Source organism: Pleurodeles waltl, chromosome 7 (assembly GCF_031143425.1).
Source record: "Pleurodeles waltl isolate 20211129_DDA chromosome 7, aPleWal1.hap1.20221129, whole genome shotgun sequence".
Lineage (NCBI taxonomy): Eukaryota > Metazoa > Chordata > Amphibia > Caudata > Salamandridae > Pleurodeles > Pleurodeles waltl.
In genome coordinates, this window is record NC_090446.1 from 661900835 (window position 1) to 662045013 (window position 144179).

Sequence of the window (144179 nt, forward strand, 5' to 3'; positions counted from 1 at the left end):
GTGGGTTGCTGAATGAGAGACCGCTGGAGTCCAGCAGACTCCGCAAGCCATTCGCCAACCACCTCGACGATGGCATGGGGAAAAGCAGCTTTCGGCGGGCAGTATAGACAAGATTGCTTTGAGACAGCACAATCGAAGGAAATGGGATGCAAACTCACACATTTCCTTCTTTTCCCTTGAGTCTCCAACATGGACCCCTTCATCCAGTGCCCCCCTTTATGGCAGCAACTTGACCCCGATGAAAAAGGCCCATTACGGCCAAAATCAAGATAAGTACATTTCACACATTTCTCCCGTTGATTGACTGAACTGGGCACTTATGGTCCTGACTCCAGCAATGGAAAAGTACCTGTACAAGGCATGTTTTCACATATGTCATGCATATATGTACATTTTGCACCTATTTAGTCAAAGTGTATACACCTGTATCGACACATATGAAAAATAATTCTTGAATTGCTGACTGCATTTCGCACCGGTCCCCTGCCATCAGCAAAAACACTGCTGGGCCACAGAGTACTTGGAACCTTTGCAGCAGAGGAATGGCGGTGAGACCGCCAAACTCGTATTCAGGCCCACAGTAATGAGAAAGCCTATCGATAAAGCGGCAGCAATGGTAGTACAAACTAAGATAGCATATAAATACGTATGTCATAGACTTTAAGGGGACACAAGTAACTATCGGATCTTTGACCAGGGCTCAACTAACACACTAAAAATTAAGATCAAAGTGAAAGTAGAAGAAGCAGTCAAATGCTAATAGAATTAAAAGGATGAGGCTTTTAGTACAATCAGCCAGAATGCCTCACTTTTACACCTTACCCAAAATTCATAAAACCCCAAGACGGCCAACGGGACTCTACATAGCATAAGGGATAAACTCCATCTTGGAACCATCATCACAAATTTGAGACTACTTTATACATCCCTTAATAAAACACCATGCAACATCAAGGATAGCAAGGAGAAGCTCAATATCATAAACAAACTTCAGTTTGATGAAGATTCAAAATTCATGATCCCAGAATATTATATGTAGGAGTATTGCCTAGGAAGAGTCTCCCAGTGCTACTCACATAGGAGCTTCATTATCGATTTGGCTAGAATTAGCTGCACAAAGACCTTCTTTGAGTTTGAGTACAAGATTGGCCTCTAGACACATGGGACATCAATAGAAAGCAAATTTGGTCCCAGCCTAGCACATCTTTATGTCCACAAGTTCAAAATTGATTTTGTCTTTGCTGATGCCAACTCTTTAAAAAAAAACATCTAGGTTTGTCATTGTTTTGTTGTTTAGACCATTATGATTGGGTGTGGCAGCAGGGAAAGAGTGAAGGTATTTCTAAAATGGATCAACAATCAGAATGCATTCCTCTGTTATCAGCCATGCCTTTTAAATAACAAATTGGTTTTCATTGACGTATGTAATTTTCCCTCACACGTTCTTCTCGAGACAGATATCCACCACAAGGAAACAGATAGGAATAGTCTGCTGTTGTTCAATAGTTTTCACACCCATCCTGTTCGGGAGAACCTGCCCTTTAGACAGTTTTTTCTTCTTGGACAAAATTGCTCTTTGGTATCTGATTTAACACACAAGCAGACATTTTGTCATGAACACTGTATGGTTGTAAATATCCCCAACATACTATGAACAAGGTAAAGAATAACAGCAGGGAAGCCTTTCTAGGCCCACATTCATGAGAAGAACAGGACACATTGATTTGTATCACCTTACATTACTTATCCCACTCAGATACAGAGATGCATCAACAAACATTGAAGCACAGTAATATAAAATTTTGAGAACCTAAAATTTCCTCATTTTTTTCAATTTTCAATTTAATTTAATTGTATTTATGATTTGGAACTCAACTGCGGTCCACATAAAAAATACACACTTCAACCATACATTTAGGGGGTCATTCCCAAAGCTCCCCCGACAGAATACCGCAGCACGGTCAAAAGACCGCCGCAGTAATTCTGAGTTTCCCGCTGGGCCGGCGGGCGACCGCCAGAAGGCCGCCCGCCCGCCCAGCGGGAAACCCCCTTCCACGAGGATGCCGGCTCCAGTGGAAAGGGTGCAGACACTGAAAATCTTTGCTGGGCCCTGTTAGGGGGCCCCTGCAGTGCCCATGCCATTGGCATGGGCACTGCAGGGGCCCCCAGGGGCCCCACAACACCCGTTCCCGCCAGCAAGCTTCTGGCGGTCAAAACCGCCAGAACCAGGCTGGCGGGAAGGGGGTCAGAATCCCCATGCGCCGCCATGGAGGATTCCTCAGGCCAGGGGAAAACCGGCGGGAAACCGCCGGTTTCCCTTTTCTGACCGCGGCTTTACCGCCGCGGTCAGAATTGGCCTGGATGCACCGCCAGCCTGTTGGCGGTGCATCCGCGGTCCCCGGCCCTGGCGGTCTATGACCGCCAGGGTCGGAATGACCCCCTTAGTCTCTATTGCCATTACACCTAAAATTATATTGGATACAAAAAGGAAATTACACTACAATTTGTATCAAAACGCTCTGCTATTTTTTCCAACCTTGAAATTACATGCTCAATACTCAAGTAAAGAGTACGAAAGGTGAAAAGAGAAAAATGAAAAAAAAAATGTGGATGCTCACCTCAGTGTGAATAAAATAACAGAGAATATGAAAATATTAAGGGGCATATTTATACTCCGTTTGTGCCGGAATTGCGTCGTTTTTTTTTAAGCAAATTAGACGCAAAACTAACTCCATATTTATACTCTGGCGTTAGATACGTCTAGCGCCAAAGTCCATGGAGTTTGCGTCACTTTTTAGCGTGGACACCTACTTTGCGTTAATGATATGCAAGGTAGGCGTTCTCGTCTAAAAAATTGACTCCGAGGCATGTGTGCCGTATTTACACTCCCGGGCAAAAATCACGCCCGGGAGTGGGCGGGTCCAAAAAAATGACGTCCAGCCGCTTTTGGTCAGGGCAGGCGTTAAGGGACCTGTGGGCTCGGAAGGAGCCCAGAGGTGCCCTCCCATGCCCCCAGGGACCCCCCCTGTCACCCTTGCCCACCCCAGGAGGACGATTAAGGATGGAGGGACCCATCCCAGGGAACATAAGGTAAGTTCAGGTAAGTATATATATATTTTTTTTTTGTGGCATAAGGGGTCTGATTTGTGCCCCCCTACATGCCACTATGCCCAATGACCATGCCCAGGGGACAGAAGTCCCCTGGGCATGGCCATTGGGCAAGGGGGCATGACTCCTGTCTTTGCTAAGACAGGAGTCATTTCAATGGGGGTTGGGAGTTTAAAAAAATGGCGCAAATCGGGTTGAGGCGAAAATTTTGCCTCAGCCTGACTTGCCCCATTTTTTGGTACCCAAGCTCCATTTTCCCCTACGTCGGCGCTGCCTGGTGTACGTCATTTTTTTTCACGCACACCAGGCAGCTCTGCCGGCTAACGCCGGCTAACGTCATTGTATAAATACGGCGCCCGCATGTCACTTCAGAATGGCGTTAGCCGGCGTTAGATTTTTTGACGCACAACTGCGTTGGCGCAGTTGTGCGTCAAAAAGTATAAATATGGCCCTAAGACTTTAAAAATAATCCAGGTGGAGGTGTCACAGAGGTGCATCTACATACTGAATAGTCTTCCTGGGCTGAGAGAAGGGAGAGGCGGGGCACACCTACATTTGTAAACGCTGTGCCCTGGCCTCACACAATAGGGTCGTTAACCCCCCACTGATATTTTGAGCCTGTGCTGAAAGGAGAGAGGGGGCACTCCCAGAACCAGTTGTAACTGGTGGGAACCTCCTCTCCCTACCATTGTAAAACACTGTAAGAACTGACTATAAGTACAAGGGAATTTTCCCCACAATTTGGAGACTCTTAATCATCTTTGAACTGGACACAGAAATGCTGGAAGAACTCACCAGGAATCGCCATGGACTACTGCTGCTGGACTGACCTGTGACCTGCGTGGTCATTGCTGAGGACTTTCCACTTGCTGCACATTCCTTGAGCTGGCCTGTTGTTGGGCCCTCCACCTGTGGGCCTTTGCTGATAAACTTGGCTCCCCAGGGGCAGGGTGCTGTGGCCACTGACCTCTGCATTTTTACCCTGAAGCACGTGGGGTGCTTCACCTGGTTGGAAAATTAAGCGCTTTGGAAAGCGCTCCGTAGGGGATTTCCATAGCGCTTGAAAGCGCTTCCCCTTGCTGGCGCATCGCACTTGCAGAAGTGTTTATTCATCTTTCTGCCAAAGGAAATCACAGCCGCAGCCGAGCCCCTTTAATCACTCAAGCGCGTCGGAGCGCGCTGTTTGTAGTCCCAGGGCACTCCAGTAAGAAGAGAGGAGCTGGCGCGCTCCTCTCCGTGTCCCTGGGGCACCTTCAGGCAAAAATATCGGAGCAAACGCACTCCTAGAGTGCCCCCGGGGCGAGGTTCGCTCTAGGGAGCACCCCCGGGGCACAAGTAGGCACCTACTTGGGTGCCGGCGTCGGCTGCAGCCCAGAAGGGCCACAGCGTCCAGATTGAAGGTGGGCAGGAGGAGAAGCCTCGTCGGAGGCTCCCTGCCCCACTGCAACCCTTGTGTGGGCCGCGCCCTGATCGCGGGCCCCAGGAGGGGCCCTGTCAACCACCTCAGCAGAGCAGACTGGACGGAAGTCTCATCGGAGGCTCCCCTCACCGCTGAGCCCCGAGTTTGGTGTGCTGGGCTTTAAGGGTGCCCCCCCCTGCGTGGGAGGGCCAGTGCAGGCCCGGAGTGGGCCCCCAGCGACCGCGGGCCCCAGGAGGGGTCCGCCCTGACAACGGAGGGGGTGCAGGGCTCCCCCCTCCTCCACGAGAAAAAAAAAACTCCCTGACTTTGGCCCCCTCCCTCTTGAGGGCCAGTTGAGGCCCCGGGGGGCCATAAGGATCCCAGGTCCCCGGAGGGGCCCGTCCGCCAAAGAGAGGAGGTGTGTGCCGCCCTCCTCTGGTTTAAGGAACAGGGAGGCCCCCGTTCGGCGCAGAGGAGCGCCGGGGGCCCCATTTTTTTACCTTCTTCGTTCCTCAGGCACTGGAGGTGCCTTTACCATCCAAACAGGTACTCCCTAAAAGGGGTCCATATATATAATCTAAAGTTCTTACTAGAGACTTCTTCTAATTTATATGTTGCCTACCTGTTTTTGATGGTGTTTCATGTGCATATGCAAATGTTCCTTTTATGGGCATGACTTGCTAATATGTTTCCCTAACTTGCCATATGTTTTCTAGTGTTCCTACTGTGGGCGTTTTATGATATTCTTATGACAAGTGTTCTAATGTGATAACGTGTTTCCTGACTACTGCTTATGTTGCAGAATACTGAGTAACCTGTGTGTTATGTGTGACTACTGCTAATTTGCAGAGTAACTAATGTGTAATGTTCTGACAACTGCTAAGGTAGCAGGATAGTACTGATATGTGATGTTTGGTCTGATAATTGCGTTGTGTACAATACAGTATATTTTCATATAATCTGGTGTTGTGTTTCCTTTGTGATGGGGATATTGTGTCACATGTGTTGTGTGTGTTGTACAAACGCTTTACACATTGCCTCCGGGTTAAGCCTGACTGCTCGTACCAAGCTACCAAGGGGGTGAGCAGGGGTTATCTTGGACGTGTAAATCCCTTGCCCTGACTAGAGTGGGTAAGTTCTGCCTGGATGAGGTGCATACCCTAGCCAACCAGAACCCCATTTCTAACATTGGTTGGCAGCGATGAGGATAGGACTTGCGCTTGCACAATACCATTGTGACTCATTATTTCACTACAAGGATTGCGTTAGACCATCACATGTTTGGCTTCTTTTAACTTTCTCTCTTTGGTAATTTTTCTTGTTTTCAGTTCTCAAGCTTGGGTATTGTGGTTGTCACATTTGAGTTATTTATACCTTTTCAAGATTGGGCTTACCTTTAATTTAGAAGACCTGCCGTTTTACACGCAGGAGGAATTAGAGGGGTTCTGTAGAGAGAGATGGCTGCCTGTAGGAGGGGACCTCAGGAGATCTCTGAATTTCTTTCAAAGGTTTGTGACATATACCCAGGGAGGGAGTGTGCTTATGGGGTACCCAGAGGATCCTGAGTGTAGCAAGGGTTCCCAATGGGAGGGCTCCCAGACCTCATCACTAGAGAGTGGTAGAGAGACTGATCAGGAGGGTGAGAATGACTGGTTGGGGACGCCAGTTGACAGGGAAGGCCCCAGTGATATGGAGTCCCTTGCTGGGTCTAGTGTAAGAAGCAGGGCTACCTCTCATTCCTTGACGCCTGATGAGCTAATAGATAGGCGGGAAGAGAGGGACCTGAAGTTGCAGTTAGCGTGCCTAGCTGTTGAGGAGAGAAGGGCTGAGGTAGAGAAGGCCTTAGTAAAGGAGAGGATTGCAGAGGCAGAGAGGGCCTTTGCCAGAGAAAGACTCGCTCTAGAGCGCAGTCTGAAGGTTCTGGACTCACCAGCGCTGCAGGTGGAGTCCAGTGGTGGCAGCAATGTAGAGTGCTGTAGCAAAGATGTTCCTCACATACCCATAGATCTGGTACCTAGGTTCCAAGAAGGGGTGACATACGTCAGTGGTTAAAGGAATATGAGAGGGCTCTGGTAGAGCGCAGGATCCCTGAGAAGGATTGGGGAACTGGCCTAGGGAGCTTTATTCCTGAGGAGGGGAGGGATGCCCTACTGACTCTAGAAGAGAGTGACAGGGAGGGGTACTCCGCTGTAAAGAATGCACTGATTTTGAAGTATGTTTTTTCCCCTGAGGAATACAGAAAAAGGTTTAGGGGTGGTAAGAAACTGTCCCACCAGTCTTGGGAGGAGTTTGTGGAGGATTGCTGCATTGCACTGGATGGATGGGTGAAGGGTAGCACAGTAAACAATTTTGAAGGGCTGTTTAATCTGATTGTCAGAGAGCACCTGCTTCGTTGTTGTTTTTCAGAGTTACGCCAACACTTGTCAGTGTGTGAGCTCTCTGACCCCAGGGAGCTTGCAAAGGAGGCAGACTTCTGGTTGCGGGTTCCAGAGATTCTGGTGTGGCATTAGGGGGTGTTCCTAATGAGAGTGGCATAGGTGTTTCCCAACCAGGTGGGGTGGGAAAGGAATGGAGTGTCCCAGGTAGGTCCCAGTGGACTGGGGTGGGTGAGGGACCCCATATCCCATCTCAGAGGAGAGGGAATGGGGCTGGGCTGAGGCCCAAGGTGCCCAAGATCCCGTCCCAGGTCCTGGAAGGTTCCATGAGGAAACGCCAGGAGAGGACCCCAGCCTGTGCCGTAGGGCAAGCTGTTCAGAAGAATCCCATTTTGTCAGTAGGACTTAGGCGGGTGGCTGGTGATAGTGTTCCGCCGGTTCTGTTGTCTGGTGGTCCTATTCCAGAGTGGAGGAGGCGGAAATCCAGGTGTAGGGTAGAGAGGGGGCTGGGGGCCCCAGTGGAGAACCTGGAGGGTCAGGGTTCAGCTCTGAGAGCAGAGCCCCCCAGGAATGACCTTGGTGAGACCATTTCTGGGCTGGGGGGAATCCAGACTCTGTCAGATGGGCAGAGGTCAGGAGACCTGTGCCAGCCAGACTCTTGTGTGGCCCCTGGGGAAGGTGTTTCCCTGGTGGGAGGTAGGTGTGCCCCCCAGGAAGTGCTGGTGACCCAGGCAGTGGTTCAACCGCAGGGTAGTGACTCTAGGTTGGATTGCCAGATTCAGGGGGTAAGCTCTGATCTGGTAGTGGGTAGGTGTGCTCCCAAGGAAGTCCTGGTTTGCTGGGCAATGGTCCAGTCTAAGGGAGTCGTCCCTGTACTAGATAGACAAGTTCAGGGGGTAAACTCTGACCTGGTTGGGGGGGGGGCGGTTAGTGTGCTCACCTCCCCGTGTGAAACTTCTGGTGGCTTATCCCGAGGTGGGGAGACGCAGGACTCTGGAAGTGGGGTTCAGGGAGGGGGAAGCTCGCCCCTGACCCCGGTGCAACCCAAAGGTGTCATCCCTGGGTTGGGTGGTCAGTCGCCAGGTAGTGATCCTGGGCTGGCGAGAGAGTTGTGCAGGGCTGCTGTACCCAGCACCCTGGCAAGTGTGGATTCTGGTGATACCCCTCCTAGGAGAGGAGGGCGGGATACTAGACGGAGGGGTAGAGGGAGGGGAGCCTCGCCTCTAGCCCCTGTAGAACCTATGGGTGCGGGCCCTAGGTTGGCGGATCAGTGGCAGGGTAGGGCCCCTGAACTGATTGGAAATGGAGTGGAGACAGGTTGCTTTGCACCTGGGGCTACCGCCCCCCACTCGTTATGGTTTCAGAGACCAGAGGCCCCTAGATGGCCTGTGGCCTGGTTCTGGCCATTGGCAGCTAGAGAACCCGCGTGGGTTGGTCTAGGCTGCCTGGGAAGCATTGACAGAGAGATCCAAGTGGAGTCAGGAAGGCGAAGAACTGGAACATGCCCCTGCTGTTGTGGGCCTGGGTCCTATCGCCCCAATCAGGGAAGTACATCAAGGTATTGATTGTTCTCCCCTGGCTTTTGGTTGGTAGAGGGTTGTGTTGGACTTTTTGCCTTACGCAGGGTCATCCCCAGTCTTTTTGCCTCCTTCCTCCTGGTTTTTCTGACCTCTCGCTGTTGGCTCTAGGACTCTGAGCACTTCATCACTGCTGACCAGTGCTAAAGTGCAAGTGCTCTCCCATCTAAAGGTGGTATGATTGGCTTAAACCTAATTGGCATATTTAATTTACCTATAAGTCCCTTGTACAGTTGTATCTCTATACCCAGAGCCTGTAAATTAAATGCTACTAGTGGGCCTGCAGCGCTGCTTGCGCCACCCACTGAAGTAGACTTTTAAACCTGTCTCAGGCCTGCTAGCGCAGGGCCTGTGTGCGCAGTTTTCTGCCACAGGGACCTGGCATCTAAACTTACTTGCCAGGCCCAGGACTCCCCTTTTACTACATGTAAGTCACCCCTAAGGTACGCCCTAGCTAGCCTTATGGGCAGGGTGGCACGTATGTAGAAAGGCAGGACATGTGCCATATTGCATGGCCTGTCCTGGTAGTGACAAACAGCCTAACTTGGGTTCTCACTGCTGTGAGTGCTGCTTTCTCATAGGATTGCATTAGAAATGCCCTGCCTTATGTGTAAGCGGTATTGTCTCATTTATGAGGGGTAGCCTAGGCGTGTTTGGTATGGTTGTGATGGTGATGATAAATACTGCTTACTGGTGTGGGTGTATTTTTTATTACTATCTCAGAAATGCCACTTCTAGAAAGTGCGCATTTATCTGTACTTATGAATCTGGTGTTTTGCAGCTTGACTCCAATCCACGTCTGGGCAGAGTGACAGTTGGGGCTTTGTGCATACTTTTCAGACAGCCTGTACACAGGGAGGGTGGAGGTGTCACAGAGGTGCATCTACATACTAAATAGTCTTCCTGGGCTGAGAGAAGGGAGAGGCGGGGCACACCTACATTTGTAAAGGCTGTGCCCTGGCCTCACACAATAGGGTCATTAACCTCCTACTGATGTTTGGAGCCTGTGCTGAAAGGAGAGAGGGGGCACTCCCAGAACCAGTTGTAACTGGCTGGATCCTCCTCTCCCTATCATTGTAAAAAACTGTAAGAACTGACCATAAGTACAGGGGAATTTTCCCCACAATTTGGAGTCTCTTAATCATCTTTGAACTGGACACAGAAATGCTGGAAGAACTCACCAGGAACCGCCATGGACTACTGCTGTTGGACTGACCTGTGACCTGCGAGGTCATTGCAGAGGATTTTCCACTTGCTGCACATTCCTTGAGCTGGCCTGTTGTTGGGCCCTCCACCTGTGGGCCTTTTCTGATAAACTTGGCTCCCCAGGGGCAGGGTGCTGTGGCCCCTGACCCCTGCATTTTTACCCTGAAGCACGTGGGGTGCTTCACCTGGTTTGAAAATTAACCGCTTTGGAAAGCGCTCTGTAGGGGATTTCCATAGCGCTTGAAAGCGCTTCCCCTTGCTGGCGCATCGCACTTGCAGAAGTGTTTATTCCTCTTTCTGCCAAAGGAAATCACCGCCGCAGCCGGGCCCCTTTAATCACTCAAGCGCATTGGAGCGCACTGTTTGTAGTCCCAGGGCACTCCAGGAAGAAGAGAGGAGCCGGTGCGTTCCTCTCCGTGCCCCCGGGGCACCTTCAGGCAAAAATATCGGAGCGAACACGCTCCTAGAGTGCCCCCGGAGCGAGGTTCGCTCTAGGGAGTGCCCCCGGGGCACAAGCAGGCACCTACTTGGGTGCCTGCCGTCGGCTGCAGCCCAGACAGGCCGCAGCGTCCAGATTGAAGGTGGACAGGAGGAGAAGCCTCGTCGGAGGCTCCCTGCCCCACCGCAACCCTTGTGTGGCCTGCGCCCTGATCGCGGGCCCCAGGAGGGCCCGGTCAACCTCCTTGGCAGAGCGGACGGGACGGAAGCCTCATCAGAGTCTCCCCACACCGCCGAGCCCCGGGTTTGGTGTGCTGGGCTTTAAGGGTGCCCCCCCACATGGGAGGGCCAGTGCAGGCCCGGGGGGCCCCCAGCGACCGTGGGCCCCAGGAGGGGTCCGCCCCGAGAACGGAGGGGGTGCAGGGCACCCCCCTCCTCTACGAGAAAAAAAAATAACTTCCTGACTTTGGCCCCCTCCCTCGTGAGGGCCAGTTGAGGCCCCGTGGGGGCCCTAAGGATCACAGGTCCCCATAGGTGCCCGTCCGCCACAGAGAGGAGGTGCGTGCCGCCCTCCTCTGGTTTAAGGAACAGGGAGGCCCCCGTTCGGCGCAGAGGAGCGCCGGGTGCCCCATTTTTTTACCTTCTTCGTTCCTCAGGCACTGGAGGTGCCTTTACCATCCAAACAGGTACTCCCTAAAAGGGGTCAATATATATAATCTAAAGTTCTTACTTGAGACTTCTTCTGATTTATATGTTGCCTACCTGTTTTTGATGGTGTTTCATGGCCATATGCAAATGTTCCTTTTATGGGCATGACTTGCTAATATGTTTCCCTAACTTGCCATATGTTTTCTAATGTTCCTACTATGGGCGTTTTATGATATTCTTATGAGAAGTGTTCTAATGTGATAACGTGTTTCCTGACTACTGCTTATGTTGCAGAATACTGAGTAACCTGTGTGTTATGTGTGACTACTGCTAATTTGCAGAGTAACTGATGTGTAACGTTCTGGCAACTGCTAAGGTAGCAGGATAGTACTGATATGTGATATTTGGTCTGATAATTGAGTTGTGTACAATACAGTATATTTTCATATAATCTGGTGTTGTGTTTCCATTGTGGTGGGGATATTGCGTCACATGTGTTGTGTGTGTTGTGCAAACGCTTTACACATTGCCTCCGGGTTAAGCCTGACTGCTCGTGCCAAGCTACCAAGGGGGTGAGCGGGGGTTATCTTGGACGTGTAACTCCCTTGCCCTGACTAGAGTGGGTAAGTTCTGCCTGGCTGAGGTGCATACCCTAGCCAACCAGAAACCCCGTTTCTAACATCCTCCATTGCAGGGGTGCTGCAGCACCAGACCAGCATCCAGCCTGAGTCCTCCACCCACCTGCAGGCCCCTTGTACTAGCCAGGACACTGCTCTGCCATCAATATCTGTAGCAGCTACTGGACTGGTGGCACTGCCAGAGGACTCACAGGACACTAGCACACCTTCCCACGCAGCTCAGGTACCCCCTCGCAAACATGGCCTCAGACCCAGACATCCCAGTCAAACACCAGCCAAGACCAAGCCCAATGCCACGAATTGATTCTGCCCTGAACTGTCTCCCTTGTTTGCCACTGAGCTACCTTGTTGACATGCCACTGCCATTGCACCATCTTCCAATGGCCCCATGGACTTTTCCCCTGTGCTACCAACAGCTGTGGAAAGGTACTTGAGGATATTGTTCACCATGTCCCATTGCTTATGTATGTTTTATCTTCAAATAAATACACTTGTACACACAAAAAATCTGTCCTCATTTAATGTCAGCAAGCAAATGTCAATGTGTATGTATTAGCCAGATTCCATCATAATGCTGCTTTAAATGCAGGAGGGGGTGGTCTAACAGACTGCTGTGTTTGAAGAATGTCACACAGTACATTCCATTGCTGTAACACACATCTGTTTCTTCATTCATAAAGTAGCAACATCACTGGTAAGGGACACCACAGCACTTAGTACATAAGTCTCCCAGAAACAATGCAGGAAACCCATTTGCAGGATAGGAAATGTACTTCACAGTCACTGGACGTGTAGCCAGATTAGCTGGTTTCTGGAGTTGATGTCTTTCCCCTCTTCTTCTTCATCACTCTCATCCATCCTCTGAGGTGGCAGGGGTGGTTGTACAGCAACCTTCTCTTCCAGAAGTGGGATAGCTTTCCTCACAGCCAAGTTGTATAGCATGCACCAGGCCACCACTATCTGACACACCTTGTCAGGGCCATAGCACAGAGATCCTCCAGAGAGATGGAGGCAACTAAATCTTGCCTTCAGTAGTCCTATGATCCGCTCTATCACCCTCCTAGTGTGACCATGTGCTTCATTATAATGGAGTTCAGCATCTGTCTTGGGATTTCTCACCGGTGTCAGGAGCCACTGTATGTTTGGGCAGCCAGAATCCTCTGGAAAAGTGGGTGAAAGACAGTTAATACACACACTTACTCCTTGCATGCAGCCTGCCTGTCAGGTATGTCACTAGTACAGTGTCATACACATTCACCTATGAGCCAAGCTCTCTCCCCCTCTAGTTGCCCAATCATGTGTGGCACACTGCTGTTTCTCTAGACATAGGAATCATGGACTGATCCTGGGAACCTTACATTGACATGAGAAATGTACTGATCAGCAGACCACACCAATTGGACATTCATAGAGTGAAGGTTTTTATGATTTCTGAACACCTTTTCATTTACTCTTGGGGGTATAAGGGCTATATGGTACCATAAATGGCACCTATCACATGGGGGATATTTGCAAAAGTATAGAACCCTGATTTGATGTTGGTGAGATCAGCACTTTGGGGTACTGGACATAACTTTGCAGGTGTTGAACGAATGCATTAAAAAAGTTGGACAGGATGTAGCTGAACATTGGCTGAGAAACACCGGCTGCCATGCCCACTGTCACTAGGAATGAGCCTTTGGCTAAAAAATGTAGCACAGATAGTACCTGCACAGTTGTAGGTATGGCATGGGGATTCCTGTTTGCTGGCATCAGAACAATCTCCATTTGTGCACAGAGTTCCAGGATTGTGGCTCGATTCAGTCGGTTAGTGATGATGATGTGACATTCCTCCATGGTGGCCAGATCTACCAGGGGTCTGTAAACAGATGGTAGATCTTGCCACATGGGTCTGTACGTATGGGGGAGGAAGAGAGACACATTGAGTTGGGACATACACTCCCATCATAAGGTCCCACTATTCATGTTGTACATGCAACACAAATGTCCCTCACACAGACACAAAGAACATGTTATTCCTGTCAGGGCAATGTGTGGTGAGGTGTGCATGTTTTATTGCATCACAGTGTTGGCAAAATTCCCAACATGATTTCACATCGGCAGGCCCAGTAATCATAACAGTACTCGATGAAGGTGCGATGGAATGGAGCCATGAACTAGGACCCCGGCCAGACTATGAAGGAGTGGCAGATGCAAAATGGCAGCCCCCTGCCTTACAGGAATTGTAGCGTAGGAAGTGACCTCATTCCGCTGGCATTGGTCGTCATGGTGGTAGGCGGTGTTTACCGCCGTGCACCTGACCATTGGATAACATTGTTGTCAATAGGGAAGCAGGGCCAATCATGATCTCCGCCGGCGGTGACGGTGCACACCGCCGTGTTAAATACTGCCATTTTGCCATGCTCTTGCCACTTGACTCCTGCACCTCGAGTAGGGAAGAACTCTACTGTGTGTGCTGCTGTGTCCTAACTCTGGTCCTTGAGATGGCACGTGCTTCATGGGAATAGGCCCCAGCCTTCATCACGGAGGAGCTGGCGAAGCTGGTGGATAGGGTCCTACCCCTGTATGCAAAGCAGTATGGGCGACCAGAGGAACAGGGGAGTTACTATTTGTCCTCCTTGAATGTGTGTGAATGTGGTGGATGCTTCTAGGCATTTTTGTTGGCTGTGTGAATGCTTACCCATTTTGCGTCTGGCAGTTTTGGGCTTGTCTATTGTCTATATGTATGTCTCCATGGTCTATGTCAGGTTGGACTGGCATGGCATTTGTGTGTGGGGAACCCACACTGACATCTGTTTCTTTACTCTGTGTGTCCCATGCAGGTCAAGTGTCCATCAGAAGAAAAGATTGTGGCAAGCCATCACCAAGGAAATGTGGACCCTGGGAGTCTACAACCGCGGAGCACCCATTGCAGAAAGCGGTGGGAGGACCTGCGGCACTGGGCCCGGAAGACCGGAGAGGCCCGGCTGGGAACGGCCTCCCAATGTGGGAGAGGTGCCTGTCGGACCCTGACCCTCCCAATGGCCCGCATACAGGCGGTGACCTATCCGGATTTGAATGTGCACTTGAAGGCAGCACAGCAGCCACAAGGGGGTGAGTAACAACACTGTTACACTGTTGTGATGCTACTATGATGAGTGTAGTTAGGTGCTATGGGGTACATGCATTGTAGTGCCAGGCCCACAGACAGGTGTGTCCTTGCAGTCCTGCCCCTCTCTACGTCCATGAGATAGTGTCTTTAGGTAGATACCACTGGGAATGTAGGCCTGTGAGTGGTTCCCTGTTTGGGCTGTTGGTTTAATTTGGCCTTATGGATTTGCAGATGTGTTGTCTTGGCATCATCTCTCATTGTTTCCCATTGCAAAGTGTAGCAGATTAGAGGGCCAGGATGGCAATGTAGTGACGGTGGGATCATGCCTACCAGTCAGGGGCACATTCATATCATATTTTGTGTCTGCTGAGTGCTGGTGCCTGAGATGGGTGGGAGTGTATGTGTTCCAACATGAATATTTTTCTTGGAATTGACATACTTCTTTGTTCTTTTGCCCCCGTGCTCTTTTGTCCTTGTGTACTTTAGCATCATCTGGCGAGGGAGCTGAGGCACCGGTGAGTGGGGATGCTGCAGCCCACGGGACCCAGAAGGCAGAATCCACCCACGCCAAGGGGACTAGTGGGTTGGAGGGGGAAGGGAGTACCACGGGGGAGGTGACTACCACTGGAGGTAGTGACTCCGACACCTCCTCTGAAGACAACTCCCTGGTGATGGCAGACCCTCCTGTGCCCACCCATTCTTTTCCATCTTCTGGCACCCCCCATACCAACACCGCCCTCCCAGTAGCTCCCCACCGAGTTGCCCGTGCCTATTCACCCAAGTGGGTGGGCGTCTCCTTTGTCCCAGGCACCTCTTCTTCTGCCCCAGCCAGCCCTGCTGCCCTCACTGAGGAGGCTATTGACCTCCTGAGAACCATCTCTGTAGGGCAGACAACCATTGTGAATGCCATCCAGGGGCTGTCATCCCAGACGCAGCAATGCAATGCATTCCTGGAAGGCATTCACTGTGCCATGTCTGGCCTACAGAGATCTTCTCAGGCTCTGGCCTCCTCTTTGATGGCAGCCAGTGTCCCTGGTGTTTTCGCCCCCATCCCACCACTTCTACCCCTTCCAGCACCCCACTTCCTTAACCCATCCCAAGCGCACATAAAGACAGCCATGCACCCAAATCAACACACATGAAGCACACAGAGAAACACAAGCACCACACGTCCCACCACATGCTGGCACACACCCAACATACCAAAGCAGACACACCAACATCCACCTCCCCCACTGTGTACACCCACCCACCCTCCTTCCAAAACACACAAACACTCACACTCATCCACTCCACATACATCCACCATATATAAGCATACATATAAGCAAACTAAACAGGCACCTGCATCCACGTCCAGCACACCTACACCCCGTACCACCACTCCCTCTAGCTCCACTCCCAATCCTGTCTCCAAAACACCTCCTGCTGCACCTAGAACGCTTTTCCTCTCCCGTGTAGACCTGTTTGAACCCACTGGCCCACCCCATCTTATCCCTAAATGTTTCATTGGCCTCACCAAGTCTACTCCTTCCTCTTCAAAGTCCTCCCTAGTCCGCCCTTCCCATTCCTGTGCCCCTTCCCCAGGGATGAAGAAGCCCCGTGTTGGCCCTGGTCCCTCTGCCATCCCCCAGTCCAAGGCTACTCCTCCTCCTTCCAAGGGCAGGTCCAAACCCTTTCCACCTCCAGAACCTATGCCCAAGACCCCCCTTTCCAAACCTGAATCCCCACCCCCACCACCCCCTGCTCCTGATCCCTGAGGGGCCTGGCTGCCCCATTGATACCCCTTTCTCAGTGGAGGATTTTTTCATTGTGGGAGTCAAGTGTGGCCTACATTTGCCCTTCTGGGACTTGTATATGGACTGGCCTATGGGCTTTTTTGAACAGTTAATTGTATTCCTGTTCAAGTAAATTTTAGTGCCTAGCAGACCAGTTGGCACAATATTGACCCGTTGTCGCAGCGTTCACTTGGGGGGGGGGGGGTGGTGTGCACAGGTGTGTACATTGATGGAGGTATTTGTTGGCTTGTGTCTGGTAGGTACATTTTGTTAAGGTATGTATGGCTTGGGGTGTTGGGAGGGGTTGGGTGTGCTTTGCGTGTGGGTGTGTAATTGTGACCTTTCCTCCCATGTGTGCTAGGCTGCGGTACTTACTGTCATCATCTTCGTTCGGCGGTCACGATCCTGGAGGAATATGGCAAGGAGAAGCAATGCATTATTTCCAACTCTCGCTTCATGTTGGCGTGTTCTGTGGGCCTCCTGTGAGTGTTTCCCTTTATAGGGGTCGTTTCCGCCAGGCTTTGCGGTGGTGGTTCCCACCCGGAACTGATGGAGGTGTGGTGGTTCATAATATGGTGGCCGTGTAGCACCTTCCTGCCGGCCTGAAGATGGCCTCTGCCGTCGGAGGTGATTGTATGGGCCTCTGGCTGTTTCTCATGTGCTTCATTATGTGGCGGTCTGGAGTGACAGCTTCTTGGTGGTAGTTACCGTGACCGCCGGCAGTGTGGTCTTTACCGCCAGGTTCAAAATGACCACCTAGGGGTCTGATTACAAGGCTGGTGGTCTTGAGACTGCCAGCCTCGCAGTGGCAGTCAGGACCAACGCTGCTGTGGCGGTCAGGACCAACGCTGCTGTGGCGGTCTGACCTCCACATTACATCCCTAGAGGTCAGACCACCAGGGTGCCACCGTCATTGCCGCGATCAGTGATCCCGATGGGCTGACGGTGCCGGAAGTTGGAATCAGCCAGCGCCGCCCTGCTGATTACATGCTGGTTCTCCGACAGTATTTTCATGGTGGTATCACCACCATGAAAAGATTGGCAGAGAACAGGTGCAAAAGGCCACAGAAAGGCCTATGCACTTGGCATTGGCGGTGCAGGGACTCCCCCTGCCCAACCCCCCAAGGAATGCTCATTGACTGCTTAATATTGCCGCTGGCTCGATTGGGAGCTTGCAACAATGCTGTTGCCACTTTCCCATTGGGTTGATGGGTGGAAACCTTGGTTTCCGCCCATCAACCCAGCGAGAAATTCATAATGGGCCTGATGGGGAGGTGGCCAGCATAACGGCAACCTCTCCATCAGAAGTTAGGGGGAATGGGTCTTCCCGTCCTCTGAATTCATGAAGAGGCCTTCAACCTCTCATATTACGCACACAGTACTGTGCACCCTATTGGTGGTATTTATCATAGTTATACGTCTCATCCTATGCAAAACCCATCAGTGGGTGACTACTCTGGTGTACTGGCAGCAATTGAAAAGCCAGCTTCACATTTGCTTTTGCAATTAATGATCCTACCACCCTTACTCTTAACCAATCCTTTTGCTGACCCACTGATGTGTCAAGTATTGAGTATTCTTCCTTATCAATGAATTAATTCACTGTGCTTCCCCTGAGGAGGTGAATCCCCCTTGTTCCTTCTTTGCTACTAACCCCAATGTTGAAACTCTGAAATTTGGAAATGGTGGTCTCTAAAAAGGCCTGACTATATTGCCCAAGGATAACTCTTTGTAATTTGTTTTGTCTTAACACCACTGTACTTTCCTTAATTTTTTGAAAATTAGGTGACGAGAAACTGCCTTAGATCTATAGTATGGAATACCACTCAAACCCCCAATTCAAGAAATTAGCTTCCCTTTCTTTTCCCTTAACCACTTTGCTTACCTCTTCAATTCTTACAGGTCTGGGCAAGCCCTGGACCACTGCTATGTATTCTCTGTTGCTCCTCCCATTTCACATTTTCTGAAACTCCTTGGTTGTCTTACTTCCCTTTCCGATCTGTGTAGACATATTCAGCTTCTCTTTCAAGATATTGCACTCCTGGATGAGTTTTACCACAAAATCTGCAACCAGCTTCTGTGTTACAATGGTTTTGATGATATTGTCAGCATTACTCCTTCTTTTTAAATCTTCTGTTCCATGATCTCCATTTGTCAGGGGTGCTTCTAAATGACCTCATGCTCGTCTCCCTTCTATCTAGCCAGTAATGTGCATGCCTCCTCACCTCACTTAACTCAGTGTACTCTTCCTTGTACCTCCTAAACTGTTCATAGTAAAAACAAAAACAACACTTGCCAGGGTTCCTTTTGTCTTCTATTAATTTGCTCTTCATATTTTGGTAGTCAGTCCTGATGCCAAATAATGTTCGTCATCCCACAGTAAATGCATCAGGATAGCTAGACTTGTCTATCATAAATTCCGGTATTCTATTTTGACCATATGGTCACAGTTTCGAATTCCATCACTAAAGATTCAGGGAAACTCCCCACATTGAATTGCAGATTTGAATCCAATGTTGTAAAGACCGTGTTTTTGCTTATTATTACAGAATTTTAAATTTGTCATTGATTTTTGTTTTCTGGGATGAGCCTATATGTTTTTCACTCTGGCTCTTGTACTATGAACCTTTTCAAAACTAGTTTGTATGATTAAGACGTGAGATGAACCGTGGGCCTGATGTACGAAGGGATTCAGTGGTGGCAAGCCCTGAATTTATGACTGCTAAATCACTGTTTTCTGATGCATTAACCTCATTATTCTATTAGTAAAACTCTTCTCGAATCTCAAAGTGAGTTTAAAAACTCATACCGAATTGCAGCTTGGAAGAGGCTTGTTAAGTGGGTTCCTTCCAAATGGTGAATCAGTGAGGTATGTATTAAAAGATGTACAATCGTAATTCCACTTGGAAGCCATTGATGTATCTGTTACCGAATCCCAAGTTGGAGTGGTAACTGATTCTCAAAGAATAACTGGCCCACTTTGGACCCCTCGCCTTTGGGAGCCGATATGGCAGCTTTAGTTGGAGTTGCCATTGATTGCTGTCATTGAAGCTTTCCAAACTGAAAGGTTTTTATTTTTAAAGCAGCCTAGGTTCCTATAAAGAACGATTAACTTGATGGTTCAAAAAATGCAGAATCGTAGTGAGTCAAGATTCAACCTTCCTCATAGATATTAATGTGGTAGGATGCAGATTGCAGACCACAATGTCAATGATCGCTTTTCAATAAAGCAATCTTTTTTTTAAACGCAGCCCATTTTCCCAAATGGAAAATAGGATGAGTTTCAAAAGTAAAATTACTTTTTACAAACATGTTTTATTAATAAGCAGTGGTCACACAAACCACTGCCTACTCCTAATTTGATTTTTGAAAACATTAGAAAGAGAACCCATCCCCATTAGCTAATGGGTTATCACCTCCTTTGAGGTGGTGGTAAAATGTTAATGTTTTGCGGCCAGATTTCGGTAGCAAAACATTAATACATTCCAAGGAATTGGAATTTGGAAGGGAAGCCCCTTCCAAATACCGATTTGTAATGGTTCCTAAACCCATTTAACAATTCGCAAATCTTTTTCTAAATCATTAAATGGGCTTTGTACATTTTAAAAAGGGTTGTAGCATTCACGACCATCTAATTTACCGAATAAGATAGTTTTCCATTGCTAAAGCTGAAAGTGCATGAGGCCCTAAATTCGCTAGTAGGCAGTATATGTTCTCAACAAAGTTGCCCTGGGTTCACTTGAGAAATATCACTGTCCAAAGTCTGCGTAAAATCCTGATGGGTCCATTCAGCCTTTCAAATTTCTCTGGTTGATAAAATGAGTGACCATAAACATGTTTGTTCTTACTCTCAACCAGCAGTATAGTAGGGTCTTAGATAAGTGACTCCATGATAGGTAGAGAAAAATGCCTTTAGTGGCTCCTAAATTACACATGTTGACATTCAAGTTGCAGGGATTAGGAGGGGATAAGAGGGTGAGCTAAACTGTTTTCCAGAACATACATAGATGATATTATTTATATATTCGTTGCGCTTCTTTCAGCACTCACTAATGATTATGCATCTTTTTAAAGGCTGAAGTGAGTCCCCAATTTTTTAAGGGGGGCCCTCAACCTGTCAGGTGGTCTCCATTCAGCGTAAGGCCAATGTATATCTGTGAAATATTGGAGACTCAGATGTCCCTCATCAAATTTTACAAGGGTGGAACAAATTGGCCAAAGCACACAGAATATATTGTCCAATGTTATGACAAGGATGAATATCCCTGATGGTGTGTTGTAGGTTGGAGGAAGTATGAGGTTGAAGAAGGGTCTCAAGTCATGTCAGTAGATGATGCCTTTATTCGTGGGTATTAGAGATCAATGTGCCATCATAGATATACAGCCAACACGTGTTTCCTCACACAGGTGACTTCATCAAGGCTGGTAATGATCAGCTAAGTCGGTTAAGTGAAAATGATCTTATTAGATTAGTAGACCTGAGAGTAGTATGGCTGCCCAAGCAGCAGCAGGTGAACAGGGTATTGAGCACGTAGGTTAAGACAGGTATAGAAAGCCCTAATAAGCTTTGAGTCAAAACCTACAGAGGTGTCAAATAAAAAATGGGAAAAGGAAAAATAGTGAATAGGTAAACCTGGATAAAGGGAACAAGGGGATGTATTAATAGATGGACAAGAGCCAAGATATGGGAAGTGTATCTGTAGTTTACGTGATTAGAGACCGATATGGGTTTTAGTCCTATATGACGGCAAGGTGATCCTGATGTGGTGAGAAGTGTATTAAAAACTAAATGGTAAGAATTCACCAGAAAAGTTCAGGTAAAGCGTCATTAAATAGTGTGATTGGTAACACTGGTCTAAGTGAAACAAAGCGCTAACGTGAAGGCCAATTAAAACTCAGGCCCATATTTATACTTTTTGACGCAAAACTGCGCCAACGCAGTTTTGCGTCAAAAAAATTTGCGCCGGCTAACGCCATTCTGAAGCACCATGCGGGACCGTATTTATTGAATGACGTTAGCCGGCGTTAGCCGCCGGCGCTGTCTGGTGTGCGTTAAAAAAAACGACGTACTCCAGGCAGCGTCGGCGTAGGGGGATATGGGGCTTGGGCGTCAAGAAATGGGGCAAGTCAGGTTGAGGCAATTTTTTCGCCTCAACCCGATTTGCGCCATTTTTTACGACTCCCAACCCCCATAGAAATGACTCCTGTCTTAGCAAAGACAGGAGTCACGCCCCCTCGCCCAATGGCCATGCCCAGGGGACTTCTGTCCCCTGGGCATGGTCATTGGGCATAGTGGCATGTAGGGGGGCACAAATCAGGCCCCCCTATGCCACAAATTTTTTTTAAAAAAAAACTTACCTGAACTTACCTTAATGTCCCTGGGATGGGTCCCTCCAGCCTTGGGTGTCCTCCTGGGGTGGGCAAGGGTGACAGGGGGGGTCCCTGGGGGCATCGGAGGGCACCTCAGGGCTCCTTCAGAGCCCACAGGCCCCTTAACGCCTGCCTTTTTGCAGGCGCTAAAAAACGGCGCAAAAGCGGCCGTACGTCATTTTTTTTGACCCGCCCACTCCCGGGCGTGATTTTTGCCCGGGAGAATAAATCCGACGCACATGCCTCGGAGTCGATTTTTTAGACGGGAACGCCTACCTTGCATATAATTAACGCAAAGTAGGTGTCCACGCTAAAAAATGGCGCTAACTCCATGGACTTTGGCGCTAGACGCGTCTAACGCCAAAGTATAAATATGGAGTTAGTTTTGCGTCGAAATTCCGGCGCAAACGGAGTATAAATATGCCCCTCAGTTGTTAACATGAGTTAGTCTGCCAGTTGCTATCGCGGTCGTAGTTCCAGTAAAGAAAACAACCATGCGGCAAAAAGATTGTGTATTCCGAACTAGCTGTAAGGCGAGAGGACTGAAAAGTGCTACAGATGCGAGTCCGGAGAGACAATGCGGCCGCATGCGGCAAGTCAAAGAAGCAGCACGTAACTCTAATGGTGGTGTAAACTAAGAGTGGACGGGAGGCGAACGCGAGCAAAGGGTGCAACTGAGAGCGCGAGCGAAAACTCAGCAGTAAGGTTTAGTGGCACTATATATTGGTACCGACGGAGTAGCCGTGAAGATTAGTGGTAAAAGAAGGGAGGAGGCGTGTGTCAAGTTTAAAAGGCAGCATGTAAATCTGATGGTAGTGTTAACCAAAAGAACACACTAGGCGAACGCGAGTGAAGATTCGGCAGTTAAAATTAGTAATACTACGTACTAATCATGGATGGAATAACCGTGAGGGTAAATGGCAGACGTGTGGACTGAATGTAAGAAAAATTAAGACATACCTGAAAATCCGAGTAGAGAAGCGCGGCACGCAGTCTAGGAGCGTCTGATGGTCGATGAGGACCAGCGCTCGTGTATTGATATAGAGAGTGGGAGTGTGATGGAAATAAAAGAGGGACTCAGAAGATTAGGTACAACGGGCAATCTGGCGGCCATCTTGAGTGTATAGAAGAGAACAAGAAACTGTTTAGCTCACCAAACAGGTGAGGAGCTGGAAAGGAAGTGGCCATCTTGTATTGGTGTGAGTCACAGGGTAAATGCCTAGACCATATGCAATCGGAAAAAAGCGTAAGTAGAGAAAAAGAGGAAAAAAGAGAGAAAAACAAAGGAAACGCAAGGGGACCGCGGCCGGATGGTAGACAGTTGAGAATGTAAAGTGAGATGAAGGCGCGTCTTAGTTAGAAGTAGGCTAGGGATTGTGACGGTGATAAGGTGATCAGTGATGTTATATACTCTAGACAGCAGTACAGTGAATCAAAATACTGGAAGAAACGGATAGAAGTGAAGTGAGAAGAACAGTTGGTACCGTGACAGATGTGCCGAAGGAAAGTCATTGTATAGGTTGTCTGAGGAATGTGATGATACACCTTTTAACGATTACAACAGTAGAAACGTTACGTCCAGCATATCAAAAGTAATGGTACATATCAAAAGCCGAGACCACGGAATACAGTAGGCCGAGACCACGGAGTACAGTAACCAAATGCAACAAAAACGTCTTTACATAAATGCATAAATACATTAGTTGAATACAGAAATAAACACAACATTGTAAAAACAAATGATGATATTGTGTACCCTGTTGGGCTTAAACATGAAGTTGTCCATGAGTAAGTAGGATGCAATGTGAGATTAACAGAACAGGACAGAAGAACAGAGCAGTCATGTCAGAAAAAAGTGTAACTCACGATCCGTTTTGAGGCCTAGCTCAACTGCGCAGAGTTTTATGATCCATTTGGCCTCGCATCTACGCAAGTCCCTTGTTCTGTCTCCCCATCTTGGTGAGTTGGACACTTGTGTGATGCCATGGAGTCTAATGTTCAAAAGATCTTTTTCCCCGTGAACAGTATTGAAATGAACAGCAAGGGGATAGTTAATGTTGACATTTCTGATGGCTCTGACATGCTCCTGAATGCGTTCTTTCAGTGGGCGTATAGAGCTTCCAATGTAGATCAGACCACATACACAAATCAGGCAGTAAACAGTGTATTTCGTGTTGCAATTCATGAAAGTCCTGATGTGGTACGTATTCCCGGTGTTGTAGGAAAAGGTTAAGGTTTTGTTGAGGGCTAACTGGCAGGATATACAGCAGCCACACTTATAAAAACCAATCGGTTTCTCTAGAATCCACCCCGGAGGGCGTGTCAGAGGGGAGGGGCAGAGAAAGCTAGGGCACAAAATGTTTCTAAGAGTCCGACCCCTGCTGTGAACGATGGTGGGTGACCTGCCTACTGAGTCTTTGAGACACGTGTCCAGCATTAGCAAGTGCCAGTGTTTCTTGAGAATACGAAGTACCGCCTTGCTCGCAGGGCTGTATTGGGTAATAAAGGAGACCGGTCTCCTGCTGGAGGAACTCTTGGTGCCAGGCTCTTTAGGGCTTTTGATTAGTAAATCATGTTGGACCTTGTTAGAGATACGTTTACTAGCTCCCGAGATAAGTTTGTTGGAGTAATGACACCTCTGTAGGTTTTGACTCAAAGCTTATCAAAGCTTATCAGGGCTTTCTATACCTGTCTTAACCTACGTGCTCAATAACCTGTTCACCTGCTGCTGCTTGGGCAGCCATACTACTCTCAGGTCCACTAATCTAATAAGATCATTTTCACTTAACCGACTTAGCTGATCATTACCTACCATTCTGGCCGGATGGCCCAGCCTTGATGAAGTCACGTGTGTGACGAAACACGTGTTGGCTGTATATCTATGATGGCACATTGATCTCTAATACCCACGAATAAAGGCATCATCTACTAACAAGACTTGAGACCCTTCTTCAACCTCATACTTCCTCCAACCTACAACACACCATCAGGGATATTCATCCTTGTCATATTATTGGACAATATATTCTGTGTGCTGTGGCCAATTTGTTCCATTTTTGTCCTTGGGTACTTTGATACCCGATTTTGGTGCCTACTGGGTAGTAGGGCACTGGGCCAGATTGCACCAGTCTTTGCTTTAACCTATAAACCTGTTTAAAATTATTGTTTTACTGCCTAGAAGTGCGGCTCTCTTCACCCTTACTACCCTTTTGTTTAAATTTTACAAGGGGACCAAGTGGTTTTCCATTACGACACTGGTCTAAACACAACACTCATTTGAAATTGCACAATGGAGATTAAGCACTTCCTGGTGTGTAGACAAAAAGACTCTCTACGTCCTCCAGTATGAGTAAGGTTGAGCAGAATAACCCAATGGAGAATTCCGTTCCACCCTCTTACGAATGGCCAAAGTTTTTCATACCAGGTTTTCTCAGGTGAGGGAACACCGGACTAAACTTTACTGTGGGGAAAAACGGCTGGTTAAATCACTTTAGTCTTCAACAGCAACCATGCTTTGTCCCCTGCACACAATGCTCCCCCTGCCAGGACACTTACATGCTTCGTACCGCTCCCCTCCCTATGCCCTTACCTCCATCCATGACCTACACAGAAGCACCTCCTCCCGTTTCACACCTGCATAGAACACGTGGTAAATATGAGTGTTAAGCTCCAAAGTTTAGGCTGTTGTGCAGCTTTAGGCCTGGTAAAATGGGTTCTACAGTTATTCGCCATTCTGTCGTGTGTAGTTCATAATAGAACAGTAGTAGGATGCTGTTAATGCATCGTACTGGTTATTATATTATCAGTGCAGAGTTTGCCTGATAATTATTCCAGGCTTCTCACACTCAGGGCTATAGTTGCCTTAGCATAGGTAGCTTCTTCTTAATGTTTGTCATAGCTGGACAATCATGAAAATGCAAGAAACCTAATTAAATTTTCCACTTCAACTCTGGCGAGACCTGGGCCACTTGCGAGTTTAGTGAATAGATCCTGTAAATATTCACTCCCACCAACGGGTAAGATAACTGAGAAGTAGGTTATGATTTGCTTTATAAAGTACAATTACCAGATCATAATCGATTACCTACTAATTTGTATGCACAATAAACATGGTGATCTTCTGAAGCCCTAATGCTCTTTGAGAATACTAAATTGACATATGGCCGGAATGGATGGTAAGCAGGTACTGACTGAGTCATTAGAAGCATGATAGATGAGCTACAAACCATTTCTTCACAAACAATGCTGACTGCGTGACAACAAAGTAGTCATATGATTTTTTTAAGAGGTAGTTTTTTGCAAAAATATAGATTTAAGTATATGGCAACGGATTCCTAAGCAAAATTCCATTAACTGTGAAGCATTGTGTTTGCTTCTATTTTTTTCTTGATTTGGCTACTACAGCCTTCGAAATTGTAAGTTATTTTCACAATACAACATTGTATGGATGTTATTAAGAAGGCTGGTTTATTTCATACATTATATTTTGTTTCAGAGACTTTACTAGGCAGGATCTCCCGATTAAGCACACATGAGTCTGCAAAATGTATAGACTTTACTAAGTGATGCACATGGGCTAATTATGTTCTTCAATGTGATATTATTAAGTAGAATAAAATCACGATTGTAATTATTAGAGTGAATCGCACAGCAGTCAATGAATATTCACAGTTCATTCAAATGTTGTGTGCTAGAAAATACTCTTTCCTACCCTCAGTATCCAAAAGATTGTCACATAAATCCTCTCACTTTGTAGGCATACAAGGAAAAGTAAACAAGCACCCTCGGAAGACAGTGCCTGACATTTGACCTCGGTCTTCGAATGCACAGCAAATGTGATGAGATAAGAACAAGGTTTACAGGCTTGTTTACACAAAGGGAGCACTCAAAAGGACATTGTTTCTGTGTGTTGGAAGGGAAATGTGGAAAACTGTTACAAATAAAAAAACAACTTTCCTTGAAACCACTTATTCACTTTGATCTGGCTTAATTTGTTATTGGTTGCTTCTCCATGTTGATTTGACCATGAACAGCCTGGGGTGCATTGACCATGAGCAGCCTGGGGTGCAGGTGCTGAGTCTGCGTCAGGAGGTGAGCACAGTCTCTTCTTCATCTTGCATTGTTGTTTGGCATTCCAAGACCCTCAGAGTTTAAGTTGCCCTGTTAGGGCCAATTTTTGTGAACTGGTGGTCTTTACTTTCATTGTGTGTATGTTCTTTACACCACACTTATCTAAAACTTTGCCATGATGTATGTACTAAAGCATATCAATATAGTTCAGCCTTTAACCCCTTCTTCTAGGGTTGGGTGAGCGGGAAATGAATCTTCCATCAGGACGTGACTATCCATTGTACCAGCCAGGTGCTGCCTCAATGATAGTCACCTCCATTGAGTGGGCAATTTTTAAGTTTTAAACCTCACATTTCTGAAAGGCCAACCTGAGGGATGGTAAGAGTGGGTTCCTGTTAGAAATGGGGTCTACTGTTGGAAGTAGTTTACACCCTGTCCAAGTAGGGACCATCACTCTTGTCAGGGTAGGGGAGACACACAGCAAAGATAAACCTTGCCCACCCCCTTGTAAGCTTGGCACGAGCAGTTAGGTTTATCTCAGAGGCAAAGTGTGAAGTAGTTGTACACAGACACACAGTACTACAGTGAAAACACTACAAAAGGACTTCACAGCAGTTTATAAAACATACCCAATATTTATCTGAGTAAAACAAGACCAAAACGACAAAACTCCAACATACACAATTCAAAATATCTCTTTTTAAAAGTTTAAGCAAGTCTTAATCCATAAAAATCAATGGATCTATCTCTTCAGCACAAAGTAACTGGGATGCACCAAAAGAAAGATGATGAGGGCCACAGGGGAAGTGGGATGCTGGAAAACCAAAGCAATGCATTGTTTCCTTACTGCGCAGGGGAGGTGATGTGACGATTCTTTCCTCACAGGTGAGACGATGCGTCAGTTCATTACTGGCAGGGGAGGTTATGCATCGATTCTTTCCCTGCAGGAAAGGCAATGCATTGATTTCCAGATGCACAGCCTTGGTTCCTTACTGTTGTGCAGGGTTGATGAAAAATTGGCACCCAGAGTGATGCGTGCAAAATCCCGATATGCTGTGTTGATGGTGCTGGCTTAATTTGCTATTGGTTGCTTGTTCATATTGATTTGGACCATGGACAGCCTGGGGTGCAAATGATGAGTCTGCCTTGATAGGTGAGCACAGGCTCTTCTGCATCTTGCACTGTCGTTTGGCATTCCAAGACACTCCGAGTTTAAACTTCCTTCTTACAGCCAATATTTGTGAACTGGCGCTCTTAACTTGCAACATGTGCATGTTCTTTATCACCACACATATCTGGAACTTTGCCATAATGTCTTTCATAAAGCATATCAATATAGACCAGTCTTTAACCCCTCAAGTGGGACACGAATCTTCAATCAGAAAGTGGCTATCCATTGTACCAGCCAGGTGCTGCCTCAATTATTGCCAAATCTCCCTTGAGTTGGCAATTTTAAAGTTATAAATCTCACCTATCTCAAAGGCCAACCTGGGGGAAGGTGGGGAGTTGGTTCCTGTTAGAAATGGGGTATCTTGTTGACAGTGGTTTACAGCATGTCCAAGTAGGAACCCTAACTCTAGTCAGGGTATGGGAGTCACACAGCTAGGATAAACCCTGCTCACCCCCCTTGGTAGCTTTGCTCAAGCAGTTAGGCTTATCTCAGAGGGAATTTGTAAAGTGTTTGTACACACACACACAGACACAGTAACACAGTGAAACAAGCATTTGCAATGCAATAGGTCTCTCATTTGTGAGAGTTAGAGCTATTGGCGATGTAAATGCATAATTGGACATAAATTAGTCAACCCTGCCTCATAATTTTGTTGTTTCCTGCCATATAATTTCAGTGTCCCTCCATATAACTAATCTGCGCTGGGGTATGGATGCCAATGTTAGCAAAACGAGGAGGGGTTCTTGTGCACATCAGTAAAACTCACTAATAGTCGTTCATTTTGATACCAGTGTTTTTTTAAGCTGTATTATGAGCCCTGATATAACGATAAACTCTTGAAACAAATGGATGTATATGTTTGTATGCTGGGAAAATAAAGAGGTGGAAAATAAAGATGATTATCTGCTATTTTAAGAATTATTTTTTGAATGACAATAAAAGTTGGAAATATATTCTTCTATAGCGCTTGATTTAATTTGACAATGACAACTAAAAGTTGCCTCAATACTAACACTGGACTGTAACATAGAAAAACATGTACCGTTTTCAGGTAGAATGATGTGAGTCGCACATACACCATTATCTCAATGGTTACACTGCAACATTTCTTTAATCAACTTCATTCTTTTAATGAATTTTTTTGATGCAGATAGAAACTCGAGCAGAACTGCACCTTAAAACAGTCCTTAGTTAAGACCTTTGTTCTATCATCTTTTGAAATTATATACGTGCCTTGAGAACATCTGCAACAATTCTAATTACCACCAGCATCGACTTTATAAGAGCTTTGATGAGGCATGACCTTTTACAGTGCAAGGAACAGACTGCAAACCGCACGCCTATTACATCACAGTAAATCCATCCCATATTCACCTATTGATATCTGTCTCAGGCATCAGAGTTCCCTATTCCCAGAACTGCCTTCAGAACACTGCAAAGGGCCCATTAGCCAATGTATGACATGATGTATAGATGAGTCTACAAAATGCTATTTAGAAAACTGGTGGCATTTAGCATGCAATTACATATATATAGATAAAAAAATGCATGGTCAAATATAAATGGACAGTGGAGAGGGAAGGGTTCATTTTGTATTTATTAAGAATAATTTCTGCTGCTAGGGGAAAGTGCTGCTTATAACAGCAAGCATTTCGTCACTCCAGCTGAGAGCAATTCTGTGTTTTACGTAATATACATTCAAATGGTTTAAAATACAAAAGAAACAAGACCGCAATTCCTAAAATGCAAATGCCCCGACAGTCGGGAGACAGTTGATGTTCGCACCATGAGGGTAAATGGGTTCTGTTGTATTGGGCTTCATTCTCCAAACTGTTCCAACTACAGCAACTTATCTCTAGGTGATGCACACATGAAATCCTGCAATAAGCATTTTAAATGCAACGGGTTTCGCATTAGCTCAAGTAGGAGCTATTAGCGTTGTAATGAAAAAAAAAACTCAGCGATCGCAAAATGTAAAATGCAGCGCGATCACGCTGCATGGAAAATAAACAGATAAAGTAGTCCGGACACCATTCTGAAAACATCGAGCCTCGTATGTTTTTAGTAGTTTACTGGTGTTGTGTAGGTGGGCTAAACACCGGAAAAGGCTTGACATATGCATGCCTTTCACAAATGAAAGCAAGCGGATTTTAAAAGGCAAGCCCACAAACCAATGTAAGTGACTGATGTGGCATGGGCGTGGTTTGAAGCCCAAAGGGAGATTACAGGATGGGACAGAGAGCTTTGCGCTTGCCCATAAAAGTTGAGCAATTCAATTCACACAGACGCTGTTTTAGAAGAACTGAATTTTCCATGGAAAGTTTCTTTTATTGAGCGTATGATCAAATACTCTGCCCCAATATAATCGGACAAACTTGTGAAAGAGACACTATAGAGCGGAGTTGTGTAAAAACAACCAAGAAGTGTGGTGCAAGCCTCGTTTTGGATGATATTCCGGGTGAACATTTACTTAAAGACTGGCAACCAGCATCAAAGCATTGCCTGTTTCAGGCTGTTTTAGCTGACACTGTCATGTAAACTTACAGTGGAACAGAGAGGAGACGAGGGGTAGGTGGATATTGCAGTTATTTTGAATAATGTAATTGGGAAGCTTTACTTTGCAGCAGGTCACAGGGAGTCAGGAGCAACTGCAGAGAAGAGCGGCATTCGAGGCACATACAGAGCAGCAGTGTGAGCCTAGCATACTGCACCCTAGTGCATACCGCACCTAGTCACCATTGCGTGACTCCAGGGATGAGTGAGAACTTAGATGTGAACTGTCCCAGTGGTGACTCTACCGGAGCCATCTCCCACACTTTCTAGTCAGGCTAAAACTCAACTAGAGTGGTATTCTGGTCATACCTGAATTTCATGTCCTCCTGCTAGCTTCCAGATTTTCCTTGGAGAGTGTCTGGTTCCTAAAGTCCAGCATGTAACTGAATACATCCTGGGGTGGCTTCTTAGGAGCTTGCTTCCAGCACCCCTTCAGCAATCAGAGAAACCCTCTCACAAGGTGCCTAGGAAGAAGCTCAAAAGGGCTGAAGCCAACCCCCTTCTGCTGTACCTCCCTGTAGGCAAACAACAGACATGGTAACAGGACATCCCACTTACACCTCTTGATTACTGAGAGACCCATAATCATGCCCTTCAGGGTACTTTCAACCAACAGATTGCTTTGGCGGTGACAATGCATGGTGAACTTGCAGGTAACACCACATGCCTTTAACATGGCTTTCGTGTACAACAACATGAAAATTGTAACCCAGTCCCATACCACCACCTTGGGGAAACACACATGTGTGAAGATCCCCATAAGTGCCCTGTCCATAGTGGGCACAGTCACTGTCCTCAGGGGAATAGTTTCCAGGTACCGGGTGGCAGATTCCCCAAGACCAGGGTAAACCTGTTGCCCATGGCTGTCGTCGGATCCAGAGGACCCACAATGTCAATGCCCAAGCATTCAAAAGGGATGCTCATGACAGGAGATGGTTTACAAAGAGCCTTGCAAACCTTTCCAGACTTGCAGCTTGCCTGGCAGGGTTGGCAGGTCCTGGGGAATGCATTTGAATGTTTCCACATTTGGATCTAATAAAAGTGCGTGACAAGCCTGTCAAAGGTCTTTCCCTGCCCCAAATGACCTGTCATTTGCACATCATGAGCATGACCTAGTAGGAAGGCTCTGAAACAATGGGGTACAACCAGCACACAGGCTGCCCCAGACTCATCAACTTTAGGCTCGCTATACAGGAGATCATTCTCCCCGTAAATCAGGTGAGATCCAGAGGCATCACCAGCTGCCTAGGACTTGGCCTCTTTCCAAAGTCCCTCAAGAATGGGGCACTCTTTCTGCACTGCACAGAACGCCTCCCTAGTGGGGCCTCCTTCCTGCTGCCAATGAGTCAGTTCAGGTAGGTCCCCATTTCGGCCACTTCTTCCCCTGTAGGTTCTGGGGCATCTCCTTCAGGTTCAGCCTCCTCCTAGACCGTGGGAACTTCAGGAGCGGGTTTCCCATGCTCCGTGCCCCCCTTCCTCCTGGTAGGCACCTAGGCCACTGTTACAGGCTCCAGTCCTTCTGATCACTCTCTCTGGCAGCCAAGAACTCTGTGGTTATACACGCCCACTCTGACAATCGTAACATTTTCAAGTGCTACATGATCGCCACCTCCTTCCAGACAGCATGCTCCAGGTCGTTCCCTAGCAGACAATCAACAGACAAAGTTGGACTCACAGCAAACCTTAAGAAAACTGGGACCCCCCCATTCAAAGGGAACCTGAGCTACCAAACATTGGGGCTCACTGTTGTCTACTGCTAGAGTCTGGTAGACCAAACTAGGGATTACCTGCTCCTCCGAAACCAGATGACAGCGAATAATTGTTATGCTGGCTTCTGTGTCTCTTATAGCCTCCACCCACCTCCTATTGCTTGTCATCCACTGCCTGCACTTCCTATTGTTGTCAGACATGAGGGTTCTCTGGACCACCTCACCCAAGGAGACTAGGGGCAACTTTGCTGGCTTGCCACCACTAAATGGGGCCAAATCCTCTCCAAGCACTACAATGGCCATCTCTAGTGACTGCCCACCTGTTGGGGGGCTGTGTCCACTTGGGACACTTGGGACTTCCCCTGAAATGCCCTTCCTCATTACAGATGAAACACTTGAGGGATCCCTTCCCTGCAGGCTTACCTGAAGGGAAACAACTTTTCTTTTCAAGAAGGAGTTGGGAATACTTACCCTGGTAATTGGTTTGGGGCCCTTTAGAGAACTCCTTACTTTTATCTTTATCCCCCTCCTTCATCTGTTTGGGACCCTGCCCATTAATATCTGAGCCTCCCCCATATGACTTATTTTGGTCCCTTCCTGAGGTCAGTAAGCTTGCTGTTAATAAAGTGCTGGTGGAGCTCTGGAAAACAACAACTAGACAAGTGTTCCATTGCAATTAAATTGTACAGCCCCTGATATCTGTTACCTCGCTGTACTTCACTCAACTATCCAGTGGTCTGCAGAAGGAATCAACATACTCAACCCAAGTTACCAAGTTTAATACTCTACCTAAATATCACCTTGTAACTTTCTTGGGTGAATACTCCTGGTCAGGGCTTCTTTAATGGAGGAGTAAGTCATCTGATCATCTTCTTCTAAAGCCAACACAATGTTCCTCCCCCTACTGGGAAGTACTTCCACAGGCCTGCCCCCAAATCTCTCTCATGGACCATGTGCATTCTCAAAACCACTCCATAACCCCTAAACCGCTGCTATATGTCATCCTCCACAACATACTCGTTCACCACATGCTTGGGTATATGTATCTTTCCTTCAAAGTACACTGTAGATCTGCTGCCACCACCTGGACTTGCTCTATAAGTCCAGCTCCTTCAATATCAGCTCTTGAGCTAAAATCATCTTCTTCTTCTCCATGGCCAGCTTTTCCTTCTCTGCCTCCCTTTTAACCTAGCTAGTTCCATTTGAAGCTTCCAATCATGCTCTATCTTGAGCTTTGGCAGCTCCATTTTGCACTTCCTAGTTTTTTGTTTGTCCTCTAGCTCCTCTGTGGACAGACCTCTTTAAGAAACACTGATGCTGTCCCTGCAAGGTGCCTCCCTTCCAGGCAGACCCTGATTAGCCAAGGTAGCACCCTGCAGGCTCTGTTCCTCTGCATTCACAATAGCATTATCTTCCTCTGTGTGCTCACCAGCTGCCACCCAGTCCCTTAGCTCATTTTTCAGCCCCTTCTTCCTAGTGAGGCCTTTAATAGTTTACTGGGCTCCCTGCTGAACTTTGTGAGCTGTGGTACCAAACAGGTCCCCAACCTCCCCTGCTCAAACACCAAATCTGCAGCTCCCACTGATGGCTCATTAAACTGTGATATGGGTCTGTGTGGAACTCAAAAGTTGCAAAGTGAGAAAAATTAAACCAGTATGTTTGGGTGTAATGGTCTGGGATAAGGAAGTAGAGTACACCAATCAATGTGTGTAAAGTATAAATACAAGTCAAATCCTCACCTTTGATCACCAATGTTAGAAATAGGGTCTCTCATAGGCAGTGGTTTACACTCTGTCTCTGTAGGGACCCTCACTCTAGTCAGGGTAAGGGAGTCACCCAGCTAAGATAACCACTGCTTACCCCCACAGTAGCTTGATTCAAGCAGTAAGGATTATCTCAGAGGCAATGTGCAAAGTATTTGCACACACAGATGTAGAATCACAGTGAAAACACTACAAAAGGACTCCATACCAGTTTAGAAAAATAGCCAATATTCATCTGAGTAAAACAAGACCAAAATGACAAACATCCAACATACATAAGTCACAATATCTCTTTTGAAAAGTTTGAGCATGTCTTAATCCATAGGAATCAATGGATGTATTTAGCACAATCTACCTGGGATGTGTCAAAAACAAAGATGATTCGGGCCACAAGGGAGGTGAGGCACCAGAAAAGCAAAGCAATGTGTCAGGCCCTTACTGCGCAGGGGAGATGATGCATTGATTCTTCCCTCGTAGATGAGATGATGCTTTGGTTCATTACTGGCAGGAGACTGGCATTGCTTCAATCTTTGCAGAAAGGCCGATGCATCGATATCCAGACATGCAGCCTTGGTTCCTTATTTTGGTGTGAATCGTTGACAAATTGGTGACCAGGGACGATGCATGCAAAGACCAGATGCGCTGTGTTGATGGGGCTGCAGTGGAACAGGTGCTACATTGATTCTGCACCCAAGGGTAGGTCGCTCCCCCTGCCGCTGCAGCTCCTCCAGCTCCTCCAGGTTCCTGAGTTCCTGAGACCCACCTCACAGTAAGTACCTCCCAACCCCTCGCCCTGCCCCGCGCTACTCACCCTCTCTCCTGCTCCTGCTTCTTTTCCTCCTCTCTGTCTCTTCCTTCTCGCTCCTCCTCTGCAATCTTCTTCTGCACTCTTCTTCTCCCCGTCTTCTCTCTTCTTCTGTGTGCTCCTCATCCTCTCCTGTCACCTCTCTTCTTCCTCATCTTGCTCTGTGGTCTTCTGCCTTCTGCTCTTCGTCTTCTGTATCTTCTTTGTTGATCTTCTGTTCATCTGCTCTTCTGCTTCTTCGTCCCCTGCATCTTCCTCTGTGTTCTTCTGTTCTTCTGTGTTCTTCTCTTCTGTTCTTCTGTGTTCTTCTGTTCTTCTGTGTTCTTCTCTTCTGTTCTTCTGTGTTCTTCGGTTCTTCTGTGTTCTTCCGGTCCTCTGTGTTCTTCTCTTCTGTTCTTCTGTGTTCTTCTGGTCTTCTGTGTTCTTCGCTTCTGTTCTTTTGTGTTCTTCTGTTCTTCTGTGTTCTTCTGTGTCCTTCTCTTCTGTTCTTCTGTGTTCTTCCGGTCCTCTGTGTTCTTCGCTTCTTCTGTTCTTCGGTCCTCTCCGACTCCTGTCTCTGCCCTCCTGCTCCTACCTCACCCCCCTCTATCTCTCCACCTATCTCTCACTATCACCCACATCTACCCTTTTGCTAACTGCCTCCCTCACTCCTCTACCTATCTCTCCACCTAACTCCCTCACTCAGCCCCTCCTCCTATCTACCTATTTTTCTATCTCGCCCACCTATCTCTCCATCTATCTATTTCCCTATCTCTCCCCCATCCCGACACCCCCTCTGTTACCTATCTCCCTATCCTCTCACTCTACCTCTCACCCTCACCCACCTCTACCACCCCCCCTCCCCTATCTTTTCAACCCTACTCCTATCTATCTCCCTATTCTCCTAAAACTCTAACACTCACCCCCCTCCACCCTTAAACCCCCCTCCCCCAGCTCTTCTCACTCTACCTGTCCCCCCCTCCCTCGCGCTTTCCCGCCACGACCTCCTGCACGCCCCCGCCCCCCAGCTCCCATTCGCCCCCAGCTGACCCCTCCCCCCCTCCTCCCCCTCCTCCCTCTTATGGCGGCCGCTGGCGCGCCAGAGGCGCACCAGAGGCAAGCCCGTCTGTGCCCGTCCGTGCCTGGCCCGCGCCCAGTGCCACGACCCCTGGTCCCCAGCCCTCCCCTACCCCGCTGACCCGCTGCGACCCCACCACCCTCCACGCCCTCAACCCTGGGAGCTCCAACACCTGCTTCCAAGCCCACCCCAAGCGCACCCATGGACCCTTCGCCTGTAACTCCTGCAAACGCATCTTCCACCACGCAACTACCACGACCACCAGCCCACGCGCCATCAACCACCTCAAGTGCATCCTGGTCAACGCTCGCTCTGTCCACAAGCACGCCGTTGAACTCTGGGACCTCCTGGACTCCACAGCTCCGGATGTCGCCTTCATCACGGAAACCTGGATGAACGCCTCATCAGCTCCAGACATCGCCACTGCCATCCCCGAAGGCTACAAGATCTCCAGAAAAGACTGCACCAACCAAATAGGAGGAGGCATCGCCATCGTCTTCAAAGACTCCATCAGCGTCACCACCTCCACCGAAGACACCCCTCTCGCCGCTGAACATCTGCATTTTCAAATCCGCACCGACCCCAGGACCACTCTCAGAGGATTCCTCGTCTACCGTCCCCCCGGACCCCGCGCCCCTTTCAGCGACGCCACCGCCGACTTCATCTCCCCACACGCCCTCGCCTCGCCGGACTACATCCTCCTAGGCGACCTCAACTTCCATCTGGGACAGAACAACGACCCCAACACCACCGCCCTGCTCGACAACCTCGCCAACCTCGGCCTCAAGCAACTGGTGAACACCGCCACCCACATCGCCGAACACACGCTCGACCCTATCTTCTCCGCCAGCAAACACATCTTCTTCAGCCACACCTCCGCTCTACACTGGACCGACCACAGCTGTGTCCACTTCACATTCCGAAGCGAGACCCGCCACCTCTGCACTCAACCCATCCCTCGTCGACAGTGGAACAAGATCCCCGAAGAGCAACTCCTCTCCGCACTCGCCGCCAACCAACCCACCCTCACCACCGACCCCAACGACGCAGCCCTCAGCCTCACAAACTGGATCTCCAACTGCACAGACAACCTTGCTCCCCTCAAACGCACGCATCGACAGACCAACACCAAAAAACCTCTCTGGTTCTCTGACACCCTCAAAGAATCAAAGAAAACTTGTCGCACCCTCGAGAAGGCCTGGTGCAAGGACCACACCACTGACAACATGACCGCCCTCAAGAACGCTACCCGCGAACACCACCACCTGATCCGCGCTGCCAAAAGGAACTTTTTCACCGACGACTGGACAAAAACAGCCACAACAGCAGAGAACTTTTCAGCATCGTCAAGGAGTTCTCCAACCCCAACGCCAACGCAAACGCCGTCACGCCCTCACAGAATTTGTGCGAATCCCTCGCCACCTTCTTCCACCGCAAGGTCAGCGACCTTCACGACAGCTTCGGACACCAGACCCAACCTAACATCACCGAACCCGCACCCCCGGCCTTCACCCTCAACAACTGGACCCACATCAACACTGAAGAAACCAAATCCATCATGAACTCTATCCACTCCAGCGCCCCTTCGGACCCCTGCCCTCACTTCATCTTTAATAAAGCCGACGACATCATCGCCCGCACCTCCAGGCCGTCATCAACTCTTCTTTTTCTTCTGCTACCTTCCCCGAATGCTGGAAACACGCCGAAGTCAACGCCCTCCTAAAGAAACCTACGGCTGACCCGAGCGACCTGAAAAACTTCCGCCCCATCTCTCTCCTGCCTTTCCCAGCCAAGGTAATAGAGAAGACCGTCAACAAACAGCTGACCACCTCCCTGGAAAACAACAACCTGCTCAACCCTTCACAAACCGGATTCCGAACCAACCACAGCACGGAAACCGCCCTCATCTCAGTCACAGACGACATCAGAACCCTGATGGACAACGGTGAAACAGTCGCCCTCATCCTCCTCGACCTCTCGGCAGCCTTCGACACCGTCTGTCACCGCACCCTAATCACCCGCCTCCGCTCCACCGGGATCCAAGGCCAGGCCCTGGACTGGATCTCCTCCTTCCTCTCAAACCGTTCCCAAAGAGTTTACCTCCCACCGTTTCGCTCAGACCCCACCGAGATCCTCTGCGGCGTACCTCAAGGCTCATCGCTCAGCCCGACACTCTTCAATGTCTACATGAGCCCCCTCGCCAACATCGTACACAAGCACGACATCATCATCACCTCCTACGCTGACGACACCCAACTTATACTCTCCCTCACCAAGGGCCCCGCCAGCGCCAAGACCAACCTACAAGAGGGTATGAAGGACGTCGCAGATTGGATGAGGCTCAGCCGCCTAAAGCTGAACTCTGACAAAACAGAAGTCCTCATCCTCGGCAACACCCCGTCCGCCTGGGACGACTCCTGGTGGCCCTCGGCACCGCACCGACCCCCACAGACCACGCCCGCAACCTCGGCTTCATCTTGGACCCCCTTCTCACCATGACCAAGCAAGTCAATGCCGTGTCCTCCGCCTGCTTCCTCACCCTCCGCATGCTCCGCAAGATCTTCCGCTGGATCCCCGCTGACACTAGAAAAACCGTGACCCACGCCCTCGTCACGAGCCGCCTGGACTACGGCAACACCCTCTACGCTGGGACCACCACCAAACTCCAAAATCGCCTGCAACGCATTCAAAACACCTCGGCCCGCCTCATCCTCGACGTACCCCGCAACAGCCACATCTCCGCACACCTGAGACACCTGCATTGGCTCTCAGTCAGCAAAAGGATCACCTTTCGACTTCTCACCCACGCACACAAAGCCCTCCACAACAAGGGACCGGAATACCTCAACCGACGCCTCAGCTTCTACGTCCCCACCCGCCTCCTCCGTTCCTCTGGCCTCGCGCTCGCTGCCGTCCCTCGCATCCGCCGCTCCACGGCGGGTGGGAGGTCTTTCTCCTTCCTGGCAGCCAAGACCTGGAACTCCCTCCCCACCAGCCTCAGGACCACCCAGGACCACTCCGCATTCCGGAGACTCCTAAAAACCTGGCTTTTCGAGCAGCAGTAACCCCCCCTTTCCCCTAGCGCCTTGAGACCCGCACGGGTGAGTAGCGCGCTTTATAAATGTTAATGATTTGATTTTGATTTGACAGGCGCTGTGTTAATTCTTCTGGTGCAGCACATTGATTCATGGACTTTCTCCTTCAGATAACCAGCTTGCACTTCCAAGGGCCCAATAACTGGAGTTGGCACCACTTGGCAAGTTAGGACTCTCAGCAGAAGAGCCCAAGTACTGGCAAATGAAGTATTTGATGTCCCAGAGACCTCTTAACAGGTGGCAAGCTCAGTCCAAGCCTTTGGAGAACCTTTGGAAGCAGGATGTAGAACGTAACTTCCAGTCCCAGGACAGAAGCAATGAGCAGCAGGTCAGCACAACAAAGCAACAGGCAGAGTGGTAGCCCCTCATAGAACATCCAGCTCTTCTTCCTGGCAGAATTCCCTCAGTCCAGAAGGATTCAAACTATGTGGTGCCAGAGGTCCAGTACTTATATCCATTTCTGTCTTTGAAGTAGGCAAACTTCAAAGAGAAGTTTTTGTGTTGCACAAGAACCTGCCTTTCCCAGCCCTGACACCCGACATTCCCCAGGGGGTTGGAGACTGCAGTGTGTGAGGACAGGCACAGCCTTTTTCATGTGCAAGTGTCAGCTCCTCCCACCACTCTAGCTAACGAAGACCCATCAGCCTGGTGATAAGCCATCAGGATATGCAGGGCACACCTCAGCTACCATTGTGTGACTGCTCTAGGTCAGCCCAACTGTAATCTTGACCCAGAGATGTATTCAGCAGACAGTCAGAGGCACAGAATTGTTACGCAGCAAAATTCCCACTTTCTAAAAGTGGCATTTTCAAACTTACAATTAAAAAAAAAATTCACCAAAAGATGTATTTTTAAATTGTGAGTTGGGAGACCCCAAATTCCATATCTCTATTTGCACTGAAGTGAAATTACACTTAAAAGATTTTTTTAAAGGCACGCCCCATGTTACCCTAAAAGGGAGATGCCTTGCAATAGAATTTAGCAGTATTTCACTATCAGGACATAAAAAACACACCAGTACATGTCCTACCTTTTAAATACACTGCACCCTGCCGATGGGACTGACTTGGGCCTACTTTAGGGGTGACTTGCATGTTGAATAAGGGAAGATTTTTGCCTGGCAAGTTGGTGAGGAAATAGGTATCTGGTCATTAGTGTGAATTTTCCACCTTTTATTCAGGTACGAAAGGGAGAGGGAGGCATTCTTCCCTTCCCCGTTTCCTTCAGGAGCCATTTGGAGAACCCAGGATCTTCTGCCATGTAATAGCTCTAGCCTCTTCAAGGCCCTGACAACAGACCGGCTTCCCCCTATATCTGGGGAGACCTTGGACATGTTGAATATGTTAGTTGCATTTCTTTCACATAGCTGCCACAAGCACATATCCACTTCTATTTCAAACACTCTTTCTTTCTTTAATTTACTTTATTCGGTACAAAAAGACCATAAAAGACATAAAATAAATAAATAACATACAGAATTTCACAGTCATAAAAAGAATTCTAAAAAACATTGTTAATACATTTTCCGAGCACCAAAAGCAGCATGTATAAAATTTAGCACAGCCTGGATTATGTCCACATTTCCCAAATCGTGTAAGTGGGAGTAAGCAAGTTGGCTAGTTCTAATACTGTTAGACTGAAATAGCGGACGTAAAAACCTTTTTCTTGGAAGGGTATATAAAGTGCAGAAAAGCATAAAGTGTAATGTGCTTTGAGATGTCTTTCCATTGCAGCAGCAGGGAGGGAGGATCTTAAACCAGGTTCCAGCAACTGGGAATGCCACAAGATAATGTAAGGTGTTTAGACATAGGGGGTGATTCCGAGACCGGCGGGCGGCGGAGGCCGCCCGGCAGTCTACCCCCGACAAAATACCGCTCCGCGGTCGCAAGACCGCGGAGGGTATTTTGAGATTTGCCCTGGGCTGGCGGGCGGCCGCCAAAAGGCCGCCCGCCAGCCCAGGGCAAATCTACCTTCCCACGAGGACGCCGGCTCCGAATGGAGCCGGCGTAGTGGGAAGGTGCGACGGGTGCTGTTGCACCCGTCGCGTATTTCAGTGTCTGCTTTGCAGACACTGAAATACTTTGTGGGGCCCTCTTATGGGGGCCCCTGCAGTGCCCATGCCATTGGCATGGGCACTGCAAGGGCCCCCAGGGGTCCCGCGGCACCCCCTACCGCCATCCTGTTCCAACAGGATGGCGGTAGGGGGTGTCAGAATCCCCATGGCTGCGGAGCGCGCTCCGCAGCCATGGAGGATTCACCCGAGCAGCGGAAAGTCGGCGGGAGACCGCCGACTTTCCGTTTCTGACCGCGGCTGAACCGCCGCGGTCAGAATGCTTGAGGGAGCACCGCCAGCCTGTTGGCGGTGCTCCCGTGGTCGGTGACCCTGGCGGTCACCGGCCGCCAGGGTCAGAATGACCCCCATAGTCTTGTGAGTAAAAACCTTTGTCGCTCATGATTAATGATGGTCAAGTACAACTTCGGTTGAGGTTGTTGTGTCTCTAAGTTTGTCCGTTGGCTCATTAAACAGGAGGCTGGGTCCGTATCCTGATTTTTCTGCCAGAATATGTCTTTGACCTTCTTAATGTCCTGTCTTGTTAAGGTATCTGGTTTAAGGAAGAAATCTCCTAGTCCTAATGATAGGAGAGAGAGATAAACATATCTAAGCCAGGGTATATCTAGAAATCGTGACAGAAGAAGACAGTCCTGTATCACCTTTCTACATAGAAGCGTTTCAGGCTTGGTCCAGATTTTTATCCACAATATAAGAGGTTGAAGTTTTATATAGCTGGATATGTATCTCAGACCTACTTCTTTGTGACAGAACTTTGTTGGTGTAGATTGGGGGACTGATAGTAGCTTTCTTAGAAATTTGTTTTCTATAATCTGGAGCCCTGTACAATCTGCAAGCCCCCAAACCCCAGCTCCAAATGTCGCGACGGAAAGGCATTTAGAAGTGAAGACAGTCATCATTTCCTTAACAGGTTTGTGTCGTAGTCTTCTTGCAAATCTAAAAACAGCTTCACTGTTTTTTTGGAATTGAATTGAACGTGTATTAACTAAAAACTTCCAGTTAAAATCTACATCAATAGGGACCCCCAGATACGTAAAATGTGGGACCTTTAATATCTCATGCCCATTTAAAATAAAAAAATTCGTTTTTGCTAATTTAGGACCACACTTCATGACAAATGACTTGGTTCTATTAACTTTAAGACCAAGGTTCCTCAAAAAGGTATTAAAAGCATTCAATAAAATCTGGAGGCCATTCGCTGTCCTTGAAATTAATACTGCATCATCTGCATATAAAAGTACAGGGACTGGGGAGCTATTAATAACCGCGGAGTCTTTTCCTAAATCGCAAATAAATTTCTCCAGCCCATTTATGTATAAGAGAAAGAGAAAAGGGGCAAGAACACAACCATGTCTGACCCCTTTTTGTGAGGGGAATTTCTCTGTCAGGCCTCCCTCCCAAGAGTAACGGATCCGAGCCTCAGTGCAGGCATGAAGTTTACTGAGTAATACAACTATATGTTTATCCACGCCCATACCCAGCATTACCTTCCACAATTTCTCCCTGCTGACTGTATCAAAGGCGCAGGAGAGATCCATGAATGCTAAGTGTATACAGACCCTTTTGGCTTTAGTATATTTCTGGACTATAAGTGTTAAAACACTCATATTGAAAGGAATATCATAAAGTAACAGGTATATTGCAGTTCAGTGCTGCCCAACGTTTTGCAGTAATTAATGTGATCTTTGATGTAGGACACATTTTATGTTACCAAGCAGGTTATTTCCGTAGTGTGATGTTTCAGCAATAATGTGTCATCCTCTAGGGAGGTGCTAGTTGATCTGCAAATCTCATTGTGGATGCATCTGAAGATTGTAAACTATTTACTAAGAGCATTACCTATTTAACAGCAGTACATTGAAAGTGGAAGGAAAATATAGTCCTAGATAGGCATTTTGAAAGGCTGTTTTGCAATAGTGTTGCAATAGGAAAGTCAAAGCAGGGGGCCTGGTCCACAAATTAAGGGGCATATTTATAATGCCCTAGTGCCACCTTTCACCACATTAACATTATTATTGATGTTAATGTGGCCCAACAAGGTGGAAATCCCCACGCCTTATTTACAGAGTGTCTCAATGCGTGCATTGCTCCAGTCTGTAACCATTTGCGCTACATTATGCCTGCACCAGGCATAATGTATACAAAGGGGGCGTTCCCCCGTTAGGGGAGCCAGAAAAATGGCATAAGTAAATCTCTGACATTTCCTTGTGCCATTTTTTATGGCACTTTTAATTCCTGCTCAAGAGCAGACGTTAAAAGAGGTCTTCCATTCTTTAAAATGGGACCCTGTGTACTCTGCACCAATATTTTGGTGCTACTCCTGCAGAGTAAATCAATAGCATCATAAAAAATTATGCTATTTTCCCCCTATCCTGTGCCATGGTGTGCCGTACTTTAAATACAGCACACACATGGTGGCGGTAGGAGTGTGCTAAGGGGTGCAGGGAATGTGGTACTGCGTGTGGTGCAGCGCCACTTTCCATAAGTCTGCTCCAAAGTTTTCCTGCCGGTTTATTGCTATGGGAAGCCCTCCTCAGATGAGAATAGTCACTGGTAGACTGAATGGTATGCTTTTACCTTCTTACATCTATTCAATTTAATTCTGAAGGAAAAATAAAAATATGCACTTTTAATATGAGAAAGTATGAACATGTTTTTAAACGGTTGCTCTATGTATGTGGTACTGGTGTAGTGTAGCACAAACCTAGAGATAAAAAGATAGGGTAGTGTAGGAAAGTACCACCTTTCTAGCATAATTACCCCCACTTTCTGCTTAATGTCAGTCTGTTCAGACTGGTGTTCACTGGGATCCTGCTAACCAGGGCCTCAGTGTCTGTGCTCTCTCTTCTAAATTTGGTTGCTGGTAAACGTTTTACACCCACAATTGGCATACTGGTGCACCTATGTAAGTCCATAGTATATAGTATTTAGATACTCAAGGCACTGGTACACCAGGGGTCCACAATGGGCTGCAGCATGTATTGTGACATACGTGGGAGCCCACGTAAACTGTGTCTGCAGGCTTGCCATTGCAGCCTGCATGAAATGGTGCATGCACTCTTTCACCCCAGATATAAGGCTTGCCTTGTACCCTGGTCACTGGACTTAGACACTGTAAGTCATCCCTCTGATAGGCCCTTCAGTCCAAGGGCAGGGTGCATGTCCCTAAATGTAGGGTACTTTGCATTAGCAGGGCATACCTACAAGCCCCAGATTCCATTTCCTGGGCTTTGTAAGTGCCGGGAAGCCATCTTAAGGTATGTAGTGGACACTGGTAAACACGAGCAGTCCAACTACACAATGGCTTGTCTGAATCTAGGCATGATTGGTATCAAACATGTTGGAGTCATGCAACTACACAGATTCCAGTGCTAATTGCATGTTCTCCTGTACTCTGGGGGTTCCTTAGAGGTTCCCTGAGCTCTGCCTGTAAAGCCTTATGGGGTCTGGCTGCCACTCCACACTGCTGCCAACCCCAGACACATTTCTGTCCTCCGACTAGTGAGCCTGGCTCAGGCAGAGGAAGGCAGAACAAAGTTTTTTCCCAAGGGAGCAGTGTGACCACCTCCTCCTGTCTATTAGGTGTCTAAGGGGTGGGGTGGCATAGCCTCTCAGCGTTACCAGACTGCTTTGGAGGGCACATTTGGTGCCCTCCTTGCATAATCCAGTTGGCACCAGCTCAGGAACCTGTGGTTCCTGCACTGGTGTGAAACTGCACAAAGGACAGGGGAGTAACCACCCCACTGTCCAGCACCTCCCCTAGGGAGGTACACAGAGCTCAGCCAGGTGGCCACTTGACTCTGCCATCTTGAAAACACTGCAACTTTGCACTCTGCAACTCAAAGATCAACTGCTGTCGTGCAGCTACTGTGATGTGGGACTACTGTTTTGTTGTGCTGCTGAAGCCTCCTTGTGACTACCTGTGCCCGTCCCTGTGGGTCACTCATGGGGACTAAAATGACTTCTGCCGGTCTTCCTGTGTGCTGAGGGCCAGCCCTGATTCCTCCAGGGTAGAGCCTCCTGGACCTTACTGGTCCCCAAAAGTCTGCAAATCCATCTTCAGGTCCTTCTTGCATTTGCCAGTGAAACAAATGAACTCCACCACTACTTCCCTATTTTGGCCTATGGGACAACTGGGTAGGTAAACCCACTGAACCTGGTTGCCGGGGCCACTTGCTGTACTTATCTCTTGTGTTTTCTTCTTTCTCCAGCTCCTAGCTAGCTACCATACTCACATTGGATGGGCGCACTATTTCGCGATCCACTTACTTAGTATATGGTTTGGCCTCTCCTACAGCCCTATACATTTTATGCTATTTCTGTTGGTTATTTTTTGTATATATGGTGTGCAAATAGCTCCAAAGGGAGATATACCGTAGCTAGTCTAGTAGTAGGCTGTAATAAAAAGTACTTTATTTTTGCAGCACTTGTATGGTTCTTTGTTGTGAGTTACTCTCTGACTACTGTGGTATTGCAAGTGCTTTACATTTATCCTGGATAAGCTTTAGCTTCTCACCTAAGCTACCCTTAGAGAGCTTTTGCTAGCTGGACCTCTATTCACTACCACTAAGGGTTGCCTGGACCCACTATAGGGTGCCACAACACAGAAGTACACCATAAGCTGAGCCAGCCTCCTACAGGTGGCACTGTACAGATTCAAAAACCTATACAGTAAATGAGAGGAGAGAGAAACTTTTATAATAATGTAGCTAATGGAATCATTTAGTAAGTGTCTACCGGCACAGTGGGGAAATCAAAGTTTAAGAGCTCTGGAACATTTTCAGATGACTGCGTTTTTGCAGAAGGAAATGAAACAGGAAATCCATCTCGACTTTCAATGCCTAGTTAACTATAAAAATCAATGATAAATACCAAATCTTTCGGTTTACTGAGGAAAACGAAGCTTTGACTCAAGGAGAGGGGTGGCGAGCGGTTACTGCGTTGCAGCCTCATGAATTTTGATAAACTCCCAGTCATGTGTCTTATTATCGCCAGAGGGAGAGCTTTGGCGATGTGGTTCAGTGCAATAGAGTCAGGTGTCCTCAGACTGATAAGTAAAGAAGACAAACAGCTGAGACTAGCAGAAGAGAATCACAACCTCCCAGAGGACCCCTCTCTACACAAGCCTCCACATCAATGAAATTATCCTGCCTTCCAGGCGCACATTTCCACACAGACGGATAATAGGGAAAAGATAGAATTTGTGAGGCACGCAGAGCTGTGGTTATTCTTTTGAATGTCCCCTCCGATGGCGCGCGGTGAAGAGAGAAATCGTCCCTGCTCGAGAGGTGATCCCTATCCCGCGCAGTCAGATTGCATCGGCCACGTCTGACAAGGACTGAGCCATCTCGAGGATCGCCATCCGCTTCTAGCCATGGAGGCCACGAGGATCCTTCTGCTTATGCGCGAGCTGCAATGAGCTGAATGTTTGTGCAAGCACTGCCGAGGGTCAGAGTTGCTGTAGTTCATGTGTTAATACTTACTGAAATTATTCCTATAAAGCAGTATCATTATTTTTCATTTTATGATCAGAGCACTTTAGACACAGGCTTCGAAGTGAAGAATCCCAGTAATACACTTGAACGTTCAATCAGCAACCTTATTTGTGACAATGACTTGAGCCAGGAGAGCATTGTCAGATGAGAAGACCAGCTAGACAGATAAACCCTCCCAAAAGACTCACAGGTTGCCTTCTAAAGAGTGAGCAAATGTGCCTCAATTGCAGCTTACTTTCCCCCATGCATCTGCTTAATGATAGCTTCACTTTTGCCTTCTCTCTCTATTGCCTCTCCCACTCCCCCTTCATCTCTTTTTAAAACTACTTTACACCACTTGTCTTCCTCTGAATAATAGTCTCCATCTATTTCAGTGGCAGCCGTCGTATAAGTCAAGGGGATGAGTGGTAGAGGCAGGGGTACGGAGACAAGGTAAAACTTAATTTAAAAAAAAAACGCTAACTTGCCTCTGTCCCAATCGCCTCACGCTCCTCTTCTTCTGGTGTTCCAGAATTCACTACTGGGACACCTGCACAGGCTCCCCAGAAATCCTGGCACTGCTTTCATGCAAAACCTTGCACAAAAGCAGTATCGGGATTGGTTTGAGTGGCAGTGACTGCTCGTCAAGGTCTTTGCAGTTTCTCCAGCCCGGCTTTTAAACATGGCCGGCCTGGAGAAACCTAAGTGCGCATGTGTGTTTGGCCGGACTTAGGTGCACTCTCCCCTCCTAACCCCTCCCACCTTCTGTGGCCCAGCCCTGCCCCTCCCTGTACTCCACTGCTGGCTGTGCCAGAAGCAGAAATAGTAAGCTGTTGTTTTATTTTTTTGCTTCTGTCCCAGTGGGACATTGCTCTTTCGCCATTGCAAAGGAGCTGCTCCTGATCTATTTCTGTGTGTTTCTATGAGCCTCACTCGCTAAGTCTGTCTTTGTCTATTTGTCTCTTCAAGTCGTTCTGTGCATATTGGTATTTGTCTCTTTACACTATACTACGGCCTACTTTTTATGCAGGTACATTTTTTTCCTTTGGATGCCCCTGACTCTCTCTGCCAGTTTAACATTGACAGTCTCTCTCTTGATCTTTGTCTCTGTCTATCTATATCAATATCTGACAATCTCTGCATCTCTATCTGTCTCTGGCCTTCATTGTCCATATCAGTATGGCCCTTTCTGAACCACTTATCTGTGTTGTGTTCATTCACAATGAGGTAAAAAACATAACTGGGGCAATGTGGAATAGACAGACAGTGATATTCACATAGAGATTAATCAAATAGGTAAAGTTAGTCAGAAGGAGTGAAGTAAACAGATTGAGAGAGAAAGAGATTTCGAAATAAAGAGAAAGAGACTGAGTGAAAGGGAAAAAGAGTTAGCGAGAGAAAGAGAGACTGTAGGGCCTTATTAGTTCTGCATATGAAAAGAACCTGGCAAAAAATAGATTTTGCTCTGCTGCCAAATTTTCGTTCCCCCACCTTATTTAGAGATGGAAATGTAGTGAATTGCACATTATGGCCTGCTTCGAGCCTTCATTTTTAAATGCACATTTTTAACATAGCTTTTCTTTTCTGTCGGAAACGTTTTACATGGCTTTTCGTTTATATGATAAAGTATTGCAAAATCATTTTACATGTTGCTTGTTCCTAGTAAACACTGATGTCATCTAGTCTGTACACACTGTCCAGAGATGAGCACACAGAATAAACATTCTGATTGTCCTTGGAGACAGCTCCACATTTGGCGACATATCACAGTGTCAAGCCTGCACTTTTGACACAGATGGTGCTTGTATAATATAGACTGACTCTGTACTATATGAGACAGAGGAGCACTTCTGCTGGGCTTATCCTGGAACGTGGCACGCAGTGCCTGAGATGCAGTTTTGCTGACTCTGATGCTGATCCTGATTTCAGCAGCTACCCCTCACAGGACCACTAGCCTGCACCACACAGACCGGCTTCCTGGTGTCCTGGTACATCTTACCCAGGTATGGGGTTCAGATTTTCCTAATAGATCTGGCAGAGGGGGCTCCCACTATGCTCTCTGAAGTGTATGTAGTTACAGACAGGAGTATGTTAACACAATTACAGAACCATGGTTGAACTATTTATCTTTTTCACCATCTTTGTAATGCCGGTTATCATGATCTGCCTTGTTTGACTAATAATTGCAGCTCATGTTTTTATGCAAGAATAAGACTATTGCAATAAATGTTCTAAACAACATTTTCACATTATTTCTTATGTCCAATCTTGGGTACTCAAAGAAACAAAAAAGGGTAGATCTGTTTCCTGGTTTCCTTAGGAATCTGAGAGGCCATGTTCGAGGTTGTGGAACCCACCTGGTACCCTGGTGGGTTTAGGGGTTCAGATAGGGCACTGTGAGCTATCTAGGAATCGTGTAATCATCCCCATTGGTGTATGTAGACTGAGACCCTATACACTGATGTTTATGTTGACCAAATACACAGTCCTACATTATTTGTAGGAACTGTATAACAGTAACTGCAAGATTTTCAAGAGGAGAACTTCAACTGGCTCTGAATTTTGAAACCCTGGACTTGACAGCCCATCCACAACTTCCAACCAGGTAATCATATTAAAAACTGAATCCTATTTAGTATTGGGTGATGGTCACTAGATTTCCATGCCATGGACCGCCATGCTTTCTATTAGTCAATGTAAAGATGATTGATGTGTGGATCTTATATGGCCAAACAAATTGGCTGGAAATATAATAAGAATTGTAACTACTAAGTAATCCTAAACATGGCCACAAACAAAGTACTGCAAGTGAGAAAACCTCATCAATTTTGGCTGCCCACCTAGTCCAGTTTCCAGTCAGAAGGCAACCAGTTGTGCCAAGAGGATCATCAACAACAGTCTACATTCTTAAGGAACCATGGGACTGTTTCCATAAGAACCACAATGCAGAGAATCACATCATCAGCATTGTAACTGTGTCAAGAAGAACGAAGGATGACGTCTCCGGGTGATTTCCAAATTGGCAATGTAAGATTGTATATTCCAGTTAACAATAACAACAATAAGATGACGCTTGCATCGTCTAAGGTATAACACAATTGTTTTTGTTTTCAGGAGAAAAAATTGATCTGGCTCGAAATGCAACAATGACAGAAAATAATGAACTGCACCAAAAAAGAATGAAGAACCTGAAGAGGGAAACATGATTTTTAAGCCAATCTTTAGTCCCTCCAGTACAGAATGCAGCCTCATTTGCTTATAAAACCAAGAACCAAAATTCTTATAACATGTCCTTTCCTCTTCTGTAAATTGTAAGAACTCATTAGGATTGTTCTTACAGATTATTTCTGCCATCTAAAGGACTAACGTTTACTGCTAACCAACTAACACATTTATATCAGGCACATTAACTCCCAAGGTGTTGGGCTCCTCCACATGTGTTTTTAGTCTTATGTTATTTTTGTGTAATGAATCCCAGTTGTTTGATCCTATGCTTGAATGTGGATGGTTGCTAACAAACACATAATGAATGACAAATACAAACACAGTTTAGTTTAAGGAGGTTATTTGGTGTAATGCATTAATATTTCTTTTTGCAGAGTAAAACAGCTCTACTAAAGTAGGACAATAGGGTACTTAGGGGCATATTTATACCTCATTTGCACTGAATGTGCATCATTTTGTTGCCGCAAATTCAGCACAAAACTGACTCCATATTTATATTTTGACGTTAGACCCGTCTAACGGCAAAATATTGGCGTTTGAACCATTTTTTAGATGACTGAACCTACCTTGCGTCAATGAGATGCAAGGTAGGTGTTCCCATCTAAAAAATGGTGCTAAACCCATAGTCCCAAATTTATCCCCCTGTGCTAAAATGATGCACGGGTGGGAGGAGGGGCTAAATAATGGTGCAAAGCTTGCTTATCAGACCCTTGCTGGGTCAGACCAGACATTAAAGGACCTGTGGACCAATGTCCATGGTCAAACACCATGGAATGGGTCCACAGGTGCCCTCCTCAAGCCCCAGCAACACCACCACCCACACCAGAGGGACACCAGAGGATGGGGGACCCCATCCCAGGTAAGTAGAGTAAGTATAGGAAGTATTTTTAAAAAAATTAAAGTGCCATTGGGGCCCAACTTTGGGCCCGTGCATGACACAAGTTGCAATGGCCCTGGCCAGGGGACACTGGTCCCCTGTGCTGACCATTAGGGTGGTGGGCATGACTCCTGTCTTTTCTAAGACAGTAGTCATGTGGTATGGATGGTTTTGCGTCAGAAAAAGATGCTAGGCTGGTTAGAGTCATCTTTGTTTACTCTAACCAGCCTTTTTGGTGCAAAACCCCCTTCTCCCATACCACCAGCCCCACCCGGCTAACATCATTTTTTTTTTACGCTAGCCCACCCTTTGCACCGGCTTGTGCCATTCCATAAATATGGCGCACAGCTGGTGTTCAGGAATGGCGGAAGCCAGTGCTAAACTTTTTGGTGCAAAACTGCATTAGTGCAGTTTTGCACCAAAATGTATAAATATGCCGCTTAGTCTTTGTTTTGCTTGCATTGATCAGTAATCTCACTATTCAGGGAGAAAACACCAGGACCTGTTAAAGTAATTGATCATTTGCTTTTCTAAAAGAAAACTCTAGATTCATCGATTACCTTTAAACATTTTAAGACTTAGATGATGGGGGTAAAACCCCACAATACTGCTTGGCAAATTGCTCTGCCTGTAGTGCATCTTCTGTACAGGTAGAGACACTGTAGACAGTGAGATATTCATGAGGCAGGCAGGGATCTCCAAATCTGGTGAGTTGTCCTTCACCAGGGGAGCAGAGAACATGAACTCTACTGATCTGGTAAGCACGAGGACCATCTTTTCAGGTCCCAATGACCTGCTGGGTGAGTTAAACACAAGTAAAGTGTGAGAGAGAAATAGAGAACTAGTGACAGAGGAGAAGACAGACTGCCGGTGACATAGCAGCAGTTAGGTGCACAGACAATAGAGTGAGAGGCAGAACTATACTGAGAGTTGGGTGACAATGAGAGTGTGTGTGTGTGTGTGTGTGTGTGTGTGTGTGTGTTTGTTAAGGGCTGTCAGGCATGCTAACACTGCCCACCTATGAAGCGGACCAAACGAGTCACAGTTTTTCACCACCTCGAGAGCTTGCATGTCATCACTTCACTTGATATATGAATGATGACTTTCTCATCAAGAACCCTTGTTGTGATTTTCGCATCATCCTTCTGCACAGAAAGAGGCACCAGTGATTTCCCACCAAAACTGTCTTTAAAAGAGAAAGCCAGGCAAGAGGACTTAATTTCCCATCAAAAGTCTGCACAAGAAGTAATACCACTGCATTTTTCATCATCCATTTGCACTGAAAATGACATCACTGGATTTTCCATGACCCATCTGCACAGGAAGTGACATCACTGGTTTTGAGCCAAAACCATTTTTTAAAGGAGAAGTCAATCAAGGGGCATATTTTCTAATTATATATTTGAACAGAAAATGGTATCACTGCATTTCCCTTTACCCATCTGCACAGGAAGTGACCGTTAGATTCCCCGTCACCTTTCTGCTGAGGAATTGACATCACTTCCTGCTGCTTTCTCCTACAACCAATTCTTCAGGCCATTCCATTGCCCAGGCTTCCCCCTTAAAGGGCAGGCACAGACAAGGAATGGCAATGGGCAAAATCCATTGTTTCACTGAAATTTAGAAGGTAATCTAAAATCATGTGCATCACCCACCACTCCATACTGCCAATCTCCACAGTCACACCCAGATGAAGACATTCCAGACACTTGCGTGCACTCGCAACCTGATACACATCACACTAAGTACCGCAGAACTTCACATTACAGAGCAAAGTTTCAACTCATGATTATTACTGCTCTAATCTACTCCCTGTATCAGCCATCGCATACCTCATCACCTATAACAAGCTTGATTCCCTTTTCATCACAGAACATGAGTCATGCCCTCACCTTTGTATAGCAGAGACATCCTTCTTTCCACTGCTACAGAATCCATCAGGTGGACTTCTCACATCAGTAGAGAGGAGAACTCAATGTCATCCATAAGTCATCCTGGTCATGCCATCTAGCAAGTAGCACTCACCTCCAAGAAGCTTCTAATATGGCATTTCTCACTCTGCAAATCAGACTGCCACACTCTATCTCATCTACAGGCCTCCCATGCAGAACAAAAAGTTTATTGATGATTTCTCACATCTCCTCACCGCCTCATTCATTCAACATGCCCACAACACCGTAAATGATCCCCTCATGATTACAGATGATGATTACCCCTGCCTCCTGGTATAAGTGGACCTCTCAGCTGCTTTCAATACAGTCAACCATACCCCTCATAAGCACCCTGGAGTCTTATATGGAATTCACTGGTAACGTCCTTTACAGATTCTCCTTCTTCCTTTCCTACCAACACCAGTTTCTTCACAAGGGCACCCCCAGATCACAAAAGATCTCTACCACCTGTGAAGTCCCCCAGGGTTCCTAACTGTCTCCTGTCATCTTCAACCTTTACATGCAGCCACTTGGTGCTCTACACACAGATAACAGCATTAGGATTCACCAATATGCCGGTGGTGCATATCTCTAGTTGAACCATTGATTGCTTCAAACCTCAACTTTTACTGAGTGGAAAGTCACTTGGATTCAGCATGTTCTCCAACCTCACCCTCAAGGAACACACTGCCAAAACAACAAAGATGTCCTGGTACCAGCTCTCTCTTCTAAAGAGGTCAAATAGTTTCAGAAAGTGACTTCAGAACTAATGTTCATGTATTCACATCTGGATGATGGTAATGCCCTACTTCATGGCCCCCAGATACAACACTGCACCCTTTAGGGGCATTGTACAAGCTGAAGCATGTCTCATCCACGGCCAGAACAATTATGAAATATGATCACATTACTACCATCCTGATGGACCTCCCTCAGCTCCCCTTCCCGACCAGCACTATCTTCAAAAACAACTGCATAATTTAGAGAAACAGCACAAGCGTTATTTGGCCTATCCTGCAAACAGGCTCACTGTCTCTGGTACTTTTCAGCACACTGGCAGACAAGACACCATAGGACTGCAGACTAAGAAGAAAAGAAGAAAAGAAAAAAAACAACACAACAGAACCTTTCCATCCATGCACCCAGGATCTAGACAACATTGCTGTATTCACCATTACCACCCCAAATGCTTCTTCATAATGCATCTCCTATCCACAACACAGATTCCTTACCCATTACTCATTGACTTTATTCTTGTCTTTGACTCTGTCTTGCACTCCACTACCGTTTGCCTTAGTTTGCGCTACAAAAATACCTTGACCACACATACATACATACAACATCCCACCCCACCTCATGTTCCAGACTCCAGTCATTTCACCAGCCTTAACAAGAAGTGTATGTTGGGAAAAGTAAGGATGGTGAAAGGGAGGTAGTTACACTGTTTAAATCACATTGATACAGATTGCATCAGATTAGGAAGGATCATCAGATTCATGTAGAAAAAAACATAATTGTAGTGCTGTTTAAGGAGTGGCTGTCTGGATCTAGGAAAGTGATGAGATGAATTAAAAAGGCAATGAAGAAATAAGGCAGCAGACTTGCCTTTTGTCTTATGCTATTAATAGAATAGTCTTCATTGGTCTTAAACCAGTATTGCGTTTTGAACTGTAAGGTACAGTATCGCTTTGTTTCCTTGACAATAATTTTCATTACACCAGATCCAATTCTTCTGTGTCACTTTCCTGACTCTCGAGGAGAATCAAGTCATACATTCGAGTCCAAAGAAGGCTGGTTAATACACATTTTCATAAAATATTCCTCGCTCCCATGATACAGAAGACCCCTTGCCCACACCAAGAATCACCATCTATGGATAGAGTCTGTCATTAGGACTATGGCAGGCAACAGTTGCACACAGTAAGATGAAGATTGCTAGCATCTAGTACTAGTACTAGTAATCAAGTCGTTACACCCTCCTATCTCATTTTCACAGTTCCTTCTTCTTGAGGTAATTCAAGCAGTCACCAGACAACGGCTTCTGAATCACAAATTCACATAGACCAGATGCACTCTGTCTAGCAGTATTCAAATACAACAGAATTGGCACAGTATAAAATAGCATCATATTAGACACCTTAGCACTAAGGCCTTATTTAGAGCTTGGTGTATGCACACATCCACCAACAAGTTGCAGATATCCAGTCTGCAATTTTCAGAGTGCATTGATGTCAATGGCACTATAAATAGAGCAGATGAGAGATCCACCACTTTTTGGTGGATGTTCAGCTCTTCCAAACTCTAAATGAAGCCATAAGAGATGATGGCTCACCTTACCATTACCATGATAATTCGGGCCTGGTCGTCTCATGCCACGAATTACTGATACCATGAGTTTTAATAACTCTGCAGACTTGTGATTAACCCTAAAAAACAGTATGGTCACTAGCCAGATGCGGATAGATGTATGTTTTGGTACTGTTCACAGGGAGGCCCGAACCATATTAGCTTCAGAATTGTTAACATTGACCTACTAGCTGATGGCTGCTGTAAATGTCTGTCAACCTCACCATGCTAGGGATAGTGTGGGATCCGAAGTATCAGCCTTAAAATCTCAGGCATCTTCCAAGCGTAATACTTTATTACTGGAGAACCAAAGAGATGGTTAAACTAAAATGAGAATTTATAGAGCGTTATTTCTCCAGCATCATGCAGGTCAACATGTTTCAGGGAGTCTCCCGCTTTCATCAGGACCAGGATCCCTTATGTCGATAGATTATCATTCACACAGCATGCTGCAATCACAGTTCCAACGTGTCAAGTGCTGATTATGCTTTACATCTTTGGGATGTTGACATGAATGGTCCTGCAAAACAGAGAAATAAATTAAACATATTCACGAAATAAAATCACATATACTGAAACGTGCAGGGTCACATAACTGCATGCATGAGTTTTGGTGGCACTGCAAAACACGTGTCAGAGTGCAAAGCAAACAGACGAGCACCTGAGTATAGCAAGACATTTGGGGTCATTGTGTCACACATAGCATATATCCACAACATGCACTCTTACCCTATACCAGTGGGGACCAATGCCTCTTCGAGGAACATCCTAGAGCACCCTTGTAGTCACACACGCTATTAAAATACTCGTGTTTTGCAGCGACACCAAAATACATGCTTATTTATTTTAAATAGGCTTAAATATATCACCAATAGTGAGTTTTAAGAGGCATTCAGGTTCCTGTGAGCTAGTGTAAGCGCTGCTTCAGGAAGGCTCGAGGGAGCAAATGGTCCAATGGTACTTCCTAACCTAATTTAAGAGCTTCCATGAGTGAGCTCACAGGGTGACTTACGGAGATCAGATTAGAGTGTGTGCTTGTTTTTAGAGCTCCACAAAGAGGACTGAGTTCTCCTGCGAGAGACTCAGAGAGGAATAAGCAACAGCACTGCAGCAGGGGAGCTGTGGCACAGATGTGCTTTTTCACGTGTGCGTACATGTTTTAGCAATGTATGGAGTAGAAAGATAACTATATGTACTGTAAGATGCCAAAAGAAAGAGAAAAATAAATGGCCAGTATCTCAAGGGTTACAGGATGTACGTGTTTTACTATGAATGCGAGAAAGAAGGATGTCCTATTTTGGATATAGAGGAGGCCTATATAATATGATGACACACTCTCGTGCACTTAATGTACGTTTACAACTCGTGCACTAGAACTCAAATTCGTACATGTTGTATTAGGTACATGTGCTTCCTTCTTTGATGGGACGAAGGGTGAAGAAGGTACAGTGCCTGCAGGTTGTTATTAAGAGCTATCTGTTTATGCATAATTGGCTTTGGACGGCACACTTACCCTTAGAGTTTTAAACAGGCTGTGGAGCATGCTTAGTACAGGCAGATGAGTAACGAGTTCCCGATGCAGATATTTATCTATGCTTAATTATTTTGGGGTTTTGTAAAGTGGCCTGGGATGAGTGGCAGAGAGCATTACATAGACATTGGGTGAACAATACCAGCAAGTGGAAAAATAAAATTATAGCAAATGGACCATAATGATATTGAACAGCCAATGAAACAAGAGCAATATAATATACAAACACACAATAGAAGTAAAACATCCCAGAAAAAAAAACACTTTTAGTGCACAATACCAACTGGTTAACTGGAATGTCATGGCCATAAACACAGTTACAAAGTCAAAGTGAAGTTCACATAACGTCCCCATGAAATTTCATAAAATCTTTGGAATATCGTGTTGAATTATTTAAAGGTGAATTAAAAGAATAGGCGAAGGCACACCTTGCATAGAAAACTCACTCTGTGCTCGACAGTAAACTGGATTGGGCAGAAAAGGTCTATTCCATTGGAGAAAAATCGTATGAATTTTTGCATTATGAGCAATGGTGAAAGTTTGCACACCTTGGTGTAGCCAAATTTTGGTAAATTAAAAGGACTACTCTTGTGTAATTTGGGATCATTTCACAACTCTTTCCTAGCTGCAAATAGGATGAGGCATGAGAGAAGTGTCCCCATCCTAGTTGCATTTCAGAAGGGGATGCATCACTGGTTTGTCACCACCAATACAGATGTAAACCATTGATTGGATAGTGACTCTGAGTTGGTGAGTTGTGGTGGTAACTAATTCTCAAAGGCGAAAGTGTCATTGAGGGCGGTTTCCCCAAAGGAATCGGGTCAGTGGGAACATTCAGTGTTTCCAGTGAACAGTCCCTGCTCACCCCTGCGACTTCCGTAATGGGAAACCTACTTTATTTCAAAGCAGCACCAGTCCCTTCAATAGACGCAGGCTGCTTAAAGTATGTTTTCCATTTGAGAAAGCAAATACAGGGATGGTAGTCTATCGCAGTCCAGCATTCTTGAATTTGAACTGTTAACGCGTCCGTCTATGTTAATTTATTCACATCAGGACTCGTTTTAGGCCGATGACTCTTTGGACCCAGTGGTGACACACCGCAGGACGAGACAACTGATCAATATATCGATTAATATGTCAATAACATTATCAATAGTTAGTACCAAAATATATCCCACTTTAGACATTAATAAACCTTCGGCGCAACCATGACCTTTCAGTCATGTATAATCACACCTTAATGAAGTTTTATGAGTTTTATTCCCTATTGATTACAATCTAATAGCAAATGCGTCAATCTCAAAATCAAGAAGCAAATAAGCATAATCACAAGATGACAATCATGATAGACTTTCAATATTGCAAAGATCAGAAACATAAACAATCAGTTGGCTATAAGCAGATCGTAATACATAGAACCTTCTAGAGATACAAGTTCAGCATAGCACAAAGTCAGTCACGACAGTTTTTCAGTCGAAATGGATGCCTCATCTAACCTCTAATTAGCATTAGCATGTTGGACTTCATGCAAAACAATTTAGAACATCAATTTGGAAAAACATCTAATTAAGGTCTCTAATCAAAAACATACAGCAGTTGGTACCTAGAAAGAAATGCAAGTAAGTAGATTTCATTAGCAACATTTATCATTACCCTCCTCAAGATAGGTCAGCATACAGGATCAGTTTTCGTCTTCAGGACATCAGTTAGATCACCGTCAGTCTATCTAAGTTAAAGGCAAGGGTCACTTTCCTCATAAGGAGAAAAGTGTAATGGGGCAGTCTATGGGCAAGGATGGTTTTATCTAGGTCTCAAATCACCAAATAGAGTGACAGAGTTTCGGAATGCAATCGATATCATTCCCTACCTAATGTCGTTTGTCTCCTGTGTCATGGGTTTTTATCCCTTTTTCGTGATACATTCCCCCAAAATTCTATTGGTCAGTCAATACACCCCACCATTGGTAACCTATCAAATTATACATTAAGTAATGCATTTTGTCATTTCTTGATACTTTCCTAAATTCTAATTGGTCTTTATAATTGACGTATTTTTGTAGGTGGCTCATCCGGGGTTACTTCATCGACTTTGCACATATCAGGTCAAAAGTTCTCTTCTTCTCGCTTCATCGTCCTTGGAAGTGTCCATTAATGTTTTGAAGTATATATCTGTTATGCTAGAAGCTACTAACATGCGGATGGGAGAATTGGAGGATGTTGCAAACTAGTGAAGAAAAGAACAATCGCTGGGTCATGGTCTTTTGCAAGTCAGTACACTGAAGAGACAGAAAAATACGCTTTAATATGAGAGCTACACAGCTTTCCTTGACTCACGCTAACTTAAGATATATGATTCTAACGAATGCAGTCTTATGCGTTTTAATGTGCACAGCTTTGGCAATCTATGAACGATTATTTCTTACAGTTGACATTAGTTTACACATATGAACATCCTTTATGTTAATGAATATGTTTTAATGAATATTTTATTTAATGCAGCATTGTTAATCATAAGCATTTCACGTCTATAATATGTAATATTAAACTACGCCCTCTCAGTCCCTCCTCTGATGACGCTCGTCATCACAAAATCTTTTGATCTTAATTTTTCACCTTGCGCATAATACGCATTTCAACATCCTGCCCTTTATGTGAGCTTTCCCATATTTAATTGAACATTTTCTCTCTTTCACTTTCTTCATTTCTTTTGGTTCTTTTAGTCCAATTTCTTTTCACTTTATCATTAATTTTGCATATTCCCCATAATTCCAATAAACAAATCAAAACAATTAATAGACCCATCATAATTTTTGCAAGTACACCATTCCAAATGTTGGTAAACCAGCTTCCCACTCGGGCAATTCCTTTCCCAAATTTCTCCCAAACACCAGGTTCTTTTAGAACCTTCAAATCTGTACTATCTCTAGTAAGGTTAGTAAGCATGCTTCTAATTTTCTTACTGTTATCAGGTATGAATGAACAGCAATGACGTTCATTAAGCATTTTGCACACACCACCACTCTTTGCTAAAAGAATGTCTAAAGCAAGCTGGTTTTGAAGAGTCATAGCTCTTTCTGCAGCAAGTTCAGTATCCATCAGAAGTATAGCTCCTGTAAAATTTGTCAGCATGTTATCCACAATAGTAGACAACTTTTGAATTTTCATAGAATTTAGAATAACCCCTACTGAAGGGATTATAGCTCCAAATATGTCACCAATGACAGCCACCACTGATTCTCGTTTTTGTCTGGTATGTTGTAATTCAGACGTTTTAGGTATTTGTTTTAAGTCATCAATCTGGTAAATCTTTGGGAATACTATTCCCAAATAACATGTCCCATACCATCCCTTAGGGAGACAGTAATATACATTTAACCCACAGATGTAATATATTCCAGGAATCACTGGGTCTTGTCCATTTAACATAAAGGTCCATTTGCTCTGAAACAGAAACACATGCCTACATTCACTCGTTCCCACAAACAAATTATCTTGATCGGATTTTGGTCTATATATGCAGAGTCTACCTACGTGTAATGCATCTATAGCTAATTTGCCTTGTGTTTTAATTGCAGTATAAGCGTAATCATTTGCATAAGTGCGTTTTTCTAAACCTTTTTCTAATCTTTCTTTTAGTGCCTTGCGTCTATCATCTGTGTGATCTAAAAAGCTTTTCTCTTCAGGAGAGAGTAAGCAGGTCAAATTATTGCGATGTGCATAAGCAGTTCCAAATGTGAGTGTTGGCTCAAAGAATCCTCTAACTATTTTAATATCATGCTCTTTAGCTAACTTATTTAAGAATTCAATAACAGGCACAAAAGAAAACACAACATCTAAATTTGAATAAAAGTATTGCACATGCTCTTGATCATAAAATCTTGTTAATAGCAAGCTACAGCTGATTCCATACGTAATAGTAACTCCCTCCTGCACAGATGAAGGAATTTTAGTACATACATAACAATCTTTCGCATCCATAGTTTCCACATACTCATTTATTAAGCGATAGAAAACATTAGTAGAAAGTTCCCCTTTTGCATTAGTTCCTTCATGCAGATGTCTTGCGTCTTGCTCGAATTTCTCCCATGGTGATAGTTTATTAGTCGTAGTAGTAGTCTCAGGTTTTGAAGTTGCATTAATAGTTTCACTCTCTCTCCATGGCATTCCTACAATCACTCCCACAATCATTATTGCGCATACAACAACTATCATAAGTCCTAACCAACCACACACTTTACTTCCTTTGCTACTATAAGCATGTTTGTATAGAATCAGAATAGCAGATCAACAATCAACTCTGAGAAGCAAACTCTTTCTGCGTATTTTTACAGCGTCTTCACTCACTCCCGGACCCCTTTTCGTCAATTCAGGTTAGCAGCTTGTCGTAATCAGGTTTCTATAAGTCAAATTCAGGTTTAATGTCACTTTCCGGTAGTTTTTCTTAAGACTCTTTATTATTATTTTTTCTTCAGCTTTCACAATTTCAATCTTTATCTCAGTTTTCCTGTTGTATATTTTTCAGGTACCGTAGGATTGGCCTGGTACTTCTCGATCAAAACAGAATGCTAAGAATTCTTGTTGCCATTCAGAGGTTGTAAAATATGCCCATTTAGGACCTGTATATCTTCTGTCTGCTATTCTCTTTCTTTTTAATCTTCGTTCACCTTGTTGTTCTCCTTCACTCAGATCGTCTGCTTGTGAGGTATCGCTTTCCTCTTTTATTGTCTCGTTTGCTATTTCTCTTATTCTAAGGTGTGGTTTGTCTGGCCAGTTGTCACCTCTGTGTGTCTTGCTTCGGCGTTTCCCTTCGGTACCTTGGACAGCACCCTCCTCTTGTGATATGGTGTTTTCTCCTGATAGGCTTGCAACTTGTTCAGGAGACTCTGATTCGTTTCTAATTGTATTTACCACTTCTCCTTCTCTGTCGTCTTCCGGTTCGACACTGTATTCAGGCTCTGAATTGTATTCGTCTGCTTCTGGGAGAACCTCTCCTTGCCTTTGTTCTCCTGCTGCCTCCACTGAGATTGGCACTCCGTCACCTCTCTCGAACTCACTGATAGTTTGAGGGACAAGGCTGTTCTCAGTGGGCTCTCCTGTAGTCTCAGATCTTTCTTGACTGATCTCTGACTCTGAGACTTCTCCTCCTGAAGTTGCTGTACCGGATTTTTCAGGTTCCTCTTCAACAGGACACGTTACACTTTTTGTATGGCTGGCATGTATCCAGTTGGGAACCCCAGCACACTTCACAGCAGTAGTGGTCGTTAATATTACTTGATATGGCCCCTTCCAATGCGGCTCAAGAAACGATTTTCTCAAGTGCTTCTTGACAACCACCCAATCTCCAGCTTGCAGAGAGTGTCCTGGTTCGCCGATTGGTGGTAACGTGTTAGCTTCCACCTGGTGAGAGAAAGAGCGAATCACGTCAGCCAAACGTTTGCAGTAATCCAACACCATGGCCCTCATTCTGACCTTGGCGGTCTTTTCGCAAGACCGCTGAGTTACCGCCGCGGTGAAGACCGCCGACCGCGGCGGTATGCCGCTGTGCGCATTCTGACCGCTGGGAGCGTTCCGCCGGAAAACCGCCAGCAGCCACACTGGCGGTCGGCGGGAAAGTGGAGACTGGTCAACCTCCACCGCCACGCCAGCAGAACACCGCCCACAGAATTACGACCCACATTTCTGTGTGGCGGTCTTCTGTTGGCGGTCTTCTGTTGGCGGTCACCTCCCCATGGCTCCCGTCGCCTCCCGGAGGACCAACGCACAAGGTAAGTTGACCGTCCGTGAGGGGAGGGGGTGGGGGGGTGTTGTGTGATGTGGGCGTGCATGGGGGTGTGCGTGTGAGTGTGTAGAGGGGGTGTGTGAGTGCGTGTATGCGGGCGGGGGGTGCTGCTGTGTCTATGGGTAATGTGTGCTGTTCGGCAGGTGCGCATGTCTGCATGTATGTGTGCGGGTATGTGTCCCCGTTGTGTATGTGTGTGTAGGGGGTGTGTATATGTGCATGTTGGGGGTGTGTGCATGTCGGGGTGCATGTATGTGCATGTCGGGGTGGGGGTGGGGAGGGGGTTCGTACCACCTCTGGGGGGTGGCAGGGGGGTGGAGGGTGTGGGGGGAGGACTCGGGTGGGTAGTGGGGGGTGGGGGAGACCCCTATCAGTGCCAGGGAAGGAATTCCCTGGCCCCGATAGTGCTTACCGCCATGGTTCGCACGGCGGTTCCCGCCCGCAAGAAACCGCGGCGGTAGGCAGGGTCATAATACCCTTGGCGGTCTTGGGACGACCGCCGGGCCGGAGTGCGCAAACTCCAGCCCCGCGGTCATGACCGCCGTGGCGGTCGGAGTGGAGAAGTGGCGGTCGGTCGCGGCGGGGACCGCCGCGGTCAGAATGCCATTTTTAATACCGCCGGTCTGTTCGCGGTCCGACCGCCGTCTCTCCGCCGACCGCCAGGGTCAGAATGAGGGCCCATATCATCTGTAATATTCACTAGTGCATTTGCAGGTACCGCCGGTAACCTCATTGCTCTGCCCATGTGGATTTCATGGGGGGACAGTCCCGTTTTCTTATCTGGTGTGTTTCTCATAGACATCAGCACTAGAGGTAATGCATCTGGCCACTTCATGTTTGTTGCTGCACACATTTTTGCTATTCTTGATTTTAAAGTAACATTCATCTGTTCAACTAGTCCTGATGCTTCAGGGCGATAACTACAATGCAGCTTTTGTTCAATGTTGAGTGCGGCACACAGACGTTTAATCACCTCATTGTCGAAGTGTCTTCCCCTATCTGATTCTATAGAAACCGGAAACCCGAACCTTGGTATTAGTTCTCCGAGTAGTAGTTTTGCAACTGCAAGACTGTCATTCCTACGTGTAGGATATGCCTCAATCCAATGACTGAAAACACACACAATCACTAACACGTACTTCAAACCTCCACAAACAGGCATTTCAATGAAATCCATTTGCATTTTGTTAAATGGACCTCCAGCTCTCCCAATGTGGCTCAAAGTTACCACGGTTCCTTTTCCAGCGTTCATCTGTTGACAGATGACACACCTGTGACAAGTAATTTCTGCGGCATGTCTGAATTTTTGATTGAACCAATCAATCTTAAAGGATCTGATCATGGCATCTCTTCCTAAATGTGCCTGCCCATGGTATAATTGGACAAATTGTGACAGAAGACTGTTTGGCAAAACCAGTTTTCCCTCTTCTGAAACCCATATATCATCTGCTCTTTGTACACACTGCATTTTCTGCCAGGAAGGTTTTTCTTCTTTACTAGCGCAGCTTTGTAATGTTTTTAATTCATCGAGGGTATCAACCACTCGTAATGCTAGGCTTAAGGTCATGTCATTCTCAGGTTGTGGTAACAGTTCCCACTGCTCCTTAAATGATATACAGTTTAATGCACAAAATCTTGCAACTTGGTCTGCATAACCATTCCCCATTGACACAAAGTCTTGTGATCTGGTGTGAGCACTGCATTTCACCACGGCAATTTCAAGAGGTAACTGAATCGCATGTAACAAATCTCTTATTTGTTCTCCATTTTTCACTGGTGAACCAGAGGATGTCATGAAACCCCTCTGTGACCAGAGTTGACCAAAATCATGTACAATTCCAAATCCGTATCTGCTGTCAGTATAGATTGTGACTTTCAAATTTACAGCAGCGTGGCAGGCTTTTGTGAGAGCTATTAATTCTGCCACCTGTGCAGAAAACACTTTCTCGAGCCAGGAGGCCTCGACTATGCCAGATATGGTACATACTGCATAACCAGCTCTCAATGTCCCTGCTGAATCTCTTAAACAGGACCCATCAACGAACATAATGCAATCGTTTTCCTTTAACTGGGTATCCTGTATATCTGGGCGAGGTTTGGTACAGAGCTCAGTCACCGCCAGACAATCATGCTCAAATTCTTCCCCATCTTTGAATTCTGTATTCTCATTGGGAAGTAGAGTTGCCGGGTTTAGCACAGTACATCTTTTTAATGTAACATTTGGTGACCCCAGGATAATTGTCTCATATTTGGTAAGTCGTGCATTTGTCATGTGTTGTGTCTTAGTTCGTGTCAACAGAATTTCGACAGAATGTGGAACCAATACTGTCAAAGGGTATCCCATGACTATGCCCTCACATTGTGAAAGGCTTTGACCAACTGCTGCGACTGCTCGCAAATAACCCAGTAAGGCTGCTGCGACAGGGTCCAAAGTAGCTGAAAAATAAGCTACAGGGCGATTTGCATCTCCGTGGACCTGTGTTAAAACAGACAAAGAACAAGCATCACGTTCATGACAGAACAACAGAAAAGGTTTCTCATAATCAGGCATTCCTAATGCTGGAGCCCTGCACATGCACTCTTTCAGCTCTAAAAATGACTCAAGCTCTTCTTTTGTCAAAGTGATTGTGTATGGTTCATCTTTGACTTCTTTTCCTGTCAGTTTAATTAAGGGCTTTGAAATGATCAGGAAGTTGGGTATCCACTGGCGACAGTAGCCCACCATTCCCAAGAACATTCTGACATCTCTCTTTGTTGTTGGGGGATTCATTTGTAAAACAGCTGTTATTCTCTCTTTTGATATTCTTCGGGACCCTTTCTCAATCAGATGCCCCAAATATTTCACTTCTTTTTGACAGTACTGCAGCTTTTTAGGTGACACCTTATGTCCGTTCTTCCCCAAATGATTCAACAATGCAATGGTATCATATTTACAGCTGTCTCTGGTTTTGGATGCAATCAACAAATCATCAATGTACTGCACAAGAGTCGAATTGAAAGGCAGCACAAGAGGTTCCAAATCTTTCTTCAATATCTGATTGAAGATGGATGGTGACTCAGAAAACCCCTGAGGAATTCTGCACCAACTGTACACCTTATCCAGGAATTTGAAACTGAACAAAAACTGGCTGTCTTCGTGAAGTGGTATCGAGAAAAATGCTTGTGATAGGTCTACTACAGTAAACCATTCAGCATCACAAGGAACCTGGAACATTATTACCGCTGGGTTGGGAACCACAGGGCAGCATTTTATCACAATTTTGTTTATTTTTCTCAAGTCCTGCACAATTCGAACCTTTCCACAGGGCTTCCTCAAACCCATAATAGGAGAGTTACACGGACTGCTCAGGACTTCTTTCAAGACTCCCTGTCTGAGAAAATCTGCAATTATCTGTGTCACTTCAATAAGGACATCCTGAGTCATGTGGTATTGTGGGAACACTGCATTTGGCTTTATCTGCACCTTGACTGGACCTACTCCCTTGATTAATCCGACCTCTTTTCCAGTCAAATCCCACACCTTCTCTGTTACGGATCCTTGTAGATCAGCAGGTAGATCGATCAAGGTAAACACTGGTAATAGAGTAATTAGAGGGTAATCTTCATTCATCTCTCCTCCTTCTTCTAAGAGTTGACCCTCATCTCCCTCATCATCACTGTTTGTCTGTACCTCTATTCCACCATTGGAACAGGTAATCAAACATTTGGTTTTGCATAATAAGTCTCTTCCTAATAAAGATACTGGGCTTGAGTCGCACACAACAAATCTATGCAGGCCCTGAAAATTTCCGATTTCAACCTGCACTGGGTCAGTGATTGGATTAGTCAGGTACTGGTTAGCCACACCGACCACTCGTATGGTGCGCCCCGAGAGAGGTAATCTCGGTACTTCTGCCTGTCGAACTGTAGAGCGTGTAGCTCCTGTGTCGACTAAAAATGAAACTTTGTAGCCCATTACTTTTAACTCCACATATGGGCCTCTCTGGTCTACCTCTAGAGATGCTGCAAGCCTGCACTCTTCACTATCTGAGCTGTCATCTGACCAATCTTCATCCATATCACTTTCATCTCTTAATGGGAATTGTTGTACAGTGTTGTTTTGGTTTGTTACCTGGCCTGTGACCTGCTGAGGAAGCGTCACCTGTTGCTGTCCCATCGGAGCTAGGGGTAACTGCATTTGCTGTCTAGGCACCATAGGGATCTGCTGTTGTATTGGTTGTACTGACACTGTTTGGAAACGCGGCATTTGTATTTGCTGCATGGGTTGCACCCCTGACATTTGCACCAAATTATTTTGATAATTCTGATTCTGGTGTCTCATTCTTGGACCTCGTGAATTTTGTAGTGTACCGGCATTAATACTCTGCTGAACCGTACCATCCTGCATCATATTCGGACAATCCCGTTTCCAATGCCCCACGCCCCCGCACGCATGACATGGTGAAATCTTTTTCACTCCTTGACCATCATTTTGAATAACGACATTATTCATGTCCGAACCACGGTTCACAAACCCTCGACCTCTTCCTCTCGGCTGTGCCTGAAACACACCATTCAATTGCGGTTGTTGCTGTATCATTTGCTGAACACCATTTCCCTATATTCCAGCCTGTGCAGCCCTTATCTGCATCACCATCACTTTCTCCTTCAACTTTTTCTGCTTCAACTCAATTTCGTCACTACAGTATTTTGCATACTGTAATACTTCATCAATCGGTTTAGCTTGCCAACAAATCAGATGATTTTTAATCATTTGGCTCACCTCCGGTCTCAGCCCTTCGACGAATCTGAACACAAGATGATTCATGTCCTTCGGTTCAATTGTTTCAGTACCACTGTAATGTTTGAATGCCTTCAACAACCTTTCATAATATGCATGTATTGACTCTTTTACCTCTTGAGAAGTCCGGTCGATTTTCTGCCAATCAGTCACCTTCGGCGACACCTTTTGTTTCAAAAACTCAATTACTTTATGATAATATTTCATCACCTCTTTAGAAGGTGCTCCAGTCACTTTATCCCTTGCCGGTTCCTTTGTAGGCCAATCTACCCCTCTCTTGCACTCGAGCCACAAGTCTGGCGGAACAATAATCTCAAACAAGGTATTTAAGTCTTCCCAGAGACCTTTCGCAAGCTTCACGAATCTATCTGTCTGTTGATACCACTCAATCGGTTTTTCTCTTAACCTGGGATAATCATTCGTAAAGGACAAAATGTCTCCCATGGACCAAGGCACATGCACCAAGACACAACCAGCTGTTTCTCTCATAGGTAGGATTTTCACCGTGTCTAAATTAGGTGTGACTGTTGTTTCATTAGATCCTGGGCTATCTCTTTTTCCCTTATCTCTTTTCTTTGCCCACCGGCTTTCCCATTTCTCTAGTGCTCCCCAAATTTGTGCGCTTTGCAGCAACTCTTTCAAGTGTGTCTTCATGCCTGCAGATCTCATGTGTTCAAAATCTTTCGTGTCAAAATCTAATCTGTAACTCAGTTTCAAATGTTTCGTGTTTCCAATGTCGATATTGTATTTGTCTGCCAAACTCATTAATTTCTGGTGTACTTTGCCTACCTCTTTGGTAATCTTAGGGCATAAGTACCTTAATTCTGCCTCAGTGTAAGATTCCAACCTATTTGCTCCCATTGTTCCATCCACCAATTCAGTAGCTTCTGCTCCTAGTCGTACTAGATTCAGGTATTCATCTTGTTTTTCTTTTTCAGGTTCGACTGTAGTCACTGTAGTCTTTTGTGAAGTGCAAGTTTTCTCTAACCACTCATTCAACTGTTGTACTGTAAAACCTTGCAGTGAAATGTTCCCTGCATGTATCATTGGAGTGTATGAGGTATTTGTACTCATAGTTTTGGGAGTCAGGACTCCCAACCCTGCTTGTCGCATTGCCTCAAGAGGTGCCCCTATTGGACTGAGGTCCATTAAGGGTCTTGATTGTTCGCAAACCTGTCCTCCCTGGGCCATTATTTGTGGAGTTCTAATAGGCCCTCCTGTTATCGCTTCATGAGTCATAACCCCCTGTTCGCATGTCCCTGTTTTCTCCTGTGCATATAATGGTACTGGGGGACCAACAGTAATAGGTAGCGATATAGCGGCAGGTGTCTGGCCTGATCCCAAGCTTCTTGGAGCGGCAACACCATAGGTCTGCTCTAATGTCCCTGGTGCAGGTTCTTTCAAAGGACCCGCTACGGGGTTATACCCAGGTATCAGTTGTGGCGGTTGTGACACTAACTGTGGAGTTGACTCAATCTGTATTAACCTAGGCTTTGTATATATCGGGTCCGGCGGCACCACCAAGTTCGTAGTAGTCTCAAGTACTGGGACATCGGGGTAAATTCTTTTTATCTGCGGTGGAGGCTGCAACTGTATCGGCGAGTCTGGTGCAGTGGGTACACTGACACCATTCTGTATCAAAGCTGTATCGCTAGTCTGCACCGTATCAGTAACGTCCTTCTCCTTCGTCTGGTTTCCAGGATCCAAGCTAGTACTTGGAGCACTGTCGTTCACCGCATACGGTGGCGGACGATCATGTAACAATCTATCCATAAACGCCTCATCAACTGAATCATCCTCTTCTTCCCAGGGCCTTTTGTTCTCTTTGAATTTGCCTGAATCTTTGTCAGTTTTGCAAGAAGCTTTCTTTCCCTGTGTCTCCTCTCCCTGTGTAATTGCCGGAAACAGCTTTAACCCATCCACTATTCCTCGTCTCCACATTTTGTTCTCATTATCCCATCTAGCCTCTGCATAGGACTTTTCTGCCCTTGTCAATCTTCTGTGAAATCTTTCTTGTCTATGTTTAAGAGCCATCAGGTCCCAAATCGCCAAAGCCTCATATTGTGCCGGTCTTGGAGGTGGTTTCTGCGTACTTAACATCCACCTCAAATATTCTAACACCTTTAGATTAAATGTTCCATGTTCCGGAAACGTTAGACACCCCTCTTTCTCTGTTAATTTGCGCCATTGTTTTATCCATAAACATGGTGCAACACCCTTTTCCTCCATAACCGTATAAGCTGGTGTACCCTCAGGTGGTGTAGGTTCCCCATCAGTTGCAACAATATACACATCTCTTTTCAAAGCGCTTTTGAATGCCTTAACAAAATTCATTTTATTTTGTATTTAATCAGAAAACGGCTTAGTTCCCAGGACACTCTTCACCTACCCTTTGCTCAACCTATTGCCTCTCACGGACGGCAGCCAATCCGTGCGCGACCCCTCTCGGCATCTGACCTATCTCAGCGCGGCACCACTGATGTCACACTCACACACACTGCAGCTGACAAAGTCTTGTGGCTTGTCCACACCTTACTAACTCCTTACAACTCATACAAACGAATGCGAATTATTGCCAGCACTTAAATGACAACACAAATCTGCCGGTTTACTACAGGAAGGGTAACACATTCGCTTCAGAACTTTACAGAGATTTCACTTGAAGCCTTGGCCGCTACTCTCTCCTTCTCAGTTCCCTCATACGCAAGCAGAATTCGACCTGCAAATCCTACTCTCGACTTGTCAATGACTCCTTCTAGTGCACTTTAGAACTTGTCAAATCTCCATCGAAGGTTTCACACAATCATCATAACTCGAAACTTGACTTGTCAACCACGCCCGATTGACCTACTAAACCGCACAGATTACAACATAAACCATATTTAACATCATACTCCGGAGTCTTAGACCTCAATAGGCCTGTATACAACAACCAACCACGTGAACAATTTTGAGCAATAAGCGCTGCATTCACATGAAGTACGCCGACTTCCCTACTCTCATACTGTGGAGAACGCCTACTCCTTCTAAACAACACTTAATTTGGCCTAATCGCACTCAAATATTCACAACCACCTGCAGAATGCATAAGATTTAATAAGCGCAAAGACCCTAACCACACATACTATGGCGCCGAGAACATTCCCAACTCATTTAGGCAGGCTCCGAGATCCCGGGAAACTCATCATCTCTCCAAATTGCATTATCACAGAAAAACAAATTAAACAATGAAACTCCGTCCTAGGGCCCCCCCAAGGGCCAAATCGTACTCTGCTACCAGAACTGTTAACGCGTCTGTCTATGTTAATTTATTCACATCAGGACTCGTTTTAGGCCGATGAATCTTTGGACCCAGTGGTGAGACACCGCAGGACGAGACAACTGATCAATATATCGATTAATATGTCAATAACATTATCAATAGTTAGTACCAAAATATATCCCACTTTAGACATTAATAAACCTTCGGCGCAACCATGACCTTTCAGTCATGAATAATCACACCTTAATGAAGTTTTAGGAGTTTTATTCCCTATTGATTACAATCTAATAGCAAATGCGTCAATCTCAAAATCAAGAAGCAAATAAGCATAATCACAAGATGACAATCATGATAGACTTTCAATATTGCAAAGATCAGAAACATAAACAATCAGTTGGCTATAAGCAGATCGTAATACATAGAACCTTCTAGAGATACAAGTTCAGCATAGCACAAAGTCAGTCACTACAGTTTTTCAGTCGAAATGGATGCCTCATCTAACCTCTAATTAGCATTAGCATGTTGGACTTCATGCAAAACAATTTAGAACATCAATTTGGAAAAACATCTAATTAAGGTCTCTAATCAAAAACATACAGCAGTTGGTACCTAGAAAGAAAAGCAAGTAAGTAGATTTCATTAGCAACATTTATCATTACCCTCCTCAAGATAGGTCAGCATACAGGATCAGTTTTCGTCTTCAGGACATCAGTTAGATCACTGTCAGTCTATCTAAGTTAAAGGCAAGGGTCACTTTCCTCATAAGGAGAAAAGTGTAATGGGGCAGTCTATGGGCAAGGATGGTTTTATCTAGGTCTCAAATCACCAAATAGAGTGACAGAGTTTCGGGATGCAATCGATATCATTCCCTACCTAATGTCGTTTGTCTCCTGTGTCATGGGTTTTTATCCCTTTTTCGTGATACATTCCCCCAAAATTCTATTGGTCAGTCAATACACCCCACCATTGGTAACCTATCAAATTATACATTAATTAATGCATTTTGTCATTTCTTGATACTTTCCTAAATTCTAATTGGTCTTTATAATTGACGTATTTTCGTAGGTGGCTCATCCGGGGTTACTTCATCGACTTTGCACATATCAGGTCAAAAGTTCTCTTCTTCTCGCTTCATCGGCCTTGGAAGTGTCCATTAATGTTTGGAAGTATATATCTGTTATGCTAGAAGTTACTAACATGCGGATGGGAGAATTGGAGGATGTTGCAAACTAGTGAAGAAAAGAACAATCGCTGGGTCATGGTCTTTTGCAAGTCAGTACACTGAAGAGACAGAAAAATACGCTTTAATATGAGAGCTACACAGCTTTCCTTGACTCACGCTAACTTAAGATATATGATTCTAACGAATGCAGTCTTATGCATTTTAATGTGCACAGCTTTGGCAATCTATGAACGATTATTTCTTACAGTTGACATTAGTGTATGTTAGAAATGGGGTTTCTGGTTGGCTAGGGTATGCACCTCAGCCAGGCAGAACTTACCCACTCTAGTCAGGGCAAGGGAGTAACACGTCCAAGATAACTCCTGCTCACCCCCTTAGTAGCTTGGCACGAGCAGTCAGGCTTAACCCGGAGGCAATGTGTAAAGCGTTTGCACAACACACACACACGTGACGCAATATCCCCACCACAAAAGAAACACAACACAAGATTATATGAAAATATACTGTATTGTACACAACGTCATTATCAGACCAACATCACATAACAGTACTATTCTGCTACCTTAGCAGTTGTCAGAACGTTACACATTAGTTACTCTGCAAACTAGCAGTAGTCACACATAACACACAGGTTACTTAGTATTCTGCAACATAAGCAGTAGTCAGGAAACACGTTATCACATTAGCACACTTGTCACAAGAATATCATAAAATGCCCATAATAGGAACATTAGAAAATCTATGGCAAGTTTAAGCAAACAGATTAGCAAGTCATGCCCATAAAAGGAACATGTGCACACATATGTAAAAGCATCATAGTACAGGCAGGTAATATAACACAATTAAGAAAGTCTGTAGAAGGAACTTTAAATCATGATTATATTTGTCCATTTAGAAGTACCTGGGAATGATGAAGAGGCACTTCCAGTGCCTAAAACGAATCATGGGGCCCCCGGCGCTCTTCTGTGCAAAATGGGGGCCTCCCTAAACTTGGCAAATAGAGAGGGGCGGCACGCACCCTCTCTGTTTCCTTGGCGGGCCCCTTCTGGGACCCGTGCTCATTGTAGGGCCCCCCGGGCCTCCACCGGCCCTCTCCAAGGGGTGCCCCAGTCAGGGAAATCCTCGGGTTAAGGAGGGGGGCGCCACGCACCCCCTCCGATCTGCGAGCGGGCCCCTCTGGGGGCCCGCAACCTCCTGGGGTCTCCCGGGGCCTCCGTCGGCCCTTTCCGAGGGGGAGACCCCTTTAGTACCAGGCTGGCCCACGCAGGGGCCCTGAGGGGTCTGGGGGGGCAGCGAGCCTCCGATGAGGCTGCCGCCCGTTCTCCCGGACAACAGAAGCCTTCCGAGGCTTCTCCCGGCGGGAGAGAGGCGTCCTCCTCTCCTCCCGCCCCACGACGGCCACCAAAGCCGCCCGAGGCTCCTCCCGGCGAGGAAGAGGCGTCCTCCTCTCCCCTCGCCGTATCTATGGCTCTCCGGCCCAAGGCAGGGCCTCCCGGTGCCCCTGGGGCGCTCCTCGGAGCGATCCCTACCCAGGGGGCACTGCTAGGAGCAGGCTTGCTCCGGATTCGTTAAAGGTGGTTTTTTCTCGTGCCCTGGAGGCACCGAGTTGAGCGCGATCCTCGCACTTGGAACCAAACAATTAACCCGGCTGCGGCGGTGATCCGGGGACCCAAAACACAGCGCTTTTCACAGCGCTAAAGTCAAACCTGCAGCCTGGGCTGCGACGGTGATTTTTCCTTTGGCAAAAGAAAAGCGCTTTTCAAAGCGCTAGGAACCATCTCAAGCCCGGGCTGCGGCGGTGATTTCTTTGGGCAAAAGAAAAGTTAGTTGCAGGGGTCAGGGGCCACAGCACCCTGCCCCTGGGAACAATAATCAAGGGGATGGTACAGGGCTGGTGGGCCCAGCTACAGGCCAGCACAAGGGGTGCAGTTGGTGGCAGTTCCTCCTAGTGACCAGGCAGGTCACAGGTCAGCACAGCAGCAGCAGTCCATGGCGGTTTCCTGGTGAGTCCATTCATCAGCGTTCTGTGTCCAGTTTCAAGTTCCAAGAATGTTCAAATTGTGGGGAAAATTCCCCTGTACTTATAGTCCTTTTTTACAGTGTTTTACAATGATAGGGAGAGGAAGTTCCAGCCAGTTACAACTGGTTCTGGGAGTGCCCCCTCTCTCCTTTCAGCACAGGCTCCAAACATCAGTGGGGGGTTAACAACCCTATTGTGGGAGGCCAGGGCACAGCCTTTACAAATGTAGGTGTGCCCCGCCTCTCCCTTCTCTCAGCCCAGGAAGACTATTCAGCATGCAGATGCAACTAGGTGACACCTCCACACTCCCTGTGTACAGGCTGTCTGAAAAGTATGCACAAAGCCCCAACTGTCACTCTGCCCAGACGTGGATTGGAGTCAAGCTGCAAAACACCAGAATTATAAGCACAGATAAATGCGCACTTTCTAGAAGTGGCATTTCTGTGATAGTAATAAAAAATACACCCACACCAGTAAGCAGTATTTATCATCACCATCACAACCATACCAAACACGCCTACGCTACCCCTCATAAATCAGACAATACCCTTTACACATAAAGCAGGGCATTTCTAATGCAATCCTATGAGAAGGCAGCACTCACAGCAGTGAGACATCAAGTTAGGCTGTTTGTCACTACCAGGACAGGCCATGCAATATGCACATGTCCTGCCTTTCTACATACATGGCACCCTACCCATAGGGCTAGCTAGGGCGTACTTTAGGGGTGACTTACATGTAGTAAAAGGGGAGTTCTGGGCCTGGCAAGTAAATTTAGATGCCAGGTCCCTGTGGCAGAAAACTGCGCACACAGGCCCTGCGCTAGCAGGCCTGAGACAGGTTTGAAAGTCTACTTCAGTGGGTGGCGCAAGCAGCGCTGCAGGCCCACTAGTAGTATTTAATTTACAGGCCCAGGGTATAGAGATACCACTGTACAAGGGACTTATAGGTAAATTAAATATGCCAGTTAGGTATAAGCCAATCATACCAACTTTAGATGGGAGAGCACCTGCACTTTAGCACTGGTCAGCAGTGATAAAGTGCTCAGAGTCCTAGAGCCAACAGCGAGAGGTCAGAAAAACCAGGAGGAAGTAGGCAAAAAGACTAGGGATGACCATGCGTATGGCCAAAAGTCCAACACAACACCCTACCAGCCAAAATCCAGGGGAGAACAATCAATACCTTGATGTACTTTCCTAATTGGGGCGATAGAACAAGGACCCAGGCCCACAACAGCAGGGGCATGTTCCAGTTCTACGCCTTCCTGACTCCACTGTGATCTCTCTGTCAATGCGTCCCAGGTAGCCTAGACCAACCCACGGGGATTCTCTAGCTGCCAAGGGCCAGAACCAGGCCCTAGGCCATCTAGGAGCCTCTGGTCTCTGAAACCATAATGAGTGGGGGGCGGTAGCCCCAGGTGCAAAGCAACCTGTCTCCACTCCATTTCCGATCAGTTCAGGGGCTCTACCCTGCCACTGATCCACCAACCTAGGGTCCGCACCCATAGGTTCTACAGGGGCTAGAGGCGAGGCTCTCCTCCCTCTACCCCTCCTTCTAGGATCCCGCCCTCCTCTCCTAGGAGGGGTATCACCAGAATCCACACTTGCCAGGGTGCTGGGTATAGCAGCCCTGCACAACTTTCTCGCCAGCCCAGGATCACTACCTGGCGACTGACCACCCAACCTAGGAACGACACCCTTGGGTTGCACCGGGGTCCGGGGCGGGCTTCCCCCTCCCTGAACCCCACTTCCAGAGTCCTGCGTCTCCCCACCTCGGGAGAAGCCACCAGAAGTTTCACACAGGGGGGTGAGCACACTAACCGCCCCCCCAACCCGATCAGAGTTTACCCCCTGAACCTGTCTATATAGTCCAGGGACGACACCCTTAGACTGGACCATTGCCCAGCGAACCAGGACTTCCTTGGGAGCACACCTACCCCTACCAGATCAGAGTTTGCCCCCTGAATCTGGCAATCCGACCCAGAGTCACTACCCTGCGGTTGAACCACTGCCTGGCGCACCAGGACTTCCTTGGGAGCACACGTACTCCCCATCAGGTCAGAGTTTACCCCCTGAACCTGATCATCCAACCCAGAGTCACCACCCCCCCACCAGGGAAACACTTTCCCCAAGGGCCACACAAGAGTCTGGCTGGCGCAGGTCTCCTGACCTCTGCCCATCGGACAGAGTCTGGATTCCCCCCAGCCCAGAAATGGTCTCACCAAGGTCATTCCTGGGGGGCTCTGCTCTCAGAGCTGACCCCTGACCCTCCAGGTTCTCCACTGGGGCCCGCAGCCCCCTCTCAACCCTATGCCTGGATTTCCACCTCCTCCGCTGTAGAGCGAGACTACCAGACACGAGGACCGGCGGAACGCTATCACCAGCCACCCGCCTAAGTCCTAATGACAAAATGGGATCCTTCTGAACAGCTGGCCCTACGGTACAGGTTAGGCTCACCTCCTGGCGTTCACTCATGGAACCTTCAGGGGCCTGGGGCGGTATCTTGGGCACCTTGGGCCTCAGCCCAGCCCCATTCCCTCTCCTCAGAGACGGGACATGGGGTCCCTCACCCATCCCAGTCCACTGGGACCTACCTGGGACACTCCATTCCTTTCCCACCACACCTTGTTGGGAAACACCTAGACCACTCTCATTAGGAACACCCCCTAATGCCACACCAGACCCTCGGGTACGCAACCAGAAGTCTGCCTCCTTTGCGAGCTCCCTGGGGTCAGAGAGCTCACACACTGACAAGTGTTGGCGTAACTCTGAAAAACAACAATGAAACAGGTGCTCTCTGATAATCAGATTAAACAGCCCTTCAAAATTGTTTACTGTGCTACCCTTCACCCATCCATCTAGTGCAATGCAGCAATCCTCCACAAACTCCTCCCAAGACTGGTGGGATAGTTTCTTACCACCCCTAAACCTTTTTCTGTATTCCTCAGGGGAAAAACCATACTTCACAATCAGTGCGTTCTTCACAGCGGAGTACCCCTCCCTGTCACTCTCTTCTAGAGTCAGTAGGGCATCCCTCCCCTCCTCAGGAATAAAACTCCCTAGGCCAGTTCCCCAATCCTTCTCAGGGATCCTGCGCTCTACCAGAGCCTTCTCATATTCCTTTAACCACTGACGTATGTCACCCCCCTCTTGGAACCTAGGTACCAGATCTATGGGTATGTGAGGAACATCTTTGCTACAGCACTGTACATTGCTGCCACCACTGGACTCCACCTGCAGCGCTGGTGAGTCCAGAACCTTTAGACTGCGCTCTAGAGCGAGTCTTTCTCTGGCAAAGGCCCTCTCTGCCTCTGCCATTCTCTCCTGTAATAAGGCCTTCTCTACCTCAGCCCTTCTCTCCTCAACAGCTAGGCGCGCTAACTGCAACTTCAGGTCCCTCTCTTCCCGCCTATCTCTTAGCTCATCAGGCGTCAAGGAATGAGAGGTAGCCCTGCTTCTTACACTGGACCCAGCAAGGGACTCCCTATCACTGGGGCCTTCCCTGTCAACTGGCATCCCCAACCGGTCATTCTCACCCTCCTGATCAGTCTCTCTACCACTCTCTAGGGATGAGGTCTGGGAGCCCTCCCATTGGGAACCCTCGCTACACTCAGGATCCTCTGGGTACCCCCCTAAGCACACTCCCTCCCTGGGTAAATGTCACAAACCTTTCAAAGAAATTCAGAGATCTCCTGAGGTCCCCTTCTACAGGCAGCCCTCTGTCTCTACAGAACCCCTCTAATTCCCCCTGCGTGTAAAACGGCAGGTCCTCTAAATCAAAGGTAAGCCCCATCTTGAAAAGGTACAAATAACTCAACTGTGACAATCACAATACACAAGCGTGAGAACTGAAAACAGGAAAAATGACCAAAGAGAGAAAGTTAAGAGAAGCCAAACATGTGATGGTCTAAACGCAATCCTTGTAGTGAAATAATGAGTCACAATGGTATTGTGCAAGCGCAAGTCCTATCCTCACCGCTGACTTCCAATGTTAGAAATGGGGTTTCTGGTTGGCTAGGGTATGCACCTCAGCCAGGCAGAACTTACCCACTCTAGTCAGGGCAAGGGAGTTACACGTCCAAGATAACTCCTGCTCACCCCCTTAGTAGCTTGGCACAAGCAGTCAGGCTTAACCCGGAGGCAATGTGTAAAGCGTTTGCACAACACACACACTCGTGACGCAAAATCCCCACCACAAAGGAAACACAACACAAGATTATATGAAAATATACTGTATTGTACACAACGTCATTATCAGACCAACATCACATAACAGTACTATCCTGCTACCTTAGCAGTTGTCAGAACGTTACACATTAGTTACTCTGCAAACTAGCAGTAGTCACACATAACACACAGGTTACTTAGTATTCTGCAACATAAGCAGTAGTCAGGAAACACGTTATCACATTAGCACACTTGTCACAAGAATATCATAAAATGCCCATAATAGGAACATTAGAAAATCTATGGCAAGTTTAAGCAAACATATTAGCAAGTCATGCCCATAAAAGGAACATGTGCACACATATGTAAAAGCATCATAGTACAGGCAGGTAATATAACACAATTAAGAAAGTCTGTAGAAAGAACTTTAAATCATGATTATATTTGTCCATTTAGAAGTACCTGGGAATGATGAAGAGCCACTTCCAGTGCCTAAAACGAATCATGGGGCCCCCGGCGCTCTTCTGCGCAAAACGGGGGCCTCCCTAAACTTGGCAAATAGAGAGGGGCGGCACGCACCCTCTCTGTTTCCTTGGCGGGCCCCTTCTGTGACCCGTGCTCATTGGAGGGCCCCCTGGGCCTCCACCGGCCCTCTCCAAGGGGGGCCCCAGTCAGGGAAATCCTCGGGTTAAGGAGGGGGGCAACCTCCTGGGGTCTCCCGGGGCCTCCGTCGGCCCTTTCCGAGGGGGAGACCCCTTTAGTACCAGGCTGGCCCACGCAGGGGCCCTGAGCGGTCTGGGGGGGCAGCGAGCCTCCGATGAGGCTGCCGCCCGTTCTCCCGGACTACAGAAGCCTTCCGAGGCTTCTCCCGGCGGGAGAGAGGCGTCCTCCTCTCCTCCCGCCCCACGACGGCTACCAAAACTGCCCGAGTCTCCTCCCGGCGAGGGAGAGGCGTCCTCCTCTCCCCTTGCCGTATCTATGGCTCTCCGGCCCAAGGCAGGGCCTCCCGGTGCCCCTGGGGCGCTCCTCGGAGCGATCCCTACCCCGGGGGCACCGCTAGGAGCAGGCTTGCTCCGGATTCGTTAAAGGTGTTTTTTTCTCGTGCCCTGGAGGCACCGAGTTGAGCGCGATCCTTGCGCTTGGAACCAAACAATTAACCCGGCTGCGGCGGTGATCCGGGGACCCAAAACACAGCGCTTTTCACAGCGCTAAAGTCAAACCTGCAGCCTAGGCTGCGGCGGTGATTTTTCCTTTGGCAAAAGAAAAGCGCTTTTCAAAGCGCTAGGAACCATGTCAAGCCCGGGCTGCGGCGGTGATTTCTTTGGGCAAAAGAAAAGTTAGTTGCAGGGGTCAGGGGCCACAGCACCCTGCCCCTGGGAACAATAATCAAGGGGATGGTACAGGGCTGGTGGGCCCAGCTACAGGCCAGCACAAGGGGTGCAGTTGGTGGCAGTTCCTCCTAGTGACCAGGCAGGTCACAGGTCAGCACAGCAGCAGCAGTCCATGGCGGTTTCCTGGTGAGTCCATTCATCAGCGTTCTGTGTCCAGTTTCAAGTTCCAAGAATGTTCAAATTGTGGGGAAAATTCCCCTGCACTTATAGTCCTTTTTTACAGTGTTTTACAATGATAGGGAGAGGAGGTTCCAGCCAGTTACAATTGGTTCTGGGAGTGCCCCCTCTCTCCTTTCAGCACAGGCTCCAAACATCAGTGGGGGGTTAACGACCCTATTGTGTGAGGCCAGGGCACAGCCTTTACAAATGTAGGTGTGCCCCGCCTCTCCCTTCTCTCAGCCCAGGAAGACTATTCAGCATGCAGATGCACCTAGGTGACACCTCCACCCTCCCTGTGTACAGGCTGTCTGAAAAGTATGCACAAAGCCCCAACTGTCACTCTGCCCAGACGTGGATTGGAGTCAAGCTGCAAAACACCAGAATTATAAGCACAGAAACATGCGCACTTTCTAGAAGTGGCATTTCTGTGATAGTAATAAAAAATACACCCACACCAGTAAGCAGTATTTATCATCACCATCACAACCATACCAAACACGCCTACGCTACCCCTCATAAATCAGACAATACCCTTTACACATAAAGCAGGGCATTTCTAATGCAATCCTATGAGAAGGCAGCACTCACAGCAGTGAGATACCAAGTTAGGCTGTTTGTCACTACCAGGACAGGCCATGCAATATGGCACATGTCCTGCCTTTCTACATACATGGCACCCTACCCATAGGGCTAGCTAGGGCGTACTTTAGGGGTGACTTACATGTAGTAAAAGGGGAGTTCTGGGCCTGGCAAGTAAATTTAGATGCCAGGTCCCCGTGGCAGAAAACTGCGCACACAGGCCCTGCGCTAGCAGGCCTGAGACAGGTTTGAAAGTCTACTTCAGTGGGTGGCGCAAGCAGCGCTGCAGGCCCACTAGTAGTATTTAATTTACAGGCCCTGGGTATAGAGATACCACTGTACAAGGGACTTATAGGTAAATTAAATATGCCAGTTAGGTATAAGCCAATTATACCAACTTTAGATGGGAGAGCACCTGTACTTTAGCACTGGTCAGCAGTGATAAAGTGCTCAGAGTCCTAGAGCCAACAGCGAGAGGTCAGAAAAACCAGGAGGAAGGAGGCAAAAAGACTAGGGATGACCATGCGTATGGCCAAAAGTCCAACAGTGTACACACATGAACATCCTTTACGTTAATGAATATGTTTCAATGAATATTTTATTTAATGCAGCATTGTTAATCATAAGCATTTCACGTCTATAATATGTAATATTAAACTACACCCTCTCAATACCTAATAGAAAATTGCAACATGACGGAGACCCTCTACGAATAGACACTATTGTTAACGCATTGACCATAATAAGTAAACTTGCAAGGGGACGCGAATAGGTCGATGTACCTTTTGACTCGCAATTAAGATGATCCCATCGATCCAGTACAGGCAGGTCAGTAATCAATAATTAATCATCAACACCAATAATCAATGACATTCAATAACATTAGTAATCAATAGGAGTCAGTAATTTTCACATACCATGACCTTCAGTCATATATAACCACACCTTTTAGTAAAAATTAGAATATTTATTTCCCTATATTAACAAGGCTAATGTCATGTATGATAATCTCAAAATCAAATTATACACATACAGAACCATCACTGGCTGTCCGAAGCGACGAAAGAAACGCAATCTAATCAAAGCTTGAACTACTGCACATTCTAAAGTTACAGTGCAAATCAATAACAAGAATTATTGTGCAAACAATACCACATACATTAGATTCAGCAATGGAAAGCCATCAAAAGTTACTCCCTAAAGCAAATTCTCATTAGTGAGTTTCCTTATCTAACATCGGATTAGCATCACCATGTTGGGATTCATACGAAACAATTTAGTAAACACAAATTTAGAAAACATCTTATGATGGCTCGATCACAATTGTGCGGTTGGTACCTAGAAGAAAAAACGAAAACATACATTGCAAGTCACATTTGGTAATTTGTATATCTCTCCTCTACTACTACTCGGTTCACATGTCGCTGATTGGCTTCTCTTGTAATGTCCTCATCATCCTGCTCACCAGGTAACAATATTGTTGCAGCTTATACTACAGTCAGTGTCTCTATTGTTCTTCTTCTGAGAAAATCAGTCTAATACACATTACACTTACAATGTTAATTTTAGCAGAACAGCATCTCCTAGCAATCGGTTCTCATGAGAAAGACTTTGGACAGTACAGTGGTAAATCACAATTTAATTCTCTAAGTAAATGTTTCATTAATCAGTTTAGAAATAAAGCTTGACATGAGGCCATGCAACTAGGCCAAGACCTCTGCTAAGTTAAGACCTTCAATTAATAAACTAATACATAATGCATAACCCTTAATATGATGTACTACAACATTAATGAAATATAAACTACATATTTCATATTAATAAGCCATCAATAAGTATACTTCTCGAACATTGGTGGCCACTCATTGTGATCGCATTTTCAAATGTGTGCATTTTTTAATCAAGGTTAATACATTTTCTACACAAATATATTACTCACAATACATTAATATTCATTAATATTTTATTAAACTCCTGTGCTAGCACTATACTATGTGCCCTATTATTGTCAGAGTCACCAGATCCTCGGAGTCTGTGCACGTTCCCAACACTTCCACCACAAGACAGCTCCAATACGCTGATTAGAATTGTCACAGAGTCTAAGAGAGTCCAAGTGGGGAAAAGGGGATTAGGAAGGGAACAGCTGGGAAGGAGACCTGTAGAAGCAAAAAGGTTAAAACACACAATATCAAGATTATATCATATTAATCAATGCTAGGCTATGACTCTAAGCATTGTCATTCTGAAAACATGGACAACCTAAGCATAGACTTAAAATGACTAGGCTTCAAGATTACTGGATACCTGTGAGGGAATCAATAAAGGTTAAATGCAACTTTCCAATTCAAGTATTATCTTTTGCATGAGGATCAGGAAAGAATCTGAATGATTTCTAAACCATAATATGAATCATGTTTGAGAAACTTATTATATACACACAACATTACATCTAGAACTCTAGCTTTTTTTGTTCTCTCAAAATTGCTGGAACATGAATTGCACACATTGCAGATTTGTACAAAGGTTGTAAATACCATAGAATGATTGTGCACCATAAATAACATGAATTAGACTCGAGAAATAAATCATGCGTCTTGCCAACTCAAAAGCCACCAAGTAAATGCCTTAAAACTGTAGCGCATAATGAACACCGTGATTTTAAACACAGAAAAGGAATTGCGAGGCTTGCCGATTCGAAGGTCACCATATGAATGTCAGAAAATGGTAGTGTACAATGAATAACATGAATTACACACAAGAAATGAATCGCGCGTCTTGCCGATTCGAATACCACCATGTAACTGTCAAGAAATGTTAGCACACAATAAATATCAAGGGTTAAAGCACGAGAAATTAATTGCGCGTCTTGACGATTCGAATGCCACCATGTAACTGCCAAGGAATGGTAGCGCACAATGAATATCAAGGGTTAAAGCACAAGAAATGAATCGCGTGTCTTGCCGATTCGAATGCCACCATGTTACTGCCAAGGAATGGTAGCGCACAATGCATAACATGAATTAAGCATGAGAAATGAATTGAGCGTCTTGCCGATTCGAATGCTACCCTGTAAATGCCATAAAATGGTAGCGCACTACGAATATCAAGAGTTACAAACAAGCAAAGAATCGCGCGTCTAGCCGATTCAAATGGTATCATGTAAATGCCATTAAATATCAAGCGCACTTTCACACGGACAAGAGCAAATAGATATCTCATACTAATTAGGCCCAAGAACTCAAAATACTTCGAGAACGGGATCGGGGGCCCAGCCCGACCTTCGTCTTACCGCCCTGATCAAGAATCACATAGCCAAGTGAAAGGGCGAGGCCTGGAAGATCAAAGTAGGCCTCCGGAACAGGAGCTCAGGAAGTTGCTGCTGCTCTGCACCGGGACCTCTGAATAGTGAGCATGTGGAGCTGGGCTGGCTCCCTTTTATAGAGGCTTAGCCCACCCCACAAACCACACCCAGGCATGCTGCAGGGAAAGCTTCTTGAAGGCCCTGGAAGGGGACCACACCCTGACACAGTCTGAAAGCCTGCAGCAGTACATTACATGTGAACAGTATTTATATGCATGCTGAACATAAGTCTTCAGGATTAAACTCTGCAATGCAAAAGGTTAAACATCATCATATCAGCACAATGCATAAATTATGTTAGCTTGAAATTGTTAGGTTTTTGCATTCTAGTCGCCCGTACAGCGCGCACTGCCCCGATGTTGGCAATTAGTACACAATTCACCTCACAGTTTGAACACTCAGCAAACCAGCTGGTGTGCAGATATCTATCTCTAGAAAAAAGACAGATTTCTTTACGCAAAAGCGTCAAAAACAACGCATATGCGTCAAAATCTAACACATATGTGTTAAAAAAAGACACTCACATCCATAATACATAGATTGGCCCCTAATCGATTCTTCATTAAAAATGTATTGATCCTTGAATGTGGGGAATTTTAATGCATATGCGTCAAAAAATATTGATGCAAACGCCGTAAGCGTCATAAAATTTCACGCAATATACAACAAAAAGCCCCGCAATTGAGACAGGAAGTGATGTAAAAGGATATCCTGTTTACAGAAATGGTACAGTGGGTGTACTTTCACTTTCACTTTGCAGTCTGTGATTATTCAAGAGTGTGTGGCTGTGTATTGAGTTGTGTCTGTGAATATTGTGCTTTTGTCTCCTGTGTGCTATTGCTATTGTATTCTGTTTTTCTTGTAAGTGTCTGTGTTAATCAGTGTAAGTGTGTTTTGTCATTTATTTTGATTAGATTTGTCTTTGTACTGTTGGGAGTGTGTTTTTGGGTATTGTTAGTTGGGGTTTTGTTGAGCCATTTGGGGGGAGGAATTTAAGTTTCCTTTCCACACCTCAGTTCCCTGTTTTCCCTCTTTACCCTTTCCTATCCTAATTGTTCTTGAGATGTTGGGAAGGCCACGTCTGGGGAGATTGGGTGAGGATGAGCTGGGGGCTTTTGTGTGGCTGGTGTGCCACTTCCTCCCCCTGATGTTGGAGGCTGGGGGTCGGGTGATACAGGGGTATCACACAGAGGCAAAGAGGGTCAGGTGGGCAAAGGTGCTGTTCCACCTAAGAAGACTCTTCAACAGCCAGTGCAATGACCACCAATTAAAACATTGCTGGGCTGTCCTGGTGGCCGGAGAGCAGAACCTGCTGGACCCCTGGGTGTGGTGATTGGTGGCCCTGTAGGTAAGTACAAATTAGACTAACGTGTACAGTACAATGCTCTGGAGTGACAGTAGCAGATTTTGTGACATGCTGCATGCAATGTTTGTGGACATGTGGAATGCAAGTTGAACAAACAGTGGCCCTGATTTATACAATTTTTGCAATGCAGTATCGTTATTTGTTGACGCGAAAGCTGCACAAACTTACAAAAGACAACTTTATCTTGTAAATTAGTGCCGCTTTGGCATCAATAGATGATGGTAATGCAGCACAAACCACTTTATGATTCAAGGCCTGTGGGTGTACTAGGAATGGGATGTTATTCACATACTAATACAAGTTTTTAAACCATGTCTGAACAGTATTCATGGCCATATGATATTTCTACTTTGTTTGTGCAGCATTTGCATTATTTCTGGATGCCAAAGTATGGCACACTTGTTATTATCAAAATGTTTTGTGCTACTTTCCATAGCTGTAGCGTAAACAAATGAAGCAAATGCTACACATAAAAAAACAAAAACTTCTGGCCCTAAGTTAATTGTTTCTGTGTGTTTATGTCTGGACAGAAAATCTTTCACATGGCAATACCTAATTGTGCCCAGATGCTACCAGATTGCAGTAGCACAAAACAGGTTCATCTTGTGGCTTTTCAGAGTAGGCATAGAAATCCTATCATTGAATAGCATGGCCCAACATCATTTTTGCCTTGGGCACAATTGCTGGTACAGAGCTGGTGCAGTTACCATCTGTGTCACTTTATAGCCAAACAGTTTTCTAAAGTGAATGGGTCTTCATGGGATCCTTGCTCCTTGTGAATTCATGGTCACAAACTATTTATTTGCATGGTGTTGTGCAAGGGACCATTGACGTCTTCCTTTATACATTTTAAGTGATGATATAGTTTTTTATTTTACGTTTGGTACACCCCTGCTGATATAGTGCAGCATATGTACAATTATTAACTTCTCAGTATAAAGGCTATCACAGACATGGTGGTATGCTAAGATCAGCAGGTAAGCATTCCTGTAAGTGCCGCATTCCCAAGGTGCTTTCAAATAGAGACTTACGTCATCAAAATTGCAGAAGTAGGACATTTGTTAACCCATGTTTTAATTAGCGCACAGTGTCAGTTCGGTTGTATTACCACAGATCACCCAACTTGGCAATTCTAAGTTAATGAATGTGGCAAAGTCTGATTTACAATACCTGATATAGGTACACAGGGCCCAGAGTAACACATTTCAGGTGCAATGACTACCCCTTTGCCCATGCATTCTGTCACGGATGATCAAATTAGACACTGTCAGCATACATCTTTTTGTTGTTTAAATTCAGATAAATGGCCAATCCATGTTTAGCATAACATTGTCATCAAGTAACACACAGGATCCCTGCCATCATGTTGTCAGAGGGGGCATATACGGCTCTGGGTACACTGCCAATGTGGCTTATGTAACCTACATTCAACACTGGCACACATATAATGGACCATTGAAAGCACAATAATTCCTGAACAAAACTCAACCCTCATGAGCATCACACAGTAACTCATTGTCCCTTGATGCACAAGCCACAGTACCTGAAGCACTGGTATTGCAGTGCACCAGGAATGTGGTATTGCATGTCTTTCATGATAACAAATGATGAAATGGAGTACCCTCTAGAATTAATTAAGCACAAAACTGAGTAATCATGTTTGGCACCACATGATTGTTAGGGCCAGTGCATGTGTGCATATGTGTGTCTATCACTCACTGGAGTGACAGTGTCAATGTATGTTTGCATGACTATGTCTGTTGGTGTGCCTTCATGCCTGATGTGCTGCTCTATCATATAAAATGTCACACACAGTAATTTGTTGATCCAAGTTTTGTACAGTGAACAGACATTGAGTACATATTACCCTTCCATGTTTTACAGGTGGACCCGCCCCATATACAATTGGTGAAGTGGCTCGATTTGCAGACCCAGACGTATCCAGTAAGTGTTAATATGTTTGTCCTGTGTTGTGTTTGCAGCTTTTGTGTGATTGACTCCAGTGTTAGACTCATTGCAAGGTTTGATGTGCTGGCATGTGATCTGATATGTGACTTGACTAGAGGTTGACATTTTGTTCCATGTTCGAGTTGGACATTCTGTGGTGGAGAGTCATATATTTGGAGTCGAGTGCTGCGCTATAGACATGGGCAGGTGAACAGAGTGATTTGTTGCTACATGTATGCCAATGATTAACTGGAGGTGGCCAGTGTCATGATTTAGTCAGCAAGTCATACCCTGATTCACACAGACCAGTGATGCCGAAGTTTCACCCACAGACTTGAGCATCCCTGTTAAGTAATGAACATGTAGGACTGTATGGTTGACTTTCCAGCAGCATTTAGCTCCACACGTTCCGCTCCGTTTATGTGGCAATTGATTGAGTGAAATGTCATAGGCATGCATGTAGGTCAAGGCCAGATGGGTGCTTGCATCAATGTGCTTGATTTTGGAAAGGTGTCAGTGAGATGTAATGATGTAGACAATTGTCCACATTTAGAAAATTAGTGTGGATGTGATTGTCCAATGTTTGAGTCAATCCTAGTTGGCAGCCCTCCTTACCTGTGGTGAACTGACTAAACTCATTGACAGCTGCCCAAAGCTTCCTGGCTGTCCTTGATGTTTGAAAGTATGTGTTGCATGTCCATCCCCCCGAGGCACAGGGTTACGGCTAGGAAATATGTGTACCTAGGTGTGATGATCCCAGTGTAGAAGACAGACATGTCATTCAAACATTCATGTGTTCCAAACTACAATGCGCCCTTATGATTAGCAACTGCATACCGTCCAGCCAGTTCAATTTACAAATCACAGGCCTTGCGGGCCTTGATTGTCATCCAGAAGATAGTTATTAGTTGACCTGGCACATGTGGAGTACTTTCAGCATTTGTTATGTGACTAATAGCAGACTAGCACTTGCAGCATTTGTTATGTGACTAATAGCAGTACAAAGATGCACAGATCATTTAATTAAGTAGACACCTTGTTGTCCATTGCTGTGCTGTTAGATAGTGGATGGGTAGGCTGCGTTGGCATGTCATTCCTCAAGGACATTCTATCATCTGTACTGTGATTTGGGCTTTATGTGCTATTTTTGATGAAGTGTTAGAATATCATCTGTAGATGTATCACACAATGATGGCACTAATGATTGGCTTTCTCTATTTTTACAGCTGCCAACATGAATGCCCAGGAGATACAGGAATTCCAGAGGCAGGCAGTGCGTTACCGCCATATACTAGATGTGGAGGCTGGGTTCCGCAAAATGGCACGTCGATATCGTCGTGAGAGAGAGGGTATGGAGGGCATTTGCCCAAGGGGGGACAGCATTGCCCACAACAGCCACCACCACCACAGCTCACACCACAGTGGCTCCAAGGATGACAGCCACTGTAGCAGGTCCCTTGACTTCATCTGCTCTGGACCCACATGCAGCACCTCCTGCACCTCCCCTCCAACCACGGCACCGGCACCAGCAATGGCATCTACAAGTGGTACACAGACAACCCCAGCTGTTATGATAGACAATCAGGACTTACAGACACTGAAACGTGACATGCAACGAATGTTGTGCAGGATGGACAGGCTGCAGCAGGAGGTGTCCCACAATAGCAGGAGACAGCAGGGTATCAAAAATATTCTGCAGAGGGCCAGTTTGTAAATTATGGATTCTGACTCATGATTCCCTCCCCTCCCTCCTCTTTCCTCATTCTTATCTTTAGTTGGTTTAGGGGGCTTAGTGTTAGGTTAGAGTAGGCTGTTAATTTAGTTAGTATAAGTGGGTTGGGGGGTGAAGGGTGTTATAATATTACATGTTTTTTTGTGGGTGGGTTGAGGATGATCTTGGGGTTTATGTGTATAAAAATACAAAAAAAATACAAAATATTTTTTAAAAAATACAAAAATATATATATATTTGTTTAGGATAAGTTAGTATGTGTTTAGGTTAGTATATGTTGTCCTACATGTGTCCCGTCATATAAGGGGGTGGGGGATTGATGATTGGAGTGTTTAGTTAAATGTGGTAAGTACGTTTAGTTTAGGGTAATTAGGGCCAGTTGTGGGTAATGTATAGTTAGGATAGGTTAGGTTAGTTAAGGTGTTTCCTCTAGTTTAAGTTTCCTTTATGACTGTAAAATAAAGTTTTAGGTACTCCTGTACAGTATGTGTCATGCTTGGGGATCAGGGCCTTGGCATGGGTGTACAGTGTCAATTTAGTATTTGCATTTGTGTTCCATCCTGCTCAGTATCAGAATCCCATTATTGGGATCAGAATCCCATTATTGACATGGTTATTCCCTATTCCAAATATGTGGTCATATTGACAGCTACAACAAAGCTACTTCTCTATGCATCTGCCACCCATTGCACCTACCACTCACGGTTACTATGGTTCCCTATGTGTTGTAAAGGTTGGTTTGTTTTTAAATCTGTCATTGTTTGAGCCCTGAATTGGAATCTTGGCCACTGTGGGATGTCTGCCTGCAGCCTGATGTTCATGTGAACCCTGATAAGCCGAATGATGTTATAATCTTATGTAGTTCTGTATTCAGAACTCACACCTATCATTTCTTACATTGTACTCCCAGGTTACATAATTGTCCATACACTCGTACACATCCATTCCTGCTGTATGGTGTGTGTATAACGTTTATAGTCAGATGTCACGTACATAAAGATTGACTTGCAGGGAATGTAGGCCACATTGGGTTTCAGCTTAGACATACTTTTTTCTGTTCTACACAGCATTATATTCTTTGTTCTCATTTCACTTCAGAAATAAGCTTAAGGAAGCACGGATGATGATAAAATCCAGACCCCAGTGCATAGTTATCAGCCTACATTCTTTCTACACCGTTGTATTGACATTCTATGGCCATTGACATGTTATATACATCACATATCTCCTACACAATTGATGTGTCACATTACACAGAGACAAAGTGGTTGTGTAAGTGCAATTTATTTTAAAGTGCTGTAGTGCAATATTTACATAGTCCAGGATTGTAAGTCCATTAGTGTGACACCTTCTATTGTGATGCAACACAAGTGCAATGGTGAGAGACATGTCATTGGACATGCTGGGGTGAAGTGTCATTCAGTGCAGAGGTACATGAATTGCTAATGAGGTAGTGAGAGACAATTGCAGTGCATAGTGGTAAGGTAAACAGTGTGCTGGAGAACAGTGCATGTTACCCACTGTAGCAAGACTGGCATGTGAACAAGCACAGGACCTAGGTAATCAGTGCCCATGTGGCATGAACTATTGCTACTATGGTTGAAGGGAATCTGTTTCATGTCTTCTACTTCTCATGTGTGTGTCGTCTCCTCTGCCCTTGGTGGTGGTGGGTTTAAAGGGGTAACACACACTTCAGTGTTGGAAGACATGGAGTCAGAATTCCCAGTAGCTGCCAACTGTGGGGCTATTAAGGGCATTACTGCAGCAAGGAGGAGTTGCTGGTTCTTGAGTATAGCAGTATAGTAGCTACACCACTGTGCTAGGCAGCCAGGTCGGCCCTGAGGGGGTCCTGATTGCATTCATGCATGCAATGAAAGGTTTGGGATGCCAGGTGTTGTGGCAACTCCCTAACTGTTGTGGTGAAATCCCTCACACATTTTTGTAGTCCTTGCAGGATGGACGGTAGCACCTGCATGGCTGCTGCCTGTTCTGCAGATGCGCATCCCCTAGAGGTTGGCTGCCATATTTTGCATCCCCACCCGCACGCCAGTTCCTGCTGTACTCCCACTACTGTCCTCTCAAAGGTTGTACCAGTGTCCTCAGAGTCCTCAGTTGGGTTGGATCTGGCAGGTCGTACTTTTTGGGTGGTGGGTGGCACCTCTGTGATGGCTGCTACATCTGTACTCCTCCTTGCGACTGAAGGTGGGGTCTGGAGGGTTCCAATGACATCTTGGATGGTCTGCTGGCTAATGTTTGTCAGCTCATCATCCATGACATCAGGGAAGTCCAGGACAGGCATATCCACAGGAGAGCCAGCGTCCTCTGCAAAGAGATATTGTACAATTAGTGTGTCTGTGTTGTGGCAGTTGTAATGTGACGTTTCTGACTTCCTATTAGTGAGACATTGTAATCTTGGTTCCTGTTCATTGTCCCTGTCATTAATATTAGCATTCTCAAAGGCCTATGCCCCACCTGCATGTCACATGTAGTGTGGGCAGTTTGGGGAATTGTCTGCGTCACATCCTCTAGGTGTAGGTTTTGTCCAAATTGCATGTTGCCACCTTCTTGTCCTACTCAACCCTCCATCTACTTCCATTAGGATGGTGAGGCCTAGCAATGGCTGTGCGTGTTCTGATGCCACTTGCGCCACACTTAACAGTATGGAACTATCCCAGTCTCAGATATTTCACATACACTTATATGTTGCTGAGATCAAGCACTTACTATGTATAGCGTTGGCATGGCACGATACAGGTGTCAGCATTGGTAGTGTGTCATGTTGATGTTGGAGAATGTGTGCTACATTAGATTGCACTGATGGGCCTGCCAGTGTTCCATTTCCTCTTATGACTGTGTGGGTGTGTTTAACTAGCTAGACACATATGTCCTCCCCCTCAATGCTGTTGTCTGAGCAGTATGACAGTTGGGATGTTGCAAGGTGGCATTGCAGCTATGGTAACACAGGCATGGGATGGACCCTATAATGTGCAGCATGGTTATGACATTACTGCTGTGTACTTTATAATGTAAGTAACAATACCTGATGTTTATTGCGCCTATAGACATAAGAGCATTTGACAGGTTTTACGCTTTGTCAGGAATTACAGGGGATTGATAACGTTGTCATCCTGAACCCTCTATTTTGGGTGTGTTTGATTCATGGGCACCTAACTGCCATTAGCTACTTGACCTGCACACACAGCACAGGTGGTAGAGGCAAATGTTGTCAATGGTAAATACCACTTGCGGATATGGCTTGAGACTGGAAATTGAGCCCTAGTTTATGGTTTCACAATACCAGCTGTCTTGTGACAGCAGGCCAGTTTTACGTTGCACCCTACCCTCCTGGACTGGCTTGGCCTTTCCAACAGCCTTGGCATGGCAGAGTACCCCCATGCAAAGGTTGTTGGTTTTGTGTTGTGCTGTGCCCCTGGTTTCCCCTGCATAGCCCATGCACCCGTGCCATGCCCCTTTGCCATTTCCAATGCCTGATTTTCAGGGCTGACATGCATTGTGTAATAGGTATGTCCCTCCCCCTGCTTGCAGGTAACATTTTGGCATTTTTGTCCCCCATGCAACTTACCCTGCATCTGTGTTGTTTCCTGGTAGTCTGCGCTGTCCTGTCTTTGAATCCCTGTGACACTCTCCTCTTGGATGACGGCTGCCACCATCTCCTCCATCTGGTCCAGGGCCTACTGCGGTGCCGGACTCCCACCTACAGTCTGCATTGCTGCCTTCCAGTTCCTTGCCATTTTTTCCTTGGTCCTGTGCTTGCTGTCATGCCAGCATTTCTTGCACTCAGTGACTGTTCTCCGTACTTCTGCCACACTGTTTATCTTGTCCACAATTTGTTGCCAAATTGCCTCTCTCCTCCCAATTGGCAATTTTGAGGTGACAAAACGTTGATGCTGGTGTTCCGTCACCTCTTTCACAAGTCTTTCCTGCTCCTCTGCACTGAAACAACACTTCCTTTTCTTCTTTTCCCTCTCCTGGGTCTTGTCTGGGTCCTCCTGGTTGGTTCCTGGGGTCTCTCCTGGTTTCTGGGATCCACTTTGGGGCTCCTTTGCACATTTTATGTGTTTGCGCCGCTTTTTGACGCTATTGCGGGGAAAAGTGGCACCTATCCGGTTTGTGACGTCGTAAACTGGAAAAAAGTAATTTTCCCCGCGTTAACGTCCTTTTGCTTTACGACATGGCGCAATGGTTAGAGTAAAAAAAAATGACTCTAACCTGTGGTTTGCGCCACAGAGCATCAAAGTATAAATTTGATGCCTGGGTGGCGTAAAGAAATGGCGTTAGCCGGCGTTAAACTTTTTGACGCAAAACTGCATTGGCGCAGTTTTGTGTTAAAAAGTATAAATATGGGCCTAAGTGTTCACTAGCTTACAATTCACTCGCTATTGCGGCACACAGTGGCTCATGTAGTCATTAGACACAGAAATCCCTCCAAACCTTCACTTTGTCCATGATCATAAAGTTAGATTTCCATGTCACCTTTTTAATTCCAAGACAGTCTGATTACAATATCCATTGACAGAAGCCTGAGGAAGATCTAGAGCATTTGTCTGAAGCAGATTTTGGAACACACAAACAGCGTGCTATTACAGATCATTTTTTGTTCATTCTGTCTTGTTTCTAGTATTTGGTCCTACAGTATTCGGTTCCATAATTTCAGATTAAAGCCTTCAGGAATGGCCACTTGTTCATAACATTTGTATCACGTCATTCCTGTTACTTAGTAGGTCTCACAATTAAGTAGTTGCACAGAACATTAATTAGTGATCTGATCACAAATGATGAGTGATCAGCCACTCTACTCACACACCTGCACTGAATATTAACTGCCATGCTCCTGGCGTGTGTGCTACCCAGTCTATTGTGCAGATCATCAACTTCTCCTGTCCCAGAACTTGCTGTATTCAGGTATCAACTTCGTACATTCACTACATTCACACACATTATCCGAACTCTTGTGCAAAAGCACACTTAAACTGATTACTTACACTTTGCACATGGATTCTTATTTCGTTTTCACTTGCGTCTCAGTCCTTCAATAGTTTACTCTCTACTGTCCTGGTACCTATGGCTGTAGGCCATGCACAGTTTCTCAGATATATCATTTCTGTCTTTAAGGCTGCCTCCTCCTGTTAGGTATTTCCTTTTCTGTTTCTAATACTTAAATACTCTCGTGATCTTGCCCCGATATCTGTAAGATAAAATCTCTGTTCAACGTAATCCTCAATGATCTCGACGTGAGTGGAAAGTCAGAAGCTGGAACTACACATTACACCTAACGTTCATGAGAGGGTGCCGAATTGTAAATGTGGACACCCACAATCCTCATGTCGGTTTATGAACATGTTTCTCCATCTTCACCAAACGTGAAACGTGCTTGGGTTATTTTCTTACTCATTAGCCATTTACTAGAGCACAATCTAAAAAGAGCCGTCAAATAGTAGCACTTTATAAATATACCATCATTCAATTTCATTGTATTATACATTAAAGTAGTAGTCCAGTTACGCCTCTAACTTAATGTGGCATAGCTCTTTCAGCCTTCTCCTCTGGGATAGTGGATTAATTAGTCTTAGATCTTTCTCAAGATTCTTATTTGCCAGTCTTCCTTCTCGCTATGTTATTGTCACATCAAGACTCCCGTTTCTCAAGCTTTAGTGTTGCCAAATCGTATCCTGCAACTGCAGTACAGCTCTTATCTAAAGGTTTCACTGTTATTCTACAAATCTAGAGAAGGTCTTTGGAGGCTACGCCCAACACTAGCATTCAATGCCTCTGCACGATATATTCACAAGGACTGCATCTCCCTCCTTGAAAATATTCAAGTGATGTGGAGAAGAAGACATTAGAAGTGAGAGTTAACCCAGCAGGGCAGGCTTTATAAGTTTAGACCTTCAAGCAGACACAATTCAGGCTAGACTGGGATGCCTAATTTTGTTCAAAGAGATATAGGGCCCAATTTAATTCTTGGTGACCCTGTATCCTTACCATCAAGAATGTAGTCTGCCCATTGAATTTGAGTGCTGGAGGACCTGTGGAAGAAGGGCCTTGGAAGTCTTATCTGCCATTCTGCCAACCTAATTTAGACGGGCGGAATTATGGATCAATTTTCAGTACCTGTCACTGCCAGGAAAACCCTTGCAGTAAGGAACAGTAAAAAAAGCTAAATGCTCCTCTCGCCATGGGATAGAACTCCCATGGTGAGGAGATCACTGTTTAAAAACAACGAACCTGTTTGGTACAGGGCTCCAGCCCATTGACAGAGCCGTGAACCAAACAGAGCAATTATTGGCAGTTTCTGGCAATGTATTATAAATAATCACCAGTTTGGCGCTCATATATATATTTAGCTGTGGTCCCTCCACCAGGGTCACTAGCCACGGTCCCTGATTGACCAATGGGTCATCTGCCCAAAATTAAATCAGACCCTTAGTCAGATTTGAATCAAAATTAATGTTCCAGTAAACAAAATAAACTTTTTTCCATCCCTTTGCACGTCTTCTTGGATATCAATATGAATCCTTGACCAAGCGTTTTCCAGAATGAATATTGAGACCTTCCTTAAGGTTTATGGGGCCAGATGGACAAAGCATTTTTTAAGTCACAAATGTCCTGATTCACAGAATCAGGTCATTTGAGACTGAAAAATGCATTTTTGGGTGTAAAAATCATAAATTGTTATTTGGTAACAAGTTACTGAATTGCAAATTGGATTGTGCCATTCAGTATTGTGAAAAGCTATGTAGAGGGCATCCCAACCTAATACTAAGGGCCAGATGTATCAAACGTTTTTGCATTCGCAAACGTTGCGAATCGCAAAATTTAGCCGTTTGCAAATGCAAAAACGTGGTCTGCGATGCATGAAAGGCATTCGCAAACCAAAAATAAGAAATCGCAAAAAGTGTGATTTTTTGCGTTGCGAATTGGTTTTGAGAGTCGCATTTTGCGTCTCGCAATCTGTGACATGAAATACCGAATAGCAATTAGCGATTCGGTATTTCAAGTAGGAAATTGCGAGACGCAAAATGCGACTCGCAAAACCAAGTCGCAATTCGATGCACCAAAAAATCGCAAATTGCGATTTTTCACAGAATGGCATTTTGCACATGCAAAATACCACTAAGTGAAACCAGGTGCAACCTATATAAAGAGGCCCAGAATGCCTCAGACTCTTTTCCACAATGGCTGCACTCTACGTCATGGCGAGGAGAATGAGGATCTTGGCATGTTTGAGGAGAGGGAGGAGAGGACAGGAGCGCATTTTCAAAGTGCTCATTACAATTTTTGATCAGACTGAGGAGGAAATATTTGAGAAGTACAGGTTGAGCTCAGCCATGATACTTGACCTGATAGCTGAGCTACAACCCATATTGCAGCGCACAACACATAGGACTCATAGCATCCCCACCCATGTGCAGGTATTATGCTCCCTCCACCTACTCGCCTCAGGGAGCTACCAAGGAGTCATAGCAGCAGCTGGAGGGGTCTCACAGAGTACCCTCTCTAGAATTTTCAATGCATTTATCAACGCCATGCTCAGCAGAATACACCAGTACATCAGATTCCCCCACACCCCACAGGAAATACAGCAGACAAAAATAGATTTCTACCAGATAGCACAGTTCCCCCATGTCCTAGGTGCCATAGATGGGACACATGTAGCAATCTGTCCACCATCAGCCACAGAGTATGTGTACCGCAACTGTAAATACCAACAATCCATGAATATCCAGGTGATATGCAATGCCTCCTATATCATAACTGATCTCATGGCAAGGTACCCAGTGAGCACACATGATTCATACATCTTTTGCCACAGAGGCATTCACACAAGACTGCTAGCTGGGGAGTTTGGTGAAGAATATCTACTAGGTATTTCCAACTGTACACTGGTGCATTGATGGTGTGCTGAGGTCAGATGGCTCAGTTACTCATTATACCCTCTGTTCCTTCCAGGAGACAGTGCCTACGCAGTGCACACCTACATGATGATGCCCTACCTAAATCCTACAACACCTGTTGAACGGGGATACAATGCAGCACACAGGGCAACCCGCAACGTTGTGGAGCGCACCTTTGGGCTGCTGAAGAGTCGCTTCAGGTGCCTCCACAAAAGTGGAGGGGCACTACAGTACAGCCCAGAGACAACATGTAGAATAGTGGCTACTTCTGCAATTTTGCACAATATAGCTACCACCAGGGGCATACCTGTGGAAATATGTGATTCTGAATCTGATGAGGATGATGATCCCATACCACCCCTACAGCCAGCAGACCGGACCAGTGCAGGCAAAGGCGTGCTGACATCACGCACAATCATTTCAGATGTAAGTATGAACAAAACAAATCCACTGACAATTGTACTTGTAGTAAGTAAATGTATTACCTCAATGTCAGGTAATATCAGTTCCACTAGTAGCAACAAAAGTAATTGAAACAATAAACAAAAGCAGTTAACAGATATTCACCATTCCTTCGTAGTTTCCTTATGGCACAAAAGTTTACAGTCCCCTTTGGCCAATACACTCATTTCCTCCGGCCACGCAAGCCACTCGAGTGCGCAGTTGCCTCACTGACACCTCTATTTTCTGCCTCAGTGACAGTGCTGTGCCTGGCACTGCGACGTCTGGCATCTGTTGTGGGCACAGCTAAGCTGCTGAGGCTCAATGTGTCCTCCATGTCCCCCAGTCCCAGTTCACTTGGTGTGGCTGACCGGTTACCCATAATATTGTCTATCACATTTGTGATCTGCACCTGTCCTTGTGCCACATCCCTACTGCTGTGTGCTGCCTCTACCTGTGCAGCCACAGCACACTGTGATACGAGGGCTGTTGAATTTGCCAGCCTATTGACAGAGCGACAAAAACCGCCAAACATACCCATAACACGTCTCTCCTGCCTGCAGTGGCCTACTCTGTCGTGGCGCAGCTCCTGACACAGTTCCCTCACTGCACTAGTCAGCTCCCTCGTATCCTCCAGTGCTTGGATCTGTCCCTCATGCAGCTGTTTGATGTTCACATTGAGACACTCCAGCTGGCGATGCAGCCCCCCCATGTTTGTATTGTGTTTCTGCATCTGCCTTTGTAACGCAGAGATTTTTTTGTTTTGCAGGCGCTGCTTCTTTAACATAGCGAATTCCAGGCCACCGAACACTGATGGTCCCTCACCTGCCTGTGCGCCTGCATACGTAGGCATCCTGCGGGGTGTTGTGCTATGCTGTGGATGGGGCTCCTGCATCCGAGTGCATCTGCCACTTGGGGAAGGTGTGTGTGAGTCATCTTGTTGCTCATCAGAGTCCTGGCTCAGTTCTGGTAGTGGCAGTGCCCTAGTCCTGCGTCGGATGGGCGCTATGTTTTGTGGCTCGCTGGTATTAGAGTCAGAAGCAGGTTGGGTGTCTGTTTCCCCTGCAATGGCACATGCTGTAGCTGCTGGGCCTGGGCCACCTGCAATGACAATATGCAGCATGTCAGTTATGTATGTATCAATAAAGGTCACACAATGGTAATAAGCGTACAGTTACTTCTCATCACAATGTTGTGGGTGTTGTGGTCTTCTGTGTGTCGCTCTGCCTATTACATTGTATGTGCTACTTTCAGCTCTGGGTTGTTGACTACCACTCCCATAAGGTCCCCCTCCTATGCTCCTGGCCTCCTGCAGTCGTCTTGCCACCTTCTACTTGGCACGGGACCGCAGGTCGTACCACCTCTTCTTTATTTCCTCCACAGAGCGCTGCGCTACTCCAACAGTGCAGATTTTGGTCCGGATATCTGCCCAGAGTCTGCGCTTTTCACTCTCAGGCACCTGGAGTGAGCTTTTGCCGAACAAACGGTCATGGCTCCTGACCACCTCCTCTGTGAGCACCTCCAGCTCTTGCTCACTAAACTTTAGTTTGTGCTTCCTTCCTCCCTTCTCCTTTCCCTGTGCAGAGGTGTCCATGGTGGTTCTGCAGTGCTGCCTTCTTCAGAGACTTGCTCACTGTGGCTGGGCTGACTCTCTCTGAGTGCTAGTTTGGGTGTGGCACCTGCAAACTGCCTGGGATGACTCACTTCCTGCTTGTGATGTGATCAGGCTCCTCCAGATCTGTGATGTGATCAGGCTCCTCCAGGTGTGCGTTCTAGCAATTTGCGATTTTCAATTACCAAATCGCAATTTGCGAGAACGCAAATTGCGATTCGGTATTTGGGCCTCGCAAACCACAAATAGCGAATTTGAAGAAATCGCTAATTCTGATTCGCAATAGTGATACATGGCCTATTGCGACTCCGAAATAGCGATTTCTTAAAAATCGCTATTTGCGATTCGCAAGGCCATTTCATGATACATCTGGCCATAAATCTGAATGGTATGTTTGAATGTTTTGCGACTGTAATGTGGTCACAAAATATTCACACTTTATCACAATCTCAAAGTTGGTGATAACCCATTCGCAAATGGAAAGGGGTCCACAAGGGAAGTGCCTGCCTACTCTTAAAAGATTAAAAAAAGCATCATTTTTTGGGTATGAATTCATCCCGTTTTCCGTTAAGGAAATGGGCTGCATTAAAAAAAGATTGCTTTATTTAAAAGCAAACAAGGTGGTCAACTAACTGCATCTGGCCAAGATTTTTGCCATTCCCAGTGGGTCGCAAACTGAGACCCACCTCATTATTATTCATGAGATAGGTCTATTCGCGACCCTCTAGGAATCACAAAAAGTGTAAAACACACTTTACCTAATTAGTGTTTGCGATTACCAAAGAGTGAATCACAAAAAATGTTTTACTTGTTGATCACAAACTATATTGTAAGTACACCTCTAATCACTTCTTCCACTTTCTGCTATGCTCCAAATTCGATTAATTCCTCTTTAGTATAGAATAAACTTTACTGTATTTTACTGTAGTGTGCTTTACTTTTTTATCAAGAATGAAGCATTTCACAACCAAAGTCCGATTCACAAACTGCATACTTATAATACAAAAAGTAGTGCTCCAACAGTACTACTCACATACTTTGAAATATAGAGCTCTCTGCACACATAGGCATATGATTTTGTAGGAAATGTTGGAGGGACCGGGGGGAGGGTAGGAAAATGTGGAATAAATACTTATCTAAAGGAAAACTAAGAACGGGTGTGGGAGGGGCATGATTTCATAAACACAGACCCACAAGAGAGTAGAACTGCTGCAATTAAAATAATAAATTTCTAAAGTTATTATAGAGATGGTCATGTCAAAGCAGTCTACATTTTGCTCTAGGCCAGTGTTGGAGTAAGTCAAGCACTAAATATGGCCAACCACTGATACTTCAACACACTCCTATAGTAAAAAATAAAGGCAGGGATTTAAACTAACATTCCATATGACTTCATTTTACACTAATTACATTAGTTCAGCAGTTACATTACACACACACACACACACACACACACACTGATAAAATGTAATTTCAACATACAATTTAAAACTAAGTTGAACTTTATTACGTATTCTAAAAAATATAAAAACATTTTTAAATAAATGGAATGCACACATTTTTACAAACTTTACTAGGAATTAAATGAAAATGTTAGTGAGGGTAAGTATTTTTTAAAGTTATTGCTTAGATATATTACATACAATACATATGTATTAAATTGATATATTCAAATTATCTCAGGATTTCATACACATTTAATTTGAGGAGCTAATTTTCTGTAACCTTTTATTTTCTTAGTTCCAGTTCAATATTAGTTATTTAAAATATAATTATTGTTAATTATTCTCCAACTATATTTTCCATTACATTTATTTAAATATGTATGTCAAATAGATACATTTTATTAAATTCCCTATACTTTTCCCTAGGGAGATCTCCACCCTAATGGTAGAGATCTCCACCAACAGGTGAAAAGTTGCTTGTGGTAACTTAATAAATTCATTCATTGAAAGTTCCTTGCTAGGGAGGATAGAGGCATTTAAGTCTACACCTAGGTATACATCTAAAGCAAAAAAGTGGAGTGGTACATCTTGCTCTAGTCTACACATGAGTAGATTTGCATGTGTAAATATAACTTTGTGAATTGGAGCCTCGCTATTCAGAAAGATAAAGAGTCATTTTTCACTGTGGACTCATGGTCATATTTATGAAGTAGCTGTGTTGCTTTTTGCTCCACTCAATGAGCTGCAAGCACAACACAACTACTAATTGCAATTTATCAAGCCATGCAAGGCAATCGTGCGTGGCCCTGAGTGGCTTGATAAATCCAGAGTAACACAAACAGAGCAAATCATTGCATTGTATTACTCTGCCCCAGGGAAGCATTCTGTGGGTGTTCCCATGCAACACCCATGGATTTTAAAACATTTGCAGACTTACGATAAGAAGTAGACCTGGAAATACCCCGAAAAAGCTATGCCTCCCCAGGTGAAGCATAGCAAGGAGAAACATGGTTTTGTATATGTTTATTTATCATCCTTTTTTCCTCTTTCTAAGTGGAAAATGAGGAAAATGTCACTGGGGATTGTTTTTGTGTAGGAAGGTACCCCTTCCTGAACAAAAACAATCCTGCTTACAACACAGGCATCATTGTACCATGGCGTGGTGGTGCCTGCTTTGGCTCTAAGCAGCACACTGTGCACCAACTCTTGGAAAAGACAGGAATACACCATATTATTTTATATATGGTGCATTCCTGCCCTTTCCCTGGTGTGTGGTGCAGTGCAGCAAGGTGCTTGCTGTGCTGCGTCATATGATCAGAAATGTGCCCCTCAATTTCCCTGGTCTGCACCCATTTTATTTCCAGCTCTTTACCATGCCCTGCTTCATGCACAATTACCTCCCTGTCAGCACTACTTTTTTTAAAAGAAAAAAAACAAGCATTGGCAAAACCAATGGGTAAGGCCTTTAGCATATCTGAATTTCCTCTAATCTTTACTAAATGTCCCTCTCAAGTCAGAATGCTAAACCTGACAACCTTAGGATGGTCTTCCCCCAACTTATGCCTACCTCCTCCATTTTTCTGACCTCGTTTTTGCTGGCTTTAGGACTCTGCACACTTTACCACTGCTAACCAGTGCTAAAGTGCTTGTGCTTTCTCCCCTAAAACATGGTAACATTGACTTAACCATAATTGGCTTATTTACTTTTCTTATAAGTCTACACTACACTACATGTGCCCATGGCCTGTAAAAAAAATGCTACTTGTGAGCCTGCATCGCTGATTGTGCCACCCACTTAACTAGCCCTCTAACCATGACTCAGGCATACCATTGCATAGCATGTATATGCAGTTTTACACTGCCATGTCGACCTGGCAAAAATAACCCTGTTGCGAGGCTCAAACCCTCCCTTTTCATGCATATAAGCCATCCCAAAGGTAGGTCCTGGACAACCCAGAGGCCAGGGTATAATTAATTTAAAAGGCAGGGCATGTACTTTTTGTACTTACAAATTTTAAATGTCCTGGTGGTAAAACACTTCCAAAGCCATTTCTCACTATAGCAAGGCCTACCTTTCCCATAGGATGACATTTGGTTACCTTATTACATTTTATAAGTGTAATTCATAATCTGGAAGAGATGTTTTTTTTCAAATTTGGTGTCTCTGGACTCATAATATAAAATCATGACTTATGGTGAAGTTTGATTTTAAAATGCAGTTCTGAAAATGCGTCTTTTAGAAAATTAAACAAACACAAAGGATGGATGGAATGTGGAACGAATCAAACATTCACCCCCAGTCACAGATCTGAATGATGAAGGGTGATACCATGAAACCAGTCCCAGGATGCTTTTTTCTGGTCCAGGGAGGACCTGGCTTGGCAGTTCGGGCTGGACTGTTCCCATGGGGAACAGGGTCAAGTCCAAACTGGAATGGCATGGCAAGCAAAATAACTGATGGATTGAACCCAGATCTGTGACGGGGTGAATGTTTGATTTGTTCTGCATTCCGTCCATCATTTGTTGTTTTTGCAAGTGTCGACCCAAGTGGGAAGGGTATGTCCAGACGTGGGTCCTGTGCTTGCGATGCCACCAGATTCAAGCTAACCTGGCTAAAGAAGGGTGACACCCTGAAACCAGTCCCAGGATGCTTGTTTCTGGTCCAAGTAGGACCTGGCCTGGCAGTTCGGGCTGGACTTTTCCCATGGGGAACAGGGCCAAGACGGATTTGCATATGCTGGGTCCAAACTGGAATGGCAGGGCAAGCAAAAAAACAGATGGATGAAACCCAGATCTGTGACTTGGGGTGAATATTTGATTTGTTCTGCATTCCGTCCATCATCAGTTTTTTTTACACTTTGAGGAAACTGGCATTTTCTTACTTTAGCCATTTGGTGCCTTCTGCCTGTCTCTAAATACACACCTGGGCTAGGTAACAGCTGGGCATTGTGCATTCCTTCTAGATGGCCATGAACAATGGGAGTTTAGGTGTGACTTGATGGGCTACCCACCCCTGATAGGCCATCCTGGAAGGATGGGAGGAGGAGCTGGACACAGTCTCACAATTACACCCGAATAGTCTGTGTCCTGTCCCCACACAAAAGGCTTCCTACCCCCCCACCCCGTAGTGAGACTGAAGCAGGTGAAGGAAGGGAGGGCCTCTGTGCACTTAAAAAAAAAAATTCTGAAGTCTCCCCCACTTCAAAGGCACTACTGGGTATAAGTACTGGACCTCTGACGTCACTACTTCAGTGCTCTTCTGGACCTGAGGATACTGTTCCAGGAAGAATGTCTGCGGTGCTGCTACAAGTACTGCCATTCTGCTAGACTGCTACCCCACTGGACTTCTGCTTTGCTGTGCTGACCTGCTGCCTGCTGCCTTTTGCTTCAGAGTGAGAAGGACTGTACCTACTTCTTTCTGCCCAGAAGCCAAAGTGAATCTAAGGGCCAGCTGACTGGTCTCCTGTTTTCTGAAGTCTCGGGGACATAAAAAACTTCCAACTTACCTGCATCCGCAACTGGACTCTGACACCTGTAAGTATGCGCTGCCAAGTAGTGCTACCCCATTCCTGGACCTTTGGAAGTGAAGCCTAAGGTGCTTCTTCAGTCAACCCACACATTCTCATCGGTACTGGCGCATCTTCACCTTTGTGGGTATTGGAACCAACATATCTTTGCCTTCGTGTGGATCAGAACTGACACATCCACTTTGCCGCATAGAGTGCGCCCAGAGCATTGCTTTCGAACCAGTACATCTCCCTAAGAACTGAAGGATCACCGACTTTGCCTGGAGAAAACCAATGTATCTCCTTTGGTTGCAAGATCAAAACCAAAGCATTGTCTCGGCTGTATGTCGCACCTTCCTCGGTGTCGACGGAATCAGGATCAATGTACTTTTGTTAAGTCGACCTAAGTGGGTCCCTGTATCCAGCCTGGGCTCCATTGCAGTTGGTGTAAAATCTTGACTTTATCCTGGTCTCGTGCGTCCAGATATCACCGTTTGGCGCTTTTTGCTTCTAAGCACTTGTCTCCAATATAGTCTTTAAAAATTCATAACTCAAGATCTACTTATTGGACTTTTGTCATTAGGTCTTGTTTTGTTTATTAAATTAAGTTCTACATTTCTAACTAGATGTAGTATCTTTTGTGTGGTATTTTCACAGTTTTACTGTTTGAAGTGTTGCAAAAATATTTTGCACATTGCCTCTTAAGTTAAGCCTAACTGCTCTGTGCCAAGCTACCAAAGGGTGCGCCCACATTAACCTGGGGTGAGTTTGTGACCTACCCTGGGTGCATACCTCTGCCAACCAGAAACACAAAAGCAACAGGATGATATTGTCAACAAGACTGCAATGTTTTAAGACTTTACTAGATGTCTCTCTTGAATAAGAAGCAACTGCTTTAAAAGTCTTTCACAAAATGTATGTACCTCAATCCTTTACAAGAGGTCCATTTTAAGTATGAGGCAAAGTCCTGAAACTTCTTTCACAAAGTTGCAGACTTCAAATGGTTACTAGTTGTCCCTCTCTTGCCTAATGCAACTGAAGTCTCTGCAAATCTGCTTTGCCTCAAGTCTTTACAAGATGTCCCTCTAAAGTCAGATGGCAAAACCAGGAAATTCTTTCCTGAAGCTGCAATACCTCAATGGTTAATGGGTGTCCCTATTGATTAAGATGCAAGTGCTCATATGACTTTAAAAACTGAGGAGTTTTGACTTACCCTATAAAATATGCATGCACATTTTGGCTATTTAAATTTTTTGTACTTGTTTTCCATAGGATAAATAAGTATGCCAAATTGGATCATGATAATGAGTCAATATTTCATTTTGTTTATCAAAGCTTTGCCACTCTGCTATACATAGGTACTTACACTGACTGGTAAATGTAAGTACCTTGAAACAACTAACATGGCTTGATAGGTGAATGTATACATGTACACAATCAAAATGCAGTCCCACAAAATCCTTAACTAAAGTGGCTGAGCCAGTGTTACATGCTGTATGCTGTTGTGAGCGGAAGCATGATTTGATGGCATTTGAAAAGTCCATGTATAAAGAGAGTTGATTGGAAGTACCCTATATGCATGTAAAACCTGAGGCTGGCCATACTTCAAAGTTGTCTTTAAGTCAGACCTAAAAACAACCAAATGCCTCTAGGTACTGTGGCACAGTGAGTTGCTCCCCTCATTCTTAGGAATTGCTTTTCCATCTCTACCCTATAGCTTTTTGTACAAATCAAAGTCCACTTCTGTTAATTTCGGATTCTTGATCCATAAAACAGTTAAAACAAGCATATAAATATAACCTCATGTATTTCACAGATTTGAACAACAAATCAATAATAATAATAGTAAAGTGACAATAATGCAATTTAAAAAGCACGTGGCTACTTCGAAAGAAGTGTTCCAGCGCTAGGAAAGTGACCCCAGGGAGAAAGCCATACAATAATAATAAAGAGGAAAACCTCCATAAAAGTATTAAAATAATTAAAATAGACGATCAGTTAAAAACTGAAAACAGTTGGATATACATTAGATCTATAAAAACAATCTAAAAAGGAATGGCACAAACGGATTCCATAAAGTGCATAGAGCGTCCGAAAGAATTCCATGCTGGAAGGCTGACCGGTGGAAAGGGCAAACAAGCTGTGTTCCAGTATATGGTGCAGCTGTTAGCAAGGAAACACCCACAACAATGGTAATTCTATAATGGGACGGCTGCAGTCTAGTTGCTACTTGGGCATTAGTGTACAGCTCTTATAAGGAAGCGTTTGTGGATTCGCCATACAATTTAGTTACGTTGATGACAATAACCTCTCTAGTGTTCGAATTTAAGATTCTAAGGGGCATATTTATGAAAGGCTTGCATTGTTGTTACCTCACTTTCAGTAACGCAGTGGCAGTACAAACCTCTCAACCATATCAATGAGGCAACATAAAGCCACTTTGCATGGCTTTGAATGGTCTCATAGATATGGAGCAAGGCAAGGCTGAGCAAGTCACTATGTTGCCATACTCTGCACCAGTGAGGAATCTCATGGGTGTTGCAGTGAGTTTCCCACGAAACTCCCATGGGTTTTGACACATTCCCTGATTTACAAGGACTTGTAAACCTGGGAATGCATCAAAACCTTACGCCGCTCCAGGGTAGGCATCTCAGGAGAAATATTTGTATTTTTCCTTGTTTTTTCCTCTTTCCATGTGTGCTGCATTCTGCAGCACAGATGGAAAAAGGAACACACCTCTATGGACAGTTTCTGTGCAGCAAGGGTGCCTGTATTGCTTCTAGGCAGCCAACTGTGCACCAGCGTGGTAGGAAAGGACAGGAATGCACCATATTGCGTAAATACAGCGCATTCCTGCACCAATTCCCCATAGATATGCCCCTAAGTGTTATGCCATACTGTCTGCATCCTAGCCACAGCACACCAGTATTATCGACTTCTTTCATGGCACACGCACAAATCATGCTGCTGGGCTCAAGCAGAGCATTGTAACAACCGAACCAAGCCTTAGCTATGCTAGTTTGAAGTTGGAAATTTAACCTGATGCAATAGGTGAACTGACACGTATTTGTTTCTCTTGTGGAACCTACTGAGGAAGTAAATTATATGCATGATACAAGGTGAATTAGAGGCCTACACACATCACTTATTCTCCATATACATAACACTAGACTACAAAAAGATGTGATGATAGTAAAATATTTTTGTTACTGCAATGTCATATACACAACAAGGTGTATATTGGATGAGAAAGCCACATCCACATTTTTTTGTGGGATGCTTCATTATACACAGACTAATCCCACAAGGTGGTACTATCAGTTTGGATGTGGCCTTTATGCAGGGGAGTTCCTAATAATCAAGGGATCCAGACCTCCAAAACAAAATACCTCAAAGTAAACCCAAAGGATGATCCTTTTTTGGTGAGTAAGATTAAAAATGGAAAAGACAGATGAGTGACGAATAGTATGGCTCACTTATCCTGCATAGTGCTGAGAAGCGTCAGCACACACTTTGTTTATCAGGGCAGGGGCTTTCTTCAGAGCAAATGGGATCCCTAATATTAGATCTATATACACATTTGTACGAAGGTAAGATATCTTGGGATGGAGATGTAAGACCTACAATAGAATCACAATATTGGGCACTATATGATACAAATTAACACATGGACATGCTATCAAAAGCGTAAGTGATTTGATGCGTTTGTGAAAAATCATAAAACACAGCAAGCACAATGCACTAGTGAAAAAAATGAATACACTCGCACATTAAGGCTCTCATTATGGCTTCAGCAGTCTTTTTTCAAGACCGCTTAAGCCGCTGCAGCCAGCATACCTCCAGTGCTGGCAGTATGCTGGCAGCCCTATTGGGAGTTTTTCCGCTGGACTAGTGGGAGAAAACAGCGTTTCCGCCCGCTGGCCAGGCAGAAAACTCACCACAACATTGACGCCAGCTCGTATTCGAGCCAGAGGAAATTTTGTGGTGCTTCAAGGGCAACAGCACCCGTTGTGCATTTCACTGCCTGTAATTCGGGCAGTGAAAAGCCCAAAAAGGGTTGTCAATGGGGCCCCTGCACTGCCAGTGCCAGATGCAAGGGCAGTGCACAGGCCCCAACACCCCCTTTCCGCCAACCTGTGTATGGCAGTGAGACTGCCATGCAAAAGCTGGTAGAAAGGGGACTCGTAATCTTGCAGCGCTGCCCTGTTGGATTGTGACTACTGAGAGCACCAGGCTGTTGCCAGGCGGCAACCTAGCGGTGCCGGTGGTCGGACCATGGCCCATCTGCCCAAGTCATAATAGTCTGGGTTGGATCGCCCTGTCTGAGGTGGTCTGACCGCCTTTGCAAGTGTGGCGATCTTTAGACTGCCACACTCGTAATGAGGGCCTAAAGCTTACACATTAGGGTGCTGTAGAAGACCAGCGCTCTAAACCTCCAGGACCATAAATCCACTGGTGCATTATACAATCAAATCTTCTCCAAAGGAGGTAACTCAAAATGATGTTCCAATCGTAAATGAATCCCAAATATGCTGTACTTCAGTATGTTTACTTAAATTCAAATCTCAAACACTCTGAAAGAACAACCAAATAGCCAAAATATGTTTCAGGATGAAAATCTCTTTTGCAAGGTCGCTTAGAAAGTCATACAGGTTTGGAGCAGGTGACGAATTCACTGCACGAAAAGTTACACACAGAAATGTAATGATGTCTTCCATAAGGTTGTTGGAAGAGTGGTAAAGTTCCCACATAGTACACAACAAGCATCCTTGAAAAAGAGGTTTTCACCTTCAAACCTGTGTTGGATGTTTAGCTCATCTTTAGGAGTTTGCGAGGATTTGGAACAAAGTGAACAAATAAAATAATTTGAGTTGAAGAAAATATGCTGGCCTACAGCATTTTTTAATTGAAGATTGTACAGTGATGATTGGAAGATTATTTTCAATTGCCTCCTTTGGAGAAGACACACACACTAATACCACTTAACCAAGCCACGGATGAATGGGAGACCCTCTACAGTCACATACTTGTAAGATGGAGGCATACACATTAACAAATACAACAGATATATATATATAAATGTCGCAGGTACACTCATGTATAGAGTGCCATGAACATATTTGTTGTAAAGACACAATACCTTGCAGTATAGACATTCATCATATTACTTAAATTGGAGAAAATTCCTGTAAAATGTGTGGCACTGGAGATACAACATCACACTTAATTGCCTGATCTAAGTATTGTCAGGTTGTTAAAAACAGCACCCGTTCATTCATTTTGTGGATGGCAACTGGTACATTCCCCTTACTAGGAAATCGAGGGGCCTAATTAAAAACTTCTAGAGCCTCCTTGCACCACAATAACATCATTTGTTTGTGCTAATGTGGCCCAACAAAGCCAAAATTCCTATGCCATATTTACAAAGTGGCGCAATGCATGCATTGCACTACTTTGTTAACCTTTGTGCTACATTATGCATGCGCCAGGCATAATGTATGTAAAGGGGGCATTCCCCCAGTAGGGGAGCTAAAAAAGGGCACAATGAAATCTAACAGATCTCTTTGCATCGTTTTTTTGGCACTTTTAAAGCCTACTCAGAGTAGGCATTAAAAGGAGGCATGCCATTGTTTACAATGGGCCTGTGGGTGCTTTGCAAGATTAGCATCAGAAGTTTTGACGCTAAACCTGCAAAGCGCCGGACAAGTGTAAAAAAGTCAGGTGGTAGTCCTTAACTACCACCATGGTGCGCCGTATTTTAAATACAGTGCACACATGGTGGAGTTAGGGGGGCATTAAGGGGTGCAAGAAAAGTGGTGCTGCACTAAGTGCAGTGCAATTTTTCTTAAATATGCTCCCTTGTTCTTCAGCATACATACTCAAACATGCAGAACAATGTTGGAAAACAAATGCTAATGGTCACCAGTGCCTTTACTATTATAGAGAAGGTGTCTCAGGTATTAAACATTGGTAGTTCGTCTCACTAAAATGACGAATTTTAGAATGCTTTCTTCGTCAAGAGTTCGTGCCCTGCCTGATTACCTATGCATCCTTCCGTCAGCCAAACTGAGTCCTACTGCAGACCAGAAGAGCTGCTAAATGTAGTGCTAAACTGTGTGCCCCTCCCGCCCCCCCTGGTAGTTTGTGCACCGTCTATCGCTGTACATGGAAAATTATTTTACACTCGTGGCCTTATGTCTAATGTACACAAAGGGGACCGCTTAGCCCTGATGAAAGCTTGGAGATTGCGCTCGCCTTTCCAAACAATGGTCACCACTAATTAGCTTCAGAAACCTGAAATTGTGTTAAATATTGCCCAGGACTATTTCACAGGGTTTGCTTTTTTAAATTGCATTGCCCGATGTGGGGTTGCAGATGCTAGGGCTAGTTGGAACTTTACCCTTTTGCGTTGGCAATACAGAATAAAGATAGTACATATTTGTATAGAAATCATTCCAGTGGAATAAAACTGATAAAACCAAATTCTCTATAAGTCAACTTGTAATAGAGAATGTGGCTTTATCTTTTTTATACCTCCGGAACGCTTTATATAAAGATCCTAGTGTTTATGAGGCTTCCTCATCCAATGTCCACTTAGTAGTCCATATGAACAGGTTGGTGCAATGGAAATATTTTACTTTCATCGCAGCCTCTTTGTGGTCTAGTTCAGCCAGTTATCTCCCCTTTCTGCACCATAATCATGTTTTACTCTATCAAGTGATGGCTTGCTGAGCACGCCCTCTTTCGGCCCTATCCCATTTATGCAGATTAATGAAGATCTGAATAGCGTTTGCATTCTTGTTTAGTCCAAGCTTATACAGCAGCTCCTAATGAGTTCAGCAGTAGTGCGTAGGTATAGTTAAACATTGACAGACAGGACCCCCTCGGGACTGCCGCAAAGTTATTGTGGCACGTGCATGTTCTTCAGGGCCTTGAGGTAATTAACTCACATTCTATCAGCAAGCCTGCTTTCTCATCTCATTCATTTATATCTCCGGGACAACCACAGTCTAGGTAGGATCATAATTGGCCATTAAGCAAAGGAGAAATAGGCACTGAGTCTTCAGTAAAGTCAAGAGTTTTTTGCGATCTTTGATCCTGAACCTAAATTACTAATTTTGAGATTCTATTACAGTACCATTTATGAAAAGCACAGCTTCATTGCAGGCAATGTTGATCATCAAAAACACTAAGACTGGAATAAACTACTTTTCTTTCTTTCCAAAAGTGGATCTAACATTAAGCTCTGGCATTTTTCACTCCGGTCTTAAAAGTAATTATAACCAGTTGAAAGCGATAGGGAAATTTGAGGCAGTAAAGGCTCAAGAGATTTGAAACACCAAACTGACTACTGCAAGACTAAATACATTTACAAACACAGGAGCCAAAAATGTGAAGTTGTCTTGGGTGAATGATCCCTTGACAGCACCACCTTATAACTATGCGCTCCTTCCCTGATGTGTTGAGTGATGAATGATGTGTCACAAATGACTCTAATTCTCCATGAAATTGCTCAAACAGGTGCCACAAAATCTCAGGAAACATTTTTCAAATCAGTCCAGAGAGAAGCATGACTTGTTGACGCATGCACAATCCATGTTATGAACTGATGAGATTCTCACTGGTGCATGAACACACAACTGCCTGTGAATTTCTTAAAGAAGGTGAAACGTAGAACTCTCCAGCTTGTAGAAGTCGTTCCTCCTCTTCAGCCTGTGCACAGCACTGATGTATGCTTATTGATATTGCTGTAGAAAATTAAATTCAACCAACGCTTGATGGATTTGCTGTTTTCTGTCTGCAATTTAGAGTGTAGTTTTAGTAATTTCTTCTTCTCATTATCTTGTTTAAGAAGAACAGCAGAGTAATGGATGACCAGAGAATATTCCTCACAGAGTTAAAAAGATGTGATGACAGAGGAAACCGCTAACTATTATAAACAGTCCATTTGCTATTCATAAACACCACCGGGAAACTGTTATCTACAGTCTGTTCATTACTCATAAACACCCTCAATGAACTGCTATCAACAGTCCCTTCTCTGCTCATAGCCACCACCACAAGAAAATCCCACCCTTATTCTCCTTGCTCTTCTAGTGGCTTGCCAGTTTGGCTGTAGGCAGTGGCAGATGGAAATTAGCATCTCCAGCCAACAAAAACAATTTGGAATTAAAGGGCCGGATGTAGCAAAATGCAAAATTGCGACTTGCAATTTGCGAGTCCATCCGACTCGCAAATTGCAAGTCGCAATTTGCTATGCATTACGGTGTCTCAGACTCCGACTGCGACTCGCAATGGGGTCGCAATGACCCACCTCATCAATATTCATGAGGTGGGTCGCACATTGCGGCCCCATTGCGAGTATAGGCACTCGCTAACATGGAGGCCTGCTGACGTCAGCAGACCTCCATGTTCGTGACCTGCTTTTAAATAAAGCAGTTTTTTTTTTTTAAGTGTAGCCCGTTTTCCTTACTGGAAAACGAGCTGCACTTAAAAAAAATCCGAAACCTTTAGTTTCGGTATTTTTTCAGGGCAGGGAGTGGTCCCTTGGACCACTCCCTGCCCTGAAAAACTATTTTTGGGTCCAGTCACAAACTGGAAGGGGTCCCATGGGGACCCCTTCCAATTTGCGAGTGGGTTACCATCCACTTGAAGTGGATGGTAACTGCGATGCCATATGCGACCGCGTACGCGGTCGCAAATGGTATTGCATCCCACAGCGACTCGCAAATAGGAAGGGAACACCCCTTCCTATTTGCGGGTCGGAAATGCATATTGCAAGTCGGTAACGACTCGCAATATGCATTTCTGCATGGCAAACCCACGTTTGCGACTCGCAAACGGCGATTTTCGCCGTTTGCGACTCGCAAACGGTTTGCTACATCTGGCCCAAAGTTCGTTATTCATGTTGTTGGGGGTGAGAGCCCAATGACCTGTGCAGCTTTACATGATATTGTTTTTTGCTTTTTAAATAAAAACAATTTCAGAGCATGAGACATGGTTAGCCCCCATGTTTTGCCCGATGTTTGATGTGGTTTCAAAGTTGTTAGCGCCCTGGACCCTGCTAACCAGGTTGCCTGGGCCAGATCGCTTTCATGTGTGGGCCTAGATCCATGAGCAATGTGCCCCTACTGTGCCCTTGTCAAACCTGGGACATAGTAAGTGTACAGAGCAGCCATTATAAATGCATGTGCTGGATACTGGTCAGTACGAGTTTCCCAGCTACATGATGTCCACTCTAAACTCTGGGTTGTTTGTTATCAAACAACTCAGAAGGATAAATCCAAACTGGTACCAGTATTGGATTTAGTGTAAATTGTACCCATGAGCCACATTATAGGTGACCCCTGAAAAAGCAAACTAATCCTGGCACAGTTGCTGGTTAGCCTGCCACAACTGGATAAGATTCTGGAATCCTGGGGTGAGAGCCTTTGCTCTCTTGGTCTATAAAACAAAGCTCTTCCTGGGCCGAGGTGTTACACCTCGTCTCCCAGGAATGTGCTTCACCCTGCTAAGAGCTTCAAAGGGCTTGCAGTCCTTGAAACTTAACCCCAAGCCTTGCTGCTAGCAGCAGATGACTGCCCCACTTTTGGTGGGAGCAACGGCAGGAAAATACACAAAAGGCAGGAGGAGTGGCCACCCCCTCCCTGCACCACCCCTAAGGTGTTGTGTGCGACGTGACCCAGTAGACTATTCAGTAAAAATGCTGAGTAGCTGGTTAGCTGGGAACAAGGTACCAGATTATGATGGGCTGTATAAACTGTTCATGAAAGAGCATCTGTTAAGTAATTGTTACAATGAGAAGGTACATCAATACCAAGGAGACCTAGGTTCACTTGTTCCTCAAGTGTTAGGGAAGAAGGCAGAACAAGACAAGGGTGACCACTACCACATGTGGGGGAGACCAAATGAAAGAGGCCAAAAAGCTCCCCCCCACCCCCAGGGAAAGGTGAGAGCCAGAAAAAAACAAAAAGTCTTCTCAAGGCCCCCAAACACCCACACAGGAGGGTGGGCCCAGAGTCTTCCTACAGCCTATGGGTGGGTTCAAAATTTGGAAGTTTGATCCCAACAAGGCTTGGTGCCATGATTGCAAGAATAGGGGGCACCAAACTGGATACCCTTGCTGTAAAAACAAGAAATATGCCTCTAGCCAACCTGAAGTTGTAGGAGGCTTGCTTACTATATAATGTGTGAAGCTGGGCACACTGTGCACAGATTACAGGCAACTACATTTTGGTTCACAGAGGTAAAAACTAGGCCACGTAATGCTCTAATGTGTATGGTAGCTTGGTTGAGCAGTTAAGCTAATCTTGGAGAAGTGGAAAGCATTTGTGGTACTCACAGTATCAATAAATGAGACCACGCATTCAAAGGAATAACTCAAGACCATTTTACAAAAAAACTTCAGATTTTTAGATCACACACTACCAAAATTGGGTAAGTACTTTTTAATGTATTATTTTTCAAAGCTTAGAAAATGTTTCAGTTCTGTGAGTAATTACATACCATACGACTCAATGGAGACTTACTTTAAAAATGTATATAAAATCAGGGAATACGTTTTCCCAATTCCTCCTTTGGTTGTAGGATGAGGTTGTTGTTGGGCCTTGTGGACCAGGTTGAGAAATTTGGTTTGGGTGGGAGCAACTGTAGAAAAGTCTTTGGAACTGGTGCAAGGCCATTTCTGGAGACCAATTGGAAAAGCACTGCACAGGTGGACTTCAAGGTGAGCCTGGGTGGGCCCCCTTGGAGTGACATGGTTGAAAGGGTGGGGGACCCTTAAGGCACAGCTGGATCTTTTGTGCAGGGCACAGGGTGGCTGGGTGCAGAGTGAATCAGTGAGCAAGGAGCTGTGTGCAAAGGTGCCCATGGAAGCAGGAGGTAGGTCTCTTTGAGGGTCGCTTGCAGGTCAGAAGCGGCACTCTGCTGGGAGATCCTGGTGTTTTATGAAGTCCCTTGACTAGGACTTTCTCCTTTGCCCTTTTTCAGTCCAGAGTGGAATGGAATTCTGGTGTCCGATGTGGAGTGACCAGTATCTGGGGCTATTGCACGGGTTGGTCACTGGGAGTTGCAGTGCTACCAACCTTCGCACATTGGTGGGGTGTGTCCTTGTGGTCTGTCAGGGGAATTTTGGTCTGGCTGCGTTGTCTGGTTCCTTGGTCAGCAGCGGTCAGTGAATTAGACTTCACTGGACTTTTGGTCTTTGTTGCAAGAGAGTGATGCCTTCACTCTGAAGGAAGATCTTTGGTTACGTTTAGAAGAGTGGAGATCCTCTGGCTGTTTGTAGAGTCTGCCCAAATGACTGAGCAACCCCTCAGCAGTGATTGATGATTCCTGGGTACAGCAGACATAGTCACCTGTCCCCTACACACTGCACCCAAAATAAGTCACCCCTCTGGCAGGCCTTTCAGCCCTAAGGCAGGGTTCACTATACTGCATGTGTGGGACTAAATGCATGAGCAATGTGCCCCTACAGTGTCCTTGCTAAACCTTGGACATAGTAAGAGTAAAGAGAAGTCATTTTAAATGAATTTGCTGGACTCAGGTCAGTATGAGTTTCCCAGCTCATCATCGTCATTTAACTTTATTTCGGTAAGTAAAAACATACCCTAAAAGTACAATACAAGCATCATAAATTGTTAATTTTGGAAATTGATAAAAGACTTAAAAATATAAGCACAGCAAAAATGTAAAAGAGATAATAGAAAGTTAAAATTCAGACAAAATGATCACAATATATATCTCCTAAATTTAAAGTGTACCGCACAACAAGGACCCTATTCCCTATGCCCATGGGAATTCAATAATGCAATAAAACAGTATCTTATTATTAAAAATTAAATACTAAAATCAGACATCAAAAGGTCAATTAAGATGCATACATAGATCTTAAAGTTAGCTATCCAGTCATATTCTTTAAAGTTGCTAGTCTAAGGCGCCAGATTGATTCGAGGAATTTTGCCACTGGTAAAACTACCTCGGGAGATGGATCAGATTTAAAAATTCTCTCAGCATACAAATGAGACCTGGCGCCTATAGATTTGCAGAGCGGGGTAATCCAGCAAGCTCTTTGTTTGTGATATACATGACAATAAAAGAGAACATGGGAGATAGACTCTTCACGTTGGCAGCCCATCGGGCAGAGCTTGGAACTGTTAGTGGAACAATGCCAATTGTACGTTAGGGAACACAAGGGGAGGGACCTTATTCTGAATCTAACAAAAAGAGGTCGCGCAAATGGAGATAATGCTATATCCATGTAAGGCTCAAATTCATAGTGGCATTTGAGTGATAAATAATTATCACACATTGACAACGGAACAATCTTAGTAAATTGCTCAGTCTGAGCGTTGAGCCAAAAAGCATCCTTCAATAGCTGCGCAGCATTTTTAGGAATAGAAGGAGGGTCTGACCAATAGGATCCAAAACCTAGATGGAATAAGGAATCTTTGACATAAGTACACCATTTCGTTTTACTGATACTGTTATTGCCCACCAGTTTGAGAAGCCCACAACGAAATGAAGACAAGGCATCTGTTATCCAGAGCCGGATCCAATACAGCAAGGACCTTAAAGCAGCAATCTGCGAAATAGAAAAAAGATTTAGATCCATACGGATGGGCAGAGATGGAGTGCTAGAAGGAACTTTTAACAATGATTTCAGAAATTAATTTTCCGCCCTTTCCAAATCCACCAGGTTACTATGGCCCCAAAGTTCAGCACCATATAAGCCCCCCCCACTGGCTTGGGATTTATATATTTCAAGGGCGGGAGACATTGCAAACTTGGGAGATCTAGAAGCGAATCTTACAATGCCACCCGCCCTTTGCTTCAAGCACAATAGAGATTTCTGGCGGTGTGCATGCCAAAGGTGTGAGTCTTCCAGTTTGATACCTAAATAGTCAAAGGTGCCCACTCTTTCCAAGGGAGCACCATCTAGGTATCCTGGTCTCTTCATTTTACACCTACTGTCCCCAAAGACCATATACTTTGTTTTTGCTGAGTTGATTTCCAACCCATGGTCTTTACAAAACTCCAAAAATCGTGATAGCAATCTGGAAAGGCCCATGGCAGTTCGCAAGAGTAACAGGGTGTCGTCTGCGAACAGTAGACAGGGGAACTTCTGGCCACCGAAATTCAGGGCATCACCATAGCAATCTAAGAGGTATTGGATGCAAGCGTTAAAAAACAATAGGAATAGGGTGGGCGCGAGAACGCACCCCTGCCTCACACCTCGCATTGTAGAAAAAGCTGGGGTCAACTCACCAGCCAAACCCCAGCGCACTCTGGCATAATTGTCAGAGTAAAGATCTTGGATAACATTAATCAAAGAACCCGGAACTCCAATGTTACTCAAGACCTCCCAGAGCTTGGCACGCGGGACAAGGTCAAATGCAGATTTTAAATCGACAAAGGCCACAAATAAATGGCCTTTGTCTGCATCTACGGTCTTCCACTTGATGGTAGTAAATCGGAAGACCTGATCGATGGTACTGACCTTGTCCCGGAAACCAGCCTGGAGATGGCTTAAAACCTGATTTTTTGTTATCCAGTGTTTTAATCTGGACAACAACTGGAAAGAGAATATTTTTTGCAGGTTATCTAATAGACTAATCGGTCTGTAGTTCCCAGGGGAGCTTTTATCTCCTTTTTTATGTATAGGGACGATAATAGCCACCTTCCACGTATCTGGATAAGAACGAGTTATCAAAACAGTATTCGATAGCCTATTAATGTACCGGGTCCAAATAGATAAATCTGATTTATACAGGTCCGAAGGGACACTGTCTGAGCCAGGAGCCTTCCCTGTTCGTTGAGCACGGATTGCCAGCTCAGTTTCTTTTAGGGTAAAGGGTGGCATAGGGGAAAAGCACAGTGAAGAATCAATAGGAGAGTTGTTCGTATTGGGGCAAGACCCATATAATTCCCGAAATTGGGAGAGCCAGGATTCTGCATCAATATGACATTCAGGAATAGATGGAAGGGCGGGGTCTCTATGTGAGACCAGGGTCCAAAAAAGTTTGAGGTCACAGGCACTAGCTGTCTCCAGCAGACGCTCCCACAATTTATCTTCGTATTTAAGTTTAGATGACTTACAAATGGAAGCATAGTTCCTTCTTGCATATATGATAGCATCCCGGCTCTTTAGCTTTAGAGCTTTGGACAAAAGGCTCTTAGCCTCCCGACACTCCTTATCAAACCACTTACAAATGGGCAAGGAGGAGTTGTTTTGGGTTGAGGGGGGTTTAGTAAAAAGCTCCTTGAGATCCATAAAAAGAGTCGCATGAGAGGACATAACTTCTGAGGGAGATAAAACAATAGAGTCATCAAAAAGCTGGTGGCAAGAGACTAGGTCATAAAGCTTGTCATTAAGCAGGTTAGAATTCAAAAACGAAGACCATCTCACCACACGCCTATTGCTGGATAATTCCAGTAAATCATTGGGAGCATCCAGAAGATAAGGTGGATTTTTTCCAGAACATAAGGTGGTTTCCCAGCTACATGATGGCCACTCGGAACTCTGGGTTGATTGTTATCAAACAACTCAGAACAATACATCTAAACTGGTACCAGTACTGGATTTATTGCAAAATGTACTCGTGGACCACCGTAGAGGTGACCACCTGTAAAAGTTAACTAACCCTGGCATGGTTGCTGGCTGCTCACAACCAGCATGCCACCACCAGACAAGATTCTGGAAAGATGGGGTGAGAGCCTTTGCCCTCTAGGTCCAGAAGACAAAGCCTTTCCTAAACAGAGGTGTTACACCTCCTCCCCCAGAATATGCATAGCCCTGCCAGCGAGCTTAAAAGGGCTTACGAACCTTGAAGCTCATCCCACAGCCCTGCTGCTAACAGCAGATGGCTGCCCCCATTGCAAACCCCCACTTTTGGCAGGATAAATGGTGGAGAAATGTACAAAGGATAGAAGAAGGGCCACCCCAGCCTTCACCACCCCTAAGGTGTTGCATGCAAGGTGACCCCTCCATTTCATTTTCCTCCATCTATAATGGTAGGAAACTAGCCAATCAGAGATAGGGAAACTACCTCTGTCCACAGGAAGTGCTCACATAGTGGGTGTAGCCACCCTCAGGTAGATGGTCCGTTTGGCCTTAAGGACCCCACTAAACACCCACTAAAAGCAGTATTTAGTGGCACCCCTAAACCTGAAGATCAGATTCGATAGACACAAGAAGGCTGCAACAAAGAAGACCCAAGACTCGAGAACAGCAATCCTGCTCCACAAAAAAAGGCACCAAACCCTACCTGGTGCATCCAGAGCCTGACAATCGTCGCTGGGGGATTGACTGGACATTGGATGTACTTTACAAAACCCCAGAGGTTCTCCAACCTACTGAAAAGAGCCATGGACCTCCCTCTAGAGTGAAAGCATCACTCCCTGCAACCAAGAAGCAGAAATCAGCAAAGTCCAGTTCACTGACCGACCACTGACCAAGGAATTGGACACAGCAGCTGGACCAACTTTCCTCCCGGTGGACACAAAGGACAAACAAAGGACAAACCCTGCCACTGTGCAAAGCTTGGTTTCACTGTGACACCCAGTGGCTGCAATATGCAATAGCCAGGTGTACTAGACCACCACTGTTGGAAACCCAGAAGAAAAGGCTACTTCAGACTCGCCAAGGACCAGAAGCAAGCACCAATCAAGGGAATTAAGGACACGTAAGAACCAACCCGCCAGAGTGGCCCTGCTGACTTGCAATCCACTGTCAAATTGACCTGCCTCCTAGTTCGAAGACCACCTATCTGCTCTGCACCTGGCCCCCTTGGCCTCTGCACCAGAGAACTAGTTGTACTCTAAGGGTCCACCACCACCTGCACCATCTACATTTCAAGGGGAGTCACCAGACTTACCTTGAGGTCCTTCTTTGCAGTGCATTTCCAAGTGCACCCCGCTTGTCTATCCTGCACAAGCTCCAAGACTTTCAGCAGCTGCTCTCGCTTGAACTGGGAACCAACCGATCCTCTCCGGCTGGCCCACAGGACCCCATGATGACTGCGACCTAAATACGAAAGGAGACATTGATAAATGCATACCCTCTTTTTATATGTATTTTTACATTTTTCTCCCATTGATTCCTATGGTGCATTATTAAACAAAAAATACTATTTTTGCTAAACTTGAAAAATCATTACTTAACACGTATGTATCTGAGTTTGATAATCTTGGTCTTAAAAATGTTATAAAAATCTGAAGTATTTTTGTACATTGGTCAAGTTATTATTTTGAGTGCCCACATTAATTGATACTGTGAGTACAATGCTTAGCACTTGTCCAGGACTGGCCTAACTGCTTGACCAAGCGACCACAAAAATTAGACTGTTCGATGGTCTAGTTTTTACCTCTGTAAACCAAGGTGGGGTTGTTCGAACTCTATGCATAGTGCGCATAATTTTTGTACACTATAAAGAGAGCCAGCCTCCTACACAGAGCATTTTAATTAGGTAATTGGGTACTTGTGTCTCAGATGGAGGCATTTGGCTGTTTTTAAATTGGCCTGGTATGTGCTGAATGCGAGCTCTTGTCAACCATATTAATTTGCATTTCACTTTGCATGTGTCCTACATGCTTTGGGTCCTTGGGTGATTTAGGTGATTTGTTTGGATCACTTAAGTCACCCAACAAACCTTAATTGTCTCTTTGCAATTTGAGTTTGTTTTGTTTAGAGAATTAGCATGTATATTTGAATCTGTCTGGAACTGTGCAGGACAGGTTATAATGTGAACTTGTATGTATTTTTGCTGGTCTGATGTTTCAAAACTTTGATTGTGTCTTTAGTTTCTATATGCATAAGAATTCTGGCATAGTTTGGATTTGAGTTTCTATGCATCTTAACTAGCACACTGTAGGCTCGATTATGATTCTTAGGCCTTGATTAAGAGTAAGGTGGAACAACATCCTCGGGAGAGATACTGTTCCATCCAATTAAGACAAGAACACCTAGATTATCCCAGTGGTGGAACACCAAGATCTATTTTAGTGGCAAGAAAATCCATAAGGTAAAGCTGCCCGAGTTCAGGCTGCAAGAGCAGGTCAACCATTTTCTCTGCCCCCTTCTTAGGTCATGGGGAAAACAGACAATGCAATTTTCTGCCGATTCACTTAAGGGCATATTTCCGCTCTGTTTGCGCTGAATTTGCATCTTTTTTTAATGCAAATTCAACTCAAACTTAGCTCTATATTTATATTATAACGCTAGACCAGTCTATTGTTAAAATATAGCCGTTAACATAATTTTTTGGATGTGTGAAACCTCCTTTCATCAATGAGATGGAATTCCGGTCCAAAAAATGACTCTAAGCCCTTAGCGCCCTATTTATCCTCTTGTGAAAAAATGGTGCACGGAGAGAAAGCGGGCCTAAATAATGGTGCTAAGTCTGCTTAGCGCCATTATTTAACATTTGAAGCAGAATAGGCGTTAGGGGACTTGTGGACCCATTTCCATGGTCAAACACCATGGAAAGAGCCCACAGGTGCCCACCCCAAGCCCCAGGAACACACCCACCCACACCAGAGGTACCCCAGAGGATGGGAGACCCCATCTCAGGTAAGAAGGGTGAGTAGAGGTCAGTACTTAAAAAAAATATAAAGTGTCATTGGGGGCGCTAATATGGGCCCCCACTACATGGCACTGGGTGCAATGGCCATGTCCAGGGAACCCTTGTCCCCTGTGATGGCCATTGGGGTGGTGGGCATGACTCCTGTCTTTTTTAAGACAGGAGTCATGTGGTATGGATGGTTTTGCGTCAAGAAATGACATTAGGCTGGTTAAAGGCATTTATTTTTGCCTCTAACCAGCCTAGCATCATTTTTTGGTGCAAAAGACCCTTCCCCCATAACGCTACCCTCACCCAGCTTACGTAATTTTCCCATAAGCCAGCCCACCCTTTGCACGAATTGCGGGGTTCCATAAATTTGGTGCTGGGCTGGCACTCTGGAATGCCGTAAGTCGGCAGTATATTTTTTGACGCAAAACTGCATTTACGCAGTTTTGCATCAAAATGTATAAATATGGGCCTTAGTCTCTTGCCCATGTCACACACTTGTCTCCCTGCACCTGTCCCCTGCTCCTATTTTCCACCTGCTCAAAGCAGGTAGAAGTTGAAGCATTAATTTCCATGGAATGTGGAATACCATGCAGAATCTAACCTGAAAAAACTGAGGGCCAGATTTATCAAAGTGTCATCCAATGCAGTGCAGTAACCAAAAATGTGGTGCTGTGTTGCATGGCAGGGAGGAAGCTAAAAAGCGCCATCTCTTCAGAGATATGGCACTCTCTTTCCCTTTCCCTAGTGCCGGGGCAGTATTTTGCTACCATCCACCATGCACACAACTTTGCACCATAGTGAGTCTACGATAGGTACCCTTCCAGTACAAAATACTATGCATAGTTGAGTTTTAAAACTTTTCCTACTTTGTGCTGTGCAGTGCAGCACACATGCAGAGACAGAAAAGAAAGTAAAAACTGAAAACATTTCCCCTTTTAATGTCTGCTCTTAGAAGATGTTACACTTTGATGCAAAACCCTGTCTCAGTATTTCTGTAGATAGAGTTTTGCGTATAAAAACATGGGTGGTTGCTTGAGAATGCCATGTAATGGCCCCTTGATGCTAAGTAGCTAAAAGAAGAGCTTCAAACTACTTTGCACTGCTTCTAGGCAATTACCAATGCAAAAGAAGTTTTGCACTGGAAAGTAAATAATAAAACTTATTTTGTGCAGGTTTGCATCACTTTTAATGATGCAAACATATCGCAAAATCCTGGTAAATCTGCCTCTAAGTGTATACGGCCAATCGGCATTCCAAGAGGTTTAACTCAAACTAGCCAGAATTAGAAAAGTTAAGCCAGAATTTAAGAAAGCCCTAGTGCATATTTTGTCACATTAGCATAATTTCTTTCATGCTGTGGCAATATTATGGCAAATATGCAGGATTAGAGTAAACATTTTTGGTGGTAATCCTGTAAAGTGACAAACTAGCGTAAAAAATGTTCATGCTAGTTCCCTGACTACTGCCATGGTGCGCCGTATGTTAATTAGGGCGAACAATTGGTAGTCTTGAGGGGGGTGCTAAGGGGCTCAAGAAAAGTGGCACTTCATTGGAGGCAGTGCCACTTTTTTAAAGTTCGGCCCTTAGTTCATCCACATGGCATCTAGGCACCTAAATTTTGCCCACTCACTATATATCTGTCAAGATTTGTACACATACAGGGTGATATTTAACCCTTTCACAGCCAAGGACATAACAGTTACCCTTTTAACCCCTCCCCCCCTCACTCCTGTGGCTTCTGATGACATCAGCACTCAATCACGGGCTGACCTCATTAGAGGTCTGCCCCTCCGCACTGGAAGCTCAGCTTCCAGCACCGATCGGAGGAGAAATGCTCTTGCATTTCTCCTCTGATCACATGCAGGGGCCAAGAGAGGCATCAAAGGAAAGGAAAAGCCTTTCCTTTGATGTCTTCCTCAGCATTTCTGGTGCCCGATCACGATTTGATCGGGCAGCAGAAATGCCAACTAGACACCAGGGAGGTTGTTTTTTTTTGCATTTTACACATGAGGGTAGCAGTCCCTCGGTCAAGGGCCGCTCCTCGGGTGGCAAATTATTTTAGGCTAATTTTGCTCCCCCTGCGGGCAGATTGGCCTATTATAATTAGGCTGATCTGCCCCCCGGGGTTGGGGGGGGGGAGAAACCACTATGCATCAGGGATTTTTTTTTTGTTGTCGTTGATATTATTGAATGAGGGGAGCGACCCCTTTGGCAAGGGTCCATCCCCAAGGGGGCAAAAAATTTTAGGCCTTTTCTGCCCTCCTGTGGGGGGCAGAAACCACTCAGGCCCCAGGGATTGGTGTGTGTGTATATCTGTGTTTTGTTTGGGGGGCAGCCACATGGGAAAGGTTACTCCCCATGGGGGCACATTACTGTTGGCCATATCTGCCCCCCTTGGGGTCGGATCGGCCTATTTTTGGAAGGCCCATCTGCCCTCAAGGGGGACAGAAAGCCCACTAGAGACCAGGGAAGATTTCTTTTTCAAAATAAGAGGGTGGGGGTATGGTCATACCCCCACTCCAAATAAATGGGGCCAAAGTTGTTCTGCCCACCAGTGGGCAGATGGGGCAATTAGCCCAGTTCCACACCCAAGGGGTGGCAGAACGTCTACTAGATGCCAGGAAATTTAAAAAATAAAAATAGTGTGGTGGTGGCTACCAACCAGTACGGACATGGTAATGTCCCCACCCCAACTGAAGGGGTAACAGTCTCTCAGCTCTCCCCCACACACTAAAACATCTTAGCACATGGCAAGCAAGAGGATATTTGATTTTTTTGGGTTTCGGTTTTACATTTGAGCCATGAGAGCTTGGCAATCTCTCAAAATTGTCCCACTTGGAATGGTGAGGGCTGCACTTTTTGGACTTTGGGACACTGCCATGTAAAAAAATCCAGAATTAAAAATCTGGGTAAGTCCAGGGTGATGTGCTTCACATGCACCCGCACCATTCAATAAACATTAGTCATCAACATTAATGAATCAGAAACATAACACTTCTGACCCTCCGGTCTTGAATAACCACAACTCACTATACGATTTAGTAGTTTTATTCCCTATTAGTTACAATACTAATTCATGAAAACGAATTCAACTTTATTCACAGCAGCAAATCCGTACTAATTCATTAGAATGCGCCAAAAACATAATCTAATTAAAACTTGCATCAGAGTAAATTCTAAAGCAGGAGTGTAAGTCAATAATTGAATCAGGGATGAATAAGTCAACATGAGTAGCAGAGTTCAGCAAATCAGTTCGTCAATCATTTGTCTCTGTGTTGGTCAATGTCATAAGGTAGAAACCTCACCTAAATCAGATTAGCATCAGCATGTGGGACTTCATGCAAAAACAGTTTAGAACATGAATTTGGAAAACATCTAGCTAAGAGAAAAACTATAAAAACAGCACAGTTGGTACCTAGAAAGAAAAAAGCACAAAAGTGAATTCAGTATGGATCAGCAACAAAGTCAGTCTTCGTCTTCAGGTCATCAATCGATAAACATCTCATCAGGCTCTTAAGAGCATGAGCCCAATGACGGAATCTCAAATAAGATCTCTCTTAGGACATCTGCACCTAACATGTCCCTCATCAATCTGAAGTTTTCTCCCTTTGTCACGACATTATATCAAAGTCACCCAGACTATCCCCTAATTCCAAATTGGTCCATTAATCACATGATTTTGCATTATGCAATGACCCTTAAAATTCAAATCTATGAGTTCTAGCATTACACAGTTTCCATGTAGTTGATTGGTTCACTTTGCGGTGTCCTCATCATCCGGCTCGTCAGGTATCGAAAATGTTGCATCTTCTTCTCCAGTCAGTGTCTCCTTTGTTCAAGTCCTGGGAAAGTACACTCTGAATGCTTTACGCAGTCCTAGATACAAATTTTGATTCCCTCATCTCCTGTCTGTCAGTTCACGCACAGGATTTTAGCTGAGCAAATTTAATTAAACAACGAGCAGTTCATGGTTAGTTCAGCACATCGGCATTTCTACATTGAGCGTTAATATTCGGCTTCTGCACGAGGCCTGGAAAAACTAGGCCACAACTTCTGCTAAGTTAAGCTCTACAATATAATGCAAAACATACGTTATATATCTCAATATGACACATCACTATGTAATTTCAATATGTTTTTCTATATTTCATAAATGCTATTCTTTTTATTAGTACATTTGTGAATCTTGGTGATCGCTCTTCATTTTCAGATGTGCACATTATTTTTCTACATTAACCGTTTTTCTACATTTTTCTTTATTCAAAATACATAAACATTTATTAATACCTGTCGCAGGCACTTGGCCCACCTACACAAGTGAGGTATCATTTTTACCGGGGGACTGATGGGAACATTGGGTGGTAGGAAATTTGTCCCAGTGAGGTGATCCCACACAGAAATGTGGGATAAATGTGATTTGTCAGCTAAATTTGAGGTTTGCTGAGGATTCTGGGTAAGAAAACACTGTGGGATCCACGCAAGTCATACCTCCCTGGACTCCCTCGGGTGTCTAGTTTTCAGAAATTCAGAAAATGTCTGGGTTTCCCTGTTTGGCTGCTGATCCCAGGACAAAAAACACAGGCGCACCCGCATAAATAGGTAGTTCTCTATTTGATAATGTTGATATGTCCAGATAGTGTTTTGGGGCATTTCCTTTTGCGGCCCCTAGGCCTACTCACACAAGTAAGGTACCATTTTTATCGGGAGACTTGGGGGCACGCTGGGTGGAAGGCAATTTGTGGCTCCTTTCACATTCCAGAACTTTCTGTCTCCAAAATGTGAGCAAAAAGTTTTTTTTTTGGCCACATTTTGAGGTTTACAAAGGATTCTGGGTAACGGAACCCGGTGAGAGCCCCACATGCCACCCCATCCTTGATTCCCCTAGGTGTCTAGTTTTAAACAATGCACAGGTTTGGTAGGGTTCCCTACGTGCCAGGTGAGTTAGAGGCCAAAATCCACAGCTTGGCACTTTGCAAAAAACAGCTCTGTTTTCTTTGGGAAATGTGCCTACCCACACAAGTGAGGTACCATTTTTATCAGGATACTTGGGGAACCGCTGGGTGGGAGGATATTTGTGGCTCCTTTCAGATTCTAGAACTTTCTGTCACCAAAATATGAGGAAACTGTTTTTTTTGCCATTCTGAGGTTTGCAAAGGACTCTGGGTAACAGAACCTGGTGAGAGCCCCAGAAGTAACCCCATCTTGGATTCCCCTAGGGGACTAGTTTAAAAAAATGCACAGGTTTGGTAGGTTTCCTTAGGTGCCAGCTGAGCTAGAGGCCACAGCTAGGCACTTTCCAAAAAACAGCTGTTTTCTTTGGGAAAATGTAATGTGTCCATGTTGTGTTTTGGGGCATTTCCTGTCGCAGGCGCTAGGCCTAACAACACATGTGATGTACCATTTTTATCGGAGGAATGCTGGGTGGAAGGAAATTTGTGTCTCCTCTCAGATACCAGTACTTTCTGTCACCAAAATGTGTGTTTTTTGGCTAAATTTTGAGGTTTGCAAAGGATTCGGGATAACGGAACCTGGTGAGAGCCCCACAAGTCACCCCATCCTAGGTGTCTAGTTATCAAGAATGCACACGTTTGATAGGTTTCTCTAGGTGCTGGTTGGGCTAGAGGCCAAAATCTACAGCTCGGGATTTTTAAAAAAACACATCAGATTTCAATGTAAAAATGTGATGTGTCCATGATGCGTTTTCCGTCGTGAGCATTAGGCCTCCCCATACAAGTGAAGCACCAATTTTTATCAGGAAACTTAGGGGAGAACGGAATAGCAAAACAAGTGTTATTGCCCCTTGTCTTCCTCTACATTTTTTCCTTCCAAATGTAAGACAGTGTGTAAAAAAGACGTCTATTTGTGAAATGCCCTGTAATTTACATGCTAGTATGGGCACCCCTGAATTCAGAGATGTGCAAATAACCACTGCTTCTCAACACCTTATCTTGTGCCCATTTTGGAAATACAAAGGTTTTCTTGATACCTATTTTTCACTCTTTACATTTCAGGAATTGAATTGCTGCATACCTGTTATATATTGAAAACCTATTGCAAGGTGCAGCTCATTTATTGGCTCTGTGTACCTAGGGTTCCAGTGAACCTATAAGCTCTATATATCCCAGCAACCAGAAGAGTGCAGCAGATGTAACGGTATATTGCCTTCAAGAATCTGACATCGTAGGAAAAGGTTACGGAAAAAAATGTAGAGAAAAATGGCTTTTTTGTCACCTCAATTTCAATAATCTTTTTGTTCAGCTGTTATTTTCTGTAGGAAAACCTTGTAGGATCTACACAAATTATCCCTTGCTGAACTCACAATTTTGCCTACTTTTCAGAAATGCTTAGCTTTCTGGGATACAGTATTGGTTTCATACCCATTTCTGTCACTAACTGGAAGGAGGCTGAAAGCACAAAAAATAGTAAAAATGGGGTATGTCCCAGTAAAATGCCAAAATTGGGTTGAAAAATGGGGGTTTCTGATTCAAGTCTGCCTGTTCCTGATAGCTGGGAAGATGGTGATTTAACACCGCAAACCCTTTGTGATGCCATTTTCAGGGAAAAAACCACAAGCCTTCTTCTGCAGCCCTTTTTCCCAGTTTTTTTAAAAGCACTGCATTTTTGCTGTATTTTGGCTCATTTCTTGGTCTCCTTCAGGGGAATCCACAACGCCTGTCTACCGCTAGAATCCCTAAGATGTTGGAAAAAAAGGACAGAAATTTGGCGTGGTTAGCTTAGGTGGACAAAACATATGAGGGTCTAAGCGCGAATTGCCCCAAACAGCCAAAAAAAGCCTGGCACCTGAGGAGGTAAAGGCCTGGCAGCGAAGGGTTTAAAGGAGTGAGGGTTTATTCTTAATATGCACTTCATCTCCGACCCTTGTCCCAAAAGAATGTGCCAGGGATTATTTGGAAATGCTCAAGATTTTTTTTCACCATTTAGGTTATGATTCATTTCTAACTCCTTGACATGGGGTGTGGGAAGAGATATAATAACAAATGCTTACTTTTACTTACCTACTGCTTGACCAGTTGCAAAATACTTATATATGAGCCTGTAGATGCATTTACGCCTTTGGAAAAAAATACCAAACGGGAATAAACAATTTAAGATAAACTTGTTAAAAAATAACAACTGAAAAAAGCACACCATTGGACGCCATTAGATAGTCCAGGTATGCAAATGAGATCAACGAGGATATCTTTTAACGTGAGTAATTACATGTCAAAAAATCATGTGAATCCAGTCGAAATCATTTGCATGGGGCAACTGGCACTGACACATGGGAAGGAGGGTGTTTTGTCATACTCATCAGTCAGTACAGCTGACCTTGTATGAGGATGAAGGGGTATAGCTTTGAATGGTGCAGCAGGTGCGGTGGCACCAGTGCCGAGACTGTGAGAGCCCCTTGTACCTCAGTTATTGTCTTTTTTCACAAAGCCGGAGGACAATTGGTCCAGTGTCATTGTTTGCCCCAGGGCCTACAGCACCCTTGCTGTGCCACAGTCACAGACATCTTCAGTAGATGAGCTTGGCTGTTCCCCTGTTAATACTGTCCACCCCCATCCCCGGACCCTGGTGAACCTCCTTTTCTCCGACATCTTTTTTTCCTAAAAGTGCAATTGACCGGCCCTTCTGATTCACGACCGGGCGTGCTTGCTGTCTGGATGCTCGTGACAGATGTACTCCGCTCAATTGCCGGGGAAGATTTTGTTCTAGGAAATTAAAGAGAACGAGAGGGGCAGACATTATGCTATAAATCACGATTAGGCAGGTCCCATGAATTTAATCAACGGAGCTTACGGGATATTACAGTCATTGGATCTGCAGCATGAGCATTAGTGCTCGGGATTCGCTTTTAAGGGTTACACAAGACAGCGTTAGCAGCGTTTTTACTCTCAAAGTCATCCTAACTTCAGAAGCGCAGCAGTCACTGTAATGTTCTTTTCCCTAAGAAGAATTTAAGTGCAAGTTTCCTTTTTCTCTTAGCACAGACCCCCGCCACATATGCAATAACAACCAGACCAGTGCGTGAGGGGACATTAATTGCATATGTGAGGGGGCGGGGAGTGCTCGGAAAATAAAGGAAACCATCAGAGCTCCATGGAAAGAACCTGTCTCCCCAGAGTCCCTGAGCAAGAAAGTGATGTTAAGGGGAGGCCAGGATGAAGAGAGGAGACCAGGTCAGCATCAGCTGCTGAGTGTTAGTCCCCTCCAGATATGTGTGTGGCCTGAGAGAGTGCCTAGCCCAGTGGGAAACAAGGCTAGGCACTTTGTAAAAATACCAGGCTGTTGTTGGTGAGCTGGTTTGCTGAGGCTAGTAGTGGGCACTAAAGAAAGGGTGGTTTGAGGCTGTGTGTAAGTGCAGAGAAAGTGATTGCAAGGCTGGTGCAAGACTGGGGATGTGCTTGGCCTCTTGTAACAAGTTTGTGAAGGAGGGAAGTTAATGAAAGGAAGTAATGTGCAGGTACTTGCACCTGATCTTGGAAGCAATAAGCTGGATCGGACCACCCAACCCTGCCTAGCGCTTGCAAGATTGGGAGCATAAATGTAAGTCATCAGGCCAGACTTGCATATGGCACTACTGGTATGTCAAATTATAAATACGCTAGTGTGTTGGAAGCGCTGGGCAGGCTAAGTGAATATTGTGGCATGTGGTGCTGGGCCTCTCAGTATCCCAGTAGGGGTTTCACCATAATGGCTTGACTTTATGATTCCTTCCCCGACTAATTGATGTATGAAATTAAGTCATCCTTGTGCCATGGAATCCCTGTCCTCTACCCCTCCCGCCACTGCATCTGTACACACCTACAAGAGAAAATACTGTCATTAATATAGTGTAACAGCCTTGGAGATGTCGGATGTCGCACAACTTTTTTGTAATTTTGCATTTTTGACTAACTGACTTAAATGCTGATAAAGATATACCAAAAATTATTATAAATACAACATGCTTGTGGCTGATTTCATCAAGAAAGTAAAAGATTTCTATTCTAATTTCATATTGGAAAAGACTTGCTCCGGTCCTCAATTAACTGCTCAGGTGGAAATGGTTCCACTTTCCAGCACCTGCTTAAACAAGTTTGCATTGTTAAACATGGACTCTCTACAAACCCTTATGTTGAAGGTCAAATCTGTTTCTCCTAAAGAATCTGTGAGGCCAGATAGTCTGAAGAGGGTCAGGTGGTTCTTTTTTTTACAGTCCTTAGATGAACATATTTCTCAATCTCTGCGCTGAGGTGACAATTGCCAGGAAATATGACAAAGTTATTCCCTTCTTAAAGAAATCCACCTTAGATGAGACACTGTTTGAAAGTTAGTGGTCTATTACTCTTTTGCAATTTTAGGAATAAGTAGTGGAGAAACAAGTAAACAACTTACTGATGAGGTTCCTAGAAGACTATCATTTGCTTGATGAATGGCTTGAGGCCAGCTCACAGCACAGAGACAGCGCTGCCAATTGTGAATGAAGAGCTCAGATGGTTGGTGAATGAGGGTTGTTCGGACATGCTCACTTTATTAGATCTTTGTGCAGCTTTCAATACCACACCTCAGGAGGTGCCTTTGGACAGACTGAATGGGGCGGGGGGTGGGGAGCTCCCGCCTGGTTCACTTCCTTCTTAAAATACTGTTCCTTTCAGGTGCTCTCTACCTTTACCCTCCAATAAGCGCCAACTGGAGTTTGGGTTTCCTTAAAGATGAGCTTTAATTTTAACACTGTTTAATATCTATGTTAGACCAGTAGCAGAAATCATAAAATCTTTTGGGTTGTCTCTAGTATCTTATGTGGATGATACCCAATTTATTATATCTTTGTGTTCCAGGGAAGGGAAAGACCCCGTTAGTTTTATGAACTGTATGTCTGCTATGGCAGAATGAATGCATTCAAATTGCCTGAAGCTGAAAACTAATAAAATAGAAATTGTTCTGTTGGGAAAACACTTTCAAGAATAGGATGCACATTGGTGGTCTAACATGATGGGACAGCACCCTGAGACCAAAGATATAAATAGAAACATGGGAGTTTGGATAGATGACAAGCCATCCTTTGAGCCACAAATTTAGGCACTGACACTCTGCTGTTTTGGATTATTTGGAAGCTTGACAAAACTGCATGCTTCTTTAGCAAATCAGTGGGGAAGATGATCATAAAGGTCTGAACCATCTCATGCCTAGATTACTGTACAATTCTGTATCTGGGAACCACTAGTTATGTGAAAAAGAGAATGCAGATAATCCAGAATGTGGCATCTAGGTTGCTACACTGGGTACTATGCCAGGTCTCTTCTCTTTTCTTCACCATTACCATCCATCTAGACTGTTGAGATCTGCAGATCTCAATATGTCTGTAGTTCCACACTTCCAGACAAGGAGGAAGGTCCTTTTGTGTCTTGGTACACATCCTCTGGAATAAACTGCCTGCTCACTTAAGAAATGTATCTAATCTATCAGGTTCAGAAAACAACTGAAGACGTGGCTGTTTATGTAAAGGAACCATGTCTTAGTTACTGATGCACCAGGCATGCTTAGAAGCCCTTGTTTAGGTAGCCATACACTTTATAAATCATTGTAATATAAATAACATAAGCTGGCTGATGAGCCCTAATCAAGGCAGATCTGGTCTTGGGTTACTTGTGTTCTGATTCAAGGAGGACCTGGCCGGGCAGTTCAGGCTGGACTTTTCCCCAGTGGAGCAAGGTCAAGACTGATTTGCATGAATTGCAGATGGCTGTGTCCACACTAAGATAATATGGTGTTCAAAATAATGATGGACTGTGAATCAACCCAGAGCAATTACAAGTGGCTGAGATGAATTCAAATAGTCAATCTATCACTTTTTGTATACTTCAATGTGTCGCACTAGGAGGGATGTGTGTGCTCAGACATGAGTGCAGTATACACTGTGTTACTGGAACCAAGCTGTACCTGATTAATGAGCCCTAATCAGGGTGAAACCAGTCCTGGGTTGCCTGCGTTCCATTTTGGGGAGGACCTGGCTTGGTATGTCAGGCTTGACTGTTCCCACTGGAGCTGTGGCAGGGCTGATTTGTGCAAACTAAGGTGACGTGGAGAATTATAATAATGTACTGGGACTCAACCCAGAATAATGACCAGTGGCTTTTTGTACACTTTTCTTTGAAGAGGATGGCAAGTTCTCCTTTGGGTCAGACCTTAAGATCATCCACATAAAGGGGATCCTGATGGTGATTTCAAGGTCTGGTGTTGAAGTCAACCAGGTTTTGGTTAGGAAGAACGGGTCCAGTGAGAGGTCATTCAGGAGGTTTCAAGTTTTGGGGGCATGTATGTTGAGGAGGAGGAAGACAGGGAAGAACAATCTGTGGTTGTTGTGTGGGGTGCAAAGTCAAGTGTGTCAGACGGGGCAGCTGGGGACAGGCAGAGAAAGGGAGCGGTGTAGTGCAGGAGAAGGGGCAGGTGATTCTGGAGAATTGACCCTCGGTGTCAGCTGGGAAGGTTCTGCAGCAGCGCAGAATGTATGTTCAGAGTTGAGGGTGAAAAGGGCAAGGAAAGAGTAACAACTAGGAGTGTTAATGTGCTGAGTTGGCTAACCATTTTTGAAAATTTGAAATGGCTTTTTGAATTGGAAATAGGGGTTTAGAAAAAGGCAAAATCCATTTTACAGTTCCACATCCTGTAATTTTGTGAATCAGAGGGTTTGAGACCACAAAATGGCTTTGTACATCGGGGTAATTGATTTAGGTAGAATGTTACCAAAGATTGTCCTGTTACCTCAAGAGAATGAAAGAACCGATTGTTCTTTCCCCTAAAGAGAATTACATCTTTGACCACCTACTCTTTTTTGTAGGCTCATCACTCAGCCCGACACTCTTCAATGTCTACACGAGCTCCCTCGCCAACATCGTACGCAAGCACGACATCATCATCACCTCCTACGCCGACGACACCCAACTTATACTCTCCCTCACCAAGGACCCCGCCAGCGCCAAGACCAACCTACAAGAGGGTATGAAGGACGTCGCAGATTGGATGAGGCTCAGCCGCCTAAAGCTGAACTCTGAAAAAACGGAAGTCCTCATCCTCGGCAACACCCTGTCCGCCTGGGACGACTCCTGGTGGCCCACGGCCCTCGGCACCGCACCGACCCCCACAGACCACGCCCGCAACCTCGGCTTCATCGTGGACCCTCTTCTCACCATGACCAAGCAAGTCAACGCCTTGTCCTCCGCCTGCTTCCTCACCCTCCGCATGCTCCGCAAGATCTTCCGCTGGATCCCCGCCGACATGAGAAAAACCGTGACCCACGCCCTCGTCACGAGCCGCCTGGACTACGGCAACACCCTCTACGCTGGGACCACAGCCAAACTCCAAAATCGCCTGCAACGCATTCAAAACGCCTCGGCCCGCCTCATCCTCGACGTACCCCGCAACAGCCACATCTCCGCACACCTGAGACACCTGCATTGGCTCCCAGTCAGCAAAAGGATCACCTTTCGACTTCTCACCCACGCACACAAAGCCATCCACAACAAGGGACCGGAATACCTCAACCGACGCCTCAGCTTCTACGTCCCCACCCGCCCCCTCTGTTCCTCTGGCCTCGCACTCGCTGCCGTCCCTCGCATCCGCCGCTCCACGGCGGGTGGGAGATCTTTCTCCTTCCTGGCGGCCAAGACCTGGAACTCCCTCCCCACCAGCCTCAGGACCACCCAGGACCACTCCGCTTTCCGGAGACTCCTAAAAACCTGGCTTTTCGAGCAGCAGTAACCCCCTCTATCCCCTAGCGCCTTGAGACCCGCACGGGTGAGTAGCGCGCTTTATAAATGTTAATGATTTGATTTGATTTGAATGGAATCTCTGAGTGTTCAATATATTTGTCTGTGTCCTGAGGAGGATGGCATTGCAGTTGGTGCTGGGCTATAAGGAAATGGAGCAGTTTGTTTTCTATTATCTAAGGCAAGGCACACTTTGGCACTTTGGCATCAAAGTAATCCCAGCAGCAGGGGTTCTCCAGATTGTTACTTTGCCTACTCCAGTGCCTGTAAAAACAAGAACTTAATTGAAATTGCAGCATAATTATCAAGGATATGGATAATATGGTACAAAAGAACTCAATGTCATAATTCCATGACACAAAGCCACATCTATTCACCAAGTACAAATAAAATGACAGTTCCACAATATGAGCGAAATGCTGGAAGGATGTCAATCAAGGAAGTGTAAAGCACAAATCCATACATTGCATTTGATATAGTTCTTTGTTTTCCATTGATGAGTACTGTGAATAACAAATATTACCCGATTAGTTGGTCACATGAAACTAGATAACCAAGTTGGGTCTTTCAGGGCTAAAACTCACACCTAAAAGATACCCTTGGGCCATACCTTTAACAGGCTTTCCACTTAACATGGTACAAATTAGATCTAAAGCTGCAGCATCCATTTCAGGGTGAAAGACGAATATTGTTCATAAAAATATTGTTTGAAAAAATTGCAAGTCCTGGATATCAGGACAAATGTCATCCTATTGGCTGTGTATTTTATTAACTTCAGTGTGGTGATGTGTTTTCATACATGATATTACAGTTACACAAAATTGTTGCTATGACATTTGAGAATTCAGTGCAAACAGAGCCCTCTACAACACTTGACCAGTCACCTGAACCAGCAACTCAACCTCCCCATGCCCCACAGGACCCTACGCTCAGCCCAGCTCTCTCTCACAGAAGTACTCCGCATTAGGAAAACCAGAACAGGAAGACAATATTTTTCCTACCTCGCAGCCACCGCCTGGAACGCTCTTCATCTCCACCTCAGACAAACCACCTCCCTCCTCAGCTTCATGATGGAACTGAAGACAAGTTTTTTTAATAACCACCTCACCGGTACTCTTCTCCCCCCTCTTCCCCAGCACCTTGAGACCCTGACGGGTGAGTAGTTGTGCTTTACAAGCACTGATTGATTGAGTACAGTGAGCGGAGAGGCATTGTTTTAATCTTGAACTTCAAACACATTCTTATTTGCAGTGGCTCTCAAATGTGGTTTTACAAGGTAAACTAGTTTGCTATTAGCGGTACCCTTGAAACTCCTAAAATAATCCAACTCTCCTATATTTCAAACTTCTATATTGATGAAGAATGGTGTTGAAAAATTCCATGTCCATAAAAAATAAGAAGGTGGAACCTTAATTCAGCTATGCAGAGCTCTCTTTTTTAGGATACACCTGTGTTGCTCTTAAGTCAACTCTCTTATTTACAAAGGAAAGACACTCCTCCCAGTCAACATCAGGACTTGGTTATTCCACAGGGAAGACTTCCAGCAAATTTCCCAGACCTGTATTCTGAAACAGAACGGTCCTATAAAGTTTAGACTATTGGTAATCTATCTCAGAGTACACACTTAGGAGTTTCCTTTATGTAGTGCATACTATGAATATAGTTAAAAATAAAAAAATAAATAGATTTGATGTTCATCTATCCAATAAGTATAAGCCAACATGTTTCAGCTGAATTAAAAGTCGATACAGGTCAACAGCGTCCTCCAGGACTATTACACTGTCTGCTTGTTTATTCTACATATGCATTTCACATACATGAGACCTAAGGTCTGTTTCATTTCTCCTTTTAAAGCACCTACACATTTTGATAATGGACAAAACCCAGAACATATGAGAAATGTTTTATGGTCTTACTGTTTTTCCTGTAACTTCAATAAAGACTTATGGTGCAATAATTTCACACTTGTGGACACTGCAAACTAAACAACATGTCTTGTGTACCTCTGGTCCCTGAGACATACTTCCTACAATGCCACCTTCACATGTCATTGTACAGGTGTATTTGTCATTAACACCTTTTCAAACTTGTTTGGTCAGGGAAAAGAGCTGGGCACTTCTCCTGTAGTCACACTCTTGCTGTTGGAGAAAAATAATCAAATTAGATAAATAGATTCAGTACTGCAGCCACACAGTGATGCAATGTGTTTTATTATCTTGGTATTCTGTTAATGTATTGAAAAGGCACTACCTAGCCGGTTACAACTTTGGCGGACACCCCGCAGCCCATGGCGGTAGCAGTTGGGAGAACACTGTCATACTGCTCAGACAACAGCATTGAGGGGGAACACATGTAACTGGTCACTGAAATACACCTGCACAGCCAGAGGAGGAAATAGGACACTGATACCATTATCAGGGCAATCCAATGTAACACACATTCCCCAACATCAGCAGTACACATTACCAATGTCAACATCCATATCAGATCATAACATTGCCATGCATAGGATATGCCACATGTCAAGTACGTTTAAGTGGATGTGAAAGATAAGAGATTGGGGCAGGTCCATATTGTTAAGTGTGCTGCCAGGGCCATCAGAACACCCACAGCCAGTGAAAGGTCTCACCATGAGAATGGATGTAGACGGAGGCTTGAATAGGAAAAAAAGGTGGCAATTCTCTATTTGGCCTAACCCAACACCTAGAGGCGATGATGCTGACAAGTCTAGTAACTCAATAACATACATGTGACATGCAGGTGGGCCATAGGCCTGGAAGAATGCCCATCTGAAGGACTGGAGCAATTAACAAAAAACAAGATCACAAAGTGAATTCATCAAAAGACAGGCACGTCACATCAAAATTACCACAACACAGACACACTAATTGTACCCTGTTTCATTGCAGAGGAAGATGGATCACCTGCGGATATGCCTGTCCCAGATTTCCCTGATGACATGGATGACGAGCCGATAAACATTCCCCAGGAGACTATCCAAAAGGTCCTCGAAACCCTCCAGACCCCACCTTCTGTCACAAGGAGGAGCACAGAACAAGCAGCCATCGCAGAGGACCCACCCACCACCCCAATTGTAAGACCTGCCAGCTCCAATACAGCTGAGGACTCAGACGACACTGGCACCAGCTTTGAGAGAACTGTAGTTGGAGTACAGCCAAAGCTGGCCAAGGAGGTGTGGGTGGGGATGCAAAATATGGTCGCCAGCCTTGAGGGGATGCGTTCGTGCGTGATGTCATCTGCAGATCAGGCAGCAGCTATGCAAGCCCTAACATCGAACTTGCAGGAACTGCAGAAAACCCAGACGGAAATCAGCACAGCTGTAATACAGTTGACCCAACACCTACAACAGCAATCCTGTCAACGCATGTACGAATGTAACATTGAACCCCTCAAGGCCGACCTGGTTGCCTACCATCGTGATGTGGCTGCTATCCTCAAGAACCAGCAGATACTCCCTGCTGCAGTACTGCCCTTAAGACCTTCACAGGGAGCAGCAACCAGGATGTCTGACTCCACGTCTTCTAACACTGAGGTGTGTGTTGCCCCTTCACAACCAACAACAACAAGGACAGAGGAGGCAACACACACATCAGAAGAAGAAGACATGGAAAAGATCACATTCACAAGGAAAATGACCCGGAAGCACTAGTCCCTGCCACATGGCCAACATTTACCAAGGTCCTGCGCTTTGTAACTTCCCAGTCTTGCAACAACTGTACTCAAGCACTGTTCTGCAAACCACTGTATATCTTGTCACCCAGCCCAGTGATTGTATCTCTCCAACGCATTGGCAAATTCTGACCCTCTGCACTGTCTGAAACAGCAACCCCAGCAAGTCAAAAACATTTTGGTAAACCCTTGTGTTTGATCACAATGTAAGATGTCACTATAATGGACTCACAATCATGGACAATGTACAGATAGCACTACTGCACTTTTCAATAAATAGCACTTACACAACAAATCTGTCTCTGGGTAATGTGACATATTAACTGTGCAGTAGATAACTGAAATGTGCCTACTGTCAAATTACGTAGCTTGTCAATACAACTGTCCTGATAATATGTAGTCAGAGAAATCTGCACAGTGCCCATGATTGCATCATACTCTGCCCATCCTGAGGGACAAATCTGATAAAGTGAGAAACCATACACCATCATGCTGTGTTGGACAGAAGAATGCTTCCTCAGGGGATAACTAAGTCATCAAATAGTGGCTGCAATATGTTGTCAACATGCAAAAATAACACAAATAACATGGCACAGTAATCTAAGCAAACACTACAAAAACTGCATTAATGAAGGTGTCTGAGTTTACATACAAATAGGTAATCATGCTGAACTGTGTCACAAATGATGTATGAGAGTCATGAAGACAAGAATACAAGATTGCCAATGAGAACTCTTCTTATAAGGGTGTCCATGATCATCACACTGCAGTCAGACCTAAAACTGTTTCCCCAATACCAAGTCTGGAAGCACTGTTTGTGACTTTCAAAACACACTTATCAACAGAAACACATTGTCATCCATATTAACTGTGATTGGTGGTTGCAACGAAGGGTCAGCACTTTGCAAGGTAGCTCTGGGATAGCTGCCAATCGTACAGTCAGTTGGGATTTGTTTGTAGCATAGGACACAGATGTTATAGTACAAAATGTATGTACACTGAATTCAAACCCACAATCAAGTACCATTCAACACATACTATTAAGGGTTAACCAAATATTTATTAAATGCTAATCACAGAAGAGGAAACTGAGGGAAAAATCTTACCTACCCTGATCTACCCTGACTACTCATTACCCACAACTGTCCCTAACTAACCTAAGCTACACTTACTTATCGCATGTAACAAAATGTTCTAAACATCCACCCCCACCCCCCTTATGAGACGGGACACATGGAGGACAACACATACTAACCTAAACACATACTATCCTATCCTAAACAAATATATATTTTTTTGTATTTTTTTTAAACACACAAGAACCCCAACATAGCCCACCACCCACCCACCCACACACTTAATAAGTAAAAATATAAAGAATCTGGACCCCCACCCCTCACCCACTAACACTAACTAAACTAACAGCCTATACTAACCTAACACTAAGCCCTCTAAGCCCACTAACTATAAGAACTTGGAAATAGGAGTGAGGGGAGGAAATCATGTCCATCAAAACTTTTCTAGAGGTTGGCCCTCCGGAGGGTCCTCTTAATAGACTTAACACGCCGGTTGATGTGGTGCACATCCCGGCTCAGGTGGCTCAACTTGCGCAGCACTCTGTCCATCTTACGCTCCATGTTGTGGAAGGATGCAGGGTCAACAGATGGAGCTGTGGCAGTCTGGGTACCGGTGGAGGAGGTCTGTGCATGTGTGGTGCCAGGCCTAGTGGGCTTGTAGATTGGTCTCTGAGACCTCGTCTCCTCCTTCCGTCACCAGGAACCTCCCCGATAAACCCGCCACGTCATTTCCGCGTTCCCATGTTACCATGGGAACGCTACAGGACGCGTCAGATACGGCCTTCCGGCGCCAGGACAGAAAGAGGACGATGGACTCACAGGCAGGGAGAGAGGACGCCGTGGAGCAGAGAACAACAGACGGAGAGCGAATCGCGGGCAAGGAGAGCGAGAACCAAGCTTTTGAAGAGCGGGGGCGGGCGGACGCCAGTTCCAGTGCGGTACCGGAACAGAGTTGCAGAGGATCCCGCTACGACCCAGGAGGGTCGTGGCTTACTAAGGTACGGTCCCTCCTGGGGACAAGGGACCCTACAACTAAAGGGGCACCGGGGAAAGGTCCAGGGGAGGTGGGAGAGGGAAAAGGGAGGGTATCACATACTAATTAAGGAAAGTATTTCTTCTTTTCCTCCCCCCCCAATCTGGGAGCACTAAGATCTACAATAGTCACCTATATTGTAGTCTCTAACAGTTACCCGGGCGTACTCTCACTCTCTGGCCCTCTTGGAAAACCCTTCCCCTCCCATTCCCCTAAGGTACAACCCAGAAATAAACCACACTCACCTTCGCGTTTTTTCTGTTTCCTTTTCCCGGTCAACTGTACTGGAGCCTCCAGAACCCAACAACCACCGACCTAGAGAGGAGAGAGAAGGAAATGAGGAAGCGCAATAATTAATGATGAACTGAACCAATACCCCAAGTAACCGTAAAAAGTGTACTGGACCGTATTTCCCTACCCACACAACGGAAAAATAAAATATTGGCTTACTTACCTAATTACGCAGTCTCCGCCTTGTTTGTACCGCCAAACTCTGCCATAGGTCTGTCCTGCACCGGTGGCAATGCTGGGGCCTGGAAGTCCAGCAGATTTAGGACCAACAGTCCCAGCTGTGGGTGGGGCCACCTGGCTTGGATTGGTGGTTGTGCTGGTGGTGGCTGTCGTGGGCAAAGTAGGGGCACCCTGTGGGAAGGCTCTCCATGCCCCGGAGGACCATTCATGGCGATATCGCCAGGCCATCCTCCTCAACCCCGACTCCACCAGCAGGATGTGTTGGTATCTCATGTCCCGGTGCCCGAATTCACGGACCTGGTCTGGAGTCATGTTAGCAGCTGTGAAGACAAATGCAGATATTATGAATTAGTAACTGCATTGTGTGAAATGGCACAAGAAGTCAATCAGACAATACATCTACTGTACTTGCAACAGTTCATATCACAATTCAGATCATTGAATGTCCCTGAGGAAGTACATGGCAGGCCAGCCTACAAAGGTCACATCACACATAGCATATCCATAACCTACAAGATGGGTAACAACTGGCTTTGACTTGCAATCTGAGTTCTGCCAGTTATCAGCTAAGAATCATGCTGCATATCCTCCGCCAAGTTATGGGCTAAAAATGTCAGTGTACGGAAAGCAAAACTAAAGCCATATGGTCTGCAAGTTGTAACTAGACTTGCCAGTATAGTACCAAGTGCCAAACCTGAGTGCGTAAACTAGGTTGCAACCAAATCGTCACTTATTCACATGTATGTGTAACATACTGGTAGCATCAGTACTAGGTACCCCATTCACAAACCCATGCCCGTGTTTGATGGTGGGGGGGTGGATAAACAACTATCAATTTCCAACAACATGTGCACCGAGGAGTGTATAGAAAGCTCCACACGTGTTTGGCTCTACACACACACCACAGGTAAGGTTGGAAATGCAGAACTTGGTACACAACATATACTTTCAGTGAGGCCTGACTTACATCAGACACATAGTTTCAAGAACACCCATGATCATGGATTGCATGCACACCTAGGCCATTGCACTCAAGTTCCACATACTTGTAGCACTACATGTGGAAGTACATGCTGCTAGGAGGTTCTACCTACTGTTTCATAATTACGTTGGTAAATAGGGAAGCAGATGTCTATTGGAAAGCAATTTGCTGTACCAATCTTGGAGAATGTGGGTCTGACAGGCTGACTAAATCGGAGCTGACTTCCAGTGCGACTCTCGGTGATACAAGTGTCATCCACATGACTAACCCCTGTACTCACAGTGGGGCCTACAGGAATGGCCTACAATCCCTATATAATACCATTGGATACGCATTGGCCAACTCAAAACATGTGAGAAACTGAATTCCCACTCATGGAACAAGAGAAAAGCTTGCCTGACGCATCACACCTTGCTATGCGTTCAACTCACACGAGTCCATAACCAGCAAACACAACACATAACAGACATATCAACACTTACTGAAGTGGTCGGGGTCCTCAAATGTCACCACCTCTCCCACAGTGTAGGGTGTCTGTCCACTTGTAAGGTATGGAAGGAAGAAATGTGCTCAAAATCTGTGCACAGTGCAACAATTTCCTAAACATATACAATGTGTAGGATGAATAAGGACATGGCAGCCATTGAGACATGATGGTACTGCATCTGATATATCACAGCCAACTTGTACATAGCATGGGTCTCCTGTGACAGTTACACACATATCTGCACACATACATTGGCCCTAGCTATCATGTGGTTGCAAACATGCCCCGTAATTGGTGAGCAGAAAACATTATGGAGTGTAATCGTCTCATCATGTGCATCCAAGAGAGACATCCAAAGCCTGGTTACTTGAGGACTGCATTACCAGTCAAACATGCCTTGTGGCCATGACACATTAATGACACATATGTACAATGTACAGAGGGAGGGGCAGTGGCTTTTGTAAGCCCCCCTGTTGTTACATTTGATTCAATTGATGTGGCCCAGCTATGCTGATTTGCACCAACCATGGAGATGTGAAGCCATGTGCATACACTTGGACTGCCATCCATATTTGGAATGTGGCACAACTAACTCCAACAAACATTCTAAGATGTTAGCTTAGGGCACCTTACACCTTTTCACAATGTTTTCAAATCCAGATCTGGCATGTATCCAAAAAGATCAAGGAACACAATAATCCCAAACATTCATAGTACTTCCGTGAACGCTTTCCTTCCACACTCACCAGACTCCATGAGACATATGTCTGAGCCACTTTGCTATTATCAATTGACGTGAAGGCAGCACTCATTTTCTGCATCATGTAGTGATTCTAAAGTCAGTCTAGCTAATGCATCAACAAAGTTAGCCAAAATGTTGGTACAACTTTACTTCTCTGTCAATAGTGCCCTATATAGACATGATTGGCTCCTATTTTGTTTGCTTTTCTGACAAAAAGGCTGCACCAATTTACTTCATGGAAAAGTATCCTGTAAGTTTGCTGAGCACGTGCTACCTGACAGCTAGCAATTGTGATCCTTGCCATAGTGCATCAATTAACCCTTTATGTTTCCCCAGCATTACACAGTCAGCAAGTTAGCTGGCAGACATAGTACTAATCCTCTTATGTCACTACAGAGCATTTAATCATGCACATTTACATGATTCGTACTCACCAACAGTGCCACCAATCATGATTCCCAGGTGGTCCAAGAGATCCTGCTCCCTGGTGAAGAGGTCAGCCCACCGGTGCTTCAGCTGGTGGTCACTCCTCTGGCTGGCAAACACTCGCTGCAGGTGATGCAGCACCTTCCCCCACTGGATTCTGCGCGCCTCTGTTGGATACCCCTGTATCACCCTGCCCCCTGCCTGGATCATGAGTGGCAAGAAATGGCACACAAGCCAGATGAACCCCCCCCCCCCAACTCCTCTTCACCCATCCTGCCAAGACATGGCCTTCCAGACATACTGTAAAAGTGAAAAGGAATAGGGGTAAAAGAAATAGAAAGGGGAAAAGGGGGAAAGTAGGGGTACAAATACAGATGAAAAGCAAACTTAACCACTAAAAGAGCCCAACTATCCCCAAACTAACACTACCCACAACAGACTCCCACAAACAACAAAAACACAAGATAAATGGACAAATGTAGACAAAACACAGTAGTACAGTGTAGGAGGCTGGACTGGCTTGTAGTGAGTACCAAGGGGTACTTGCACCTTGCACCAGGCCCAGTTATCCCTTATTAGTGTATAGGGTGTCTAGCAGCTTAGGCTGATAGATAATGGTAGCTTAGCAGAGCAGCTTAGGCTGAACTAGGAGACGTGTGAAGCTACTACAGTACCACAAGTGTCACTTGCACAATATCATAAGAAAACACAATACACAGTTATACTAAAAATAAAGGTACTTTATTTTTATGACAATATGCCAAAGTATCTTAGAGTGTACCCTCAGTGAGAGGATAGGAAATATACACAAGATATATATACACAATAGCAAAAATATGCAGTATAGTCTTAGAAAACAGTGCAAACAATGTATAGTTACAATAGGATGCAATGGGGAAACATAGGGATAGGGGCAACACAAACCATATACTCCAAAAGTGGAATGCAAACCACGAATGGACCCCAAACCTATGTGACCTTGTAGAGGGTCGCTGGGACTATTAGAAAATAGTGAGAGTTAGAAAAATAACCCTCCCCAAGACCCTGAAAAGTGAGTGCAAAGTGCACTAAAGTTCCCCTAAGGACAAAGAAGTCGTGTTAGAGGAATAATGCAGGAAAGACACAACCCAACAATGCAACAACTGTGGATTTCCAATCTAGGGTACCTGTGGAACAAGGGGACCAAGACCAAAAGTCACAAGCAAGTCGGAGATGGGCAGATGCCCAGGAAATGCCAGCTGTGGATGCAAAGAAGCTTCTACTGGACAGAAGAAGCTGAGGTTTCTGCAGGAACGAAAAGGGCTAGAGACTTTCCCTTTGGTGGACGGATCTCTCTTGCAATGGAGAGTCGTGCAGAAGTGCTTTCCCGCTAAAAGAACGCAAACAAGCCTTGCTAGCTGCAAATCATGCGGTTAGCGTTTTTGGACGCTGCTGTGGCCCTGGAGGGACCAGGAGGTCGCAAATTGGACCAGGAGAGAGAGGGGACGTCGAGCAAGACAAGGAGCCCTCTCAGCAGCAGGTAGCACCCGGAGAAGTGCCAGAAACAGGCACTACAAGGATGCGTGAAACGGTGCTCACCCGAAGTCGCACAAAGGAGTCCCACGTCGCCGGAGACCAACTTAGAAAGTCGTGCAATGCAGGTTAGAGTGCGTGGACCCAGGCTTGGCTGTGCACAAAGGATTTCCGCCGGAAGTGCACAGGGGCTGGAGTAGCTGCAAAAGTCGCGGTTCCCAGCAATGCAGCCCAGCGAGGTGAGGCAAGGACTTACCTCCACCAAACTTGGACTGAAGAGTCACTGGACTGTGGGGGTCACTTGGACAGAGTCGCTGGATTCGAGGGACCTCGCTCGTTGTGCTGAGAGGAGACCCAAGGGACCGGTAATGCAGCTTTTTGGTGCCTGCGGTTGCAGGGGGAAGATTCCGTCGACCCACGGGAGATTTCTTCGGAGCTTCTGGTGCAGAGAGGAGGCAGACTACCCCCACAGCATGCACAAGCAGGAA